This window comes from Thalassophryne amazonica, chromosome 10, assembly GCF_902500255.1.
Source record: "Thalassophryne amazonica chromosome 10, fThaAma1.1, whole genome shotgun sequence".
Classification (NCBI taxonomy): domain Eukaryota; kingdom Metazoa; phylum Chordata; class Actinopteri; order Batrachoidiformes; family Batrachoididae; genus Thalassophryne; species Thalassophryne amazonica.
Genome location: NC_047112.1, coordinates 84,249,595 through 84,393,773, shown reverse-complemented (window position 1 = coordinate 84,393,773; position 144,179 = coordinate 84,249,595). Strand labels below are relative to the sequence as shown.

Sequence of the window (144,179 nt, the reverse complement as noted above, 5' to 3'; positions counted from 1 at the left end):
GCTGCTGGGAAAAAGTGTCACAGAACAGACTCAAGAACATGGGGCAGAGCAATATGTGAGGCTGGTTGCTACAAGTGCCACCCCAAGAGCAATGACCACAAGAGAAGTTGAGGAGGCGGCAGCAGCTGATGATGAACTGAGAGAGGTGAGAAATGCCATACAGAGCGGCTGCTTTGACAGGTGCCAAGCATATGCACCAATAGCATATGAGCTGTGTGTTATCAGACAGTTAGTGTTAGGAGGAACACGCATTGTTTAGCCACACACACTGAGAGCCACGGCCCTTGCTTTGGCCCATGAAGGACATTTGGGCATAGTGGGCACAAAACAACACCTCAGGAGTAAAGTATGGTGGCCAGGAATGGATCGGGCTGCAGAAAGACATGTGAAATCACGCCATGGATGTCCGATAGTCTCACAACCGGACGTGCCAGAGCCACTACGCCCAACAGTGTTGCCTGGGGTCATGGCAAGATGTGGCCACTGACTTACTGGGCCCCTTACCAACAGGACATTCCATGGTGACATTCCATTCCATGATGCTATGAATATGAGATCTTGCAATCAACAACTACTGACAAGGTGATACACTGTCTGGAGAACATTTTCAGTCGCAATGGTCTCCCAATCACTATCCGATCTGATTGCGGCCCTCAGTTCATATCATCACAGTTTCAGACATTCTGTGAGGATAATGGAATACAACGTGAAAACGACACCAAAATGGGCACAAGCCAATGGTGAAGTGGAGAGACAAAATGCTTCACTGATGAAAAGAATACGCATTGCACAATCTGAGGGACTGGACTGGAAAAGAAAACTTCGGAAGTACGTCACGATCTATCGATCTATTGACCATTCCACAACTGGGAAGAGTCCGGCAGAGCTGCTCTTCAAAAGGAAAATAAGAGGAAAGCTTCCTGACATAATGACACCACAAACAGATCTAGAGACGAGAGACACAGATGCTGAAAGGAAAGGAAACTCAAAGATATATACTGACAACAAAATCCGAGCAAAACACTCCGAGGTGACAGTCGGAGATCAGGTTCTACTGAAACAAGATAAGGTGGACAAATTCTCCACTACATTCAACAAGACACCGCATGAGGTCATCAGGAAGGGCAGTAACAGCATAGTTGTCAAATCACCAAGTGGGGCTACATACTCCAGAAACACCACATTTGTCAAAAAGTACAAAACTGCGGAGCTAGCTCCACAAGCAACTGACAAAACACAAATTACAGGGACAGAAGATGGGGGATGCAGAGACAAACAGGCTGCAGAACCCAGAGCAGAGACTCACTGTGAAGGGAGCAGGACTGAGCCTACCACACCCAGGCAGGAGAGACCTCACAGGCAGATTAAGCTGCCACAGAAATTAACTGACTTCATCCTTGAGTGAGCTAACAGGAAAGAAACAGGTTTCCAAGGATATGGGTGTGAAAATTGAAAATGTTTAGTTGTCTGTTCTAACGATTTGATGAAAAAAAAGAAGAAAAAGAATTGGGAAATTAAATTGTTCTGTGAGTAGAAAATTAGATGAAATAAGTGTATTGATTACTGTTTATGGGTAATGTTCAGATGGACAAATGCTTCCAGTTTGTTGATAAAGAGTTATGAGTTTATTTCCAAGTAAAAAGGGGATGTTATTGATATATGATATTGATGAGACTACAGTGGGAAAAATAAGTATTTGAACACCCTGCGGTTTTGCAAGTTGTCCCACTTAGAAATCATGGAGGGATCTGAAATTTTCATCTTAGGTGCATGTCCACTGTGAGAGACATAATCTAAAAAAAAAATCCGGAAATCACAATGTATGATTTTTAAATAATTTATTTGTATGTTACTGCTGCAAATAAGTATTTGAACACCTACCAACCAGCAAGAATTCTGGCTCTCACAGACCTGTTCTTCTTTAAGAAGCCCTCTTATTCTGCACTCTTTACCTGTATTAGTTGCACCTGTTTGAACTTGTTACCTGTATAAAAGACACCTGTTCACACACTCTATCAATCACACTCCAACCTTTCCACCATAGCCAAGACCAAAGAGCTGTCTAAGGACATCAGGAACAAAACTGTAGACCTGCATAAGGCTGGGATGGACTACAGGACAACAGGCAAGCAGCTTGGTAGAAGACAACAACTGTTATTATTATTTATTAAAAGTGGAAGAAACACAAGATGACTGTCAATCTCCCTCGGTCTGGGATTCCATGCAAGATCTCACTTTGTGGGGTAAGGATGATTCTGAAAAAGCTCAGAACTACACAGGAGGACCTGGTCAATGACCTGAAGAGAGCTGGGACCACAGTCACAAAGATTACATTAGTAACACATGATGCTGTCATGGTTTAAAATCCTGCAGGGCAGCAAGGTCATTAGGAGGGTGTTAACTAGAGCACAATAGGTGCTAATTAGAGCTATTGTTTAGTCACCAGCCTATAGCAGTCTGCCTCTCGGTAGGAGGGGTCTGGTTAGGTTTAAAACTCCAGCTTTTGTGACTTCTTGATTATTCTTCTCTACAAGAGTCAAGACAGAAGTCAGACCACCAGAGCAAGAATTTTAGCTGAGGAAGCTTCTGAGATTTGAAGCGAAACGTCCTCGCGTCAAGCAACCCAGTCCAGTCGAAGATTCAAGCTTCTCTACTATGTTGTTTTTGCACTACTATGTTTATCCTCTGTAAGGTTTTTGTGTAACTTTTTGTTTGTCTCAATTAAAAAAAAATGTTTTAAAAAGAGAGAAAGAGGAGATCTCACGTGAATAGAGGAGATCTCGCGGGAATTCAGTGCACAGTCGACACTGAAACAGGAAATGTAAATATTGAGTCGACATTGAATCCGGAAATGCTAAAGTGGGAGGCAGTGCACATCTTGACAGCACATGAATGTTTGTAACCATGGTAATGCTACCCAGAAGCATTTACTGAAAATAAAGTGTGAAGGACCTAAATGAGATGGTGAGGACTTTCCAGGCATGTGAGACATAAATAAAGAAAAATGCTTAAAAGGGTGGGGCATTAGGAGGGCCATAGTTGGGGGACCTGGGGGGCTACGCTCCCCAGAACCTGAAGGTTTGTAGCCATGCTAATGCTCCCCAGGAGCATTTACTGAAAAAGAAGTCTGAAGGACCTAAATGACATGGTAAGATGCTGAAGAGCTTCTCTCGATGTGCGCGACATATACATATTACGTGAAATCTCTTATAACAGCTTGAAAAGTATTAATACCTGCAGACTGGTTTGACAGACTGCAAAGCATTTAAGAAGAAGAATATTCTCAATGGCTTGACGCTGAATAAAATCTTATCAAAATATTAATGTGTATTAACTCGACTTCAAGTTATCACAGTTACGCACTTATAGCATTTTGTTATAAGTCTAACTTAATCTGCACTGTCTCAGTACAACCAGCTGTGAATGGGTATCATCCTTGGTTGGAGAAGTAACCTGGGTCAGACTGTCATCAAAACCAGAGGCAGTCGTAGACTCTCCTCTACATATCTTCATGCATTGTATCTGGGGACAAGCACTGACTTACTTCTTATGATTTTTTCAAGGAAGTGAACTATGCAGTTATGACTACTATTAAACAATAATATGAAGTCATTTATCACCTTTATATTGACCACATGACTTTTGACCTCTGGTAACCTTAAAAGATCAAACTATTTTAAAACTAGAAGCACTCAGAGAGTGCAAACCTCGGCCAAGGCCATGGGGACACTGACGCCATAACATCTACACGCCGTGGAATCATTGAACCTAAAAAAGTCTAACGATGTTTGCTCAGTAGTAAAAAAAGTTTCATCTGCTGTGACAGGATAGCATGTATCCTTAGCACTTGGCATCACAGTTTATTGCAACTTGCACCTTTCCCAGAAGCTACTGTCATCTGAGCACTGATATTGATATTGCATGTGCTTATAGACAAAAACAAACAAGAGACAAAATTCAATTTATTATTCAACTAAACTGCAAATATATGAATTTTTTTAACATTTATGAAACACTTCTCTAACAAGGCCATAGGGTCACTGACCCTAAAGAGATTCCCTCCTTGGCACAGTGATCTATTTCTTTTTGTCTCTTTCTCTAAAATTGTATATAATAATCATTAGATTATTAATATATAAACAAAAATAAATTTAAGAAATATTACAATTTGAAAACAAATGCACCTGAACGTGATGACAGCTGCAACTGCTTAATGCTAACTTTTAACATTGAAAATGCCATAGACATGCTAACGCGTTAGCATCGGGATCCGGATCGTGATCCGGATCACCACTAAAATTGAATCACTTGTTCCTCTTGTCATTTCCAACCACTCCACAAAATTTCATCAAAATCCATTCAAAACTTTTTGAGTTATCCTGCTGACAGACAGACAAACAAACGCGATCGAAAACATAACCGCCTTGGCGGAGGTAATAAAATAGTTATTCTCAGGATTTGGCTAATTTGCTGCTTTAACATTTCCCATAATCCCCCTGTGCTTCATAGAATGCACAGCGACGCCAGCAGAGTTCCGGTGTTTCAAAGCCATGTAAACAATGGCTAGCAAGGATGTGGATGGCGTTGATTCAGCGAGTTCACGAGCGATTAGGATGATGACATGTTCTCTCAAGCTGAGAAGGTTATCTAGAAGAGGTGTAGCACCTGTGATGAACTTCTGCTGTGCCCCGATGTCTTGTTGCCCATACTTCACAAGGTGTGTTTACACTGTGCCCTAAACCGGAACTCTGCTGAAACTGACCTCTCGCGTAAGTCACGGGCCGCGAGATGGCACAAGATTCACAACTGCGAAACAGTGAATGATACACCTAAGCAGCAAACCCCAGTGGTGTCAGATGAAGCCAATGAGGTGCAGTTCCTCGATTGGCAGCTTGAGACTGTCTCCAAAACAGAGCACTTTCCCATTGGACTCCCTGTTCAAATGTCCAACTTTAGAGCAGAAATAAACATGTTTACAGCCTGGTACAAGAAAAAAAAAACTGTTTTGGTCTTGATAGATTACAACTGCACGTGGAGGTGATTTATTTTTTCTAACTTCATATTTTAAGATGTTTTAAGCCATAAAGTTCTGTAAATTTGGGAGTGTGGTCGCTTGCTGTCCTCATAAGGAGTCTGGTGTTCAATATATCACTTGCTTATATCATCATCCCATGACCTTTGGCCGTGGGTCACCTTGATGATCATTTAGGATGGGTACTTCAAGGAAAATATTAAAGGTATACCTGTATTTTCCGTGAAACACGCTAATATGAAGTTTTAAATTACTTTTGTTTTGGTCACATACCACGGACCTTGGGTGATGTTGAAAGGTAAAACTCAAGGTTCATAACTGTATTACTGAAACTGTTTGGTGCAAAAATGATCAGATCCAGTTAAATGGAATGACTGGACACAAATGCAGGACTCGACAACAGAGCTCTGTATGTAAAAAGTTTACTGAAGTAGTAAACAGGGTGCGGTACACAAAAAGGCAGTCCAACAGGAGCAAAAGTAAATGGAACATCAGGCTTAGGCATGGTCAATAATACAGGCAGGTGGTCAAAACACATGAGAGGCGAGCAGGTCATAAATACACAAAAACAGCACTCGAGAGAAGGCACAGGGCGCATCAATTTGGTGAGGGAGCAGGGCAAAATGAGGAGCTTAAATACACCCAGGTTATGACATGCAGATTAGGAGCAGGTGTGCATGGCACCAGAATGAGGGTGTGGCCAGAGAGAGGGAAACGCCCACCACCAAGAGCAGGAGAGACAGACAAGAGAGAGAGGGACAGATAAACCTAAGCAGGAAAAAAAAAAAAACCCCAGTAAGAAAGTAAGCCCATAGAGAAACAACAGAAATTTGGCAAAAGCATGAAAACAAATCCAGGTAAAAACTCACATCCTGACAAGAATGAATTAATCACAGTGGGAGGGTTGTGTGTTTGACAAGCATAAAGAGATTCCATCTTGGATACAAGGAATCAAATGTTCAGGATACAGAATCATATTTTAAGATATAACTGAATCACAATGAATTAATTTACATGAATCTAACAGATTTCAAATTCTCCCTTTTGCTGGTAACTTTGTACGTCCGTAGGGCCTGGACAAGAAAAATGTAGATGAGTGAGTGCACTGTAAAAAATGAGCCACTGTTTGAATGAGAAAAAGTGATGTAACAACTTGTATAGATTTTTTAACGTTATTTCAACTTAGCGAGAGACGTCTTGTGGCATTAACTCAGTTGATAGTTTAAATAACTAAGTTTCTGTGAAACCGAGTGCACAAACCACTTGGCCTCCACCCCTATAATCACCAAATAGAGTGCATTAATAACTGCACTGTGCAGTTTTAAGGTTTGGAAAAACAAACGTGCACTGAGTTTAGAGATCAGCTATAGGCACGCTTATAAGAAACGTGACAAAGACGCAGTGGAGTGAAACGTTAGCTGGTGGATTTCTGTCACTCTGGTGCTTTGGTTTGGACATTTATCTCTTCACCTGTTCTTTGAGATGGAAATCTGATGACGGATGACGCTTGCTGTTCATTAATGCTAGAACTTGAGCTCAACAGACTGTGGACATCCTAAAGACGCACAGTTTGACATCCATATGCATCCAACGCAAAGAATCTGAGCCTGGTTGTGACCTGAGATCGTGTCCACCACACAGTTGGCAGGAATACCATTAAATATCAACTTTTGACCCTCAGCGCAAAGGTTGTTTTGTCCACTGGGTTTAGTACGTTAAATGCACACGTCCTTCCTCCCTAGACCTTGTAGCCACAGTTTGGACCTGATCTTGATGTCACAGGACAGAACTGTCTCACGAGAGCCTGTCTCACATTTGTTCTTTAGTCACTTCTTATTCCTGTTTTCTTTCCTGCATGGCCTCCCTGTGTATCCTCTTTCTGTCTCTCCCTCCCTCCTCCGACATGAGTGGAGAAACCAAGGGTGTGCACGTGGAGACAGTGTGCAGACGCCTGTAGAGGGCGGTGCACCCTCAGCGGCTGACTCTGCTGAGCAGACATGAGGCTGGCGTCCTGTTACTGGAGCTGTCTGCAGTGCACCAGACAACAGAGTGATCGTGTGCAGTGCGTTTGACCTTTGTGTCTCATATTTTATTGCCCAGATGCAGTGGAAGGAAGCAGCAAATCCCTTTTTTTTTTAAGCGAGAAAGTGAGTTTACTGTCTGTGTCACATATCAGTTGCACATCTCTCAGACAAAACTTTATTTTACCTCACTGGAGAGGTTAACTGTGTGTGTTTGATGATGAGGGGGGAGTGGAACTACACATTATGTGACAAATCAGAACCACAAATGAAAATATTGACTGTGAAGCGATCATTATTGTGCGATTGGTGCCTGATTGTGTAGGAATCCTTCCATTTATTTTCTTCCTCTTATCCTGTTAATGGTCACCCAGGAGGCTGCAGCCAATCTGTGCAGCTCATCACTGGACAAGAAACAGAGGACACCTCGAACACACAATCAACCACTCACTATGACACTCACACCAACAGCCCATTTGGGGTCAATACTTGGCCTAATCTGTGCGATTTTTTTACTGTGATTACAAACAAGCATGGGTGGAGGAACAATAGCAAGTGTTGTGGGGTGTCAACTTATGCCTGTTCCATCAAAAAAGAAGTACTGCAAAATCATTACGGCGGTCAAGGACGTAATAAAATCATCTCTGTTAATTTATTACCTCTGCCAAGGTGGTTTTGTTTTCACCAGCGTTTGTCTGTTAGGACCCGGTCCCACTGGGGAGAGGATTAATTGCGCATGAATTGAGTACACAAATTGCGGGCATTCATTGTCATCCACGACAAAAATGGCCAAAAAACACAAATGTCCCAGTATGAATTATGGATATATTAATAATGTATAACGAATATATGATGAACAATCACGGTTATATAATGCATGTAGTGAGGAAACGGGTCCAACACATTGCGATTATCACGGAAGTATTACGGGTGTATTATGAATGCATTGCGCATGTGTTGCGCATGCATTCAGGCGTGCAAGCGCGCCCAAATGGCTCCAGCTGCAGCTTCCTGTGTGATTCAGGAGGTAATTAGAGCTGTTTTCAACAGCCAATTTGCAGAATAAAATGATTAATCTGCCACAAAATAATTATTTTATATACGCAGCATGGCAGTGTGTCGTGCCGAATTCAACACACCTGCCGTGAAAAGCACCCCCTTCGCGGGAACGCGCATTTGAACCTTGTCGCCTTAAACTCACACTTAACAGCACAGTTTGCGCCAAAAAAATGTTCACAAATCAGTATGATTCTTATTCTATGTCACGTTGTCTCCAGATATGTGGGAGTGAAGAGAATATGTTCATATTTACGAGCATGAATTGGCTGCTTTTGTTTAGTCAGAACGAAGCGTCTGCTATTATATTGATTCTATGATGTTTCATGACGTGATGGTGTTTGTTTTAGTGTTTATTTGTTAAAATGATTTTAATTTTATTCACTGACGTTATGAATGAATATGCAGCTTGAATCACTGTGGAACGTTTGAGGACCGTGTTGAAATTAACGTCCATTCCCAGTTGTCTGTATATAATATATTCATTTATTCAGTGTCCTAATGATCAGCAGAATTATTATTATTATTATTATTATTATTATTATTATTATTGTTATTATTATTATTATCATAAAAATGTACACAAAACAGTGGTTGTCATTCTGTGTTAATTTCCAAATACAACATATAAGTGAAAAAAACGTGTATTTTTAGAAGTGTGTGAATATATTTTCTATCTAATTAGTTACATGGAAACAGATTTATTGGCGGGGAAGGGGGAGAGCAGTGGCAGTTCTACAATGAATTACTCCCCGGGCGAGACCCCCTTCAAGCCCACCTCACCCAAAAAAAAAAACCCACAAAATTTTGCACAAATAGCCTTTTTTTTTAATTCGTTTATTTATTTATTTTTATATTTTAGAAGTGCCCATGAAATTGCAATTGAAATTGACATCAAAAGACAGCAGGCTACAATGTAACTCTTATCCATGGATTGCAAGTTTGAATAAATTATCGTGTCCCACAGCAGCCTGTACTCAAAGTTCTTGAAATGGACCAATTGTTGTGTGGGCCGCTGAAGAGGAGGTACTGCTGGCCCACCACCACAAGAGGGCGCCCTGCCTGGAGTGCGGGCTCCAGGCACCAGAGGGCGCTGCCACCTTACGGGAGCAGCCAGGGTGACAGCTGCCTCCCATCACTGGACACAGCTGTTCCACTCAACACAGAGGTATATCAGCAGAACGGCGTCTCCACCTCAGTGCCGAGATATCGCCTTGAGATTAAGGTAACCTTCTCTGCAAGCATATATTGAAGACTCTGATAAACCTTGTTAAACCTTTTCAGGACAGCTGACTACAGAAAGCTACTTGCTTGGATAAGTACTCACCTTCCTGCGTCATTGTGACAAGAGGTGGAGGCGGCTTCTCCCCTCTCCGTCTACTGGGTGCTGTCGCATCCATACCTGTGTGTTTGTGCTCTTTCCCGCCAGCAGTACCGGATCCGACGAGCGGAGGCAGTGGCCACCTGGGAATTCGGGACTTGGCGGTTCCAGTACTTCTGGGGTTCGGTGGCAGAGGAGATCTGGGTGGTTCCGGTTCGACTAGGACGGACGTCTCCTACCTTCGAGCCTGCCCACACGACACCAGCAGATTTCGGCTTAAGACTCCAAATTATTAATTGTTGTATTGGTTGTGCTCTTTTCACAACAGTAAAACTTGTTATTCACCTTTCTCCATTGTCCGTTCATTGCGCCCCCTGTTGTGGGTCCGTGTACCGACACTTTCACAACAGGATATCTCGGCCAGCGTCATGGATCCCGAGGGGCGTCAACCGGCTGTTGAACGGCCAATGGAAGAACAGGGCGCGTCGGCGGCTTCGGGAGGGGTAATCGGTGAGTTGCAGCGGATCCTCACCGCTTTCACCACTCGGATCGATTTAATGACCGAGCAGCACGTTCTCCTAAACCCTCCGGGCGCCGCTGCGGCTCTCCCTCCCGAGGACCCTGCGCGTGAGAGTGACGTTCCACTGGTCGTTCAACGGTCCCTTCCTCCGTCCCCAGAAGCTTACATAAGCCCTCCAGAACCGTACGGAGGCTGTGTGGAGACGTGCGCGGATTTTTTGATGCAATGTTCGCTCGTCTTCGCACAGCGTCCCGTGATGTACGCGACTGACGCTAGCAAAGTAGCTTATGTAATAAACCTGCTTCGCGGGGAGGCACGCGCTTGGGCTACAGCGCTCTGGGAGCAGAACTCACGGCTCCTTCATACATACGATGGGTTTGTGCGGGAGCTCAGAACGGTGTTCGATCATCCCAATAGAGGAGAGACCGTTTCAACCGCGCTACTGTCAATGAGACAGGGGCGTCGGAGCGCAGCTGCCTATGCAGTCGCCTTCCGCATCGCGGCGGCGAGATCCGGCTGGAATAGCACTGCCCTCCGCGCCGCCTTTGTAAACGGACTGTCACTGGTCCTAAAAGAGCACCTGGTGGCGAAGGATGAACCGCGGGACTTAGATGGGCTCATCGATCTAGTCATACGACTCGACAACCGGCTAGAAGAACGCCGTCGGGAACGAGGCGAAGGGCGCGGCCAGGCACGCGTCGTCCCTCTCCCTTCCGGTTCCGACCGAGCTCCGCCCTCCCCACGCTCCTCTGTTCCTGCGCTCCGTGCGCCTACGGCTCCCCCTGCTGACGAAGCTATGGACACGAGCAGGGCAACATTTAGGGCACCTGGAGCACAAAGGAGGCGGGCCTACGGAGCTTGTTTTGTTTGTGGCTCGAGTGAGCATCTTGCAAACGACTGCCCCGAGCGGTTAAACTCCAACGCCCGCCCCTAGAGACTGGGCCAGGGGTGGGCCGAAACATTCACGTGGGACACACCCACATTGCCACACGACTCCCAGTCACGATCCTGTATGAGGATTCAACCCTGAAGGCCCCAGCACTGGTGGACAGGGGCTCTGAGGGGAATCTGTTAGATAGCAGATGGGCCAGGGAGATAGGGCTCCCTCTGGTGGCTCTTACCTCGCCTGTACAGGTTCGGGCACTAGATGGCTCCCTACTCCCACCAATCACGCATAAGACACCTCCAGTAACTCTGGTGGTGTCAGGTAACCACCGGGAGGTGATCGAGTTCTTTGTGACTCAGGCCACCTCCCGTGTGGTTCTGGGTTTTCCCTGGATGCTAAAGCACAATCCCCGGATCGATTGGCCGTCCGGGGTAGTGGTTCAGTGGAGCGAAACCTGCCATCGGGAGTGTCTAGGTTCCTCGGTTCCTCCCGGCTCCCACGCTAAGGAGGAGGTCCGAGTCCCGCCCAATCTGAAGGCGGTGCCGGCGGAGTACCATGACCTCGCGGACGTGTTCAGCAAGGATCTGGCTCTCACGCTTCCTCCCCACCGCCCGTATGATTGTGCCATTGATTTGGTTCCAGGCAGTGAGTTCCCGTCCAGTAGGCTGTACAACCTCTCACGGCCGGAACGCGAATCAATGGAGACCTACATCTGGGACTCATTAGCTGCCGGGTTGATCCGGAATTCCACCTCTCCGATGGGTGCTGGTTTCTTTTTTGTGGGTAAAAAGGATGGCGGGCTTCGTCCATGCATTGATTATAGGGGGTTGAACGAAATCACGGTTCGCAACCGATACCCGTTGCCCTTGTTGGATTCAGTGTTCACCCCCTTGCATGGAGCCAGAATCTTCACCAAGCTTGATCTTAGGAATGCGTATCATTTGGTTCGGATCCGGAAGGGAGACGAATGGAAGACGGCATTTAACACCCCGTTAGGTCATTTTGAGTACCTGGTCATGCCGTTCGGTCTCACTAATGCTCCCGCGACTTTCCAAGCGTTGGTAAACGATGTCTTGCGGGACTTCCTGCACCGGTTCGTCTTCGTGTATCTGGACGATATACTCATCTTTTCCCCAGATCCTGAGACTCATGTCCGGCATGTCCGTCAGGTCCTACAGCGGTTGTTGGAGAACCGCCTGTTTGTGAAGGGCGAGAAGTGTGAGTTCCACCGCACTTCTTTGTCCTTCTTGAGGTTCATCATCTCCTCTAACTCCGTCGCCCCTGATCCGGCCAAGGTTGCGGCGGTGAGAGACTGGCCCCAACCCACAAGCCGTAGGAAGCTGCAACAGTTCCTCGGCTTTGCTAATTTCTACAGGAGGTTCATTAAGGGCTACAGTCAGGTAGTTAGCCCCCTGACAGCTCTGACCTCACCAAAAGTCCCCTTCACCTGGTCGGATCGGTGCGAAGCCGCGTTCAAGGAGTTGAAACGGCGCTTCTCGTCTGCACCAGTTCTGGTGCAGCCCGATCCTAGCCGCCAGTTAGTGGTTGAAGTGGACGCCTCGGACTCAGGGATAGGAGCGGTGCTCTCCCAGAGCGGGAAGACCGATAAGGTCCTTCACCCGTGTGCCTATTTTTCCCGCAGGTTGACCCCCGCCGAACGGAACTATGACGTCGGCAATCGAGAACTCCTTGCGGTGAAAGAGGCCCTCGAAGAGTGGAGACATCTGTTGGAGGGAACAGCCGTGCCATTCATGGTTTTCACTGACCATCGGAACCTGGAGTACATCAGGACCGCCAAGCGGCTGAACCCCAGGCAAGCCCGCTGGTCACTGTTCTTTGGCCGTTTTGACTTCCGGATCACCTACCGTCCCGGGACCAAGAATCAAAGATCGGATGCATTGTCCCGGGTACACGAAGACGAAGTCAAAATGGAACCGTCGGATCCCCCGGATCCCATCATCCCCGAGTCCGCTATCGTGGCCGCCCTCACCTGGGACGTGGAGAAGACCGTCCGGGAGGCCCTGACCCGTGACCCGGACCCCGGAAACGGACCAAAGAACAGACTCTACGTCCCACCGGAAGCCAGAGCTGCAGTACTGGACTTCTGTCATGGTTCTAAGCTCTCCTGTCACCCTGGGGTGCAAAGGACCGTGGCAGTCGTCTGACAGCGCTTCTGGTGGGCGTCCCTGGAGGCCGACGTCCGGGACTACGTCCAAGCCTGCACCACCTGCGCCAGGGGCAAGGCCGACCACCGAAGGACCTCAGGGTTGCTACAGCCGCTGCCCGTCCCACATCGCCCCTGGTCCCACATCGGCCTGGACTTTGTCACGGGTCTCCCGCCGTCCCAGGGAAACACCGTCGTCTTCACGATAGTGGACCGTTTCTCCAAGGCGGCCCACTTCGTGGCCCTCCCGAAGCTACCAACGGCCCAGGAGACCGCGGACCTCTTGGTCCACCACGTCGTCCGTCTGCATGGGATACCATCAGACATTGTCTCTGATCGCGGTCCCCAGTTTACCTCGCACGTTTGGAGGAGCTTCTGCCGGGAACTGGGGGCCACGGTCAGCCTCTCGTCCGGGTATCACCCCCAGACCAACGGGCAGGCAGAGCGGGCCAATCAGGAACTGGAGCAGACACTACGCTGTGTGACAGCCGCGCACCCGACGGCCTGGAGTACCCACCTGGCCTGGATCGAGTACGCCCACAACAGTCAAGTGTCATCAGCCACCGGCCTCTCCCCTTTTGAGGTGTGCTTGGGGTATCAGCCCCCCCTGTTTCCGGTGGTTGAGGGAGAGGTCGGTGTGCCCTCGGTCCAGGCCCACCTACGGAAGTGCCGTCGGGTGTGGCGTGCTGCCCGCTCTGCTTTATTGAAGGCCCGGACGAGGGCGAAGAAACATGCAGACCGGCGGCGGGCCCCGGCCCCCAAGTATTGTCCTGGGCAGGAGGTATGGTTGTCCACCAAAGACATTCCTCTGCAAGTGGACTCCCCAAAACTCCAGGAAAGATACATCGGACCCTTCAGAATCCTCAAAGTCATCAACCCCGCCGCAGTGAGGCTCCAGCTCCCGGCCTCGCTGCGGATCCATCCAGTTTTTCACGTGTCACGGATCAAACCCCATCACACCTCACCCCTCTGCACCCCGGGTCCGGCACCACCTCCTGCCCGGATCATCGACGGGGAACCGGCTTGGACTGTGCGCCGGCTCCTCGACGTCCGTCGAATGGGCCAGGGTTTTCAGTATCTGGTGGACTGGGAGGGGTACGGTCCCGAGGAACGCTCCTGGGTGAAGAAGGGCTTCATCCTGGACCCGGCCCTCCTGGCCGACTTCTACCGTCGCCATCCGGACAAGCCCGGTCGTGCGCCAGGAGGCGCCCGTTGAGGGGGGGGTCCTGTTGTGTGGGCCGCTGAAGAGGAGGTACTGCTGGCCCACCACCACAAGAGGGCGCCCTGCCTGGAGTGCGGGCTCCAGGCACCAGGGGGCGCTGCCGCCTTACGGGAGCAGCCAGGGTGACAGCTGCCTCCCATCACTGGACACAGCTGTTCCACTCAACACAGAGGTATATCAGCAGAACGGCGTCTCCACCTCAGTGCCGAGATATCGCCTTGAGATTAAGGTAACCTTCTCTGCAAGCATATATTGAAGACTCTGATAAACCTTGTTAAACCTTTTCAGGACAGCTGACTACAGAAAGCTACTTGCTTGGATAAGTACTCACCTTCCTGCGTCATTGTGACAAGAGGTGGAGGCGGCTTCTCCCCTCTCTGTCTACTGGGTGCTGTCGCATCCATACCTGTGTGTTTGTGCTCTTTCCCGCCAGCAGTACCGGATCCGACGAGCGGAGGCAGTGGCCACCTGGGAATTCGGGACTTGGCGGTTCCAGTACTTCTGGGGTTCGGTGGCAGAGGAGATCTGGGTGGTTCCGGTTCGACTAGGACGGACGTCTCCTACCTTCGAGCCTGCCCACACGACACCAGCAGATTTCGGCTTAAGACTCCAAATTATTAATTGTTGTATTGGTTGTGCTCTTTTCACAACAGTAAAACTTGTTATTCACCTTTCTCCATTGTCCGTTCATTGCGCCCCCTGTTGTGGGTCCGTGTACCGACACTTTCACAACACCAATATCTGCACCTGGTGGAGATTTAGCATTAATGCAGGTACAATACAGTTTCACCAAGAGCTCTAGTTTAGTAAAAGACAGATCATTTTGAAGATATTCTGGACCTATATGGCGGCTGTCTCAGATTTTGCTATTTGCTGAAGATGAAAACTGAATTTGAAATGATCTTCTTCTACTTAAATATCAAGCATTGTGTATGCAAAATTTGGTCCTGTTTCCATAAAATGCACAAATCTTAGTAATTCATTTGTTGTGTGGGTTAGGAACGTAGGGATGGAACTAAGTGTAATTTTAAACTTTGTGTGTGTGTGTGCACATTTCCTCATTTATTGTCTGTTGTATATTTTTCAGGAGCAACTTGAGGCTGATCAGCGGCGCTGTGAACGACCGATGGCAGACAGAATGGCTGACTTTGCTCTGGAGTCTCTAGGTTGGATTAACCCCCCCAAATATCTGAGTCATGCGACTTCATTCTTCAGTATTTCAAAATATCTGTTTTCATGCCACATTGAAATATTAAAATAAGAATAGAAACATATCAATATTCCAAAGTCATAGTTGATGAAAATACATCAAAATATGCCTAAACACTCGGTTACTACCTAGCGCGCTAGTTGCCCTGTTAGCATCCGTATTGTTCCTACATTACAGAGCTGGATTGAGCCTAAATGTACATTTTGGGGGTTTATTCCAGTGATACTTTCCAGCTGCTGACATGCTCCATATGTGACCATTTCCCAGACGTACTGGAATAATTACAGGTGTTTTTACGAGGTATCTTATAAAATTAACCGGCAGTTTTATAAAAAAAAATATATATATATATATGGATTTGAATGACATGCGATTACACCAATCATGCTTGAACCCTCGTGCGCATGCGTGAGTTTTTTCACGCGTGTCGGTGACGTCATTTCCCTGTGGGCAGGCCTTGAGTGAGATGTGGTCCCGCCCTCTCGGCTGAATTCCTTTGTTTCACACGCTGCTCGAGACGGCGCGCGTTGCTTTATCAAACTTTTTTCTGGACCTGTGAGGAATATCCGAGTGGACACTATTCGAGAAATTCATGCTGGTTTTCGGTGAAAAGTTTAACGGCTGATGAGAGATTATGGGGTGTTTCTGTCGCTGTAAGGACTTCCCACGGAGCGGGACGTCATGCAGCGCTTCCAGGCGCCGTCGTCGGCCTGTTTCGACCTAAAAACATCCTAATTTAAGGCTCTGTTGACCCAGGATGTCGTGAGAGAACAGAGAAGATTCAGAAGAGGCCGGCATGAGGACTTTATGCGGACATTCCACTGTTTAAGGACATTTTTTAATGAAAGACGTGCGCGCAAATTCGCCGAGTCGTTTCCGTGATGACTCGGTGAATCTGTGTGCGCCGCGACAGGAAAAACACCTCCGTGTTAAAAACCATTTGTAAAATTCAGGCGGCTTTTGATGGCTTTCAACAAGTGAGTAACTGAGAAATTGTTTAACAGCTTGGGCATGTTCCAACTTGCCCGTTAAGGTTTTCAATGGAGGTGTTTTTCCTGTCGCGACCCCCCGCGGTCGGGTCCGGCCCGATATGCGACTCTGCCCGCACGTTCTTTCATTACAAAATGTCCGTTAACAATGGAATGTCCGAATAAACTCCTCATGCCGACTTCTTCTGAAAGTTCTCTGTTCTCTGACGACTTACTGGGTCAACAGAGCTTGAAATGTGGAAGTTTTCAACTTGAAATGGCGAGACGCTGCCGCCTCGAAGCGCAGATCGCCGTCAGGCGCCGTGGGCCATCCTTACGGCGACACTACCAGACCAAAATCTCTCATCAGCCGTTAAAATTTTTACCGAAAACCAGCTGAATTTATCGAATGGTGTCCACTCAGTTGTGCCTTACACTTTTGAAAAAATTTTGATCAAACAAAGCAGCAGTCTCTGAGCCATTCCTAAACAATGAAAAAAATCAACGAGAGGGTGGGCCACTCCTCACTCAAAGACTGCCCACAGGCGAATGACGTAACCGACAGGCGTGAAAAAACTCTCGCATGCCCACGAGGGTTCTAGCATGTCTGATGTAATCACACGTGATTCAAATCCATATGGTTTTTGAAAAAAAATAATAAGGTCGGATACTTTTCTAATAGACCTCGTATATCAAATCAGGACAAACAAAAAAGCGACATTAATATCTCTCACTTTCCTACTGAGTTACACCTGCAATAACGTATCGATGTGTTTTCATGAGCTTTAACTGAGCTCTTACCTTCATGTGAGCGGGCCTCCTCATGGAGGCCACCATGTTGGTACAGTAGCCCAGAAAGGACATACTTACCCAGTCTAGTGAATTTCTCAGCACACCTGGAACATTGAATGGTTGCTAACATGAAGGCTAACGCATTTACATTAAATCAATGTCGTCATTGTTTTTTTAATCCTCTGTAGGTGCCACTGTGGTCCGGTCCAGATCTTCTGAGACCCACCACTCTCAGTACACATGCAAGACCCTGTTTGGATTTTCTCTGTGGTGTTGGTCTCAGAGTCCACGAGTTGCCATTCAGGTATGTTTATTTATTTATTTGAAAGTTTTGCTTCGTGTTTCACTCTGTCTTTGTCTCTGAAGATCTTCTTGGTCACGATTATCGATCGCTTGCTGCTGGGTCTAAATGGTACTTTGTCTTCTTTCAGGGCTTCCCGGAGCTGCTCCCGGGGAGGTGCTGGCCATTTCAGGGTCATCAGGGGACTCTGGTCGTCTCTCTGTTGCACCCTGTCAGAATGAGTCACGTGACTCTGGACCACCTGCCGCGCTACAGCTCCCCCAGTGGGCGTATTGACTCGGCGCCCAAAGATTTTGAGATCTATGTGAGTGATCACGATCTAGAAAAGAAGCGTGGAACTCCACGACTGATTTATTTACCAATGGAAATGTTAATTTTTTTCCGTCTCTAGGATATCCTGTTAATGCATCACTGAGTAACTCGATATCTAACCGATCTGTTGGAACCCTGTTTAATTCACAGACATACTAAAGCGGCGCCATCAGATGGCAAAAAGTTTGACACTTTTGGCTGTGAAATTTGCAAACAACAATTAGCACACAACCTGCTGCTATGCTATGCTAACGCTTAATCCAACCCTGACTGTCGACAGCATTATTGTGATTTTCTTTTCAGGAAAAGGAAAAACAAATTTCTTTTAAACTGTGAGTGACCTCAGAACACAGTGAGGTGCTTTCTTTAGATAGTTTAATGCTAATGCTCAAGCTAACAGGGGCCTAGTTTGGGGTTTAGCTAACATTCAGAACCGGGGTTTTTTTTGATAAATGTGCAAAAGGAGAAGAAATGATAAAGTGATTCATTATAAACTTGCAGATAATCATTAGAATAAAATCACATGGACTTCTGCTTTTTTGAGCTCTTGTTCTGCTAGTTAGCATGAGGGTTAGCTGCAGAGGTCTTTGTCCCACACGTTGTTTCCGTGTTTCTGGTCGGCCCACAAGGTTTATTTCTAACATGTTCTCGCTCCGTCTTTCTCAGGGGATGGAGGACGAGGATGACGACGGGACTCTGCTGGGCAAGTTCATGTATGACCAGGACGGAGACCCGACACAGACGTTTGAGCTGCCTGTAAGTTTGAAGAAACATCTAAAGATCTGTTTTCACTTTGTTGTCTAGATATTTGAACTGCACACATCCTAACAGCGCTTTTCTCTGCTCCTCTGTTCTTCTCTCCACCTGCAGAAACCCAGCGAGGGCCATCGCTACGTGGCCTTATGTGTGCTCACCAACTGGGGTCACGCAGAGTACACATGCGTGTACAGATTCCGTGTGCACGGAACGTTTGATGTCACATGACGTTTGAAGCACGTCTGTTTAAATTCTGTAAATAATAAATTGATTTAAATGAAGAAAAACTTGTTCTTTATTTCAGCCACTTTAAACAGAAGTTTAACTCATTCTTGGCAAAACTGGAGCCTTTCTGACAAACTCCTCTGAGCTCATATGAAGAAATAAAAACAGGTTCCAGTAATTGAAATAATTTGAGGCGGTTTACGAATAAGTAACATTTATTAACAAATTTACAATCCTTCTCTGCTCCACTGTGTAAAGCTGGACAAGTGACACAACACACAAAAGTTGCACAATATAGTTTCTCAAACAGCCACAAAAGCCTGTAACTCTTTCGTAGTCATCATAGGTTCTTGATGGCTTCCCTCACTGGTCTCTGTTTGATGGTTATCAGACATAATTACTGACTTAGAAATATCCATGTGTCCATCCCCTGACTTTAAAAGAAAACTGCAGTAATGTAAAAATAAAAAAAATTAATGTCAAAATACTTATGAGTTTTGAAAATGAAAGCTGTGTAAAAATGGTTGTACAGTAGTGTTCAGAATAATAGTAGTGCTATGTGACTAAAAAGATTAATCCAGGTTTTGAGTATATTTCTTATTGTTACATGGGAAACAAGGTACCAGTAGATTCAGTAGACTCTCACAAATCCAACAAGACCAAGCATTCATGATATGCACACTCTTAAGGCTATGGAATTGGGCTATTAGTAAAAAAAAAAAGTAGAAAAGGGGGTGTTCACAATAATAGTAGCATCTGCTGTTGAAGCTACAAACTCAAAACTATTATGTTCAAACTGCTTTTTTTTAAGCAATCCCGTGAATCACTAAACTAGTATTTAGTTGTATAACCACAGTTTTTCATGATTTCTTCACATCTGCGAGGCATTAATATTGTTGGCTTGGAACCAAGATTTTGCTCATTTACCAGTGTGGTTGGAGTCATTGTCTTGTTGAAACACCCATTTCAAGGGCATGTCCTCTTCAGCAATCTGAAATTCTACACTACAAGCATGCATTTAAACTCCATTCTGGTCATGCACAAACTCTTCTTCAAATAAGGTGATTATTAAAGGGGTCCTTGTTGTACTGAAGTCAGGTTTAACTATGTTTTATGTTTTCACATGTTTAAGGTTTAGGGTTAAATATCTCAAAAGTCCCACAATTCTGTGTGTGTTTTCAGACATTCTCCCACTGTAATCGTCACTGAGGACGGACAGGGCTTGTTTTAGACCTCTGTGACATATGTAACAGAAATACTCCTCAAAGTGCATTGTTTACAGAGGCAACATTACAAAAATCTGAACACGGTCTAAATACTTCTGGAACTGACTTGAATTACAAACAACATACATTTAGATGTAAAAGCAATTTGCAATATTTTCCATAATAATCACAATGTAGCTTTTTCTTCAAATTGCACAGCCCTGCATGGGGCTGAATGTTAAAGTCACACCTGGCAACAGACAAAAATAATTTTAAACAAGAACAGCTGGAAATTTGGAAGGGGGGGGGGGGTGAACTGCTGAACTTAATATGACTGAAAATCAGGTGGAGTTAAGAAATTATTATAATGGAAAATAATAAAATTGTTTATTTTCAGGAATTTGTTCTCAAAATACTGGACAGTTTGAGCTCTTCTAACTCAAACAAAATTATTCAGTTGGAAAATGAGAAATGAACAAAGTTAGTCTTTGAGACTGTGACAAAATGTGTCTTTAGGGTAACAGAGGTTAGAGGTTAGAATCTGACCCCATGTGGGTGCTGAGACGTAGACGGGCGTGGCCGTGTTGGTGACACTGTTGTACCACTTCCGCAGGTACTCTGCACCAATTTTCAGAGCACCTGTCCTGCCCAGAGACTGGACTCCTCCCACCTGGGGGGAAAAAGAACCAGCAGGAAATTTCAAGGGAAGAAGGACCAGATTAAAGGAAAAGTAAAACAACTAATAACAGCACATTTATTGATTTGATTAATTGCATAAACAGATCATTCTTGAAATGAAACCCAACAGATTAATGCTGTAGCTCCGCCTCTTTAATCATTTCCAGGTGGTGAAGAATTGTCATTTTCGAAAATTGTTCAGTTTTTGATGAGTGACACAAAGTAATGAAACACATTTTATAGCCAATAAGACTATTTTCGAATTTGTAGTTTTTTGACAAAGGAACCTTTTTTTGTACTGTTTAAACATAAAACTCTGTACCTGACGGAGATCTTCAAAACACACACTGTCCCACTGCCATACCTAAAGGTAATGTACGCAACGTGCACGTCTGCCTCACCCTGTTCTCCTTAATGGCAGCGCTGTCGTCTCCCAGGGCGACTTTGGAGGCAGCGAAGTGAAACTCGGGCAGGCCCAGGATGGGCAGGTACTCATGGTTCAGACTGTCGTCCTCCACAATCAGCTGCTCCACCTTCTTCACCACAGGCAGCACCCAGGGCTGCCTCTCATTAGTACGGTACACAAAGCAACACAACACCTTATTTATGCACCACACGTCCTCTTTCAAATATAAACACGTTCACTATCTAGATCAGCACAGAGCCACGAGGGAATTTGGCAGAGGTTTTACACTGATGTCCTTCCTGACACGACTCCAGTTTCACTGGGTAAAACACAAAAAGCCCCTGGTCTTCTTAAGAGGACCCACATACAACTACCAACCAGGACATGCTCTGTTTACCTTCTGACATCTGACAGCATCAGACACACACAGAGCAGACTGTCTACACAACCCACATTTTATAAAATTAGGGTTTTTTATTAGGGTTTTTAATGTCTGAACAATTTGGAGCTTTGCTGCATCAAATTTTTCCAGAAACTGTGAGAGACCTCCAGGTGGACACCATTCGGAAAATTTAGATGGCTTTCAGCGATGATTTTATGGGGATTACACAGATTAAGGAGTCCTCCAGCCGGTTTAAAGACCGCCCACAGCGTCTGAGAGCGTGGCGCGCTCCGAGCGCCAATTGACAGGCTCAAACCCCGCTCAAACAACCACATCATTTCCAACGTGAAGGCTTTGTTGATCCGGGACGTCATCTAACTTTCACAAAAAAGGCAGAAGGCGTGGATATCAGCACTTTTTCGGCACATTCTACTGTTACAGGAGTTTTTTCATGGAAAGAGAAGCGGAGGGATGCGCCACCGTGCTGCTCATGGCGCGACACAAAACCACCTCCATGTTGGTCTCACAGGACGGCTTTCAGATGGCTTCCGGTTGCTTTTCAGTCGTGTGAGTATCCGAGAAATTGTGCATGAGCTGGACATGCCCCAACATGTCCTGTGAGGATTCATCACGGCGGTGCTTTGCGCCATGCGGCTCCGCCACGACGCGCGGAGTTCCTCCGCTCCTCTTTCCATGACAAAAACTCCTGTAACAGTGGAATGTGCCGTTCATTTCTAAACTGGACGCTGTCTTGATCCGGTATGTCGTCTGACTAGCACAGAAATTGCGGAAGACGTGGACATCAGCACTTTTTTGGCACATTGAGACAGACGTGCGGAGGCTCTCAGATGCTGTGGGCGGTCGTTAAACCGGCTGGAGGACTCCTTAATCTGTGTAATCCCCATAAAATCGTCGCTGAAAGCCATCTAAATTTTCCGAATGGTGTCCTGGAGGTCTCTCACAGTTTCTGAAAAAATTTGATGCAGCAAAGCTCCAAATCATTCAGACATTTATTCGCAATAAAAATCCGACGGGAGGGGTGGCCCACTGCTCACACAAAGCCTGCTCACAGGCGAATGATGCAACCGACAGGCGTGAAAAAACTCACGTATGCGCACGAAGGTTCAAGCTTGGCTGATGCAATCACACGTGATTCAAATCCATATGGTTTTTGCAAAAAATAAAAAGGTCCGATACTTTTTGGACAGACCTCGTGTGAAGAAATAAAAACAGGTTCCAGTAATTGAAATGCTGCTGATACAAATCCCATCTGTGTCTTCATCAGTTAAAAATAAAATGTAGAAAAAAGTGACTCTGGTGTCAGATGAAAAGCCACCATGTAAAAGTTTTCCTTGACTGGATTTGGAACAGTTTTGAGGTGGTTTACGAATAAGTAACATTTATTAACAAAAATACTCTGTAATATTTACAGTCCTTCTCTGCTCCACTCTGTAAAGCTGGACAAGTGATGCAACACACAAAAGTTGCACAATATAATTTCTCAACCAGCTACAAAATCCTGTAACTCTTTCAGAGTCATCATGGGTTCTTGATGGCTTCCCTCACTGGTCTCTATTCAACAGATTTACCAGTTTGATGGGTATCAGACATAATTAGTGACTTAGAAATGTCCATGTGTCCATCCCCTGACTTTAAAAGAAAACTGGCAGTTGTTGTTGTCCATTCGGCTGCTCCCATATTGTTCGGCGTTGCCACAGCGGATACAGTCAATTCCGCATCGGTATTTGGCACAGGTTTTACGCCGGATGCCCTTCCTGACGCAACTCCAGTTTTATGTGGAGAAACACACACACAGCTGCTGGTGTTCCAAAGAGGTCTCCCATCCAAGTACTAACCAGATGCTGCACTGCTTCGCTTCTGAGATCTGACGGGATCAGACTGACACAGAGCAGACAGGCTGCTTAAAAGAAAACTGGCAGTAATGTAAAAATAAATAAATAAATAAATAAAATGTCAAAATACTTAGCTCTGAAAATGAAAGCTGTGTAAAAAAAGGTTGTAATTAATCAAACGCTAATACATTTTTAAATTGTTGTAATTAACCCCTTGAATTAAATCTGAAATTCTACACTACAAGCATGTTAGCTTCATTTTCATTTAAACTCCATTCTGGTCATGCACAAACTCTTGTTCAAATAAGGTGATTATTAAAGGGGTCCTTGTTGTACTGAAGTCAGATTTAACTACGTTTTATGTTTTCACGTGTTTAAGGTTTAGCATTAAATATCTCAAAAGTCCCACAATTCTGTGTGTGTTTTCAGACATTCTCCCGCTGTAATCGTCACTGAGGACGGACAGGGCTCGTTTTAGACCTCTGTGACATATGTAACAGAAATACTCCTCAAAGTGCATTGTGGTAGTTTACAGAGGCAACATTACAAAAATCTGAACACGGTAGAGAAGCTTGAATCTTCGACTGGACTGGGTTGCTTGATGCGAGGACGTTTCACTTCAAATCGCAGAAGCTTCCTCAGCTAAAATTCTTGCTCTGGTAGTTTGACTTCTGTCTGACCCTTGTTTAAACCTAACCAGACCCCTCCTACTGAGAGGCAGACTGCTATTGGCTAGTGACTAAACAATTGCTTTAGTTAGCACCTATTTTGCTCTAGTTAGCACCCTCCTAATGACAGGGTAGCTGTCCATCCTAACGATGGGACTGACGCCTCTCCTGATGGTGTGAATGACTCATTACCATGAACAAAAGACTGAAACTGCTTTGACCTGAGTACCCCATTGTAAACAGGGGACAAAGCGTGTCTCAGACCCTCTCCCTGATTAAGGCTGGGTTTCAACTGTTTCACATACAATGCCTCTTTCACCCCTCTCTCAAACCATTTCTTCTCTCTGGCTAAGATTTTAACTTCCTTGTCCTCAAACGTGTGGTTAGTGTCTTTAAGGTGGAGATGAACTGCAGACTGAGGTCCACTGGTGCCCTCTCTGTGTTGCTGGTATAGCCTTTTGTGTAAAGGTTGCTTAGTCTCACCTATGTAGTGTTCGTTACAGTTTTCCTGACATCTGATAGAATACACTACATTGCTCTGTTTGTAACTAGGGATCCTGTCCTTAGGGTGAACTAATTTCTGTCTCAAGGTGTTAACAGGTTTAAAGTACACTGGGATTTTGTGCTGTCTCAAGATCCTCTGTAGTTTTTCCCCTACTCCTGCTAAATAAGGGAGAGACACTCCTCTTCTTCTTGTCTATCTGGTCTCTTTGTTCTCTGGGACTTCTGCACTTTGTCCAGGGACCATCATGGGTACCCACATACCGTGAGGGCTTTTCGGACATGTTGTTCTTTAGCCCTTCCCTCTGCAGTTGTGGGCACCTGTAGGGCTCTGTGTTGAAGAGTCCTGATCACCCCGAGCTTGTGTTCAAGGGGATGGTTTGAGCCAAAGACCAGATATTGGTCAGTGTGAGTGGGTTTTCTGTAAACCCCTGTCTGGAGCTGCCTGTTCTCTCCATTCGTAACATCACAATCCAAGAAGGCTAAATGGTTGTTTCTGGCATCCTCACGTGTGAATTTGATATTGGAGTCCACCGAGTTGATGTGTTCTGTAAAGTCCTCGACCTCCTGTTGCTTGATTTTAACCCATGTGTCATCGACATATCTGAACCAGTGACTGGGAGAGATTCCCGTGAAAGACATCAAGGCTGTCTTCTCCACTCGCTCCATGTACAGGCTGGCCACAATGGGGGATAGCGGAGACCCCATCACACAACCATGAATCTGCCTGTAGTAATTCCCCCTAAACAGGAAATACGTGGTGTTAAGACAGATCTCCAAGAGTTGGCAGATGTGGTCTGGTGTGAGTTTGGTCCTTTCAAGTAGAGACACATCCTCCAGCAGTCTCTGCCTCACAGCTGAGATGTCCTCAGCAGTGGGGATGCACGTGAACAACGATGTCAGATCAAATTACACCATAGTTTCATCTGCGTCCAGCTGCAGGGCCTTGATCTTGTTCACAAAATCTTGTGTGTTCGCCACATGGTGGTCTGGAGCAGCCAAAATCCACTTGAGGTGCTTGGCCAAATTGTACGTGATGGAATCTGTGCTACATACAATAGGCCTGAGTGGCACGTCCTGTTTGTGGATTTTGGGCAGTCCATAGATGCATGGAGTGGCGTCCCCAGGGTACAGTCTGTAGTATGTCTGCCTGTCGATGAGTCCCTCTTTCTCCAGGTTTTGGAGGTAGCTAATAATTTTCTTCTTATAGCCGCTCGTGGGGTCTCTCTTCAGACGTTCGTATGTATTGGAGTCACTGAGCAAGTTGTTGTTCTTGGCCTCGTAGTCCGATGTGTTCAGGACCACCGTGCATCTGCCTTTATCCGCTGGCAGGATAAGGATGCTTTGGTGCTTTTGCAGTGCTGACAAAGCTTTCCGTTCTTCTCCTGTGATGTTGGACGGAGGAGGCTTAGCACTGTTAAGCACTGCTGTGACTCTTAGTCGAAGGTCCCCAGCTTCTGACTCTGACAAACTGTTATGTTTAAAGGCTGACTCTACTGCAGTGATGTAATCTACTGTCGGTATATGTTTAGGGGTCACTGAGAAATTTAGTCCTTTAGTGAGCACATCCTTTTCTGTCTGTGTAAGAACCCTGTCAGAGAGATTCTTTACCCAATTTTCCCTGTTGTCACTAATTTGTCTGGGTGTATCTTTAGAACTACTCCCACAGAAAGTACGCCTTTTCTGCACTAAAAGGTTGTGAAACTTCCTGATTTGCCGCTCCTTACTTTTTAAATGCTCAGACATTTGAATTTTAACTATGAACTTTGTGATCATATTATGGGCCTGTTCCCCCACTAAAGTTTCTAACCTTTTGTGAAGACTATCAAGATCATTTTGAAGGTCTAATATTTTAAAATGAAGCCTTCTAATTCTAAGACCCCAAATCCTCCTAAGATAACTGTGCTGGATCTTTTCTGCTGTGTGACCTGCTTCTAGTGCCTTTTGCTTCATGCATTTGGGAATAACGTTTTGTTTGCATCTCAGGTTAAATCTTAAGTGGTTTATAAAGTTAGCTATCTTTTTAGCAGTCTTTTCCAGCTTATGTACCAGTGCCAGGGCCTCATGCCCACAGTTGGTTGCAATGTTTCTGTGTAGGCTCTAAATACTTCTGGAACTGACTTGAATTACAAACAACATACATTTAGATGTAAAAGCAATTTGCAATATTTTCCATAATAATCACAATGTAGCTTTTTCTTCAAATTGCAATGTTAAAGTCACACCTGGCAACAGACAAAAATAATTTTAAACAAGAACAGCTGGAAATTTGGGGGGGTAAAAACTGCTGAACTTAATATGAGTGAAAATCAGGTGGAGTTAAGAAATTATTATAATGGAAAATAATAAAACTGTTTATTTTCAGGAATTTGTTCTCAAAATACTGGACAGTTTGAGCTCTTCTGACTCAAAATTATTCAGTTGGAAAGTGAAAAATGAACAAAGTTAGTCTTTGAGACTGTGACAAAATGTGTCTTTAGGGTAACAGAGGTTAGAGGTTATAATCTGACCCCATGTGGGTGCTGAGACGTAGACGGGCGTGGCCGTGTTGGTGACACTGTTGTACCACTTCCGCAGGTACTCTGCACCAATTTTCAGAGCACCTGTCCCGCCCAGAGACTGGACTCCTCCCACCTGGGGGGAAAAAAGAACCAGCAGGAAATTTCAAGGGAAGAAGGACCAGATTAAAGGAAAAGTAAAACGACTAATAACAGAACATTTATTGATTTGATTAATTGCATAAACAGATCATTCTTGAAATGTAACCTAACAGATTAATGCTGTAGCTCCGCCTCTTCAATCATTTCCAGGTTGTGAAGAATTGTCATTTTCGAAAATTTTTCAGTTTTTGATGAGTGACACAAAGTAATGAAACACAGTTTATAGCCAATAACACTATTTTTGAATTTGTAGTTTTTTGACAAAGGAACTTTTTTGTACTGTTTATACATAAAACTCATCAGACACACACAGAGCAGACTGCCTACACAACCTGCCTTCCACTTATAACAACCAATATTTTATAAAATTAGAGGTTTTTTTATTCATTTATTTTTTTGGAGAAACTTAATCATTTTCATATTCATGGCTTCTCTAACCCTAACTGACTTAAAGCAAGAGACCCAGACAGACATACTGATAAAAAAAGAAAAAAAAAGCTTGACATCCCACTTTAGCTATGCAGAAACAGAAAATCAAGCATATTTGTACACAGCTCATCAATTCCACTTTGAGCAGAATTATAGTGAAACTAAGGCACAGAGTTGTCGTGGTTCTTAAGGCTGCTCCGGTTCGATTCTGGTCGCCACAGTGGGTGCAGCACAGATCTACATGCCCTTACCAATGTAAAACTAAGGCATAGAGCAATACTGATTAAACATTTTAATAGTTAAAAATAGATTCATTATTATTATTATTAGTGCGAGTGTGAGGAGTGTTTGTTTGTCTATACGTGGCCCTGCAACAGACTGGCGTCTGTCCAGGGTGCACTCATGTCCTACGACTGCCGGGATAGGCTCCAGACCCCCATGACCCTTAATTGGAGTAAGCAGTTATAGAAAATGGATAGATTAGTAGTAGCAGTATGTGCAAAAATGAAACAGCAACTTAAAGTACTCGGACCTGCCATATAAAAAAGCAGACTAACTGCTCACCACACCCAAAGCAGATATGCTGAAAACATGTGGATGAATGGGAATACCGGTAAACATACTGGATGCCTTATACCGTTGTTTTGACCATACCACAAACTGGTATATACCGCCAACTCTCAGAAATGCAGTCCCACGCAGTCTGGGAACCATCTAATTCATAACTTCAGTGAAAGTAACAGGACAAAACTCCACAAGGAAACTTTGGAACTTTAATGTTCTGTTTTTATTTATTCTCTGTATAACCAATTAGTGATGAAGATGCATATTTAAAAAGTTCTACCTACGTACATAAATTAAAAAGCCTTCAGGTCGAAAAGATTAAAAGCATTTATCAGTGTGGAATCTATTTTCCATTTCAGGTCCCGTCACACGCTCCCTGAAGGTCATCCTGAACATCACAACCAAAGCAGGAGTGTGGGTTCACACGATTTACTCCTCAAGATCTTTCATAGTGTATGAGAGGGAGTCCAGACGTGGATCAGATATCACTGACGCTGAACACAGTGCCCCGGGCCAAAGAGCGGACAAATGGGAAGTGCACACAGTCTGAAATAAGAGGCTGCACCTACAGGACAACAGTTATGATGCTAAACTAAAGCATCTATTTTAGCTTCATAGATGAACACCTGTGAAAATCAATGTTAATATTTGGTACAGTAGCCTTTGTTTGCAATTACAGAGGTCAAACATTTCCTGTAGTTGTTCACCAGGTTTGCACACACTGCAGCAGGGATTTTGGTCCACTCCTCCATACAGATCTTCTCTAGATCTTTCAGGTTTGGAGTTTCAGCTCCCTCCAAAGATTTTCTATTGAGTTCAGGTCTGGAGACTGGCCAGGCCACTCCAGGACCTTGAAATGCTTCTTACGGAGCCCCTCCTTAGTTACCCTGGCTGTGTGTTTTGGGTCATTGTCATGCTGGAAGACCCAGCCATGACCCATCTTCAATGCTCTTACTGAGGGAAGGAGGTTCTTTGCCAAAATCTCACAATACATGACCTCATCCATCCTCCCTTCAATATGGTGCAGTCATCCTGTCCCCTTTGCAGAAGAGCACCCCCAGAGTATGATGTTTCCACCCATATGCTTCAGGGTTGGGATGGTTTTCTTGGGGTTGTTCTCATCCTCTAAACATGGTAAGTGGAGTTGATTCCAAAAAGCTCTATTCTGGTCTCATCTGACCACATGACCTTCTCCCATGCCTCCTCTGGATGATCCAGATGGTCACTGGTGAACTTCAAACGGGCCTGGACATGTGCTGGCTTGAGCAGGGGGACCTAGCTGTCCTGCAGGATTTTAAACCATGACAGCATCATGTGTTACTAATGTAATCTTTGTGACTGTTGTCCCAGCTCTCTTCAGGTCATTGACCAAGTCCTCCTGTGTAGTTCTCAGAATCATCTTTACCCCACAAAGTGAGATCTTGCATGGAATCCCAGACCAAGGGAGATTGACAGTCATCTTGTGTTTCTTCCACTTTCTAATAAATAATCATAACAGTTGTTGTCTTCTACCAAGCTGCTTGCCTGTTGTCCTGTAGTCCATCCCAGCCTTGTGCAGGTCTACAGTTTTGTCCCTAGTGTCCTTAAACAGCTCTTTGGTCTTGGCTATGGTGGACAGGTTGGAGTGTGATTGATTGAGTGTGTGAACAGCTGTCTTTTATACAGGTAACAAGTTCAAACAGGTGCAATTAATACAGGTAAAGAGTGCAGAATAAGAGGGCTTCTTAAAGAAAAATTAACAGGTCTGTGAGAGCCAGAATTCTTGCTGGTTGGTAGGTGTTCAAATACTTATTTGCAGCAGTAACATACAAATAAATTATTAAAAAAATACACATACATTGTGATTTCTGTCTCTCACAGTGGACATGCACCTAAGATGAAAATTTCAGAACTTTTCAGACACCTCCATGATTTGTAAATGGGAGTACTTGCAAAATTGCAGGGTGTTCAAATACTTATTTTCCTCACTGTATATATATATATATATATATATATATATATATATATATATATATATATATATATATATATATATATATATATATATATATATATATATATATATATATACACACACACACACACACATATATGGGATTCCCCCGTCAGTCCAGTATCCTGCAATCCACAGATGCCACTCTTGCGTATTTCCCGCTGCACCTTGGACAGAGAGAAAAAGAGCAGAATCAGAAAAACCACACCTAAGGTGTAATTCATCAACATTAAATCAACAGGAAAGCAGAGAAAATACTAAGGTGATCGTTGACCTCTTACCCTAAGCTTCACTAACAGACCCCAAATTTAGATAAACGTGATGCAGAGACCTGTTCCATTACTAATAAACTGAATTTAAAAGGACAGGAAGCATAGTTCCATGCTATGCCAGTATGATAGCCATACAAAAGGGAGAATAGATGCGTCTTAAGTCTTAGACTTGAATGTCTCTACAGAATCTGTCTGACTGTTTTATCACCATAGGAAGATCATTCCACACACACACACACATCTGTCAAATAAACCTTAAAAACAAATAAAACATTAAATCAAGTAATTAAAAAAATGGCAAAGGCTGTACGCCCAACCGTTGGGCAGATAAATATTATGTCTTACCTTATTCGCCCAGCCGTTGGGCAGATAAGTCATACATTGAACATTACATGCACAGCTGTTGGGCAGATAAATATAATGTCTTACCTTGTTCGCCCAACCGTTGGGCGTATAAGACATACATTGAACATTACATGCACAACCATTGGGCAGATAAATATAATGTCTTATCTTATTCGCCCAACAGTGATCGTGTATTTGACACGTTTTGTGCATCTAAACTACGTTTTTTACACCACTTTTTAAGGCTCTATTGTGGCGTATGTTTGACATATTTATTTAACAGCGCCGCCTTTAATTACTGCGAAAACACTGCAATGGATCAAAACAGACAAACTTCATAAGCATTTTGAACGGGGAAGCCTGTTAATGATGACAAAACAGTTGTTGGCTGTAAGATGGTGTTAGTTTGATACAGGTCCCTGGGTGTGATGAGCCTATTAGAACCGCTTTAGATCACAGCCCCTCTGCGGGTGCGAACCCTCCCGCAGCCAGCGAAAAACTATCTGCCTTTTTTCGCTACCACGTTGAAACTGGAAGTGATCCTACAAGCGCGCTCATTGGTCAGTTGTGGTTGGGCGTATATGCTCACGTATTTACTTTATTGAACCAACGGTTGGGCGTATAGCCACTCCGTAAAAAAATATATAAAATTTAAAAGCACCTCATAATTAATCTTATTTAAAAGGTCCATTACAGCTTCCACTGTTTGAGGAAGACCAGCGACACAATGTATCCTGATATTACAAAAATGTTCACTTTAGGAGCCCAGCAGCATTGTCATATAGACAAAAATGTTAAGAGGTGTGAACTAGAGGTGGAGTGATACACTAACTCTACGATAAGATACACTGCGATTTGATACATATCATGAAACATAATTAAATTGCTGTTCACATAAATTATGTAGAAAGCAATCTGTGGTGAATATTTAACAAATATTAAACAAATTATTCTGAAGTATAAATCATAATCTTTGATGTTGTTTGTTTGCAGTGTTGCCACAGTTACAACTCCAATTCCAATGAAGTTGGGACGTTGTGTAAAATTTAAATAAAAACAGAATACAATGATTTGCAAATCCTCTTCAACCTATATTCAATTGAATACACCACAAAGACAAGATATTTAATGTTCAAACTGATAAACTTTGTTGTTTTGTGCAAATATTTGCTCATTTTGAAATGGATGCCTGCAACACGTTTCAAAAAGTTGGGATGGGGCAACGACAGACTGGGAAAGTTGATGAATGCTCAAAGAACACCTAATTGGAAACAGGTGAGTGTCATGATTGGGTATAAAAGGAATGTCCCCAAAAGGCTAAGCCATTCATAAGCAAAAACAGGGTGAGGATCACCACTTTGTGAACAACTGCATGAAAAAATAGTGCAACAATTTAAGAACAATATTTCTGAACGTTCAATTGCAAGGAATTTAGGGATTCCATCATCTACAGTCCATAATATAATCAGAAGATTCAGAGAATCTGGAGAACTTTCTACACGTAAGCGACAAGGCCGAAAACCAACATTGAATGCCCGTAACCTTCGATCCTTCAGGTGGCACTGCATTAAAAACATCATTGTGTAAAGGATCTTACCGCGTGGGCTCAGGAACACTTCAGAAAACCATTGTCATCAATCATTGTACATCTACAAGTGCAAGTTAAAACTCTACCATGCAAAGCGAAAGCCATAAATCAACAGCATCCAGAAACGCCGCCGCCTTCTTTGGGCCTGAGCTCATTTGAAATGGACAGGTGCAAAGTGGAAAAGTGTGCTGTGGTCTGATGAGTCCACACATCAAACTGTTTTTGGAAATCATGGACATTGAGTCCTCTGGACAAAAGAGGAAAAACACCATCCAGATTGTTATCAGTGCAAAGTTCAAAAGCCAGCATCTGTGATGGTATGGCGGTGTGTTAGTGCCCATGGCATGGGCAACTTACATATCTGTGATGGGACCATCAATGCTAAAAGGTATATCCAGGTTTTCAGACTCAGACTCACTTTTATTGTCACCCGACCCTTACAGGCAGAACAAAATGCAGTTTCTCCAGGTCTTGGTGTAGTTAACTGGGACAAATTTTTTTTTTTTTTTTGGAGCAACACATGCTGCCATCCAAGCCACGTCTTTTTCAGGGACGTCCGTGCTTATTTCAGCAAGACAATGTCAAGCCACATTCTGCACGTGTTACAACAACGTGGCTTCGTAGTAAAAGAGTGCAGGTACTAGACTGACCTGCCTGCAGTCCAGACCTGTCACCCATTGAAAATGTGTGGTGCATTATGAAGCACAAAATACAACAACGGAGACTGTTGAACAACTGAAGTCATACATCAAGCAAAAATGGGAAAGAATTCCACCTACAAAACTTCAACAATTAGTGTCCTCAGTTCCCAAACGCTTATTGAGTGTTGTTAGAAGGAAAGGTGATGTAACACATTGGTAAACATACCACTGTCCCAGCTTTTTTGAAACGTGTTGCAGGCATCCATTTCAAAATGAGCAAATATTTGCACAAAAACAATAAAGTCTATCAGTTTGAACATTAAATATCTTGTCTTTGTGGTGTATTCAGTTGAATATAGGTTGAAGAGGATTTGCAAATCATTGTATTCTGTTTTTATTTACATTTTACACAACGTCCCAACTTCATTGGAATTGGGGTTGTACTTTGAAAAGTTACTTTATTAGTTACTTTATACAGTTAGTTTATTAGCAGCTGCCAACAACTTGTAACGAATAAGTAATGTAACTACTAGGGTAACTAGTAATTTAACTTGGTTACCCTTAAGATTGAGTAATCAGCAAAGTAACTATTAGTTAGTATAAACTAACTTTATAGTTACTTTGAAAAGTTACTTTATTAGTTACTTTATACACTTACTTTATACAGTTACTTTGAAACGTTTATTAGTTATTTCATACAGTTACTTTGAAAAGTTACTTTATTAGTTACTTTTTTAGTTACTTTATACAATTACTTTAAACAGTTGCTTCATTAGCAGCTGCCAACAACTTATTTACTAAGTGATGTAACCAATAGGGTAACTAGTAATTTAACTTGGTTACCCTTAAGATTGAGTACTCAGCATACAGTTACTACATTGGCAGCTTCCGACAAGTTGACTGCAACTGCTAATGAAGAAACTGTATATAGTAACTTTAAAATGTACAGTAACTGTAAAAAATAACTAATAAAGTAACTTTTCAAAGTAACTGTGACAACACTGTTTATTTGCTATTTGTATATTTTATAAATCATTCATGATTCTTCTGTAAGAGACGTTATTTCTTCCATGCAGTTGTTGATTTTTCATTGTATCACTCAAATAAAGATATGATTCCATACAGGACTCAAAATATGATGATCACAATTTATGATCCATCATTCCGACCTACAGTGAGTGTGTAGAGCACAAAGAGGAAGCACAGAGTGGCACTGCTGATCACACTGCCTGTCTGGCTGCTGATAGCCGACACTGCTCACCTCCTTATTAAAAAATAAAGATGTGACGAGGCTGAGCTCGGGCAGCACACACACAGAACATCCCTGCCGAACTGCACGCCATGTGCTGCACATAGACCCAACACAAGAGCCACAAATATCACATATCAGTGACACAGCAATGTAGTCACATATACACAGACACACAAACGCCTGTGCAAGCTGACACCGTGTAGGGAGGAAAGTTGCATTAATGATTCTTCCAGGCTTTACTGAGGCAGTTATCTGTGAATATGATCCAGCGGGGACACTAAGACCGAGGCAAAGCGAACCAGAGCCTAAATATGCTGCTTTGACCCCAGACTGCTCAGTCACACTATCCTGCAGTCGTGACACACCAGAGTGCTGGAGTCATCATCATGCTGCTGTCCGCCCTCTGTTAGCATCAAACTGACTACCTGATTATTATTTTAATGTGGGCTCATCCTTCATATTAAGAGCAACATTTTCTTTAAAGCCAAAGACGGGCAACATCAGTGCAAACAAGGTAGGTATTGTGCTGTTGCAACCCAAATGACCTCTGTGTGACCTTTATGGAAAAAACAAAACTACAAATTAATCTACAGTAAAAAGCTGGCAGTGGGTTGAAAATAACTATAAAACACAACCAGCTTTAGGTGTTATGCTCAACTACTGTTTGGAAAATTAAAGATCCTTTCTGCTCAAATATGTGTTTTTGCAATAGTTAGATTACCAGTCAAAACTTTGGATGCTAACAGGGAGAATGACCACAAAACATGGCAAAATTGAGAATGGTATGGACTGTGATGATGAAGCTAATGCTAATTTGTCTAGCTCTGACACAGCCGATCCCAGCTAGCTTGCTAACCAGCATTCATACAGAGATTAAGGCCATTCGCTCTAATGTGAAAACAGAACTGACTTTGTTGTGCTCAACATGTGACAAAGGAACTGATGAGTTGTTAGTACCCTTGGTTTCAGTGTAGAAGCTTACTGGTTCAAACCCCATCCCACTGCCACATTTCTCCATGTAATGTGGAATTGCATCAGGGAGGGCATCCGGCGTAAAACCTCTGTCAATTCAGCATGCAGGTTCATCTTGGATCTGCCGAGTGAAAGACAAAACAATGGAGAAGCCAAGGGACTTACTTAAAAAATTGGGGTTCATGGACACCTTTTATTCTCCACATAATCAGGGAAGAAGAGGGGAGTGGCCATACTAATATCTACAGCCCTCGCCTGACAACCAGTGTTCTGTTGAGATGTGTGGGTTTGTCGATTTATGCGTCCCCACCACTGATCTCTATATAATACTGGGTTCAGAGAACTGCGCATGCGCACATGCGGGGGGCTGGCTTCTCGATAGGGATGACATCTCGTCGGGACACCTGTTCTAAATTGGGCCAGATACTGGCCTCCATTTTTGAGTAAGAATTCCCACTACTAAACGACCAATATGAGAGCAGCACTGAAATTCCCACTATTAAATGACCAATAGGAGAGCAGCGCTCATGCCACATCAAAGTGGGGCTGACGTCAGCTTCTCGGCCACCAACCACCAATCACAGGCTAGGAGAGAGAGGCCGATATCTGGCCCAATGGGTTGCCACGGAGGCATGTCACTTCTGACGAAGTGGGCAATCTGAAGGTGAGAATTCATACTTCTGCAACTACCCGCCCGATGAAAACAAGCTCAGGCTGCACTGATTGTCTGTTGAAATCAGCTGGTTTTGTTTTGTCTCTAACTTGCTTCTAACAGCCAGCTGATAGCTCTCACTGCCTGAAACGATGAGATTTATACACCAAGCTGAGCTAAGTTGACTTTATTGACGAGTCTGACCCCTTTGAAAAGTGACCAAATTACATGTATTTGTAGTGAGGTTGGCAATGTTTTCATCGGGCAGAAATGGCCACCAGAGGGCGCTCAGTGTCAAGTCCGTGGCAACCCATTCAGGGCTGGTTATCGGGCTACTACAGCCCAGTCTCATGTTTTTTTTTTTCCCTGGGTTGAATATCTAATATGAGTGAAGCGTCGCGCAGCGACGTGAAGCTCACTCATGATACAGGGCGTCCTAAACAGGAAGTGCCAATTTTCAAATCCATAGTAAAACAGGAAATGTTCAAATGTCAAACACTTCCTGGATCGACACTTCCTGGATTGACAGACGAGATCCCATGGAATCTCGCGGGAACTCAGTGGCAAACTCACACTCAAACAGGAAGTGCCAATTTATCAGTCACAGTGAAACAAGAAATGTTCAAATGTCAAAAACTTGCTGAGATGGGTGGAGCTAGAGCGGAGGCCGGGGTTTCACTGGCCTCTCCTGAAATCTGATTGGACACAGATGATTGACATGTCACAGCACCACACATCTGGTTGAAAGAGCTGCATTTTGAAATCAGTGAGTCACATTGACTGCTAGGTTCCTCCTGTCCAGTAGTTTGTGCTGTGTACCACAAAAAGTTCTAATCCACCTTAGTAGAAGAAGAAAAAGGTTTGCTCCAGATTTGAACTGAACACGTCGTTTGAACTATGGACTTCTAATGACACCAAACTTATATTGGTGAGTAAACAACTGTATTTTATGCCAGCAATGAGGTCCGGGTTGTTAAAAGCAGCATTTCTGTTATGTGTCGACGCAGGTTGAGGAGCGGACCTGCGTCTGACGGAACCCAGCGCTAAAATAACCAGAAAGCGGTTCCAATAACAAAAACAATTTATTTTTTCACCCTCTGGTGCATAATAAAGTGTAGAAACTAAAACAGCGTCATTCTGGTGGAGTGAAGGCTGGCACGCTCTCCAGCGCCCAAAAGGATCGAAGCCCGGCGCTTCTGGACTCACTGTTACCGCCAAACACCCCCCCAGGTGGACACGACAAACCGACTCTCTGCGAAGGATAGAAGAGGTGAGGTAAGTCAGCAGTTACAACTAATATCCTTCAAAAGACACACACTATCAGCAACACATTCAGGTCTGTATTTTAAGCTTTATGCAAATGAGCAGCTTCTCACAACAGATGGAGGATCACTTGTCCGCACGCCACAGCAGTGAGAAGCAAGCTGCACTATTCTCATCACAATTCAAATATACTGCGTAACAAAATACCAAGTTACTATCAACAAGTAGTCAAACAATTAATCACCTCTGATGTGTGCTGACAGCATGTGTCCCTCACCCTTCCTGCTTCACAGGCTCGATGTGTCAAACCCAGGCGCGGTCCTCAGCGTCTCACAAACGAACGTCACAAGGTCGAGTTCCCGGCAATTCTGCTTGAACCATACATGGCTTAAATGCAGAACGCCATCTAATTATCTGCTTCAGCTGAAAGTCTTTAAGGTTGCATGTGAGCACCATCCACAGGTGCTGCACATGATGTTGATGAGGGTGAAGGACTCTTCAGCCAGCACCTTCTCCACAGACAAATCAGTTTTCATGCCACCTGGAGAGCAAAGAAAAGAAAAGAACACCAAAATGTCCAGCCACACCCCCCAACACACAACAATTTCTGCTTTAATTCGGGTGGTTTATGTACACATCTTTAACTGATTCGTTCTGCTCAAAGTGATATTAATCAGTGTAATCACCTGGTGGAGTCAGTGGCTGCAAAGACAACCTGCACCCTCTTGGCCCTTTCTGGAACAAGTTGCCCACCCCTGTTTTAGACCCCTGTGTAATTATTCAATTGAGCCCTATCTGGCTGCCTCTTGAAAATTCAAATGGGCAATCAGTTTTTTTTTTTTAAGCGTTAATGTCTGTGGATTATTTGTGCCAAATATGATGTTTGTATCACCATTTGCAGGATTCCACTCTAAATATTCTCTTATCTTCTGCACTATATATGAGCATATGTAAGATGCTGCTTCTCAGTGTTTCTCAAGTGCCCTGAAAGTATTGGAACACTTGGTATTTCACACATTTTAATTTCTTTATTCCATTTCAAATACATTTTTTTCTCAAATTATCTTCCTTAACTCGAACTGAAAGCAAATCTCTACAACTTGATATAAATTAATTAAAAATCTAAAATCCAGCTTCCTGATGAAGTGGTGTAGAGGAGGATTTTCTTAAAAAGAAGACCTGAAAGTTCAGCTACAATTTGACAGAAAGTACATTTGAGATGAAAGCCTAGATTTGATGTTTTGGTTAAAGAAACGTTTCTATTTCTTCATAATTGATGTAAATAAAGTCCAAGACATATTCAGTGACTTGGAAATGTTCATGTTTCTATCCCCTGACTTGTCTGAAGAAAACTGGCAATAAAACTGATTATCATTTACAGGTTTTATCAAGTTTGAGTTTGAGGAAGATAATTTTAGAAATTTTAATTCTTTTTTTTTTTTTTTTTGTATTTCTAGTATTTAAAATGGCATAAACAAATTAAAATGTGTGAAATTCCAAGTGTTCCAATCATTTTGGAGGGCACAGTATCCTGACCTTATGATTAGTGCAAAATGAGTGTGGTATTATTACTGTTTTGTTTAAGAATGTTTAATTTTCACTGTTGCTGCACTTTGTGTCAAATCATAGTCATATCGTTTATCATATTAATATGAATATTCAGTAAGGTATATCTTCTATTATACATTCCAAATCTAAAGTGGAACTCTACTAGTGTTTACTAAGGTACACCTAAATATCTAATATAGATATTTAGATATAAATACCTAAATATAGAGAGTAGAGCCACTTAGGTGCCTGGTCTTGAGAACCAGGGATGGTAGGTTGAAAAGCTTTTTTTTATCCCATGGGAACTCTCCCTACCCACCTCAGTGGCTCAAAAATATGGACAGCATGTATATAAGTGACATTTACATGACAATTTATATGATAATATTGAGATACGAAAATTTGCCCATATTGTACAGCGCTACTGTCAACTAGCTGAAAACTTTGAGTATTAATTTACATCTACATAAAAAAAATGGTTAAAGTGGCAGGAGGTTAAGAGGGATGTAATGGGAGGTGGGTGGGTGGGTGGGGGGGTCAGCTGAAAAGCAAAAAAGAAAAAATGCTTAAAAATGTGGGGAGTATTGGGGGGGGGGCTCCCCCAGAAGCTGAAAGGTTTTAGTTATGTTCATGTTCCCAAGAACAATTTTACAGAAAAAAGTCTGAAGGACCTAAAGGACATGGTTAGATGGTGAGGAGCTTTTACAGGCATGTGAGCGGCAAATAAAGAAAAATGCTTAAAACGGTGGGGGTCTGGAGGGGGCGCAGCCCCCTCAGAAGCTGAAAGGTTTTTGCCATGCTAATGCTCCCCTGAAGCATTTACTCAAAATAAAGTCTGAAGGACCTAAATAACATGTTGAGATGCTGATGAGCTTTGCTCATTCATGTCCGCGACATATGCATATTAAAGTACAGTTAACCTCCCAATTTAGGGATAAGGATGGAAAGAATATTCCAGATCGGATTCTTTTTTATCCCCTTAGCAGAAAGGCACAGGATAAGATACATTATGGAGACTGAACATGAGTTATTAAATGATAAACAATGTAAATAGTTTATAAGGAAAGAATTGAAGGAATATTTACGAATTAATGATAATGGAGTAGTATCATGTTTTATGGTATATGTGAAGTGGCTGCAGGTCAACTGACCATCAAATGAAGACCGGACTGCAATTGTGGACGAAATATAATGTATGGAAAAATTAACTTGATAAAAAATGGAATTCATATCTTGCCAGATGTAACTTTTTTGTGTAGATACTTCTATTTTTGCACTGATGTACAGCCCTGGGCAACTGTCTTCACTTCTTTTCTTTTTTTTCAGTATAAACTCTTTTTTCTCTCCTCGCTTCCCTTTTCGTCCTGAAAATGCAATAACAATAAAGTAAAACAATAAATGCATACAGGCACTTGCATGTTCTGACTGATCAAACCATAACTTATTTCTTAAATATGTTGTAGTATATTTTCTTTTCTCAATATTTGGCGGGGGTGGCGCTCTCGTGCCCTCTAGTGACCAGCCGCCAGGGTACCGTTCCTAGGAAATTCGGATCGACCATCAGGATTATGACGTACTGCTTCTTGTCTTCTTGTCTTCTACAGTATAAACTCGTATGAGAATTCGTATTAATGAAAAAGCTGCTTCAAATGAGTCATTTGCTACATGAAAGGTTTCACTCTAAACTGAGAGGAACCTGTGGAGCGCGTGAGGCTCCTCGCTGCAGGTCACGTGGTCAGAGGACACCATGTGGTGACGTCACTGGTCGTATAATTTCCACCCATTCTTGGCGAAGCACACGCGCGGACACTACTTTTGTGTCCATGCAGACCTGCAGTGTAAAGAGACAGAGGGAAGGAAGAGGGAAGAGGGGAGAGAGAGAGAAACAGAGCGAGAGAGTACGACGCGCGCTCAGACGCACGAGCTTACGACCGGAGAAGAAGACGCACTTTTTTTCCCAGTCCGGGACCAGCGGACCGGAGTCCTGCTGTAAAACCCCCCGGTGAGTCCCGACACGTTTGTTTTCAACTCACATGTCGGCGGTAACTGCGTGCCGGAGATGCGCCGCCGGAGCAGCAGTGGTTCTCTGCGGGGTTGGCAGCCGGGACAAAGTCCGCTGAGGAGCCGCTCCTCGGTCACCTTCTTGAATGCTGTGCGTGCGTGTGAGTGAGTGAGCGTGTTTGTGAGAGTCACGGAGAGGCTGGAGGAACACGTCCCCCGTCTCACGGACCCTCACGCACATGCAGGATGTCCGCGGAGCGCCGGGGAGTCCCGCTCCAGCTCAGCACGACTTCATGACGCTCTGGGCCGCCTCGTCATGCGTCTCCTGCCCGAGCCCAGCGCTCAGTCCCTCCGGATCTTGTTCCTCTTTATCTTCGTGATGGGGGTGGCCCCTTCCCCGGCTCTGACAGCCGGCTGCCCCGACAGATGCGTGTGCGACGATCAGCTGGTGGTCCAGTGCGCCGGCCAGGATCTCACTGTGTTCCCCAACGACCTGCCCCTCGCCACCCGCCAGCTCATCATCTCCAACAACCGCATCGGAGACCTTCCGGCGCTGCAACTCAACTACATGTCCGATCTGGTGTATCTGGACTGCAGCAACAACTCTTTGACTGAGATCTCAGAGTCTACCTTTGGGAACCTGCGGAAACTCGCCTATCTGGACTTGTCCTTCAACACCCTGGTCCAGATTGAGGACCGGACTTTCGGGCCTCTGGCGTCTTTGGTGATGCTCCGGTTGACGGATAACCAAGGTCTCAGTGAGATCCACCCAGATGCCTTCTCAGAGAACGTAGCTCTGCAGGTGCTGGATGTGAGCCGGAACAACCTGACGGTCTTGAACATTAGCGCCCTGATCGCCCTGCCGGCTCTGAGGTCTCTGGGGCTCAGCGGGAACCCCTGGCGGTGCGACTGTGACACGGAGGACCTCTGCCTCTGGGTGCAGATAGAGAGCTTCAAGTTTCAAGGTGAGGATGGACACAGACCACCATGGACCATAGGGGCCAGGTAATAAAGGGATGGCTTCAGTTCCAGCAGCAGCCTCTTATTGCAGGTGTGGTCCTGGTAGAGAAGTTAATGGGATGGCTTGGTCAGTGTAGACATTTGTCTCCACAAAATATGGTGGAAATCAGACATAATGACACAAAGAACACTTATTAATAGTAACTAATAACACCAGTGATCCCTAACAGAGCTCTGACCCATTGCATGATGGGAGTGAGACACCTCAGGATACTAAATTCAGGATAATTGAGTTTTAAGTGAGAACAGAGAAGTGTAGCCCAGGGGGCTCCTGCCCACTTTAATCCATCCTTGAGAGCATATTGAATATCATTTGTGGTCCCACTGACCACTAGATGTCACTATTGTAGTGTTTGGACCAGCAGCCAGTAGATGAAGTAGTCGTTTTGTATTGTTTTTCAATCATTGTGAAATTAGTGTTTTTATATTCATGGTCAGCAGTTGATGGAAAAGCAGAAACTCTGTTTACTTCAGTAGCTAGCTCTGTTGATGGCAACAGGTCAACTGAACTTTTACTGTTGACAGCAGTGGAGGCAATCTTCTTCTTTTTGATAGATAGAAATACAACCCCTGGCAAAAATTATGGAATCACCGGCCTCGGAGGATGTTCATTCTGTTGTTTAATTTTGTAGAAAAAAAGCAGATCACAGACATGACACAAAACTAAAGTCATTTCAAATGGCAACTTTCTGACTTTAAGAAACACTATAAGAAATCAAGAAAAAAAGATTGTGGCAGTCAGTAACGGTTACTTTTTTAGACCAAGCAGAGGAAAAAAATATGGACTCACTCAATTCTGAGGAATAAATTATGGAATCACCCTGTAAATTTCCATCCCCAAAACTAACACCTGCATCAAATCAGATCTGCTCATTGACATTGACCCTATGTCATGAAATTGACCCTATGTGTCTTTTTGCAAGGAATGTTTTCACAGTTTTTGCTCTATGGCAAGATGCATTATCTTCTTGAAAAATTATTTCATCATCCTTAAACATCAGAAAAGTGTCCAAAATATCAACGTAAACTTGTGCATTTATTGATGATGTAATGACAGCCATCTCCCCAGTGCCTTTACATGACATGCAGCCCCATATCATCAATGACTGTGGAAATTTACATGTTGTCTTCAGAATTGAGTGAGTCCATATTTTTTTCCTCTGATTGGTCTAAAAAAGTAACCGTTACTGACTGCCACAATCTTTTTTTCTTGATTTCTTAATTTCTTGATTTAATAATTTTTCAAGAAGATAATGCATCTTGCCATAGAGCAAAAACTGTGAAAACATTCCTTGCAAAAAGACACATAGGGTCAATTTCATGACATAGGGTCAATGTCAATGAGCAGATCTGATTTGATGCAGGTGTTAGTTTTGGGGATGGAAATTTACAGGGTGATTCCATAATTTATTCCTCAGAATTGAGTGAGTCCATATTTTTTTCCTCTGCTTGGTCTAAAAAAGTAACCGTTACTGACTGCCACAATCTTTTTTTCTTGATTTCTTATAGTGTTTCTTAAAGCCAGAAAGTTGCCATTTGAAATGACTTTAGTTTTGTGTCATGTCTGTGATCTGCTTTTTTTCTACAAAATTAAACAACTGAATGAACATCCTCCGAGGCCGGTGATTCCATAATTTTTGCCAGGGGTTGTAGATGCTCAGTTCCTTGTAGCTACTTGGTGTGTAGTTTGTGCTGGCGAGGGACAGGTGTTCTGCAACGCACTGATGTTTGAATCCTCTCTGATTTGGCCCAAAAAAGTTGGTCAACATCTGTGCTCTGTGAACTCACCAGAGGTTAGTGCGGTGAATTTATATCCGCCATTTTTGGTCTGCGACAGCCTGGTGTCAAGTGATCACACAGCAAACACCATCATGGACTGATGAAGCAGATTTCTATCTCCCACATTGTGGTGAGGGAAGCTCGTAAAGCCTCAAGTTTAACTGCCCAAAGATAGGTGCACCAAGCTTGTGGCATCATATTCAAGAAGACTTTAGACTTTGTAATTGCTGCCTAAAGTGCATCAACAAAGTATTGAGCAAAGTGTGTGAATACTTATGTACATGTGATTTCTTAGTTCTTTGTCATTATGGGGTGTTGTGAGTAGAATTTTGAAGAAAAAATGAATTCACTCTGTCCAGATGGTTAATGATGTTGTTGAAAAAAGCTGGAGTCTTGTGGTCCCATTAAGGACAGGATAATGAGTGTGTGTATGATCTCGCAGGCCGGGTCCTGTGCTCAGGAAAAGGTGACGAGATTAGCAAATAAGTTCAGGGAGCTGAGAGGAAGACGACGTTCAGACAGCCGGCCCCTGTCTGTTCTTATCCACAGTCATTTTTACATCACACACTGTGGTGTCCTCTCCACGGCCACACACACATTTATGTTACACAGTCATAAGAAATATGGTGTTGTAGCTTTTATTTGGTCACATAAAACAAGCTACACTCTGGTTATTTAAATACAGTAAGTTTAAAATTCTTATTTCCTCATTGCACTGCACTTTCAAGATCTGCAAATAAAATCATTTATGTTGTTGATTAGTCTACATATTTTATCACTATCTGGTTAGTATTCAATATTTTACTAAATGTAGGAAATGCCTTTGTCTTCAAATAACTTCAAAGATTGTTTTTGGTAACCACTCAAAAAACACTTTATTTCATTTTTTTTCTACTTTGATTTGAGTTTACACCAGTTTTCCACTGATTTATAGCTGTTGGAAACCAGTTCAAAACAGTTTAAAATGACCAACAATGTGTTTGACTCCAGCTGATACATGTTGAAGTGCAGTAACTGGCATCACAGAACATTTAACTTTATCTTAAAAGAGTTTGAAAACTGTCAGATGATCTCTGATTAAAGAATATTAAATCCAGTTTAAAAAAGTGATTACACCATTTTACTATTGTGTAGTGTAATTTCAAACCTTTATCTAGTTTAAAGTACTGCAAAAGTTGTTTGTAGAGTTTAAAAATAGTGGTTTTTTTTTGTTTTGTTTTAAGTAAAATGAAAAAGGAGTAACTCATCAAATCTGGGAAACTGGATTAAGTCAGTTATTCAATTCAGTTATTGATTAACAAAATAGCTCATGATATTTTATTCAACACCTAAATGACTAATTAACTAATGGTTCAAGCATTACTTTAACAAGTGTGTGTCGGCTGACTGTTTGTGATATTTCTGTAGAACATAGAATGCTAAAACAATGACACTTTAAAATCTTAAGCGTTAAAGTCCTCTGTGCAGCACGGTGGTTAGAACTGTTGCCTCACAGTTCGTAGGGCCCAGGTTCATTTCCGTCATAGGCTCGAGCCCTCCCCACCCCCGAGACCCTTAATTTGAATACGTGGGTATAAAAATTGAATGAATGTTGGTCGGCACAAACAGTGATTTAGGTTGTATTGTCACTTAAAAAGCAGCTACAATAACCAGTTTAACATAGATTATGGGGTTGAGTCAGTGTGTCAGTATACACCCCCCCCGCGACTTGTGGACAATGGCAGTGCATGAAGGGGTTCTGTTCTATGTGTCTGTTCCTCCCTCTCTGGGTGCACAAAATAAAATAGATTGGATTTGGACCTTACTTGGTGGAACGGTTTGAGGGGTCACCAAAGGACAACGTTCTGTGATTTTGACGAAAAATTGTCTTAAACTTTAAGGTCACAGGTCAAGGTGAAATTTTGGCCCAATGCTTGTATGTATACAGGATCCATGGAATGGCTATTTTGAGGAATGGGGATTTATCGTCTCTCTTGGTCACATGATCTTTGAGTAATTGTAGGAAGTCAGACGAATTTAAAATGTCTATTTTGAGGAACTGGTTAAGCACACAACTGGTTATTATGAAACACTAACATGAAGTCATACCTTCCTCTTGGTGATGCCTGTTCACCTTGAGTAACCTTGAAAGGTCAGGCTCTTTAAAAATGGCTATTTCTAGTATACTGCCTTAAAATATACACATATGGTTGCTACGAAACTCTGATGTGAAGTTAGACATCACCTTTCTATTGGCCACATGACCCTTAACATGAGTGACCATGAAAGGTCAGTCTCAAGGTCATAACTGTGTAGTGAGACCATTGATTTAAACACAGTGGAAGGGATGTAGGATAAAATGTTTAATTTTGCATCGAATTGATTGAATGTTAGTGTTACACACACGTTTATGTAATAATATCACTGAATCACAAAAAATAATTTGCATAAATCTGTTGCCCTGTCTTGAGTGTCCCTTCTACTTTGTTTTGTCACATGTGGCCTCTGGTCGGGCTGCAGGCGCTATTAGTCTGTCGAAAGATTCCAGCTGTCGCTACCTTTCAGTAACAACGTGAATCAGGTGCATGTAAGCTCATGTGACTCATGTTAAATCTACACCATGAAAAGAGACTCACTCATAAAGCAGTAATTATTTAGTAGCTTCAGCAGCTGGAGGCATGGACACTGGAGCCAATGCACAAGGCCAATATAAGATGTTAGTTTAGAATTATTTAGTCTTTTATGTCTTTCCAATCTTTGGTGTTTCAGTTGAAGAAAAACAGTGAAATGTCATTTTATTAGGAGTTGGTGTTAGTGCAAATATTTTGAAATACCACACAAAGCACTTCACAGGTTAAAATGCAATAATAAAAACATAGATAAAACAAAGGACAAGGTTAACAATTGGTCAGTTCTGAAAAGCCTTATCTTGACACATAAATGTTGGCTTTACACTGTGTGTGTTTTGGCCATTTTTCAGATGATTTTTCATTTGTGCGAGAATTTTTTTGGACTGAGTTTCAGGTTAATCGCGCGTCCTGCATCGTGTAGTGGAGTAACAAGCTTTAACATCTCACGACCACCTCTTGCTGCTGAAGAGCTACAAAGCATCCAACCGCAGAGCTGTCTTGTAATGTTCTTTTGTTGTTGTTGTTTTGTTTTTAAACTTAATTTGTAAAAAAAAAAAAAAGCCATTTGCAAAGCCAAAAAGTTGATTTGACCACCATCTGATATAACGGGTCAAAATAAATAGAACACTGCCATCTACTGGTGCCCAGACGCTTAGTACTTGGGGTGAATACTGCCATGAACACTACTGGCCAGTAGATGGCAGTAGCGGCCTTGAAAACTTGCCAAACAAAATTCCAGATCATCCGTCTGCTACATTTAAGATGCGTGGAATTTAAACGCAAATACAATAACGTCTATAAACCCAGAGAATATATTCATGAGAGTTTTAGGCACTAGAGTTTAATGCTGCTGGAGCCTGAACAGAGTGTCTGAAATGCATTTGTCCTGTTGTGAATGTCTGAGATTACCCTATGCTACCCATAATGCATTGCTGCCGGGCACAGCATGTGCTCACAAAACCTTAAAAATTAGCACATTACTTTAAAACGAAAACATATATCTGATATTTTCACTTTATAAAACTTCAGACATGACTATTTTAAATAACTTGTCCAAAATAATGTAGGTTAAAATTTGAACCATAAGTTAAAAATGTATGCCTCTGGATGACTTGGGTGATATTGGGCTTATATCAGTATGGCGTTAAAGGAAGTGATTTTTTTTGGGTCACCAGTTCTCCTTTGCCTATAGAGGGTAGAGTAGTTTTTTCTGAAAACAGTTCTTTTCTGTTTGCAGAGGGTAGAACAATATACTTATTAGGAAACTTTTAACAGGTAGGTCTCAACTGCTTTTAAGTTTTAAAAATGTCTTTCACTGTTCCGCTTGGTTTACTACGTTATCGGTCTAAAACTTATCGGTCGCCAATTCATCGGAAGATAATTAGTCTGATGATGGTTTTTAAAGTTATCTAAAAAGATAATCCGATAATGAAAACATTATCTTCGATAATTACTGTTATCGGATTATCGGAAGTGTGCCCACCACTGTTTAGAACTAGAAATTGGGGGGGGGGGGGGAACAAAGTGCGAGGCCCGCAGGGCCGACGCTCATAGGCCAGGGGTCTGGGAGCGGCTTTAGGCCCCCAGAAGCCAATGGTTTCTAGATAAGCTCAGATGCATTCTGAGCATCCAGAGCAGTAATTTTAATGTTTTGAGAAGACCATAAAGTGGACACCATTTCACTTATGCAATTTGAAACTGTGGATATAAGTACTTTATTCTGAGAATAGCCAGCATTGATTTTATTAACATCCTGGTGTAAATAAGGTATCACCACATGTGTAGAACTCAAAAAGAATGATAGGTTGAGTTTTCATTAAAAAACAACTGCAATGTGGTAAAATGTATTCATAAATATGAAAGAACAGGCTCTTAATAATTATTAACTATTGCATACTGTATTTTTTTTCTCAAGATTTGTTTTTGCATAAGTTTGAAAAAACAACAGATCATAAGTTTAGGATAAATTACTTATGAATTTAATTTTCGAAGTGGCACCAATGACAACACTCATACTGAACATAATTTCGCTTGCATAGACTGATTTTGGAGATCAAGCAATAATTGCAGATGGGCTTTCTGAGGTCCCAGATAGCTTTTCTGATTTCCTTTTCTAACTTTCAGAATTTCGTAAATTAGCATATGGTCCATTGATACTTATGTGTAGACACTAGTCCCTAGAAGCAACTATTTTTGGTTTCAAATCTGGGCAAATGCAGTCCCAGAAAATTCTGAATGTGACAAACAAGAAACAGGTGTTGTAAACAAGTCAGTGCTGCTAAAAATACAAACTTGCAGAAACAAAGATACTATTCTGACATGGTTTTGCACATAAGACTGACATGGTTTGCACATAAGACTGGCATAGCATGTTTCAAGTACACACATATATGTCAGAAGGTGGGGGGGACATACCATATTCTGTCCCCCCTGGTTGAAAAGGTGGGCAGGGGGGGAATGTCCCCCTATCCCCCACCAAATTGCGCCCATGTTATTATGAACAAGAAAATACAAAATATTAACCAAATGGTCTCATGATCTCATCTAACCCCCCTGTACATACCCCGTGAAGTCGAAACCCCCCAAATCATGCATTTTTCATTCCAAAATGCTGCCTGGCAATGACAAAGAGCCTATAAACCAATAAAGAAAGCTATTTTAGTCACATTTTCTTTTATAACACACAAAAATAATATTACAGCAACATTGATATATAAAATATATTTATCAGGATGGGGGTTTCTCTCTCAAAGCAGGTGAAATCTTGCATGGTGCAGTGAAGTGTGTACTTAGTCTAGTATTATATTAATAGTGCTTAGTTCAGTAGCTAAAACAACTAAGACAATGTGTATTTTTCTTAATCTGTTCATTTCATCAGAGGCATTAATAGAGCAAGGGAATTGTTGTTATAACAATTTTAGACAAGCTGATCATGAGTCACTGCAGTTTAAAAATAGATCTGATAATAAAAGTAACTGCTCATTGTTTTAAATGTGTCTGGTGATTTAATCAGCTGCTGCACATAAAGAAATTGGAGTCACCTGTTCACTTGCCAGTGTATATATTGTATCAGTGAGGAGTGCATGTATTGCTTTGTTTGGAGTAATTCATTACAGCTTATGCAGTTCTTATGCATAAATATATTTTACTTAGAGAAAGTAAATTCTGAAATATCAAAATTGTCTCTCAGTTTACTCTCAGAGTACAGCTCTTCAAAACTTTGTAACAATATTGCGTTGATGACTGAATTGCTAATTTTATGATACCATGAAATAAAAAATAAGATCAGTAATCTGTCTTTTAAAGTTGATCCATTATTGTGGGGTGTCAAATATTGTAAATACCAAATTTGAGCTTTATGCTTCCATTCAGAGCTGATACATTGCTTTCTGAATATGCAAATACAGGTTCAAAATTGGTTTGTGCCATGTTACGGTACCCTACTTTGCAATTTTTTTTTTAATTATGAAGGCATTTGAGCTAGATAAAAAAAAAATTGACATAAAGTTGGTATATCAGTATGCTCTCCACAAAAAATTGTAAGTGTCTGAGCACTTGTCCACATGGTCAAATCATAAAGAGCCTGGAGGCCTATTTTTGACATTCTACGATCATGTTTGATTTTCAAGAGTCAATAATTCAAAAATCCTTTAAGTTATGACCACAATGTTTTACACACATATAACTAGTACCCCAGATATATGTATTGTACAATATGAAGATTATCCACTGAATCCCTTCTTTAGTACAGCTCTTTGAAATTTTGTAATTTTTTGCAAGAATTGCCAAACTGCCATTTTTGTGATGCTACAGAATGAAAAATTAGCTCTGTATCCCATTTTTGAAATTTACTACTGTATGTGGGGTGCCCAAATAGGGTGTATTCCAAATTTGAGCTTTATATTGGCATTTTTAGCTGAGACAATGCCTTTTAAAAATGAAAAAAGCTCAAAATGCATTCGCGAGTGAAAAATAGGATTGTGGGTACCCTTATTTAAAAATTTTTATCTAAAAAACACTTGAAATTAAGGAGACATATTTTGCATGTGTTCATCAGACATATGTAGGTACTTGCAAAAAAAAATAAAAAAAATAAAATAAAATAAAAATAAAAAATCATGAGCTACAAGTCGGTGACCTGGGAGGCCCCTGATGATTTCACAAGGAATGACCCTTGAGCAAGACAGTGAATCCCAAATTGGTCCCAGACCTCACCTGATAGAAATGGTTAATACGAGGAGAAACACACACACACAAATACACATTTAAGAAACATAAGTCCATTTGAATTGAGATTGTGAGTTTAACTTAATAGCATTATAAAACATTTGAAATTAGTCAAACCTAACTTTTGTAGTTATCTTTTTAACCAGGTAGTAAGCAAAACTAACCTAAAAGTTAGCTTTGATAACCACTAATCTGTTAAAGTAGACCTTCATTGAAATAAATGTAGTCAGATCTTTGGACCAAAAAATAACTTACATTTACACATAAGATCCTTCTGAATGTAGTAAAGTAAATCTGGAAGCCCAGATCTGTCATTCAACGGAGAAATCTTCATTTAAAAATGACAAATTTACAGCTAACATTTAGCCCTCCGCAAAACTGTCCCTCTCATCATGGACGCTGCCGAGACGTCACGGAGAAGACCCTCTCTCCCAGCATGCATTGCGCGCCAACTGTAATTTGTGGATTTACGTCAGTTTGCATCTGCACCTTTTTCTTGTCTTATACGGAAGGATCTACTTTTTTTAAAACTTCATATTGTCTTGCGGCACGTTTGGTGAGTAAGCATTTCTTTTATTTGTGCTTGAAAATTATTTTGGGGGACTTTTTCATACGCCCGTTTGATTGAGTGGTGTCGCAAAGAAAATCTACTGTCTTTCGCCTCCGGTACCATCGCGGGATATGGAGGCGAGACCCGCAAAGAATCCCATTCATTAAAAATATTTAAACCTCTCTCAGCATCCATGGAGCTTTGGGCTCCGATTGCCGAGACGTGTGGTGCTGTGGATTTTGCCGCAAGAAGTCTGTCCTTGCAGCAACAGGTGTACCGGCCGCTTCGCATTAAAACAGCGAGCGTAATCTCAGGACTTGTGCCAAGTGTGCTGCAGCTCCATTCAGTAGACAGAGAGGTGATGCCGGTGTTGTGCGCTGAATCTGGCACAACACCGGCTGCAAAGCAGACACGGGCGGTGTGAGTGGCCCGCGTCGGTGGTTAATGAGCTCGTTAACGAGCCCGCAGACTTAATAAGCGCAGCGGAGGCAGAGAGCGGGAGAGGAAGAACGGCGCCCACTGTCGATGTCGTTACTGATCTGAGCACACAGATCTGTATCTCACATTCATTGCAGCATACTTTTGGATGTTGAAACAAGGACGTGTATAAGTAACATTATTAACAGATAAAATCAATTTCAATGCGGGATCGGACTGACGGCGGGAGCGCGTCGTCTTGTCCCTGACGTCATGGAAATGATACGGCTGTACAAACTGTTTACACAGAGGGCTAAATTTTAGGTGCAAATTTGTCATTTTTAAACGAAGATTTCTCCGCTGAATTACAAATTTGGGCTTCCAGATTTACTTTACTGCATTCACAAGGGTCTTATAAATACATATTAGCTATTTCTTTCTGAAATCTGACCACATTTATTTCAATGCAGGTCTACTTTAAGTGAAACGTCAACTGTGATAACACTATACCGCTAAAACATTTAGCTGAAGGTACGATAACAGGTAACTGCAAACTTTTATTATTTAGTTTTGACTTGGGTTTTGGCTCTGAAATGCCAATAAACAAACTTAAATAGTTTAAATTTAAATGTATTGAAGCATGAGCGTAGAGGCTCCCGAACAGGTTTCAATAAAATGATAATCAAGATGTAAATAAATAATTAAATCATTAAATTAAATTAAAGAGTAGTTTGCATTCAATATTCAGTTTATTCACAGTATGGAAACTATCGAAAGAATAAGAAACATCAAGAAATAAAAATTGACATAATACAAACACACGGCAAATATTCCTTCATTTAACCTCATTACATTATCTTATTACTTTATCATTATCTTATTACAGATAATATTAGATGATATGGAAAATATTAATAATGTTAATTAAAGCATTTACTCTGGCTTGACTTTTGGCTTCTCAGTCGCCTTGAGGTGAAGCTTGTTGCCTCTGTATTATGTGTGAATTTTGTTTTTTTTTTTTCTATTTTTTTGTTTTTAGTGTACAAGCTGCAACAGGAACAACACTCATAGTTTTAGGGTTTAAAAACATTTCTGACCATTATTTAAAATAATGTTAGCAGAATTACATTTAGTGGAAGCTAACTGGTCCGGTCATGGTTTTCTGAGTCAGCTGAAAATATATAATCCACCATTGAAAAAGCTAGCTTTGCTAATTAGCTGTAAGCTGTTTACCGATAGTTGAACTGTGCCCATTCTGAGCCAATTCAAAACATCTGTGAGGCTGCTTTCTTTAGAGTTTTATGTTTTCTCAAGTTTTTCTTGTTTACCGTGCAGTAATGCTTTCATACGAGGCTGATGTGACCTAGCTTTAGTGCTGTCAGTCACTAAATAGAGGTGGGCGGATCGATCCTAATATCAATACCAGCGCCGGTATTGATATTGAATGATCCTTGTTTAAAAAAATCGATACTCAAGCTTTTTTCTATCCCGCACGCACTGACTGCTGCGCACGCAGATTCATCATCTACTCTCTGTCTGTAAGAGCAGCACTGCGCTGTGTCACACAACACAGAGCAGCACACCCTTGTATTGTGGTTTGTCAGCCCTCTACCTCAGGAGATTTTGTTTCAAGTTGTGTTGAGTGATATTTTTTAAACAAAAATGTTGATTGTGATAAAGTATTTTGTTGTCACGTACAATGTTTGGTGAAATTCTGTCCTAGGTCTTTTGGATCCTTTGAATCTATGAAGTTTAAATATGAAAAAGTATCGGTATCGATATCGGCGATACTGGGCCCATATTTACTTGGTATTGGATCAATACCAAATTTCCCGGTATCACCCACCTCTATCACTAAACTCAAAGTGTCGAATGAGATAAGTGATGGGATTAAATGAAGGAATATTTGCTGTGTCTTTGTCCAGAACAGAAAAGAGTGAGAGCTGAGTGAAAAATAAAGTTTCTTTAGCAACGGCAAAGAGAGGAACAAGTCAAACTCGCAAAACTTGAAGATTAGTAGTAAATGTTGCATTGCAACAAGTGATTCGGCTGCCTTTGGGAATTCTAAGTAATCTCTTGCTTTGAAGACTGCTGTTCGGAGAAGCTCTTATATAGAAGATGTGAAGCTGAAAGTTATGAGCGCAGTTTTAGGTTTGCATTGGTGACGAGCACACTTCGTGTTTGAAGTGTTTTTTTGCTTGTTTAAAGCACTTCAAATCTTGGGTACCCCTAGAAATCATGATCCTCAGAGAAAATTCTGTTTGTTTATTCTCTTGCCTTGCATCACTGGTCATGGTGGGATTGTAGTATAGGTCATCTCTGACAAATCATTTAACAAATTGCATAGACTATAAGATTGGCCTGGGCTGCCAGTGTTGGTGTTGGGATCCTGGTGTTGCGCGAAGTCATTCCTGGCTGACTGTCTGGATAGATGACAGCATCGAGGCAAACACCCAAGGCATAGGGGCATGTAAGGACAGGGATTAAATATTCATTAGAAGAGAAACAGAAGTTGATGAGTTTTATGAGAGCGAGAACAAAGAAGTCTCCATCTCGCCAGTTGATTTGTCTTTTAAGAGGTTATACTGTAAACACTGGATTTTATATACACGCAATATATGCTCAAAGTCCCTCACTTCTGTTTGTACATGTAGAACCTATTTGATAAAGAAAAGTTATGTATGAAATGGCTCGTTTTACACCTTGTCTCTAGCTGAGGTCCTTGTTAATAATAATAATAATAATAATAATTTATTAATTTATATAGAGCCAAATCACGAGTAATCGCCTCAAGGCGCTTCACAAACATTTAAAAGCAGAATAAAATGAAATAAGATTAAAACACAATAAAAAAAAATTTAACCATAAAAAGGTAAAAGAAATAAAATAAATAAAACGAATAAAAAAAGACACACAATCATATAAAATACTAATGATAAAACAGGGAGAACAAATGTGTCTTCAGCCTAGCTTTAAAAGTCTCCACAGAGTCCGAGTTGTTCTGGGAGACACACCTGCTGAGCTACTCTGCCCTGTCACAGCATTTTGTCATTACTTTGACCTTGCCACTACTCCTTTTCATTTAAAGCGACAAAACAAAAAGAGTGTTTTCAGATTTAGAAGCATTTATTTCTCGGTAGCTTTTACATAGTACTGTATATGAGAAACATGCTAGATTTACACAGAAACGAAGCGGTTTCTGAGCGGATTCCGCCATGTTGGATTAGCAACCAGAGAGAAACTAGCCAGTGACGTCATGGTGCCTCACCACTCTGATTGGCTGTCACTGTGGCCTTCCTAGAATCCCCTCCCCCAGTATAGTAGATTTCATGCTGTTAGCTGTATGAAATAAAAATAAGAAACAGAATGTGACCTTTTGACCTCTTAAAATACATCAATGTTAGGCATCTTTGAACTTGTCCAAGGTTTGTGTCCCAAGAATGTTTCCTGTAAATTTGAAGACCCTTGCAGTAACAGGACTGGACGTATGCTGAACACAGACAGACGGAGTAGTACCTGATGGCCATATTTTGGCCTTGGGTAAAAATCGAAAGGCCATAAACTTTAAAACACTTCCACTTGGCAGATCTAATGTGATTGTGGCGTCTCTAGTCCATTTTATATAATGACCATGTCATTCTGAAATTACATATTTCATCTTCCATTTTTCCCCTGTGTCTTAAAGTAACAAAATCACCTGTACTTGAGATTCCCTTTAATGAAACATGTATTTTAAGAAACGCAATGCCACTTTTGTTTAACTCTGTTTTTATCATGCAAAATGAATGCCAACATTAAACATACAATTGCATCGCATCAAATCATACAAAATTAAATTGTACTATTGGTTGTATAAAATACACAGCCTCTGAATTGTATCATGTCCCATCTGGATACAGACTGGATCATCTTATAAGGGAGAGATGTGCACTTCTAATTTGCACATTTCAACAAATCAATGAACAACAAAGCAAATAAATAGGCTTAAAACTTTCAGCAAACAAAGATTTTCAATTCATTTATGCAGTGACAAATCATAACATACAGTAGGTTATATCAAAGTGTGATAGACAAGTAAAGCCCCACCCTCATTTTCACTCCTCTACAAGGTTGTACTGTATAACCTTGACAAATGTTTGATGATGTAATGTACCAGGCTTGTAGCATGTGACAATTCAATACAATTCAATTTATTTCATTTATATAGCACCAAATCACAACAAAGCTGCCTCAAGGCGCTTCACACAAGTAAGGTCTAACCTGACCATCCCCAAGATCAAGCACACAGGCGACAGTGGTAAGGAAAAACTCCCTCTGATGATTTGAGGAAGAAACCTCAAGCAGACCAGACTCAAAGGGGTGACCCTCTACTTAGGCCATGCTACCAACACAATTGACATTACAAATATACAGGAAATTTTGGGAGTCCATGCTGGTGTGCAGGTGATGTCACACCTGTAGTATAACTATATCACCACCTTGACCCTGGTGGAAAACCTGTTGATGGTGTCACGGTATGCAAACAGTGTTATGGGCTTCACAGAAATGCAAGTGATCACCAAAGAGTGGCAAGGGTCGAAATCTCTCCTGGGGTGCATATCTGTGAAAGTGAGAAGTTAGAGGTCTTTAGGTTCAAGACCTTTAACCCGCCCAACCAGCAGGCATAATGGCGACAGTGGTAAGGAAAAACTCCCCAAGCATTGCAAAAAGTGTATTAACTAGAGAGCAAAAGGAAAAACTGACAGATTATGGAGCACTTAACAATCATCTTTGTCCTAGATCTGCTACTGAAATTCATTAATACATTCATTATGACAAGGAGGCACCCATTCAGTTTCATACAGGTAGAAGAATACATTATTTATGAGCTGGACTCTTTCATCTGGTGCAGAGTTACTTATCAAATGCAGCCGGCCCACTTGTGCAGCGTAGCCCGTGTGTGTTTTTATGTCTGTGCATATTTTTCAGCATTTGAAACAAAGACTGAAGTGTTTGTTTTCAATATGACCACCTGAGGCACAGCAGAAAGGCAGCTCAGGTGTCGGAGTGTGTGTGTGTGTGTGTGTGCATGCTTTCACATGGCTCTACTGCTATACAAGCCAAGAGATCTGCATGGGGGCTGGTGTGTGTGTGTGTGTGTGTGGGGGGGGGGGGGGGGGGGGGGGGGGGGGGTGCTGGATGAAGATGACAGAGCAAAATTCAGATAAATGAAACCACCAGAGGACACAAAATGGTGAGGCCAGAGAAGAAGAACACACAAAGGGAGGCTAAATGTTAAGGTGCCAGAATGGGAATGCAAAGTGGGAGGCAATAAGGGGAGTGAAACTGATAAGATGACGTGATAGCGCCGAGAGGAGCACGAGCTGTTGCTTTCTGACCTTCACTCTCTCTCTCTCTCTCTCTCTCTCGCTGCTCATCCCTTGCCGGAGGAAAAAGGGATTATATGAAAAAGTGATGGAAAGGATGATGTGGGAAACTGACTAATGCGAGAGAGGAGTGTGAAGGCGTGTGTTATTCAGTCCTACTGGATGTCATTGAGAAAAGGTCAATTATTCTTAGTCCTGGCAAACCCCAGTATGGTGTGTTTAGCCTGCTAAACGGCGAGCTAAAGAGCCAGTTTACCTGACAGTCAATTTAGCTACGCTGTAAAAAGGTCCGACAGTCTCACACTGCATTTTGTTTATTTACAGACCACATAGATTAAAATGGTTCATTTGCAAACAGTCTGAGTCTCCCAAAGTAATCACTCATTTGACATAAAGTTATTTCAGCAGCAAGCAAGGGTGCAGCAAACAGATCTAATGCCAACAACATCAAGCTGTCACCTTAGGACACTGGTTAGTGTTACAACCATACAGCAAGCACCAGGACCATAAAGATTTGGAAGTTTGTTCTCCTGCAAAGGTATCGGCATTGCATCACACCTCTGTCCACTGACACAAGCTGTTCCCAGGCATTTCCTGATCTCACAGGTTGAGGACTGACAAACAAGTGAAACTGTGGAAGCAAGGGAATGTCTACAATGCCAGCAGTTTGGCCACATTTGTAACAGCGGAGTTCAGGAAGTCATTGAAAGACTGGACATTAGTCTTGATTCAGCACCATCACAAACCATCAAGCACTCTGTTTCCTATAACCCTACCCAACACCAAGTGGGAGCCTTTAACATGCATACACACACACACACACACACACACACACACACACACACACACACACACACACACACACACACACACACACACACACACACACACACACACACACACACACACACACACACACATCTACAACCCCTGGCAAGTTGTTTAATTTTGTAGAAAAAAAAAGCAGATCACAGACATGACACAAAACTAAAGTCATTTCAAATGACAACTTTCTGGCTTTAAGAAACACTATAAGAAATCAGGAAAAAAAATTGTGGCAGTCAGTAACGGTTACTTTTTTAGACCAAGCAGAGGGAAAAAATATGGACTCACTCAATTCTGAGGAATAAATTATGGAATCACCCTGTAAATTTTCATCCCCAAAACTAACACCTGCATCAAATCAGATCTGCTCGTTAGTCTGCATCTAAAAAGGAGTGATCACACCTTGGAGAGCTGTTGCACCAAGTGGACTGACATGAATCATGGCTCCAACACGAGAGATGTCAATTGAAACAAAGGAGAGGATTATCAAACTCTTAAAAGAGGGTAAATCATCACGCAGTGTTGCAAAAGATGTTGGTTGTTCACAGTCAGCGTGTCTAAACTCTGGACCAAATACAAGCAACATGGGAAGTTTGTTAAAGGCAAACATACTGGTAGACCAAGGAAGACATCAAAGCGTCAAGACAGAAAACTTAAAGCAATATGTATCAAAAATCGAAAATGCGCAACAAAACAAATGAACGAATGGGAGGAAACTGGAGTCAACGTCTGTGACAGAACTGTAAGAAACTGCCTAAAGGAAATGGGATTTACATACAGAAAAGCTAAACGAAAGCCATCATTAACACCTAAACAGAAAAAAACAAGGTTACAATGGGCTCAGGAAAAGCAATCGTGGACTGTGGATGACTGGGTGAAAGTCATATTCAGTGATGAATCTCGAATCTGCATTGGGCAAGGTGATGATGCTGGAACTTTTGTTTGGTGCCGTTCCAATGAGATTTATAAAGATGACTGCCTGAAGAGAACATGTAAATTTCCACAGTCATTGATGATATTGGGCTGCATGTCAGGTAAAGGCACTGGGGAGATGGCTGTCATTACATCATCAATAAATACACAAGTTTACGTTGATATTTTGGACACTTTTCTTATCCCATCAATTGAAAGGAAGTTTGAAGATGATGAAATCATTTTTCAAGATGATAATGCATCTTGCCATAGAGCAAAAACTGTGAAAACATTCCTTGCAAAAAGACACATAGGGTCAATGTCATGGCCTGCAAATAGTCCGGATCTTAATCCAGTTGAAAATCTTTGGTGGAAGTTGAAGAAAATGGTCCATGACAAGGCTCCAACCTGCAAAGCTGATCTGGCAACAGCAATCAGAGAAAGTTGGAGCCAGATTGATGAAGAGTACTGTTTGTCACTCATTAAGTCCATGCCTCAGAGACTGCAAGCTGTTATAAAAGCCAGAGGTGGAGCAACAAAATACTAGCGATGTGTTGGAGCATTCTTTTGTTTTTCATGATTCCATAATTTTTTTCCTCAGAATTGGGTGATTCCATATTTTTTCCCTCTGCTTGGTCTAAAAAAGTAACCGTTACTGACTGCCACAATTTTTTTTTCCTGATTTCTTATAGCGTTTCTTAAAGACAGAAAGTTGCCATTTGAAATGACTTTAGTTTTGTGTCATGTCTGTGATCTGCTTTTTTTCTACAAAATTAAACAACTGAATGAACATCCTCCGAGGCCGGTGATTCCATAATTATTGCCAGGGGTTGTATATATACTTGTGTATACAGTGAGGAAAATAAGTATTTGAACACCCTGCGGTTTTGCAAGTTCTCCAACTTAGAAATCATGGAGGGGTCTAAAATCTTCATCTTAGGTGCATGTCCACTGTGAAAGACATAATCTAAAACAAAAATCCGGAAATCACAATGTATGATTTTTTTAAAATAATTTATTTGTATGTTACTGCTGCAAATAAGTATTTGATCACCTACCAACCAGCAAGAATTCTGGCTCACACAGACCTGTTCATTTTTCTTTAAGAAGCCTGTTGTGTGGGCCGCTGAAGAGGAGGTACTGCTGGCCCACCACCACCAGAGGGCGCCCTGCCTGAAGTGCGGGCTTCAGGCACGAGAGGGCGCTGCCGCCTCACAGGAACAGCCGGGGTGACAGCTGTCACTCATCAACCTATGACAGCTGTCACCAATCACCTGGTCATCACCCACACACACAAAAGCCGGACGACATCTCCACCTCGTTAGCCGAGATATCATCTACCTTCACGGTAAACCTCTCAGCCGTTTTTTTTTCTGTGCCGAACGCACGTGTCTGTTTCTGAGTTTTTTTTGCAGGAGTTCCTGTTAACTACTGTCAGCTGGGAGCTGGGTTTGTGGTTAGTGGAGGAGTGACGTCTTCACCCCTCACTCCCAAACCGATAAGTAGTACTTTCAGACTCTGCATAAACTGTGTACTTGAGGTGGAGGTGTCTTTCCCACCTGACTAATACAAAAGAACTTGCTGACTGTTTACTGGGTGTGTTTTCCACACACTCATTACTTCTGTCTTCTGCTTCCTGCCAGCAGTACCAGATCCGACAGTCGGAGACGGTGACCACCTGGGGACTCAGGACATGGCGGCTCCAGTATCCTTCGGGTTCGGTGGCAGTGGAAATCGTGTGGGATCCGGTTCTACTCGGGACGAACGTCTCCTATCCTCGAGCCTACCCACACGTCACTTTGTATATTTGATTGTGAACCAAAGTCTGCATTTGTCTGTATTTCGTTGTGCACATTTCCAACAGTAAAGTGTTGTATTTTTGACTCATCTATTGTCCGTTCATTTACGCCTTCTGTTGTGGGTCCGTGTCATTACACTTTCCCAACAGGATATCTCAGCCAACGTCATGGATCCCGAGGGGCGTCAACCATCTGTTGAACAGCCAATGGAAGAGCAGGGTGCACAGGCACCAGCAGGAGGCGTGTTAGGTGAGTGCAGCGCATCTTAACCGCCTTCACTGCTCGGATGGACGTAGTGACCGAGCAGAGAAATATACTCAATCACAGGATGGAGGCTCTCACCGCGGAGGTGGAAGCGCGCGCACAGGGGCGCGGCTGCAGCTTCTCCTCCTGCTGTCCTGGTGCCGAATATAGACATTCCACTGGTCGTTCAACGAACCCCCCACCGTCCCCTGAAGCATACATAAGTCCCCCGGAAACCGTACGGAGGTTGTGTAGAGACGTGCGCAGGACTTCTAATGCAGTGTTCGCTCGTCTTTGCACAGCGTCCCGTGATGTACGCATCAGACCTCCAGTCGGGTGGCTTATGTAATAATTTGCTTCGAGGTGAGGCATGCGCCTGGGCTACGGCGCTTTGGGAGCAGAATGCACGGCTCCTAACAGGTGTATACTGAGTTTTGTGAGGGAGTTTCAGACTGGTGTTCGATCACCCACATAGAGGCGAGACCGCTCCAACGGTGCTGCTCGTCTCTGAGACAGGGCGTCGGAGGTGCAGCCGAGTATGCAGTCGACTTCCGCATCGCGGCTGCGAGGTCCGGCTGGAATAACGTTGCACTCTGCGCCGCCTTTGTAAACGGACTGTCTCTGGTCCTAAAGGAGCATCTGGTGGCTAAGGACGAGCCGCGGGATTTGGACGGGCTTATTGATCTAGTCATACGATTAGACAATCGGTTAGAACAATGCCGTCGGGAGCGAGACGAAGGACGTGGCCGGGCACGCGCTGTCCCTCTCCCTTCCGGGTCCGAAAAGGTTCCGCCCTCCCACGCTCCACAAGCCTCAGCACTCCGTGTGGCAACAGCTCCCCCTGCTGACGTTGTTAGGGAGACTAGCAGGGCCAAAAGGAGATCAGATGACAGAATGAGGAGGCTGGCCACGGGGAGTGTTTTCTCTGCAACTCAAAGAGCATATACAGAAAAATTGCCCCAAACGGCCCAAAACGACATCACTCGCCTTTAGAGACTGGGCTAAGGGTGGGTCCATAACATTCACGTGGAACATACGCATATCTGCACGTCTCCCAGTTATGATCTAACCCTCAGGCCCCAGCACTGGTGGACACGGAGTCAGAAGGGAATCTGCTGGACAAGCAGATGGGCAAGGGAAGTAGGGCTCCCTCTAGTGGCGCTCCCTTCACCATTGAAGGTGCGGGCCCTAGATGGCACCCTCCTTCCTTTTATCACACACAAGACACTGCCAGTAACTTTGGTAGTGTCTGGGAATCACCGGGAGGAGATTGAGTTTTTATGTTCTACCTCCCGCGTGATTTTGGGCTTCCCATGGATGATTAAACACAATCCCCGGATTGATTGGCCGTCGGGGGTTGTGATTCAGTGGAGCGAAACCTGCCACCGGGAGTGTTTAGGATCCTCAGTTCCCCCTGGTTTGAATGCTAACGAGGAGGTAAATTCCCCCCCAATCTGACGGCGGTGCCGATCGAGTACCACGATCTTGCTGACGTTTTCAGCAAAGATCTGGCGCTCACCCTTCCCCCGCACCGTCTGTACGATTGTGCCATTGATTTGAATCCCGGGCGTTGAGTACCCGTCCAGCAGGCTGTACAACCTCTCACATCCTGAGCGCGAATCAATGGAGACCTATATCCGGAACTCATTAGCTGCCGGGCTGATCCGGAACTCCACCTCCCCGATGGGTGCTGGTTTCTTTTTTGTGGGCAAGAAAGACTGCGGACTTCGTCCATGCATTGATTACAGGGGGCTGAACGAGATTACGGTTCGCAATCGATACCCGTTGCCCCTGTTAGATTCAGTGTTCACGCCCCTGCATGGAGCCCAAATTTTCACCAAATTAGATCTTAGGAATGCGTATCACCTGGTTCGGATCCGGAAAGGAGACGAGTGGAAGACGGCATTTAACACCCCGTTAGGTCACTTTGAGTACCTGGTCATGCCGTTTGGCCTCACTAACGCCCCTGCGGACGTTCCAGGCTTTGGTAAACGATGTCTTGCGGGACTTCCTGCACCGATTTGTCTTCGTATATCTGGATGATATACTCATCTTTCCCCGGATCCTGAGACCCATGTCCAGCATGTACGTCAGGTCCTGCAGCGGTGTTGGAGACCGGCTGTTTGTGAAGGGCGAAAAGTGTGAGTTCCACCGCACTTCTTTGTCCTTCCTGGGGTTCATCATCTCCCCCAACTCCGTCGCCCCTGATCCGGCCAGGGTTGCGGCGGTGAGAGATTGGCCCCAACCCACAAGCCGTAGGAAGCTGCAACAGTTCCTCGGCTTTGCAAATTTCTACAGGAGGTTCATTAAGGGCTACAGTCAGGTAGTTAGCCTCCTGACAGCTCTGACCTCCCAAAAAGTCCCCTTCACCTGGTCGGATCGGTGCGAAGCCGCGTTTAGGGAGTTGAAACGCCGGTTTTCGACTGCACCAGTTCTGGTGCAGCCCGATCCTAGCCGCCAGTTTGTGGTAGAAGTGGACGCCTCGGACTCAGGGATAGGAGCCGTGCTGTCCCAGAGCGGGGAGTCCGATCAGATTCTCCATCCTTGTGCCTATTTCTCACGCAGGTTGACCCCAGCTGAGCGGAACTATGACGTGGGCAATCGGGAACTCCTCGCGTGTGAAGGAGGCTCTTAAGGAGTGGAGACATCTGTTAGAGGGAAGCCACGGTACCATTTACGGTTTTCACGGACCACCGGAACCTGGAGTATATCAGGACCGCCAAGCGGCTTGAACCCCAGGCAAGCCCGCTGGTCATTGTTCTTCGGGCGTTTTGACTTCGGATCACCTACCGCCCCGGGACCATGAACCAAAGATCGGATGCTCTGTCCCGGGTTCACGAAGTCGAAGTCAAAACCGAGCTGTCGGATCCGCCGGAATCCATACTACCTGAGTCCACTATCGTGGCCACCCTCACCTGGGACGTGGAGAAGACCGTCCGGGAGGCCCCTGGCACGGAACCCGGACCCGGGTGAAGGACCCGAAGAACCGCTTCTACGTCCCACCAGAAGCCAGAGCTGCCGTCCTGGACTTCTGTCACGGTTCCAAACGCTCCTGCCATCCGGGGGTGCGAGGACCATGGCAGTGGTCCGGCAGCGCTTCTGGTGGGGTCCATGGAAGCCGACGTCTGGACTATGTCCAGGCCTGCACCACCTGCGCAGGGGAAAAGCTGATCACCAACGGGGCACAGGGACTCCTCCAACTGTTACCTGTGCCCCATCGCCCCTGGTCCACATCGGCTCTGGACGTCATCACGGGCCTCCCGCCGTCCCGGGACATGACTAGCATCCTCACGATAGTGGACCGATTCTCCAAGGCAGCCCACTTCGTGGCCCTCCCGAAGCTCCCTACGGCCCAGGATGACAGCAGACCTCCTGGTCCACCACGTCGTGCGTCTGCATGGGATACCCGTGGACATCGTCTCGGATCGAGGTCCCCAGTTCTCCTCTCAAGTCTGGAGGAGTTTCTGCCGAGAACTGGGGGGCCACCGTGAGCCTCTCATCCGGGTATCACCCGCAGACCAACGGACAGGCAGAACGGGCCAACTAGGAATTGGAGCAGGCCCTGCGCTGTGTGACGTCCGCGCACCCGACGGCCTGGTGTGAACATCTGGAATTTGGTGAGAATCTGTGAAGGAATTTTGATGTAATCCTTCAAAGCCTATAAAAAGTGAAATCTTGATCCAGAATCTGGATCTGGATCACCTCCAAAATTTAATGCCCTAATATCTATCGGTGGAAAATTTCATCAAAATCTGTGCAGTAGTTTGACGTAATCCTGCTATAGACAGACAAATAAATAAACTCTGGTGATTTTATTACATCCTTTGTGGACATAAACATTGTCCAAAAAAAGTGCAGAGATGCTACAGTGCCAAAGAGGGAGACCCTGCACATTCAGTGAGAACCTTTTGGCAGCATCCTTAATCCTCATGTTGCTCCCTGTGTTCAGTTGTGTGTGAATAAGTGAATGTGGTGCATCATTATAAAGCAAGTTGAACTTCTGATTCAGATGGAAAACACAATACAAATGTGTCCATTTCAATGCAAGCTATTTTGTAAGGGTTTGGAAAAGTGTAGTGATGTAGTCTATAAAATGCTGTGAGTGAAAGAACAGACAGATGAGTAATCCAGTTTAAGGCGATAACTCAAAAATAATAAATGCTACAATCTCCAAATTAAAAGGGCATACCATGATAACTTTAACTTTAATGTCACTGATTATCCACAAAGTAAACTTTTGCTTATGTACTATCCCATATACCCGTCTGCCACCTGCTGGACATGTCTGGGTTTTTCATGCCACTTTCACGTATACCATGTCACACGCTTTTATCTGTATACCTTGACATCGAGTTCTACACTTGATCAGTTAAAACTGATCGGGTTTATTGAGGGCAGAAAGAATGGTAACATCGCTGTGCCATTTGTGAGGTTATCTTGCTTGTCCATGGAGGTCAGAGGTCAGGTGCAGCTGCTGACTGGAGCTGGTTGGGTGTGAGATATTTGTGTGTGTATGTATATATATATATACACACAACCACAAACATACATGTGCAGTAGCACAATTAATTTGCTTATAAATAGCTCAGTAGGCAGGACGGGTCTGCTGGCCTGCAGGTAATACCTGTCATGTCGGATAAACACATTTGTGTGTGTGCGTGTGTGTGTGTGTGTGTGTGCGTTCACTGCATATCTACATGTGTGCACGACGTGTTGCGAAATGCATAAAATTGAATCAAATCTGCTTTTCTGTGCACAGCAAACGTAGGAGTGTGTTTGCACTCAACGTGTAGTCCAAAAAGATGATTGTTATTCCATTGCTCACCGCTCTGTTATAACTGTGAGCAGCAGAGAGGAGCAGAAGAGTAGAGGGAAAATAAGGGGAAGGTCATGAAGGAGTCAGAAAGCTTTTTCAGTAATACGTCACCTGTTAACGACTGCACAGGGCAAGCAGGGTGGAAGTGCACATGGAAGGTTATTAAAACATAGTTAGTAAAACTAAATAAAGCTACTGCTCAGACGGAGAAATGCAGGATGCAGACATGCAGGAACACCAGACGAGGACTGACTGAAGAGCTTCTTCTGAAGGAGCTGGCTGAGGACGTGATCAATATCTTCATGACGTGCAAGTGTGCGAGTGCATAAACATCAGGTAAGGCCAAAACATCAGGCCAAATGTCAAACATCTGGTGCTTAAGGGCTGTGTGTGCAGACAGCTTGCTGGAAGGAGGCTGCGGATGGAAAAATGATCATTTCAGTGGGAACTAGTGCCCTGATTAAAAATTGTTGGATCATATTAGAAGACACTTTTTGTTTGTGGATTTTAAATGCACTTGTGTTTTTTTTTATTTATTGTCCACTCACCACGATTATAATAGATTAAAACTAGAGCACCATGCTCATAGAGCGCAAACCTCCGTCGGCACTAGTTTCCAATTCCACAAAATTTTACATTGGGAAAAATTTTCAAGGTCAAAGTCCTGTTTGAAGTGTCTTTTTCATTAGGGATAATCAGGGACGATATTCTGCATGGATCGATAATCCATCTGGGGTGCTCTGTAGGGATAGACCGATAATTAGCCTGGGCGATAATCAGCCAATTATGGGTCTATCCCTACTTTCATAAGCTGAATTAGGTGTGATCAAATGTCAGGAGTATGTGTTCAGTTCATGCACTTGAATAGAAGGGGTTTTTTTTTTGTGGTGTCAGGGGTTTTGTTTTTCAACTTTTTGGGTTTCTGAATTTCAGATTATTTTCACAGATCATTGGTTATCTCTGCTATGCACAAATTGGCATTGCTGTTTGGCACTGGTTTCCATCTGATAACTGGAAGACAACAGGCATAAAATTGGAACCTCCATCCAATTTTGGTGGTGTAGGTAAATCCGTAACAGAAAAATGAGAGTGATTGAGGCACTTTTGATTGAGACCATAATGCAAAATGTACATCAAATGGGCTTTCCAATATTTTATTCAAATATCCGCAAAAAAAAAAATCAAAAATCCACAAACTGTCAGGTGATAGTGAGTGCCAGTGTGCCCCCACTTTCAAATATGAGTGATTGGGGCATGTTTGAATAAGATATAATTAGGGAATAAGGCGTCGCCGTAAAACTCAATTTGAGACTGTATAACAGCATGAACTTGCGCAAATCATCAGACACAAGGGGGTTATTCCTATTCTAATTCAATTCCATCGTTTGCATAGTTTATTTTTCTGCAGGTAATTTGGTCGGCGAGGCTTACCGTGAGGCATCATCGCTCTAACAGCGGTCAGGGCGCAGAGTAATCCATCAAACAGGAAAATCCATCAAACATGAAATGGTAATTCTGTATCAGAATCCACATCAATACTTTCATATGGTATCTTAAATTATTTCACGGTACGCGACTCTCTTTCACTCTCAGCTAACAGCGCTAACAGCTAGCAGCACGCACAGCCAGTGTTCTGTCAAATTGTGCGTCTCGTCGCATAAATTGACAGTTACGTGTCCCGACAATATTGCGCATGCGTGCATTTGCATTTGCGCGGAGGATAGGAATGACATTCGACAGGAATAACATCTCGTAAGAACACCAGTCAGGGCGCAGAATAATACATCCAAATGTGAAATGGTTGAATATTTTGCCACCGTTACATCGATATTATACGGTCTGAAATCTCATACAATTAACCAATCAAATTTGCGGAAAAAAATTTAAGTGTATTAGAATGTAAAATGTTGTGTGGGCTGCCCGAAGAGGAGGTACTGCTGGCTCACCACCAGAGGGCGCCCTGCCTGTTGTCGGGTTTCAGGCACCAGAGGGCGCAGTTGCCGCAGGAGTCCACCAGGAGCCCGGAGCTGACAGCTGTCACTCATCATATCATCACCACCCCCCATAAAAGCCTGGGAGAGACATCAGAACTCTGCCGAGTTATCAGCTTACCCTGAAGGTAAACTTACTCAGCCGTTCTGTGCCGTATGCACACGTTTTTTGTATCTGATCTTTTTGCAGTCGTTGACATACGACCTTGTTGTACACTTGCAGCTTGTAGCTGAGTTTGTGGAAGTTGGAGGAGTTGGCGTCTCCACTCCTCACTTCAGACTTGATTAAGTGATACATAAGGCACTGCATGTACTCTGTGTTCCTGTGTTTGGAGGTGGAGGTTTTCCCCCAGAAAGGAACTATATTTTCAGCTGACTTGTTTGCTGGGTGTTCACACACCCACCCCGTAACCTGTCTCTTTTCCTGCCAGCAGTACCGGATTTGACAGCTGGAAGCGGTGGCCACCTGGGGACTCAGGACTTGGCGGCTCCGGTGTGTTGCAGGTCTCCGTTGGTGGTGGAACATCGTGGGTCCCGGCTCTTCTCTGGTTAGGCGTCTCCTACCCTCGGGCCTGCCCACGTGTCATCTTTGGTTCTATGATATTGACAGACTAAAAGTATTATTTGACCTGTTGTGCACATTTGCAGCAATAAATTGTATTTATTGGATTCTCTATTGGCCGTTCATTTACGCACCCTGGTGTGGGTCCATGCATTTCACTTTCCCCAACAGTAAAATATACATTAAATTTTTCAATGTTAAATTTAAATGGCCACAAAATCTGTAATCTGGATCAGATCCGGATCAACTTTGTCAGCTGATAAAGGATACCATCCTACACAATGCTCTCAAATATGAAAGATTTGATATTTTTTGACAGTTATGAATTTTTGAAAATTTGTTTAATGTTAAAGATTGGGATTTTTCCGGACTTTGACCTGTGACCTTGAAAATTGAATCAGTTCTTGCCTAACAGGATATGAATCTTAAGTAAAAATTTCATAATGATATATGAAAAATTAGCTCCAGGCTGTTCACAGACAAACAAACAGGGGTGCAAACATAACCTCCTCCCACTTCGTTGTCAAAGGTAATTTGTCCATGTTTGGTGTGGGAGGAGCCTGAACATGCTGGATCCTACCCAGAGAAACACGTTGCATGGCTGAAATGTCATAGCTGGTGTTCCCTCTTAATGCAAGTGATACTCCTCACCTGAGCTCTCCTTCTGAACTCTTCTCGATTTTGAAATACAACTGTTAAAACTCCAGACAAACCCACTTGTCCTTTGTGCGCTCATTTATCGCCCCCCTAAGTTCAACAAGCACTTTATACAAGAGTTTTCAGATTTCCTGGCAGGAATTGTAATCACCACTGACTGTTTGTTGATTGTGGGTGATTTTAATATTCATATTTGTTGTGACAATAAGCCTCTGGTCAAGGACTTTTTTAATGTGATTGATCTTTTAATCTCACGCAGTGGGTTAGTGGTCCCACGCATGAAAAGGGGCATACATTAGATCTTATTCTTTCTTTTGGCCTCAATGTTCAAGTCGAGGAGATATGTGACTGTCAGATCTCGGATCATCTGCCGATTTTATTCAACTTAGCTCTTCCAGGCTCAGTGGAAAAAGGGACCTCTGTGCGCACAAAGCGGCGTTAAACTCACAGTCTGTGGAGCAATTTACGAGTGCGTTTTGGCCACTGTGCCCTCCTCACTTCGTGACCCGAGTGCTTTGAACTGTGAGGAGCTTCTTATTTTTTTAATTCTGTCTGCACAGAAGCGCTAGACTCTGTTGCGCCACTTGTGACCAAGCGCTCCAGGTCTGCGTCGGAGCCGTGGCACAATGAGACTACTCGTGCGCACAGACGCGAATGCAGGCGCCGGAGCGTAAATGGAAGAAGGACCATTTGCATGTTTCCCTGGGAATATTTCGAGACTGTCTTGTGGATTACCAAGAAGCTGTTAAGTCAGCAAAAGCCCAGTTTTGTGTCAAATTTTATTGCAAATAACACTCACAGGCCTCAGGTCCTTTTTAATGTACTGAATCGTCTGATTAACCCAGAATCTAAATCTGGTCTTGTGCTGTCTGACTCACTGTGTGACAGCTTTTTGTCATTCTTTGTTGAAAAAGTGTCACAAATCAGGGCTTCGATCTCAGTGTCTCTCTAATGATTTTAATTTAAACACTGAGTGCACTTCGGCCTTTGCTGAGTTTCAGCCTCTAACTTTAACTGAATTGCTCAAAGTGGTTCAGCAATTAAGACCTTCCAATTGTCTTTTTGATTCTGTTCCCGCACGATTTTTAAAAAGTGTTATTTCTGTCCTTGGGCCATACATTTTAAATGTTATGAATGTTTCTCTTTTATCTGGTTGTGTTCCAGGAGTTTTAAAATATGCTGTAGTTCAGCCTCTCCTCAAAAAGCCCACCTTGGATCCTAATATTCTTGCCAATTATAGGCCCGTTTCAAAGTTGCCATTTTTAGCTAAAATCCTTGAGAAAATTGTCTATGATCAGTTTCAGTCTCATTTGGATTCTAATGGCATTTTTGAAAAATTCCAGTCTGGCTTCAAATCACTTCGTAGTACTGAAACAGCACTGTTGAAGGTTTTTAATGATCTCCTTTTAATTGTTGACTCTGGTTGCTCTGGGATTTTAGTTTTGCTGGATTTGACTGCAGCCTTTGACAGGTTGATCACTGTATTTTACTGTCCCGTCTGGAGTATTATGCAGGTTTTCACAGCACTGGAGTGGTTTAGATCTTATCTTAGAGACCGTAGTTTCTCTGTGCACCTTGGGCCACACCAGTCCAGCTCAGCACCCTTAAATTATGGTGTTCCACAAGGCTCTGTTTTGGGTCCTGCTCTTTTTTCACTGTATATGCTGCCACTTGGCACCATATTCAGAAAATACAACTTGGCCTTTCATTTTTATGCTGATGACCTGCAAATCTGTCTGCCACTTAAGCTCCCATCAAATTCTCTGACTATTTTGGTAATTGTCTGCAGGAAGTGAAAACTTGGTTGGCTCAAAACTTTCTAATTCTCAATGAGAATAAAACTGAAATAGTTAGTTTTGGCCCTGCATGGTCATCTGGTCATATGTGCTTGGTCCTTTGTCTTCCGTGTGCATGATTCTGTCAGAAATTTGGGGGTTATTTTTGACAGCTCCTTCAAAATGGACAAGCAAATTAATTCTGTGGTAAAGGCCAGTTTCTACCAACTTAGAATTTTGAGAAAAGTGAAGGCTTACCTCCCAGCGTGTGATTTTGAGCGAGTTATTCATTTGCTTATAACATCTCTTTAGATTATTGTAACTCACTCTACTGTGGACTGGACCAGTTCTCTAAAGCGTCTGCAGCAGGTTCAGAACGCTGCTGCACGACTGCTCACGGGGATGAGGAAACGAGAGCACATCACCCCTGTGTTGCCTCGCTCCATTGGCTCCCAGTCACATTTAGGATTGATTTTAAGATCCTGCTGCTTGTGTTCAAGTGTTTAAATGGTTTGGCTCCCGAATACCTCTCTGAGCTTTTGACTCCTTATGTTCCGGTCAGATCAGTGAGGTCAGAAAGTCCAGTTTTATTAATGCCCAGATCTCGATTAAAACTAGAGGTGATCGGGCTTTTTCGGTGGCTGCGCCTAAACTCTGGAACAGTTTGTCCTATGCACATCAGAGCTGCTCCATCTCTAGAGTCTTTTAATCTGTTCTTAAGACTCATTTTATGCTTTGGCTTTTAATACAATTTAAGCTGTGTGTGTCTGGTTTTATGTGTTTTTGTACATTTTGGAATTTTAATGCTCTGTTTTGGTGGTATGGTTTTTGATATTGTTTTTACTGTGAAGCACTTTGGGCAGCGGCTGTTGTAAGTGCTATATAATAAATTGACATTGACATTGAGTCTATCTAAGCAACTGAGACAAAGCATGAAGTGTCTTGTCAGAGGACACAGACAGGTAGCATGATGATGCTGATTTGTAACAGCTGTGCAGTATCTTCACACATTTCAGGGCTGGTTATGAACTGTATAGTTTCGGATCTGAAGGTCCAAAGACTCTGCAGACGGGAACCAGCACGTCAGTCTTCATGGTCCTGTGGTTTTCTTCTGCTCTTAATTGTTTGTGTTGAGGTGCTGACTGGCTGAGTGGAAGCACCTGGGCCTGTCACTTCTGCTTCAGTATGAAGGATCAGCTGTGCTTGAGTCCAGCTGGGACTTTCCACTGCTCGCTATTTATTTAGTTTGTGTTACAGTTATTAATAAGTGGCAAGAAATGCTCCATCTTGCCTTGATTTGTTTTATGTTCTTTATCTTTTAACCGGATTAACAAGTCCCACGTAAATTTTCAAAGCTGATTCCCAGGACCGCAACTCCGTAAATACAGATCGCACGCGTGTGTTTTCCGTGCTGTTTTACAGTGCGCACATTTATTCTGAATGTTTTATCATAGAAATTTCTAAAATTATTTTATAATCATATCTTATGCACAGTAGCTGTCATATGATGAACTCTTGATGACTTTTTGCAGACGTGTGTATCTGTAAAAGCATGAATGTCCTGTCGATCAGCAGCTGGAGGCATGGACACTGGAGCCAATGCACAAGGCCAATATAAGATGTTAGTTTAGAATTATTTAGTCTTTTATGTCTTTCCAATCTTTGGTGTTTCAGTTGAAGAAAAACAGTGAAATGTCATTTTATTAGGAGTTGGTGTTAGTGCAAATATTTTGAAATACCACACAAAGCACTTCACAGGTTAAAATGCAATAATAAAACATAGATAAAACAAAGGACAAGGTTAACAATTGGTCAGTTTGAAAAGCCTTATCTTGACACATAAATGTTGGCTTTACACTGTGTGTTTTTGGCCATTTTTCAGATGATTTTTCATTTGTGCGAGAATTTTTTTGGACTGAGTTTCAGGTTAATCGCGCGTCCTGCATCGTGTAGTGGAGTAACAAGCTTTAACATCTCACGACCACCTCTTGCTGCTGAAGAGCTACAAAGCATCCAACCGCAGAGCTGTCTTGTAATGTTCTTTTGTTGTTGTTGTTTTGTTTTTAAACTTAATTTGTAAAAAAAAAAAAAAGCCATTTGCAAAGCCAAAAAGTTGATTTGACCACCATCTGATATAACGGGTCAAAATAATAGAACACTGCCATCTACTGGTGCCCAGACGCTTAGTACTTGGGGGAATACTGCCATGAACACTACTGGCCAGTAGATGGCAGTAGCGGCCTTGAAACTTGCCAAACAAAATTCCAGATCATCCGTCTGCTACATTTAAGATGCGTGGAATTTAAACGCAAATACAATAACGTCTATAAACCCAGAGAATATATTCATGAGAGTTTTAGGCACTAGAGTTTAATGCTGCTGGAGCCTGAACAGAGTGTCTGAAATGCATTTGTCCTGTTGTGAATGTCTGAGATTACCCTATGCTACCCATAATGCATTGCTGCCGGGCACAGCATGTGCTCACAAAACCTTAAAAATTAGCACATTACTTTAAAACGAAAACATATATCTGATATTTTCACTTTATAAAACTTCAGACATGACTATTTTAAATAACTTGTCCAAAATAATGTAGGTTAAAATTTGAACCATAAGTTAAAAATGTATGCCTCTGGATGACTTGGGTGATATGGGCTTATATCAGTATGGCGTTAAAGGAAGTGATTTTTTTTGGGTCACCAGTTCTCCTTTGCCTATAGAGGGTAGAGTAGTTTTTTCTGAAAACAGTTCTTTTCTGTTTGCAGAGGGTAGAACAATATACTTATTAGGAAACTTTAACAGGTAGGTCTCAACTGCTTTTAAGTTTTAAAAATGTCTTTCACTGTTCCGCTTGGTTTACTACGTTATCGGTCTAAAACTTATCGGTCGCCAATTCATCGGAAGATAATTAGTCTGATGATGGTTTTTAAAGTTATCTAAAAGATAATCCGATAATGAAAACATTATCTTCGATAATTACTGTTATCGGATTATCGGAAGTGTGCCCACCACTGTTTAGAACTAGAAATTGGGGGGGGGGGGGGAACAAAGTGCGAGGCCCGCAGGGCCGACGCTCATAGGCCAGGGGTCTGGGAGCGCTTTAGGCCCCCAGAAGCAATGGTTTCTAGATAAGCTCAGATGCATTCTGAGCATCCAGAGCAGTAATTTTAATGTTTTGAGAAGACCATAAAGTGGACACCATTTCACTTATGCAATTTGAAACTGTGGATATAAGTACTTTATTCTGAGAATAGCCAGCATTGATTTTATTAACATCCTGGTGTAAATAAGGTATCACCACATGTGTAGAACTCAAAAAGAATGATAGGTTGAGTTTTCATTAAAAAAAAACAACTGCACTGTGGTAAAATGTATTCATAAATATGAAAGAACAGGCTCTTAATAATTATTAACTATTGCATACTGTATTTTTTTTCTCAAGATTGTTTTTGCATAAGTTTGAAAAACAACAGATCATAAGTTTAGGATAAATTACTTATGAATTTAATTTTCGAAGTGGCACCAATGACAACACTCATACTGAACATAATTTCGCTTGCATAGACTGATTTTGGAGATCAAGCAATAATTGCAGATGGGCTTTCTGAGGTCCCAGATAGCTTTTCTGATTTCCTTTTCTAACTTTCAGAATTTCGTAAATTAGCATATGGTCCATTGATACTTATGTGTAGACACTAGTCCCTAGAAGCAACTATTTTTGGTTTCAAATCGGGCAAATGCAGTCCCAGAAAATTCTGAATGTGACAAACAAGAAACAGGTGTTGTAAACAAGTCAGTGCTGCTAAAAATACAAACTTGCAGAAACAAAGAATACTATCTGACATGGTTTTGCACATAAGACTGACATGGTTTGCACATAAGACTGGCATAGCATGTTTCAAGTACACACATATATGTCAGAAGGTGGGGGGGACCATACCATATTCTGTCCCCCCTGGTTGAAAAGGTGGGCAGGGGGGGAATGTCCCCCTATCCCCCACCAAATTGCGCCCATGTTATTATGAACAAGAAAATACAAAATATTAACCAAATGGTCTCATGATCTCATCTAACCCCCCTGTACATACCCCGTGAAGTCGAAACCCCCCCAAATCATGCATTTTTCATTCCAAAATGCTGCCTGGCAATGACAAAGAGCCTATAAACCAATAAAGACAAGCTATTTTAGTCACATTTTCTTTTATAACACACAAAAATAATATTACAGCAACATTGATATATAAAATATATTTATCAGGATGGGGGTTTCTCTCTCAAAGCAGGTGAAATCTTGCATGGTGCAGTGAAGTGTGTACTTAGTCTAGTATTATATTAATAGTGCTTAGTTCAGTAGCTAAAACAACTAAGACAATGTGTATTTTTCTTAATCTGTTCATTTCATCAGAGGCATTAATAGAGCAAGGGAATTGTTGTTATAACAATTTAGACAAGCTGATCATGAGTCACTGCAGTTTAAAAATAGATCTGATAATAAAAGTAACTGCTCATTGTTTTAAATGTGTCTGGTGATTTAATCAGCTGCTGCACATAAAGAAATTGGAGTCACCTGTTCACTTGCCAGTGTATATATTGTATCAGTGAGGAGTGCATGTATGCTTTGTTTGGAGTAATTCATTACAGCTTATGCAGTTCTTATGCATCAATATATTTTACTTAGAGAAAGTAAATTCTGAAATATCAAAATTGTCTCTCAGTTTACTCTCAGAGTACAGCTCTTCAAAACTTTGTAACAATATTGCGTTGATGACTGAATTGCTAATTTTATGATACCATGAAATAAAAAATAAGATCAGTAATCGGTCTTTTAAAGTTGATCCATTATTGTGGGGTGTCAAATATTGTAAATACCAAATTTGAGCTTTATGCTTCCATTCAGAGCTGATACATTGCTTTCTGAATATGCAAATACAGGTCAAAATTGGTTTGTGCCATGTTTACGGTACCCTACTTTGCAATTTTTTTTTAATTATGAAGGCATTTGAGATAGATAAAAAAAAAATTGACATAAAGTTGGTATATCAGTATGCTCTCCACAAAAAATTGTAAGTGTCTGAGCACTTGTCCACATGGTCAAATCATAAAGAGCCTGGAGGCCTATTTTTGACATTCTACGATCAATGTTTGATTTCAAGAGGTCAATAATTCAAAAATCCTTTAAGTTATGACCACAATGTTTTACACACATATAACTAGTACCCCAGATATAGGTATTGTACAATATGAAGATTATCCACTGAATCCCTTCTTTAGTACAGCTCTTTGAAATTTGTAATTTTTTGCAAGAATTGCCAAACTGCCATTTTTGTGATGCTACAGAATGAAAAATTAGCTCTGTATCCCATTTTTGAAATTTACTATGTAATGTGGGGTGCCCAAATAGGGTGTATTCCAAATTTGAGCTTTATATTGGCATTTTTAGCTGAGACAATGCCTTTTAAAAATGAAAAAAGCTCAAAATGCATTCGCGAGTGAAAAGTAGGATTGTGGGTACCCTTATTTAAAAATTTTTATCTAAAAAACACTTGAAATTAAGGAGACATATTTTGCATGTGTTCTCAGACATATGTAGGTACTTGCAAAAAAAAATAAAAAAAATAAAATAAAATAAAAATAAACATCATGAGCTACAAGTCGGTGACCTGGAGGCCCTGATGATTTCACAAGGAATGACCCTTGAGCAAGACAGTGAATCCCAAATTGGTCCCAGACCTCACCTGATAGAAATGGTTAATACGAGGAGAAACACACACACACAAATACACATTTAAGAAACATAAGTCCATTTGAATTGAGATTGTGAGTTTAACTTAATAGCATTATAAACATTTGAAATTAGTCAAACCTAACTTTTGTAGTTATCTTTTTAACCAGGTAGTAAGCAAACTAACCTAAAAGTTAGCTTTGATAACCACTAATCTGTTAAAGTAGACCTTCATGAAATAAATGTAGTCAGATCTTTGGACCAAAAACTAACTTACATTTACACATAAGATCCTTCTGAATGTAGTAAAGTAAATCTGGAAGCCCAGATCTGTCATTCAACGGAGAAATCTTCATTTAAAAATGACAAATTTACAGCTAACATTTAGCCCTCCGCAAAACTGTCCCTCTCATCATGGACGCTGCCGAGACGTCACGGAGAAGACCCTCTCTCCCAGCATGCATTGCGCGCCAACTGTAATTTGTGGATTTACGTCAGTTTGCATCTGCACCTTTTTCTTGTCTTATACGGAAGGATCTACTTTTTTTAAAACTTCATATTGTCTTGCGGCACGTTTGGTGAGTAAGCATTTCTTTTATTTGTGCTTGAAAATTATTTTTGGGGGACTTTTTTCATACGCCCGTTTGATTGAGTGGTGTCGCAAAGAAAATCTACTGTCTTTCGCCTCCGTTACCATCGCGGGATATGGAGGCGAGACCCGCAAAGAATCCCATTCATTAAAAATATTTAAACCTCTCTCAGCATCCATGGAGCTTTGGGCTCCGATTGCCGAGACGTGTGGTGCTGTGGATTTTGCCGCAAGAAGTCTGTCCTTGCAGCAACAGGTGTACCGGCCGCTTCGCATTAAAACAGCGAGCGTAATCTCAGGACTTGTGCCAAGTGTGCTGCAGCTCCATTCAGTAGACAGAGAGGTGATGCCGGTGTTGTGCGCTGAATCTGGCACAACACCGGCTGCAAAGCAGACACGGGCGGTGTGAGTGGCCCGCGTCGGTGGTTAATGAGCTCGTTAACGAGCCCGCAGACTTAATAAGCGCAGCGGAGGCAGAGAGCGGGAGAGGAAGAACGGCGCCCACTGTCGATGTCGTTACTGATCTGAGCACACAGATCTGTATCTCACATTCATTGCAGCATACTTTTGGATGTTGAAACAAGGACGTGTATAAGTAACATTATTAACAGATAAAATCAATTTCAATGCGGGATCGGACTGACGGCGGGAGCGCGTCGTCTTGTCCCTGACGTCATGGAAATGATACGGCTGTACAAACTGTTTACACAGAGGGCTAAATTTTAGGTGCAAATTTGTCATTTTTAAACGAAGATTTCTCCGCTGAATTACAAATTTGGGCTTCCAGATTTACTTTACTGCATTCACAAGGGTCTTATAAATACATATTAGCTATTTCTTTCTGAAATCTGACCACATTTATTTCAATGCAGGTCTACTTTAAGTGAAACGTCAACTGTGATAACACTATACCGCTAAAACATTTAGCTGAAGGTACGATAACAGGTAACTGCAAACTTTTATTATTTAGTTTTGACTTGGGTTTTGGCTCTGAAATGCCAATAAACAAACTTAAATAGTTTAAATTTAAATGTATTGAAGCATGAGCGTAGAGGCTCCCGAACAGGTTTCAATAAAATGATAATCAAGATGTAAATAAATAATTAAATCATTAAATTAAATTAAGAGTAGTTTGCATTCAATATTCAGTTTATTCACAGTATGGAAACTATCGAAAGAATAAGAAACATCAAGAAATAAAAATTGACATAATACAAACACACGGCAAATATTCCTTCATTTAACCTCATTACATTATCTTATTACTTTATCATTATCTTATTACAGATAATATTAGATGATATGGAAAATATTAATAATGTTAATTAAAGCATTTACTCTGGCTTGACTTTTGGCTTCTCAGTCGCCTTGAGGTGAAGCTTGTTGCCTCTGTATTATGTGTGAATTTTGTTTTGTTTTTTTCTATTTTTTTGTTTTTAGTGTACAAGCTGCAACAGGAACAACACTCATAGTTTAGGGTTAAAAACATTTCTGACCATTATTTAAAATAATGTTAGCAGAATTACATTTAGTGGAAGCTAACTGGTCCGGTCATGGTTTTCTGAGTCAGCTGAAAATATATAATCCACCATTGAAAAGCTAGCTTTGCTAATTAGCTGTAAGCTGTTTTACCGATAGTTGAACTGTGCCCATTCTGAGCCAATTCAAAACATCTGTGAGGCTGCTTTCTTTAGAGTTTTATGTTTTCTCAAGTTTTTCTTGTTTACCGTGCAGTAATGCTTTCATACGAGGCTGATGTGACCTAGCTTTAGTGCTGTCAGTCACTAAATAGAGGTGGGCGGATCGATCCTAATATCAATACCAGCGCCGTATTGATATTGAATGATCCTTGTTTAAAAAAATCGATACTCAAGCTTTTTTCTATCCCGCACGCACTGACTGCTGCGCACGCAGATTCATCATCTACTCTCTGTCTGTAAGAGCAGCACTGCGCTGTGTCACACAACACAGAGCAGCACACCCTTGTATTGTGGTTTGTCAGCCCTCTACCTCAGGAGATTTTGTTTCAAGTTGTGTTGAGTGATATTTTTTAAACAAAAATGTTGATTGTGATAAAGTATTTTGTTGTCACGTACAATGTTTGGTGAAATTCTGTCCTAGGTCTTTTGGATCCTTTGAATCTATGAAGTTTAAATATGAAAAAGTATCGGTATCGATATCGGCGATACTGGGCCCATATTTACTTGGTATTGGATCAATACCAAATTTCCCGGTATCACCCACCTCTATCACTAAACTCAAAGTGTCGAATGAGATAAGTGATGGGATTAAATGAAGGAATATTTGCTGTGTCTTTGTCCAGAACAGAAAAGAGTGAGAGCTGAGTGAAAAATAAAGTTTCTTTAGCAACGGCAAAGAGAGGAACAAGTCAAACTCGCAAAACTTGAAGATTAGTAGTAAATGTTGCATTGCAACAAGTGATTCGGCTGCCTTTGGGAATTCTAAGTAATCTCTTGCTTTGAAGACTGCTGTTCGGAGAAGCTCTTATATAGAAGATGTGAAGCTGAAAGTTATGAGCGCAGTTTTAGGTTTGCATTGGTGACGAGCACACTTCGTGTTTGAAGTGTTTTTTTGCTTGTTTAAAGCACTTCAAATCTTGGGTACCCCTAGAAATCATGATCCTCAGAGAAAATTCTGTTGTTTATTCTCTTGCCTTGCATCACTGGTCATGGTGGGATTGTAGTATAGGTCATCTCTGACAAATCATTTAACAAATTGCATAGACTATAAGATTGGCCTGGGCTGCCAGTGTTGGTGTTGGGATCCTGGTGTTGCGCGAAGTCATTCCTGGCTGACTGTCTGGATAGATGACAGCATCGAGGCAAACACCCAAGGCATAGGGGCATGTAAGGACAGGGATTAAATATTCATTAGAAGAGAAACAGAAGTTGATGAGTTTTATGAGAGCGAGAACAAAGAAGTCTCCATCTCGCCAGTTGATTTGTCTTTTAAGAGGTTATACTGTAAACACTGGATTTTATATACACGCAATATATGCTCAAAGTCCCTCACTTCTGTTTGTACATGTAGAACCTATTTGATAAAGAAAAGTTATGTATGAAATGGCTCGTTTTACACCTTGTCTCTAGCTGAGGTCCTTGTTAATAATAATATAATAATAATAATTTATTAATTTATATAGAGCCAAATCACGAGTAATCGCCTCAAGGCGCTTCACAAACATTTAAAAGCAGAATAAAATGAAATAAGATTAAACACAATAAAAAAAAATTTAACCATAAAAAGGTAAAAGAAATAAAATAAATAAACGAATAAAAAAGACACACAATCATATAAAATACTAATGATAAAACAGGGGAGAACAAATGTGTCTTCAGCCTAGCTTTAAAAGTCTCCACAGAGTCCGAGTTGTTCTGGGAGACACACCTGCTGAGCTACTCTGCCCTGTCACAGCATTTTGTCATTACTTTGACCTTGCCACTACTCCTTTTCATTTAAAGCGACAAAACAAAAAGAGTGTTTTCAGATTTAGAAGCATTTATTTCTCGGTAGCTTTTACATAGTACTGTATATGAGAAACATGCTAGATTTACACAGAAACGAAGCGGTTTCTGAGCGGATTCCGCCATGTTGGATTAGCAACCAGAGAGAAACTAGCCAGTGACGTCATGGTGCCTCACCACTCTGATTGGCTGTCACTGTGGCCTTCCTAGAATCCCCTCCCCCAGTATAGTAGATTTCATGCTGTTAGCTGTATGAAATAAAAATAAGAAACAGAATGTGACCTTTTGACCTCTTAAAATACATCAATGTTAGGCATCTTTGAACTTGTCCAAGGTTTGTGTCCCAAGAATGTTTCCTGTAAATTTGAAGACCCTTGCAGTAACAGGACTGGACGTATGCTGAACACAGACAGACGGAGTAGTACCTGATGGCCATATTTTGGCCTTGGGTAAAAATCGAAAGGCCATAAACTTTAAAACACTTCCACTTGGCAGATCTAATGTGATTGTGGCGTCTCTAGTCCATTTTATATAATGACCATGTCATTCTGAAATTACATATTTCATCTTCCATTTTTCCCCTGTGTCTTAAAGTAACAAAATCACCTGTACTTGAGATTCCCTTTAATGAAACATGTATTTTAAGAAACGCAATGCCACTTTTGTTTAACTCTGTTTTTATCATGCAAAATGAATGCCAACATTAAACATACAATTGCATCGCATCAAATCATACAAATTAAATTGTACTATTGGTTGTATAAATACACAGCCTCTGAATTGTATCATGTCCCATCTGGATACAGACTGGATCATCTTATAAGGGAGAGATGTGCACTTCTAATTTGCACATTTCAACAAATCAATGAACAACAAAGCAAATAAATAGGCTTAAAACTTTCAGCAAACAAAGATTTTCAATTCATTTATGCAGTGACAAATCATAACATACAGTAGGTTATATCAAAGTGTGATAGACAAGTAAAGCCCCACCCTCATTTTCACTCCTCTACAAGGTTGTACTGTATAACCTTGACAAATGTTTGATGATGTAATGTACCAGGCTTGTAGCATGTGACAATTCAATACAATTCAATTTATTTCATTTATATAGCACCAAATCACAACAAAGCTGCCTCAAGGCGCTTCACACAAGTAAGGTCTAACCTGACCATCCCCAAGATCAAGCACACAGGCGACAGTGGTAAGGAAAAACTCCCTCTGATGATTTGAGGAAGAAACCTCAAGCAGACCAGACTCAAAGGGGTGACCCTCTACTTAGGCCATGCTACCAACACAATTGACATTACAAATATACAGGAAATTTTGGGAGTCCATGCTGGTGTGCAGGTGATGTCACACCTGTAGTATAACTATATCACCACCTTGACCCTGGTGGAAAACCTGTTGATGGTGTCACGGTATGCAAACAGTGTTATGGGCTTCACAGAAATGCAAGTGATCACCAAAGAGTGGCAAGGGTCGAAATCTCTCCTGGGGTGCATATCTGTGAAAGTGAGAAGTTAGAGGTCTTTAGGTTCAAGACCTTTAACCCGCCCAACCAGCAGGCATAATGGCGACAGTGGTAAGGAAAAACTCCCCAAGCATTGCAAAAAGTGTATTAACTAGAGAGCAAAGGAAAAACTGACAGATTATGGAGCACTTAACAATCATCTTTGTCCTAGATCTGCTACTGAAATTCATTAATACATTCATTATGACAAGGAGGCACCCATTCAGTTTCATACAGGTAGAAGAATACATTATTTATGAGCTGGACTCTTTCATCTGGTGCAGAGTTACTTATCAATGCAGCCGGCCCACTTGTGCAGCGTAGCCCGTGTGTGTTTTTATGTCTGTGCATATTTTTCAGCATTTGAAACAAAGACTGAAGTGTTTGTTTTCAATATGACCACCTGAGGCACAGCAGAAAGGCAGCTCAGGTGTCGGAGTGTGTGTGTGTGTGTGTGTGCATGCTTTCACATGGCTCTACTGCTATACAAGCCAAGAGATCTGCATGGGGGCTGGTGTGTGTGTGTGTGTGTGTGGGGGGGGGGGGGGGGGGGGGGGGGGTGCTGGATGAAGATGACAGAGCAAAATTCAGATAAATGAAACCACCAGAGGACACAAAATGGTGAGGCCAGAGAAGAAGAACACACAAGGGAGGCTAAATGTTAAGGTGCCAGAATGGGAATGCAAAGTGGGAGGCAATAAGGGGAGTGAAACTGATAAGATGACGTGATAGCGCCGAGAGGAGCACGAGCTGTTGCTTTATGACCTTCACTCTCTCTCTCTCTCTCTCTCTCTCGCTGCTCATCCCTTGCCGGAGGAAAAAGGGATTATATGAAAAAGTGATGGAAGGATGATGTGGGAAACTGACTAATGCGAGAGAGGAGTGTGAAGGCGTGTGTTATTCAGTCCTACTGGATGTCATTGAGAAAAGGTCAATTATTCTTAGTCCTGGCAAACCCCAGTATGGTGTGTTTAGCCTGCTAAACGGCGAGCTAAAGAGCAGTTTACCTGACAGTCAATTAGCTACGCTGTAAAAAGGTCCGACAGTCTCACACTGCATTTTGTTTATTTACAGACCACATAGATTAAAATGGTTCATTTGCAAACAGTCTGAGTCTCCCAAAGTAATCACTCATTTGACATAAAGTTATTTCAGCAGCAAGCAAGGGTGCAGCAAACAGATCTAATGCCAAACAACATCAAGCTGTCCACTTAGGACACTGGTTAGTGTTACAACCATACAGCAAGCACCAGGACCATAAAGATTGGAAGTTTGTTCTCCTGCAAAGGTATCGGCATTGCATCACACCTCTGTCCACTGACACAAGCTGTTCCCAGGCATTTCCTGATCTCACAGGTTGAGGACTGACAAACAAGTGAAACTGTGGAAGCAAGGGAATGTCTACAATGCCAGCAGTTTGGCCACATTTGTAACAGCGGAGTTTCAGGAAGTCATTGAAAGACTGGACATTAGTCTTGATTCAGCACCATCACAAACCATCAAGCACTCTGTTTCCTATAACCCTACCCAACACCAAGTGGGAGCCTTAACATGCATACACACCCACACACACACACACACACACACACACACCCACACACACCACACACACACACACACACACACCACACACACACACACACACACACACACACACACACACACACATCTACAACCCCTGGCAAGTTGTTTAATTTGTAGAAAAAAAAAGCAGATCACAGACATGACACAAAACTAAAGTCATTTCAAATGACAACTTTCTGGCTTTAAGAAACACTATAAGAAATCAGGAAAAAAAATTTGTGGCAGTCAGTAACGGTTACTTTTTAGACCAAGCAGAGGGAAAAAATATGGACTCACTCAATTCTGAGGAATAAATTATGGAATCACCCTGTAAATTTTCATCCCCAAAACTAACACCTGCATCAAATCAGATCTGCTCGTTAGTCTGCATCTAAAAAGGAGTGATCACACCTTGGAGAGCTGTTGCACCAAGTGGACTGACATGAATCATGGCTCCAACACGAGAGATGTCAATTGAAACAAAGGAGAGGATATCAAACTCTTAAAAGAGGGTAAATCATCACGCAGTGTTGCAAAAGATGTTGGTTGTTCACAGTCAGCGTGTCTAAAACTCTGGACCAAATACAAGCAACATGGGAAGTTTGTTAAAGGCAAACATACTGGTAGACCAAGAAGACATCAAAAGCGTCAAGACAGAAAACTTAAAGCAATATGTATCAAAAATCGAACATGCGCAACAAAACAAATGAACGAATGGGAGGAAACTGGAGTCAACGTCTGTGACAGAACTGTAAGAAACTGCCTAAAGGAAATGGGATTTACATACAGAAAAGCTAAACGAAAGCCATCATTAACACCTAAACAGAAAAAACAAGGTTACAATGGGCTCAGGAAAAGCAATCGTGGACTGTGGATGACTGGGTGAAAGTCATATTCAGTGATGATCTCGAATCTGCATTGGGCAAGGTGGATGATGCGGGAACTTTTGTTTGGTGCCGTTCCAATGAGATTTATAAAGATGACTGCCTGAAGAGAACATGTAAATTTCCACAGTCATTGATGATATTGGGCTGCATGTCAGGTAAAGGCACTGGGGAGATGGCTGTCATTACATCATCAATAAATACACAAGTTTACGTTGATATTTTGGACACTTTTCTTATCCCATCAATGAAAGAAGTTTGAAGATGATGAAATCATTTTTCAAGATGATAATGCATCTTGCCATAGAGCAAAACTGTGAAAACATTCCTTGCAAAAAGACACATAGGGTCAATGTCATGGCCTGCAAATAGTCCGGATCTTAATCCAGTTGAAAATCTTTGGTGGAAGTTTGAAGAAAATGGTCCATGACAAGGCTCCAACCTGCAAAGCTGATCTGGCAACAGCAATCAGAGAAAGTTGGAGCCAGATTGATGAAGAGTACTGTTTGTCACTCATTAAGTCCATGCCTCAGAGACTGCAAGCTGTTATAAAAGCCAGAGGTGGAGCAACAAAATACTAGCGATGTGTTGGAGCATTCTTTTGTTTTTCATGATTCCATAATTTTTTTCCTCAGAATTGGGTGATTCCATATTTTTTCCCTCTGCTTGGTCTAAAAAAGTAACCGTTACTGACTGCCACAATTTTTTTTCCTGATTTCTTATAGCGTTTCTTAAAGACAGAAAGTTGCCATTTGAAATGACTTTAGTTTTGTGTCATGTCTGTGATCTGCTTTTTTTCTACAAAATTAAACAACTGAATGAACATCCTCCGAGGCCGGTGATTCCATAATTATTGCCAGGGGTTGTATATATACTTGTGTATACAGTGAGGAAAATAAGTATTTGAACACCCTGCGGTTTTGCAAGTTCTCCAACTTAGAAATCATGGAGGGGTCTAAAATCTTCATCTTAGGTGCATGTCCACTGTGAAAGACATAATCTAAAACAAAAATCCGGAAATCACAATGTATGATTTTTTTAAAATAATTTATTTGTATGTTACTGCTGCAAATAAGTATTTGATCACCTACCAACCAGCAAGAATTCTGGCTCACACAGACCTGTTCATTTTTCTTTAAGAAGCCTGTTGTGTGGGCCGCTGAAGAGGAGGTACTGCTGGCCCACCACCACCAGAGGGCGCCCTGCCTGAAGTGCGGGCTTCAGGCACGAGAGGGCGCTGCCGCCTCACAGGAACAGCCGGGGTGACAGCTGTCACTCATCAACTATGACAGCTGTCACCAATCACCTGGTCATCACCCACACACACAAAAGCCGGACGACATCTCCACCTCGTAGCCGAGATATCATCTACCTTCACGGTAAACCTCTCAGCCGTTTTTTTTCTGTGCCGAACGCACGTGTCTGTTTCTGAGTTTTTTTGCAGGAGTTCCTGTTAACTACTGTCAGCTGGGAGCTGGGTTTGTGGTTAGTGGAGGAGTGACGTCTTCACCCCTCACTCCAAACCGATAAGTAGTACTTTCAGACTCTGCATAAACTGTGTACTTGAGGTGGAGGTGTCTTTCCCACCTGACTAATACAAAAGAACTTGCTGACTGTTTACTGGGTGTGTTTTCCACACACTCATTACTTCTGTCTTCTGCTTCCTGCCAGCAGTACCAGATCCGACAGTCGGAGACGGTGACCACCTGGGGACTCAGGACATGGCGGCTCCAGTATCCTTCGGGTTCGGTGGCAGTGGAAATCGTGTGGGATCCGGTTCTACTCGGGACGAACGTCTCCTATCCTCGAGCCTACCCACACGTCACTTTGTATATTTTGATTGTGAACCAAAGTCTGCATTTGTCTGTATTTCGTTGTGCACATTTCACAACAGTAAAGTGTTGTATTTTTGACTCATCTATTGTCCGTTCATTTACGCCTTCTGTTGTGGGTCCGTGTCATTACACTTTCCCAACAGGATATCTCAGCCAACGTCATGGATTCCGAGGGGCGTCAACCATCTGTTGAACAGCCAATGGAAGAGCAGGGTGCACAGGCACCAGCAGGAGGCGTGTTAGGTGAGTTGCAGCGCATCTTAACCGCCTTCACTGCTCGGATGGACGTAGTGACCGAGCAGAGAAATATACTCAATCACAGGATGGAGGCTCTCACCGCGGAGGTGGAAGCGCGCGCACAGGGCGCGGCTGCAGCTTCTCCTCCTGCTGTCCTGGTGCCGAATATAGACATTCCACTGGTCGTTCAACGAACCCCCCCACCGTCCCCTGAAGCATACATAAGTCCCCCGGAACCGTACGGAGGTTGTGTAGAGACGTGCGCAGACTTCTTAATGCAGTGTTCGCTCGTCTTTGCACAGCGTCCCGTGATGTACGCATCAGACTCCAGTCGGGTGGCTTATGTAATTAATTTGCTTCGAGGTGAGGCATGCGCCTGGGCTACGGCGCTTTGGGAGCAGAATGCACGGCTCCTAACAGTGTATACTGAGTTTGTGAGGGAGTTCAGACTGGTGTTCGATCACCCACATAGAGGCGAGACCGCTCCAACGGTGCTGCTGTCTCTGAGACAGGGGCGTCGGAGTGCAGCCGAGTATGCAGTCGACTTCCGCATCGCGGCTGCGAGGTCCGGCTGGAATAACGTTGCACTCTGCGCCGCCTTTGTAAACGGACTGTCTCTGGTCCTAAAGGAGCATCTGGTGGCTAAGGACGAGCCGCGGGATTTGGACGGGCTTATTGATCTAGTCATACGATTAGACAATCGGTTAGAACAATGCCGTCGGGAGCGAGACGAAGGACGTGGCCGGGCACGCGCTGTCCCTCTCCCTTCCGGGTCCGAAAAGGTTCCGCCCTCCCCACGCTCCACAGCCTCAGCACTCCGTGTGGCAACAGCTCCCCCTGCTGACGTTGTTAGGGAGACTAGCAGGGCCAAAAGGAGATCAGATGACAGAATGAGGAGGCTGGCCCACGGGGAGTGTTTTCTCTGCAACTCAAAAGAGCATATACAGAAAAATTGCCCCAAACGGCCAAAACGACATCACTCGCCTTTAGAGACTGGGCTAAGGGTGGGTCATAACATTCACGTGGAACATACGCATATCTGCACGTCTCCCAGTTATGATCTAACCCTTCAGGCCCCAGCACTGGTGGACACGGAGTCAGAAGGGAATCTGCTGGACAGCAGATGGGCAAGGGAAGTAGGGCTCCCTCTAGTGGCGCTCCCTTCACCATTGAAGGTGCGGGCCCTAGATGGCACCCTCCTTCCTTTTATCACACACAAGACACTGCCAGTAACTTTGGTAGTGTCTGGGAATCACCGGGAGGAGATTGAGTTTTATGTTCTACCTCCCGCGTGATTTTGGGCTTCCCATGGATGATTAAACACAATCCCCGGATTGATTGGCCGTCGGGGGTTGTGATTCAGTGGAGCGAAACCTGCCACCGGGAGTGTTTAGGATCCTCAGTTCCCCCTGGTTTGAATGCTAACGAGGAGGTAAAATTCCCCCCCAATCTGACGGCGGTGCCGATCGAGTACCACGATCTTGCTGACGTTTTCAGCAAAGATCTGGCGCTCACCCTTCCCCCGCACCGTCTGTACGATTGTGCCATTGATTTGATCCCGGGCGTTGAGTACCCGTCCAGCAGGCTGTACAACCTCTCACATCCTGAGCGCGAATCAATGGAGACCTATATCCGGAACTCATTAGCTGCCGGGCTGATCCGGAACTCCACCTCCCCGATGGGTGCTGGTTTCTTTTTTGTGGGCAAGAAAGACTGCGGACTTCGTCCATGCATTGATTACAGGGGGCTGAACGAGATTACGGTTCGCAATCGATACCCGTTGCCCCTGTTAGATTCAGTGTTCACGCCCCTGCATGGAGCCCAAATTTTCACCAAATTAGATCTTAGGAATGCGTATCACCTGGTTCGGATCCGGAAAGGAGACGAGTGGAAGACGGCATTTAACACCCCGTTAGGTCACTTTGAGTACCTGGTCATGCCGTTTGGCCTCACTAACGCCCCTGCGACGTTCCAGGCTTTGGTAAACGATGTCTTGCGGGACTTCCTGCACCGATTTGTCTTCGTATATCTGGATGATATACTCATCTTTTCCCCGGATCCTGAGACCCATGTCCAGCATGTACGTCAGGTCCTGCAGCGGTTGTTGGAGAACCGGCTGTTTGTGAAGGGCGAAAAGTGTGAGTTCCACCGCACTTCTTTGTCCTTCCTGGGGTTCATCATCTCCCCCAACTCCGTCGCCCCTGATCCGGCCAGGGTTGCGGCGGTGAGAGATTGGCCCCAACCCACAAGCCGTAGGAAGCTGCAACAGTTCCTCGGCTTTGCAAATTTCTACAGGAGGTTCATTAAGGGCTACAGTCAGGTAGTTAGCCTCCTGACAGCTCTGACCTCCCCAAAAGTCCCCTTCACCTGGTCGGATCGGTGCGAAGCCGCGTTTAGGGAGTTGAAACGCCGGTTTTCGACTGCACCAGTTCTGGTGCAGCCCGATCCTAGCCGCCAGTTTGTGGTAGAAGTGGACGCCTCGGACTCAGGGATAGGAGCCGTGCTGTCCCAGAGCGGGGAGTCCGATCAGATTCTCCATCCTTGTGCCTATTTCTCACGCAGGTTGACCCCAGCTGAGCGGAACTATGACGTGGGCAATCGGGAACTCCTCGCGGTGAAGGAGGCTCTTAAGGAGTGGAGACATCTGTTAGAGGGAGCCACGGTACCATTTACGGTTTTCACGGACCACCGGAACCTGGAGTATATCAGGACCGCCAAGCGGCTGAACCCCAGGCAAGCCCGCTGGTCATTGTTCTTCGGGCGTTTTGACTTCCGGATCACCTACCGCCCCGGGACCATGAACCAAAGATCGGATGCTCTGTCCCGGGTTCACGAAGTCGAAGTCAAAACCGAGCTGTCGGATCCGCCGGAATCCATACTACCTGAGTCCACTATCGTGGCCACCCTCACCTGGGACGTGGAGAAGACCGTCCGGGAGGCCCTGGCACGGAACCCGGACCCGGGTGAAGGACCGAAGAACCGCTTCTACGTCCCACCAGAAGCCAGAGCTGCCGTCCTGGACTTCTGTCACGGTTCCAAACGCTCCTGCCATCCGGGGGTGCGAAGGACCATGGCAGTGGTCCGGCAGCGCTTCTGGTGGGCGTCCATGGAAGCCGACGTCTGGGACTATGTCCAGGCCTGCACCACCTGCGCCAGGGGAAAAGCTGATCACCAACGGGCACAGGGACTCCTCCAACTGTTACCTGTGCCCCATCGCCCCTGGTCCCACATCGGCCTGGACGTCATCACGGGCCTCCCGCCGTCCCGGGACATGACTAGCATCCTCACGATAGTGGACCGATTCTCCAAGGCAGCCCACTTCGTGGCCCTCCCGAAGCTCCCTACGGCCCAGGAGACAGCAGACCTCCTGGTCCACCACGTCGTGCGTCTGCATGGGATACCCGTGGACATCGTCTCGGATCGAGGTCCCCAGTTCTCCTCTCAAGTCTGGAGGAGTTTCTGCCGAGAACTGGGGGCCACCGTGAGCCTCTCATCCGGGTATCACCCGCAGACCAACGGACAGGCAGAACGGGCCAACTAGGAATTGGAGCAGGCCCTGCGCTGTGTGACGTCCGCGCACCCGACGGCCTGGTGTGAACATCTGGAAATTTGGTGAGAATCTGTGAAGGAATTTTGATGTAATCCTTCAAAGCCTATAAAAAGTGAAATCTTGATCCAGAATCTGGATCTGGATCACCTCCAAAATTTAATGCCCTAATATCTATCGGTGGAAAATTTCATCAAAATCTGTGCAGTAGTTTTGACGTAATCCTGCTAATAGACAGACAAATAAATAAACTCTGGTGATTTTATTACATCCTTTGTGGACATAAACATTGTCCAAAAAAAGTGCAGAGATGCTACAGTGCCAAAGAGGGAGACCCTGCAAATTCAGTGAGAACCTTTGGGCAGCATCCTTAATCCTCATGTTGCTCCCTGTGTTCAGTTGTGTGTGAATAAGTGAATGTGGTGCATCATTATAAAGCAAGTTGAACTTCTGATTCAGATGGAAAACACAATACAAATGTGTCCATTTCAATGCAAGCTATTTTGTAAGGGTTTGGAAAAGTGTAGTGATGTAGTCTATAAAATGCTGTGAGTGAAAGAACAGACAGATGAGTAATCCAGTTTAAGGCGATAACTCAAAAATAATAAATGCTACAATCTCCAAATTAAAAGGGCATACCATGATAACTTTAACTTTAATGTCACTGATTATCCACAAAGTAACTTTTGCTTATGTACTATCCCATATACCCGTCTGCCACCTGCTGGACATGTCTGGGTTTTTCATGCCACTTTCACGTATACCATGTCACACGCTTTTATCTGTATACCTTGACATCGAGTTCTACACTTGATCAGTTAAAACTGATCGGGTTTATTGAGGGCAGAAAGAATGGTAACATCGCTGTGCCATTTGTGAGGTTATCTTGCTTGTCCATGGAGGTCAGAGGTCAGGTGCAGCTGCTGACTGGAGCTGGTTGGGTGTGAGATATTTGTGTGTGTGTATGTATATATATATATACACACAACCACAAACATACATGTGCAGTAGCACAATTAATTTGCTTATAAATAGCTCAGTAGGCAGGACGGGTCTGCTGGCCTGCAGGTAATACCTGTCAGGTCGGATAACACATTTGTGTGTGTGCGTGTGTGTGTGTGTGTGTGTGCGTTCACTGCATATCTACATGTGTGCACGACGTGTTGCGAAATGCATAAAATTGAATCAAATCTGCTTTTCTGTGCACAGCAAACTGTAGGAGTGTGTTTGCACTCAACGTGTAGTCCAAAAAGATGATTGTTATTCCATTGCTCACCGCTCTGTTATAACTGTGAGCAGCAGAGAGGAGCAGAAGAGTAGAGGGAAAATAAGGGGAAGGTCATGAAGGAGTCAGAAAGCTTTTTCAGTAATACGTCACCTGTTAACGACTGCACAGGGCAAGCAGGGTGGAAGTGCACATGGAAGGTTATTAAAACATAGTTAGTAAAACTAAATAAAGCTACTGCTCAGACGGAGAAATGCAGGATGCAGACATGCAGGAACACCAGACGAGGACTGACTGAAGAGCTTCTTCTGAAGGAGCTGGCTGAGGACGTGATCAATATCTTCATGACGTGCAAGTGTGCGAGTGCATAAACATCAGGTAAGGCCAAAACATCAGGCCAAATGTCAAACATCTGGTGCTTAAGGGCTGTGTGTGCAGACAGCTTGCTGGAAGGAGGCTGCGGATGGAAAAATGATCATTTCAGTGGGAACTAGTGCCCTGATTAAAAATTGTTGGATCATATTTAGAAGACACTTTTTGTTTGTGGATTTTAAATGCACTTGTGTTTTTTTTATTTATTTGTCCACTCACCACGATTATAATAGATTAAAACTAGAGCACCATGCTCATAGAGCGCAAACCTCCGTCGGCACTAGTTTCCAATTCCACAAAATTTTTACATTGGGAAAAATTTTCAAGGTCAAAGTCCTGTTTGAAGTGTCTTTTCATTAGGGATAATCAGGGACGATATTCTGCATGGATCGATAATCCATCTGGGGTGCTCTGTAGGGATAGACCGATAATTAGCCTGGGCGATAATCAGCCAATTATGGGTCTATCCCTACTTTTCATAAGCTGAATTAGGTGTGATCAAATGTCAGGAGTATGTGTTCAGTTCATGCACTTGAATAGAAGGGGTTTTTTTTTGTGGTGTCAGGGGTTTTGTTTTTCAACTTTTTGGGTTTCTGAATTTCAGATTATTTTCACAGATCATTGGTTATCTCTGCTATGCACAAATTGGCATTGCTGTTTGGCACTTGGTTTCCATCTGATAACTGGAAGACAAACAGGCATAAAATTGGAACCTCCATCCAATTTTGGTGGTGTAGGTAAATCCGTAACAGAAAAATGAGAGTGATTGAGGCACTTTTGATTGAGACATAATGCAAAATGTACATCAAATGGGCTTTCCAATATTTTATTCAAATATCCGCAAAAAAAAAATCAAAAATCCACAAACTGTCAGGTGATAGTGAGTGCCAGTGTGCCCCCCACTTTCAAATATGAGTGATTGGGGCATGTTTGAATAAGATATAATTAGGGAATAAGGCGTCGCCGTAAAACTCAATTTGAGACTGTATAACAGCATGAACTTGCGCAAATCATCAGACACAAGGGGGTTATTCCTATTCTAATTCAATTCCATCGTTTGCATAGTTTATTTTTCTGCAGGTAATTTGGTCGGCGAGGCTTACCGTGAGGCATCATCGCTCTAACAGCGGTCAGGGCGCAGAGTAATCCATCAAACAGGAAAATCCATCAAACATGAAATGGTAATTCTGTATCAGAATCCACATCAATACTTTCATATGGTATCTTAAATTATTTCACGGTACGCGACTCTCTTTCACTCTCAGCTAACAGCGCTAACAGCTAGCAGCACGCACAGCCAGTGTTCTGTCAAATTGTGCGTCTCGTCGCATAAATTGACAGTTACGTGTCCCGACAATATTGCGCATGCGTGCATTTGCATTTGCGCGGAGGATAGGAATGACATTCGACAGGAATAACATCTCGTAAGAACACCAGTCAGGGCGCAGAATAATACATCCAAATGTGAAATGGTTGAATATTTTGCCACCGTTACATCGATATTATACGGTCTGAAATCTCATACAATTAACCAATCAAATTTGCGGAAAAAAATTTAAGTGTATTAGAATGTAAAATGTTGTGTGGGCTGCCCGAAGAGGAGGTACTGCTGGCTCACCACCAGAGGGCGCCCTGCCTGTTGTCGGGTTTCAGGCACCAGAGGGCGCAGTTGCCGCAGGAGTCCACCAGGAGCCCGGAGCTGACAGCTGTCACTCATCATATCATCACCACCACCCATAAAAGCCTGGGAGAGACATCAGAACTCTGCCGAGTTATCAGCTTACCCTGAAGGTAAACTTACTCAGCCGTTCTGTGCCGTATGCACACGTTTTTTGTATCTGATCTTTTTGCAGTCGTTGACATACGACCTTGTTGTACACTTGCAGCTTGTAGCTGAGTTTGTGGAAGTTGGAGGAGTTGGCGTCTCCACTCCTCACTTCAGACTTGATTAAGTGATACATAAGGCACTGCATGTACTCTGTGTTCCTGTGTTTGGAGGTGGAGGTTTTCCCCCAGAAAGGAACTATATTTTCAGCTGACTTGTTTGCTGGGTGTTCACACACCCACCCCGTAACCTGTCTCTTTTCCTGCCAGCAGTACCGGATTTGACAGCTGGAAGCGGTGGCCACCTGGGGACTCAGGACTTGGCGGCTCCGGTGTGTTGCAGGTCTCCGTTGGTGGTGGAACATCGTGGGTCCCGGCTCTTCTCTGGTTAGGCGTCTCCTACCCTCGGGCCTGCCCACGTGTCATCTTTGGTTCTATGATATTGACAGACTAAAAGTATTATTTGACCTGTTGTGCACATTTGCAGCAATAAATTGTATTTATTGGATTCTCTATTGGCCGTTCATTTACGCACCCTGGTGTGGGTCCATGCATTTCACTTTCCCCAACAGTAAAATATACATTAAATTTTTCAATGTTAAATTTAAATGGCCACAAAATCTGTAATCTGGATCAGATCCGGATCAACTTTGTCAGCTGATAAAGGATACCATCCTACACAATGCTCTCAAATATGAAAGATTTGATATTTTTTGACAGTTATGAATTTTTGAAAATTTGTTTAATGTTAAAGATTGGGATTTTTCCGGACTTTGACCTGTGACCTTGAAAATTGAATCAGTTCTTGCCTAACAGGATATGAATCTTAAGTAAAAATTTCATAATGATATATGAAAAATTATGAGCTCCAGGCTGTTCACAGACAAACAAACAGGGGTGCAAACATAACCTCCTCCCACTTCGTTGTCAAAGGTAATTTGTCCATGTTTGGTGTGGGAGGAGCCTGAACATGCTGGATCCTACCCAGAGAAACACGTTGCATGGCTGAAATGTCATAGCTGGTGTTCCCTCTTAATGCAAGTGATACTCCTCACCTGAGCTCTCCTTCTGAACTCTTCTCGAATTTTGAAATACAACTGTTAAAACTCCAGACAAACCCACTTGTCCTTTGTGCGCTCATTTATCGCCCCCCTAAGTTCAACAAGCACTTTATACAAGAGTTTTCAGATTTCCTGGCAGGAATTGTAATCACCACTGACTGTTTGTTGATTGTGGGTGATTTTAATATTCATATTTGTTGTGACAATAAGCCTCTGGTCAAGGACTTTTTTAATGTGATTGATTCTTTTAATCTCACGCAGTGGGTTAGTGGTCCCACGCATGAAAAGGGGCATACATTAGATCTTATTCTTTCTTTTGGCCTCAATGTTCAAGTCGAGGAGATATGTGACTGTCAGATCTCGGATCATCTGCCGATTTTATTCAACTTAGCTCTTCCAGGCTCAGTGGAAAAATGGGACCTCTCTGTGCGCACAAAGCGTGCGTTAAACTCACAGTCTGTGGAGCAATTTACGAGTGCGTTTATGGCCACTGTGCCCTCCTCACTTCGTGACCCGAGTGCTTTGAACTGTGAGGAGCTTCTTATTTTATTTAATTCTGTCTGCACAGAAGCGCTAGACTCTGTTGCGCCACTTGCGACCAAGCGCTCCAGGTCTGCGTCGGAGCCGTGGCACAATGAGACTACTCGTGCGCACAGACGCGAATGCAGGCGCGCGGAGCGTAAATGGAAGAAGGACCATTTGCATGTTTCCCTGGGAATATTTCGAGACTGTCTTGTGGATTACCAAGAAGCTGTTAAGTCAGCAAAAGCCCAGTTTGTGTCAAATTTTATTGCAAATAACACTCACAGGCCTTAGGTCCTTTTTAATGTACTGAATCGTCTGATTAACCCAGAATCTAAATCTGGTCTTGTGCTGTCTGACTCACTGTGTGACAGCTTTTTGTCATTCTTTGTTGAAAAAGTGTCACAAATCAGGGCTTCGAACTCTGTGTCTCACTCTAATGATTTTAATTTAAACACTGAGTGCACTTCAGCCTTTGCTGAGTTTCAGCCTCTAATTTTAACTGAATTGCTCAAAGTGGTTCAGCGATAAGACCTTCCAGTTGTCTTTTTGATTCTGTTCCCGCACGATTTTTAAAAAGTGTTATTTCTGTCCTTGGGCCATACATTTTAAATGTTATGAATGTTTCTCTTTTATCTGGTTGTGTTCCAGGAGTTTTAAAACATGCTGTAGTTCAGCCTCTCCTCAACAAGCCCACCTTGGATCCTAATATTCTTGCCAATTATAGGCCTGTTTCAAAGTTGCCATTCTTAGCTAAAATCCTTGGGAAAATTGTCTATGATCAATTTCAGTCTCATTTGGATTCTAATGGCATTTTTGAAAAATTCCAGTCTGGCTTCAAATCACTTCGCAGTACTGAAACAGCACTGTTGAAAGTTTTTAATGATCTCCTTTTAATTATTGACTCTGGTTGCTCTGGGATTTTAGTTTTGCTGGATTTGACTGCAGCCTTTGACAGGGTTGATCACTGTATTTTACTGTCCCGTCTGGAGTATTATGCAGGTTTTCAAGGCACAGCACTGGAGTGGTTTAGATCTTATCTTAGAGACCGTAGTTTCTCTGTGCAGCACCTTGGGCCACACCAGTCCAGCTCAGCACCCTTAAATTATGGTGTTCCACAAGGCTCTGTTTTGGGTCCTGCTCTTTTTTCACTGTATATGCTGCCACTTGGCACCATATTCAGAAAATACAACTTGGCCTTTCATTTTTATGCTGATGACCTGCAAATCTATCTGCCACTTAAGCTCCCATCAAATTCTCTGACTATTTTGGTAAATTATCTGCAGGAAGTGAAAACTTGGTTGGCTCAAAACTTTCTAATTCTCAATGAGAATAAAACTGAAATAGTTAGTTTTGGCCCTGCATGGTCATCTGGCTCATATGATGTGCTTGGTCCTTTGTCTTCCTGTGTGCATGATTCTGTTAGAAATTTGGGGGTCATTTTTGACAGCTCCTTCAAAATGGACAAGCAAATTAATTCTGTGGTAAAGGCCAGTTTCTACCAACTTAGAATTTTGAGAAAAGTGAAGGCTTACCTCCCAGCGTGTAATTTTGAGCGAGTTATTCATTTGCTTATAACATCTCTAGATTATTGTAACTCACTCTACTGTGGACTGGACCAGTCGTCTCTAAAGCGTCTGCAGCAGGTTCAGAACGCTGCTGCACGACTGCTCACGGGGATGAGGAAACGAGAGCACATCACCCCTGTGTTGGTCTCGCTCCATTGGCTCCCAGTCACATTCAGGATTGATTTTAAGATCCTGCTGCTTGTGTTCAAGTGTTTAAATGGTTTGGCTCCCGAATACCTCTCTGAGCTTTTGACTCCTTATGTTCCGGTCAGATCAGTGAGGTCAGAAAGTCAGTTTTTATTAAATATGCCCAGATCTCGATTAAAAACTAGAGGTGATCGGGCTTTTTCGGTGGCTGCGCCTAAACTCTGGAACAGTTTGTCTATGCACATCAGAGCCGCTCCATCTCTAGAGTCTTTTAAATCTGTTCTTAAGACTCATTTTTATGCTTTGGCTTTTAATACAATTTAAGCTGTGTGTGTCTGGTTTTATGTGTTTTTGTACATTTTGGAATTTTAATGCTCTGTTTTGGTGGTATGGTTTTTGATATTGTTTTTACTGTGAAGCACTTTGGGCAGCGGCTGTTGTAAATGTGCTATATAAATAAAATTGACATTGACATTGAGTCTATCTAAGCAACTGAGACAAAGCAGATGAAGTGTCTTGTCAGAGGACACAGACAGGTAGCATGATGATGCTGATTTGTAACAGCTGTGCAGTATCTTCACCATTTCAGGGCTGGTTATGAACTGTATAGTTGTCGGATCTGAAGGTCCAAAGACTCTGCAGACGGGAACCAGCACGTCAGTCTTCATGGTCCTGTGGTTTTCTTCTGCTCTTAATTGTTTGTGTTGAGGTGCTGACTGGCTGAGTGGAAGCACCTGGGCCTGTCACTTCTGCTTCAGTATGAAAGGATCAGCTGTGCTTGAGTCCAGCTGGGACTTTCCACTGCTCGCTATTTATTTTAGTTTGTGTTACAGTTATTAATAAGTGGCAAGAAATGCTCCATCTTGCCTTGATTTGTTTATGTTCTTTATCTTTTAACCGGATGTAACAAAGTACCACACGTAAATTTTTCAAAGAGCTGATTCCCAGGACCGCAACTCCGTAAATACAGATCGCACGCGTGTGTTTTCCGTGCTGTTTTACAGTGCGCACATTTATTCTGAATGTTTTATCATAGATAAATTTCTAAAATTATTTTTATAATCACTATCTTATGCACAGTAGCTGTCATATGATGAACTCATTGATGACTTTTTGCAGACGTGTGTATCTGTAAAAGGCAGTGAATGTCCTGTACTGACTATTTTTGAAAGACACAAAGGTCAAGCTGGCGCTCACTCACTCATCTTCAACCGCTTACTTAAATTAAAGATCACCGGGGAGGCGCTGGAGCCTATCCCAGCAGTTATAGGGCATGAGACAGGGTACACCCTAGACTAGACGCCAGTCTGTCGCAGGGCCACATATAGACAAACAAACACATGCACACCCGCACGCACATCTACAGACAATATTCAAGTTTCCAATCCACCTAACCTGCATGTCTTTCAGTCCATGGGCCAAGCAGGTTTTCAGTACCACTTAAGGGGAAAAAAAAGACACTTAGAATCCAGCCTCAGTGTATCATGGCCTACACAAGAATGTATGATAACCATCCCAGGGTGGTAGCTGTAGCCAGGTCGGGGTCAATGAAGAATTACACAGAGGTCAAACTTTAAAAATGCTCCAATCATGTTGAAAACTATATCACATTACTTGTCTGATCATAACGATTCAAAAAGGTATAGTTTGGACTATCTATGATGGAATCTTCTGGAGTTATGGGGTCAAAACAGCAAAAATGGTGACAAAGGTCAATTTCAGTTTATACAGGGGTCAAATATTAAAGTTGCTCCAATTTCAGTAGAAAAATATGCAAATTATTGTTTGGGTTAATAGGGTTCTAAAAAGGAATAGTTTGCACCATCTGTCATGCTTAGTTTTCATGTTACAGGGTAACATATGTCACATGTCATATAATTTGTTATGTGCAGACGCGGGTTGAGGAGCGGACCAACGTCTGACCGAACCCAGCGCTAAATAACCAGAAAGCGGTTCGAAAAACAAAACAATTTTATTTCCCCTTCTGTGCAATACTTGGTGTACAACATAAATATTTGATTTGTCTGGCGGAATGAAGGACGGCGCGCACTCCAGCGCCCAAAGGGATCGAAGCCCGGCGCTTCTGGACTCAGATTCACTGCCAAACACCCCCCAGGTGGACACGACAAACTGACTCTGTGAAGTGTGCTGACAGCATGTGTCCCTCACCCGTCCTCCTTCACAGGCACGATGTGTCAAACCCTGGCGCGGTCCTCAGCGTCTCACAAACGAACGTCACAAGGTCGAGTTCCCGGCAATTCTGCTTGAATCACTCATGGCTTAAATGCAGAACGCCATCTCATTATCCGCTTCAGCTGAAAGTCTTTAAGTTTGCACGTGAGCATCATCCACAGGTGCTGCGAGTCAGTAGGCCTGCACGTGAACCTCCTCCACAGGTGCAGCTAATAATGCAGATGAGGGTGAAGGACTCTTCTGCCAGCACCTTCTCCACAGACAAAAACCAGTTTGTATACCACCTGGAGAGCAAAGAAAAGAAAACAACACAAAAACATCCAGCCAAACCCCCCAACACACAACATAATTTAATGGATGTTGACCTTGTTTGACCTTTACTTTGGAGACAGATCATTCAACACAGTCAAAACTATTCCATTTATTGATCCTTTTATTTCAACCAATAATTTGCATCATTTTTTGCTGAAATTGGAGCAACTTTAACTTTTGACCCCTGTACAAACTGAAATTGACCTTTGTCACCATTTTTGCTGTTTTTACCCCATAACTCCAGAACATTCCATCATAGATAGTCCAAACTATACCTTTTTAGAATCGTTACACTGAGGCTGGATTCTAAGTGTTGTTTTTTTCCCCTTAAGTGGTACCGATTAGGTCAAAATTCATGACTGGCTCATGGACTGTTTGGATATTGGAGGAAGTCGGAGCCGGAGAGAACCCACACAAACACGGGAGAACACGCAAACTCCACACAGAAAGGCCACAGATGGGACTCGAGCCCATGACTTCCTTGCTGGGAGGCAACAGTGCTAACCACTAAAACACCTTGCTGTATCACTGTATCACTATATGTGACACATATTTCATTATTTTAGATTTGTTTTATTCATTGGTGGTTGAGGTTACCTTTCCCTTACCAAAAAATAGTACTGATAAGTATATAAAAAGTAAACTCGAAGTATACTTCAAACATACTTGCATATACTACTTTTTGGTAAGGGTTTGTTTAAATCACACACACACACACACACACACACACACACACACACACACACACACACACACACACACACACACACACACACACACACACACACACACACAAAAATCAAATAAAAAAAATGTGGTTTTATTGAGGGTTTTGCTGAAACCTATGCAGTGGTGGTGGCCAAGTATTTTCGTGAGCTTGTTTCCAGTGCACAAGATTCCTGGTTCAAAGCCACCTCCTGCTCATTCTCCATGTAACGTTGAGTCGTGCCAAATCAACAAGCAAAACCACCTTGGATCTGCTGTGGCAACCCTGATTGAACCAATGGAGAAGCCGAAGGGACTTAGTTTATGTCCTGTTTGTTAATTGGCAATCTGTTTTGTAACTGATGTATTTATTTTAGTTGTTTGTTGTCTTTTTATTTAACTAAATTGTTTTACATGTTGTTTGGTCTATTAATAATCATGAAATTATTGTGTGAATTCAATTTGATTCAGTTTGATTCAGTTGATCAGACTGCTATCTGGGATGCTCTGAGAGTTTGTGGGATCCCCATGAAGTTCCTGGACATCACAATGAGCCTATACACAGACACTGTAAGCGCTGTGCAGAGTGGAGGCAGAGACTCTGAGTTGTCCCACAGTGAAAACTGGCATTCCTCAGGGGTGTGTTCTTGCTCCTACACTGTTCAGTATTTTGGGTAGTGTTGTGAAAACCAGTGATGTAGGTGCTTTTGATGGTGAGGAAAGGTTTACTGACCTTGAATTCACAGATGATGCTGTGATCTTTGCAGAATCAATGGAGACTCTGCAGCACTCGAGATGCTGAGTGAGGAATCAGACTGTCTGGGTTTGTGATTGTCCTGGAACAAGGCTAACACCCCTATTCTACAGAACACTGTGCAAAAATGGGATGAAATGGCTTACTCCAGCATGCCTTCTATCAAACTGGTTTATAAGGTGCAGACCTGGCGACTTGCTAACTTATAAAGCGTATACCTGGCAACCTGCTCAAAACCTACCGTAAAGCTGCGCCCTACTGTGTTCTCAGCTAGAACAAAGGCTGCTTTGGCTTCAAATTTTTGCCCCGATGGAGCACAGTCAAGTTTCATGCTGTACTCACTGGGACTACCCTGTTTAAAGATGTTTGAACATGATTGAAGCTGTTAAGACTACGGACACCCGGAACTGGCCACGCGTAATGATGCCAATTTAGCGAACCAAGATGAAATTCCCCAATTTCAAAACTGGTGCCAATGATGGCCGTAACTACTGTGTATGCCAAGTTTGTTCAAGATTGACAAAAGATGGATCAAGAAGTTACTGTGACACTTTCAAACACGCTTCTCAGGATGAAATGGGAAGGAACAGCGTTCTGTGAATTAGGGGTATAAGATTCAGGCATTTAATAACTTTCTCAGACATCAGAAGTGTGTCTGTATGTTGTGAAAGTGTTGAACTCATAAGGACATTCACTTGCTTTAGCAGTGATGTACACATCTCTGGGTTCTCTACCTTTGAGACCGAGATGCACCTGGGAAGAGCCTACGGACTCATGAGGTGTTTGGCGATGTTGATATCTTCACAGGCAAATGAAGGTGCAAGGCTTTAGGGTCTTGGTGCTGTCTGTCTTGTTGTATGGTTACAAGACTTGGGCACCAACGATTGACCAAAGTCAACAACTGGATGTCAATGATACTAGGTTTCTTCAGAGGATCCTTGGATCTGGCTGGGATGACTTTGTGTCAAATGAGTAGTTACTGAGGGAGACTAAGATAAGGAGTATCATTCACATTGTGAGGGAGCATCTGCTTTGACATTTTGGCCATGTGGCATGTTTCTCTGTGCACAATCCAGTATGCAGGTGACTGAGTATTGAGGACTTCAGTGGCTGCAGAAGGCCAAGTGGAAGCCTCAGCACGTGCAGTGTATCCTGAAAGTACTCACAGGGCTTCACTTTTTCCACATTTTGTTATGTTACAGTCTAATTCCAAAATGGAGTGAATTCATTCTTTATCATCTCAAAATTTTACTCACAACACCCCATAATGACGACATGAAAAAGCTTTTTTGAAATTTTCACAAATTTATTAAAAATTTAAAAAACTAAGAAATCACATGTACATAACTATTCACACCCTTTGCTCAATACTTTGTTGGTGAACCTTTGGCAGCAATTACAGCCTCAAGTCTTATTGAATATGATGCCACAAGCTTGGTGCACCTACTGTTTTCTGCAGTTTTGTCCATTCCTCTTTCCATCAGGTTGGATGGGGAGCATCGGTGCACAGCCACTTTCAGATCCCTCCGAAGATGTTCATTCAGATTCAGGTCTGGTCTCTGGCTAGGCCACTCAAGGACATTCACAGAGTTGTCCTGAAGCCACTCCTTTGATATCTTGGCTGTGTGCTTAGGGTCATTGTCCTGCTGAAAGATGAACCATTGCCCAAGTCTGAGGTCAAGAGCGCTGTGGAGCAGGTTTTCATCCAGGATGACTCTGTAAATTGCTGCATACATCTTTCCCTCAATCCTGACTAGTCTCCCAGTTCCTGCCAGTGAACAACATCCCCACACCATGCCACCACCATGCTTCACTGTAGGGATGGTGCTTGGTTTCCTCCAAGCATGATGCATGGCATTCACGCCAAAGAGTTCAATCTTTGTCTCATCAGTCCAGAGAATTTTGTTTCTCATGGTCTGAGAGTCCTTCAGGTGCTTTTTTGGCAAACTCCAGGTGGGCTGCCACATGCCTTTTACTAAGGAGTGGCTTCCGTCTGGTCACTCTACCATACAGGCCTGATTGGTGGATTGCTGCAGAGATGGTTGTCCTGCTGGAAGGTTCTCCTTCTCTTCACAGAGGAATGCTAGAGCTCTGACAGAGTGACCATCAGGTACTTGGTCACCTCCCTGACCTCCCCCGATCGCTCAGTTTAGACAGGTGGCCAGCTCTAGGAAGAGTCCTGGTGGAGCCGAACTTCTTCCATTTACAGATGATGGGGCCACTGTGCTCTTTGGACCTTTAAAGCAGCAGAAATTTTGAAGTCATGTCCAATCAACTGTACTTATCCCAGGTGGTCTCCAATTAAGCTGTAGAAACATCTCAAGGAGTTCAGTAGAAACAGGATGCACCTGAGTTCAATTTTGAGCTTGATGGCAAAGTGTGTAAATACTTATGTACTACTTGGTTGTTGTTTTTTAAAAATAACTTTGCAAAAATCTCAGCACTTTTTCACATTGTTATTATGAGGTACTGTGTGTAGAATTCTGAGGAAAAAACCCTGAATTTCATCCATTTTGGAATGTGGTTGTAACATAACAAAATGTGGAAAAAGTGAAGCGCTGTGAATACTCGGATGTGGGAATGGACTGGTTGTCTGCCTCGGTGGTTCTCATTCAGATCCAAAGGCAGTTCCATAGTGTCTTTGGATTCAACCTTGTCATACATTGAGGTTTTTGAAGTGTGTTGTCGGTGTGTATACGAGGTCTGTTAGAAAAGTAACGGACCTTTTTATTTTTTGCAAAAACTATATGGATTTGAATCATATGTGATTGCATCAGCCAAGCTTGAACCTTCGTGCACATGCGTGAGTTTTTTCACACCTGTCGGTTGCGTCATTCGCCTGTGAACAGGCCTTGTGGGAGGAGTGGTCCAGCCCCCTCGTCGGATTTTCATTGTCAGGAAATTGGCTGATCGACTGCCGCTTTGCTTCATCAAAATTTTTTCAGAAAGTGTGAGAGACAGCCAGGTGGAAACCACTTGGAAAATTCAGATGGCTTTCGGTGAAGATCTTATGGGGATCACACAGATTAAGGACAATTACAACTGGATTAAAGACGGCCCACAGCAGCGGATGGTGCGCCGCACACCGAGCGGCGATCGACAGGCTCAAACGACCAGATCATTTCCAAAGTGAACGCTTTGTTGATCCGGGACGTCATCTGACTACCAGAGAAATGGCAAGACAGCTGGACATAGCACTTTCTCAGCACATTCCACTGTTACAGGAGTTTTTGTAATGGAAAGAGGAGCGGAGAAATTCACCACGGAGCCGCTCATGGTGCGGGACAAAAGCACCTCCATGTTTGTCTCACAGGACATGTTATAACATGCCCAGCTCTTGCACCATTCGGAAGATTCAGACGGCTTTCGGTGGCTTTTCAGTCGTGTGACTATCCGAGAAATTGTGGACGAGCTGGACATGCAACAACATGTCCTGTGAGGCTTCATCACGGCGTTGCTTTTTGTACTGTGCCCTGCGCCTCTGTCCCGATGCGTGAATTTCTCCGTTCCTCTTTCCATTACAAAAACTCCTGTAACAGTGGAATGTGCCGAAAAAGTGCTATGTTCAGCTGTCTTGCCATTTCTCTGGTAGTTAGACAATGTCCCGGATCAACAAAGCGTTTCCACTTGGCTGTCTCTCACACTTTCTGAAAAAATTTTGATGAAGCAAAGCGGCAGTCGATCAGCCAATTTCCTGAAAATAAAAATCCGATGAGGGGGCTGGACCACTCCTCCCACAAGGCGTGTTCACAGGCGAATGACGCAACCGGCAGGCGTGAAAAAACTCACGCATGCACACGAAGGTTCAAGCTTGGCTGATGCAATCACACATGATTCAAATCCATATAGTTTTTGCAAAAAATAAAAAGGTCTGTTACTTTTCTAACAGACCTCGTATAACGGGGGGCACATACAGTGGGGCAAAAAAGTATTTAGTCAGTCCCTGATTGTGCAAGTTCTTCTACTTAGAAAGATGAGAGAGGTTTGTAATTTTCATCATAGGTACACTTCAATTGTGAGAGACAAAATGAGAAAAAACAATTCCAGGAAATAACATTTTAGGATTTTTAAAGAATTTATTTGTAAATTATGGTGGAAAATAAGTATTTGGTCACCCACAAATAAGCAAGATTTCTGGCTCTCACAGACCTGTAACTTCTTCTAAGCTCTTCTGTCCTCCACCTGTTAACCTGTATTAATGGCACCTGTTGGAACTCGTCTGTATAAAAGACACCTATCCACAGCCTCAAACAGTCAGAGTCCAAACTCGACCATGGCTAAGACCAAAGAGCTGTCGAAGGACACCAGGAAGAAAATTGTAGATGTGCACCAGGCTGGGAAGAGTGAATCTACAATAGTCAAGCAGGTTGGTGTGAATAAATCAACTGTGGGAGCAACTGTAAGAAAATTGAAGAAATACAAGACCATTGATAATCTCCCTCGATCTGGGGCTCCACGCAAGATCTCATCCCATGGGGTCAAAATGATTATGAGAATGGTGAACAAAAATCCCATAACTACACAGAGGGACCTGATGAATGACCTGCAGAGAGCTGGGACCAAAGTAACAAAGGCTACGCACTACGCAGAGAGGGACTCAAATCCTGCAGTGCCATGCGTGTCCCCCTGCTTAAGCCACTACATGTCCAGGCCCGTCTGAAGTTTGCCAGAGAGCATATGGATGATCCAGAAGAGGATTGGGAGAATATCATGTGGTCAGATGAAACCAAAATAGAACATTTTGGTAAAAACTCGTGTTTGGAGGAAGAAGAATGCTGAGTTGCATCTCAAGAACACCATACCGAATATGAAGCATGGGGGGTGGAAACATCATGCTTTGGGGCTGTTTTTCTGCAAAGGGGACAGGACGACAGATCCATGTTAAGGAAAGAATGAACATGGCCATGTATTGTGAGATTTTAAGCCAAAACCTCCTTCCTTCAGTGAGAGCATTGAAGATGCAACGTGGCTGGGTCTTCCAGCATGACAATAATCCCAAACACATCGCTCGGCAATGAAGGAGTGGCTCCATAAAAAGCATTTCAAGGTCCTAGATTGGCCAAGCCAGTCTCCAGACCTCAACCCAATAGAAAATTGGTGGAGGGAGTTGAAAGTCCATGTTGCCCAGCGACAGCCCCAAAACATCACTGCTCTAGAGGAGATCTGCATGGAGGAATGGGCCAAAATACCAGCTACAGTGTGTGCAAACCTGGTGAAGACTTACAGGAAACGTTTGACTTCTGTCATTACCAACAAACATTATGTTACAAAGTGTTGAGCTAAACTTTTGTTATTGACCAAATACTTATTTTCCACCATAATTTACAAATAAATTCTTTAAAAATCATACAATGTGATTTCCTGGATTTTTTTTTATAATTTTATCTCTCATAGTTGAAGTGTACCTATGATGAAAATTACAGACCTCTCTCATCTTTGTAAGTAGGAGAACTTGCACAATCAGGGACTAACTAAATACTTTTTTGCCCCACTGTAACAAAATTTCACTTGGGGCCACAATTGGACCCGGGCAGTCCTGCCAATCCTTATAGATAGACGGCACACAAGGTAAAATGAATAAATGCTGGGAGAGCTGAGCCTATGACACCTCAGGTAACTGCTGGAGGTCAGAGATCAAGGTCAGGTGATGAAAACTTGTAACTTAAGAAGCGGTTTACTGCATATATGTCGCATGTGTGCTAAGTTTGAAAGCAGGACTTTAGGTGTGAGCCTGCAGCACGACTGAGCAGAGTTCTCATTCTGTAGTGACATATCATTTAAGTCACATGATTTACAATCCATCCTGCATTGTGTCATATTGATACTCAGACCACACACAAATATTATCCTAATGCTAATTCTGTACTGTATGCGAAATGTCATGCACTACCGAATGACATGCACAGCAAAAACAAAACCACTGAGGCAGAAGAACAGTGTGTGGCTCTGACTCCAATTTTAGCAGGAAGAAGACACAATTAGATGATTGTCACATCTTGTTCAAATGGGGTATTACAGATTTTACCTCAGGCATAAAAATGGAGACATTTGCTGCCAAAGATGAAGGTTGTCTGGTTTATATCAGACTTATGGTGAAGGCAGTTTTGGAAGATGTTCCAGTGCTTGTTTGATTTGGGGAAAATATATAGAAAGTGCAGCAAGCAATATTTCAAAAGCTATGAATTCTTTATCACAGCTGCAGTCAGCTCCTGGCTACACACACAAATACAAATGCAAACAGAAGTGGAACTCAGAGCATGTTTTTTTTTTGGATCATATTGTGTCGAGTGGGGGGAGGTTGTGGCTCAGGATTTGCAGCTGTCTGAAGAAAATATGCCTATTTATGTTGTTAGAAAAAGGACGTTTCTGTGAAAGAAATATCATCCATAAATGAATTTTTCACTGGTTTTTCTGTGAATAATAGGTTGGTATTTGATTAGTCTGAGTGTGCACATATTTTCTTTTTTTAATTAAAGGATATCTTTACTTGTTCCAACCTCATGGTGCTTACACGCTGACTGTAAGTGGCAGACGGTAAACCAGATATTCTATTGATTTCAACAAGAGGAAGACAGAAAATTCTGCACCTGCTTGCTATGAACGCAGTGCACGTGTGCTGCACTTGCACTTTTGGCAATTTCTTTTTTAAACTGTTTCTGCCTGCCACAGGGAAAATGACAAATCAGATATTCTATCATTAATGATGTGGAAAGATATGCAGGGAGCGATGACTATTGAAGTGCAGAGACACCTGGTTTTATATCACGTAAATGTAAGTAATTTGTATATTTGACAGAGAAGAATTAAGCTGAAGTATCACTAAAACCTTGCTCATTTGCAATCCAAAGCTTTGTGTTTTAATATAAAGTTGTGCAGCTTGTCTAATAAGCGGTGCAATTAAAGGGAAGTTGTTCCAGTGACACTTTTTACTTAAAACCATTTTATTTATCTCTATATCTGTCTGTATCTGAATTTTTTGTAATCCCCAATATTGGTTTTGCCGCCCCCCCGGGAAAAAAAAATTATATCAGTTGGCCTCTTGACTCCACAGAAAGAAGAAACATTTGTTGCCATGTGTCTGTGTTTATTTGTGTGTTTACAGCTTAACCTTTGTGAAACCATCACAAAATAATGTTTTGTTTACCTGATTAACAGTTTTTGAGGTGAAGTTGGTCACATTCTCTGACCGCTGTGCTGTCTGTCTTGTCACATTTTCATTCGTTCTGACTGAAATGTTCTCCCTGCAGACAAGGGAAAAATGTCAAACCTCCGTGATGAAGGAGTGATCTTGTAGTAATCACTGCCACAGACTTACATACTATTCATTCCCTGTGCCCATCCTGAGAAACAAACAATTCTCAACATTGCAGCCAATGACCAAAATTTCACTAATACTGTAGAAATGTTGGCTCTATCTATCTGTCTATCAACATTTTAGAGGGTGCATGCCTCAGCTTTTCTAAAGCCTTGGAATTACTCATTTAATAGGTGAAAACAAAGTAGAGCTATTAGTCCATGAGCCAGTTGTCAATTTTGAAATAATCAGTACCACTTAAGGGGACTAAACGAAACTTGGAACTCAGCCTCAGTGCACCAGGATCTACACCTTAAGCTATGGTGACCATCCCAGGGTGTGGTAGATGTAGTCACCATACATTAATGTGTAGTTCCTGGTACACTGAGGCTGGATTCTAAGTCTAATTTAGTCCCCTTAAGTGGGACTGGAAGCCTGCTTGGCCCATGGACTATATATCAGGGAGTGGCACAAACCAGGTGGACACAAATGCAAAGTCTTCCAGCTGGTGCAGTTAGAATAAGGTTTAATCGTAGCAACAGGCAGGGATTCGGTACACAGGTGATCCAGCAGTGAATCAAAGGTACAGACAGGCATAAGGCTGAGGCTTGGTTGAACAAACAGGCTGAGGCCAAAATATACGGCATGATGACAAGTAGGCAGAAACAAAAACGTGGTCGAGGACAAAACAAGGTCAAATACCGGCAGGCTGATTAGAAGTCAAAACATGACAGGACGTGAGGGATGGAAAGTGAAATACATTTAACAATCTGGCAGGTGGCTGTGAGACTGTGGGGGTTTAAATAGTGGCTGACTAATCAGGGCGTGGAATGAGGAACATGTGTGCAGAATGCTCTGGAAGGGGGTGTGGCTGGGGAAGACAAGAGAGTGCAGTGAGAAGAAAAGCAAAACAGACTGGAGCAAGATAAGGATTGATCGAAAAAACCAATGGTGAAAAAAGTAATGTGTACAACAAACAATAATGTGAACAAAACAAAAGGGCAAAACTAAGAACTAAGGTGGCGAGTCAAAAAGTGGAAAATCAGAAACCTAATGATTATAATTAAAACTAGAGTGGACCTGATACAGAAAAGTGAATACAATGAAAGTGGCAAAACAAACTATTGGTTAACAGGGAATAAATGCTGAGTAGAAAACAAAACCAGTGACTACATATTAAAGAAAAAAATAACTGACAGACAGTAAACGATAACAGAAAATAAAACCCAAGAATAACAGAACACAAGCTGACAATAAGACACTGAAGATAAAAAAGCAAAACCAGAGACTACACAATAATGCAATACATAAAATGAACTAACTGATAAACAGTGAATGCTTGCAAACAACTGGTGGTCATTATGACTTGAGCCTTGACTTGGGACTTGACTTGAGACTTGTGACTTGCCGATTGATGACTTGAGAGTGACTTGCTGGTGACTTTGTCCCACCTCTGACCAATGATAACATGACAGACATGAGTAAAACCACTGAAGGCTCAGAGTATGGGACAAAAAAAGGTCCAGAACTATATCAACTGGCCCCAAAGGGCTGGATCATGACACTATATATTTTTATGATGAGTTGGGGTCGACATGGTTTAAGTAGTATCTGATTAAAGGCTCTCATGTTGACAAGAGGCACAAGCTTTGTTGTTGTTGCCTTGTTGGTTCAAACACACACAGTCATAAAACCTGACACTTATGGGTCAATACCATCAGCTCCTCTAATTCATCAAATCTTCTGAAGGGAGGTTATTAAGTGCTGGGAAGTTGAAATAGCAATTTTATCCTTTAAAATGCTAAGAAGCATCAATCAGTGAAGAAAATAGGGCTGGTGAGAAAACACAGACACTGAAATCTCAAGGGCATTGTGCCAGAATAATGTCTGAGTGGTTTCTAGCTTGTGTGATGGTGAGAGTGAGAAAACACAGAGTGACAAAGAAACAGATGGTGAACGTAGACGATCGAGGAAATGAATCATCCTGGCTGACACCTTTTCTTCTCCTCTCCAGGAATACTTACATTTTTGTCTCTTATCTTTGATTACAGAAATCTGATTTGAATTTGCTTTAAAAGCAGTCTTGCAAATTCTGCTTTGGAAAAATAGATTCTCAGTTTAAAGTTCTGTGTCTTCGTAGTTTGACAGATTTGCTTATAGATGACATAGTCAAGTTTTTTCTTTTACCTCAGTTCTGTCTTACAATGGCTTATTTCTGCATAGAGTAACTGGTGGAGGAGGTGGTGTTTCCTTACCACTGCCGTCTGACATTTTTGAGGAAGAACCCTCCATCAGACCAGACTCAGAGGAGTGACCCACTGCTTAGGCCATTCTAACAATTACAGAGACAACAAAAACATCTAATTCAATTTATTTTATTTATATATCGCCAAATCACAACAAAACTGCCTCTAGGTGCTTCACACGTGTAGGTCTAACCTTACCAACCTCCCAAGCAAGCACACGGGCTGCAGTGGCAAGGAAAAATGCCCTCTGATGATACTGAGGAAGAAACCTCAAGCAGACCAGATTCAGAGGGGTGGTCCACTGCTTAGGTCATTCTAACAGTTATAAGGTTACTTTCCACTAAACCCAGTAAAATGAATAGGGTCCAGAAAGGCGCCACCTAGTCAGTGAGAGATCTTTCGGATGCTTCCTAGTGGAACTGCTTGTTGTGTGAAAGTCAGTAATTATATTGTTCCAACAAAGTCCAAGTCCTCAAAACATGTCCAGTGATAATTGTCAGTATTGCTGCAATTTGTGACGTCATCCATGTGGTGCATGTAGCACCTCGTCCAATCGTTCGGCACGCATAGTAAGCAAGCATAGTAATGACTGCCTGGTGGATAAGGAATTGCTCAGGGTTTTTGTGTTTTTGGCATAACTTGGTTAGTTTAAGAGGGGGGTTATGCGTTGTGTGATTGCCCAAGGGGAGGAAGTTGAGATTGGTTGTGTATTTGTGGTGGAGGAGCTTACAGGCTTTGATGATATCGCCTTTTTTGCCTTTACACCATACAGGGAATGTCTAATTCTATGAGACTGGAACTGAAGTCAAGGTTTTTTAATTCTGGGACAAGTTTGGGACATCAGTGAAATATGTGTTCTGTGAAGGTTTGGTCTTGTAATATATCTGGGGGCAGTTGTTATACAGCAGGGGTGCTCAAGTTCGGTCCTCGAGAGCTACCTTCCTGAAACTCTTAGTTGTCTCCCTGCTCCAACACACCTGAATCCAATGAAAGACTCATTAAAAGCCTGCTAACGAGTCTTTCATTGGATTCAGGTGTGTTGGAGCAGGGAGACAACTAAGAGTATCAGGAAGGTAGCTCTCGAGGACCGAACTTGAGCACCCCTGTTATACAGTATTATAGGTGAGGGTGCAGATTTAGGGTCTGCTTCTTTCTCTGCTCCTGACCAAGGCAGAGTCTCTACATCTGGAGTTGGTCCCCAGGCATTTATATGTTATGTGGGCCGCTGAAGAGGAGGTACTGCTGGCCCACCACCACCAGAGGGCGCCCTGCTTGGAGTGCGGGCTCCAAGCACGAGAGGGCGCCGGACCCTGAAGAAGTGACAGCTGTCATTCTTCCCCTGCACCAGCTGTCACTCGTTCATCATCATCATCACCAACTTAAAAGCCGGATCGTGACTCCACCTCCTCGCCGAGAAATCGACTACCGTAAGGTAATTTCTCTGCTGTCTCATACGTTGAGTAATAACCTGAACTTTTGTTGCAGCCGGTATCCTGTGGTGTTCGCCCTTATCTGGGAAGTGGCGTGGAGCGTGACGACGACAACCGCGCTACAGATAAGTGGTCACACCAGGAGCTGCACGAGTGTGTGATTCGGAGGTGGAGGTTCTCCTCCTAACTGTGTACAGACTATAGACCACTGAGTGTAAGGAGTTACACTCATTCATCTTTTCTCTGCTTTCTGCCAGCAGTACCAGGGTCGACAGCCGAAGACAGAGGTCACCTGGGGATTCGGGACTTGGTGGCTCCGGTGTTCTTCAGACCGTTGGTGGTGGAGGCCGTGTGGAGCGCGGTCTCTCTCTCGTCGGGGTCTTCTATCTTCGAGCCTGCCCACACGTCACCTGGTGTTAATTGACTTTGCAATTTCTGTACATTTAGTTGTGTATTGTCACAACAGTAAATTGTTGCCTTTTGGTTTACTCATTGTCCGTTCATTTGCGCCCCCTGTTGTGGGTCCGTGCTACGACACATTCCCAACAGGATTTCTCGGCCAATCGTCATGGATTCCGAGGGGCGTCAGCTCGAGCGTGAACGGCCAATGGCAGAGCCAGGAGCGCAGGCGTCAGCAGGAGGCGTGTTGGGTGAGCTGCAGCAGATCTTAACCGCCTTCACGGCTCGGTTGGATTTAGTGACCGAGCAGAATGTCCTCCTTAATCGGAGAGTGGAGGCTCTCGCCGCCAGGGTGGAAGCGCACGATCAGGGCGCTGCTGCAGCTCCTCCTCTGGCTGGTCCTGGGCCTGAATCAAACGTACCACTGGTCGTTCAACAAACCCCCCCACCATCCCCTGAAGCTTACATAAGCCCTCCGGAGCCGTACGGGGGCTGTGTCGAGACGTGCGCGGACTTCCTCATGCAGTGTTCGCTCGTCTTTTCACAGCGCCCTGTCATGTACGCCTCAGATGCTAGCCGGGTAGCTTATGTTATCAATCTGCTTCGAGGAGAGGCACGCGCATGGGCTACGGCGCTTTGGGAGCAGAACTCACGGCTCCTAACGTCTTATGCTGGGTTTGTACGGGAGTTCAAACAAGTGTTTGATCATCCTAACAGAGGCGAGACTGCTTCAAACGTGCTGCTGTCGATAAGACAGGGGCGCCGTAGCGCAGCCGAGTATGCAGTCGACTTCCGCATCGCGGCAGCGAGGTCCGGCTGGAATAACGTTGCGCTCCGCGCCGCCTTCGTAAATGGACTGTCACCGGTCCTCAAGGAGCACCTACTGGCGAAGGAGGAACCGCGGGATTTTGACGGGCTTGTCGATTTGGTTATACGCTTAGACAACCGTTTGACTGAGCATCGTCGGGAGCAGGCCGGGGGGCGTGACCGGGCACGAGCCGTCCCTCCCCCTTCCGGTTCCGATAAGACGTTGTCCCCACGCTTCACTGCCAGAGGGCCCCGTGGGGCTACAGCTCCCCCTGCTGAGGAGGCTATGGACACGAGCAGGGCCAAAGTAAAATTAAGTGACAGACAAAGGAGACTGGCCCGCGGGGAGTGTTTTGTCTGCGGCTCTTGTGAGCACATGCAGAGGGACTGCCCTGAACGGTCAAACTACAACGCCCGTCCTTAGAATCTGGGCTAAGGGTGGGCCATAACACACACGCGGAAAGACCCCGCAGATCGGCACGAATCCCAGTAACAATCCTTTGTGAGGAGTTAACCCTTCACGCCCCAGCACTGATAGACACGGGGTCAGAGGGGAATCTGCTGGACAGCAGATGGGCAAGGGAAGTAGGGCTCCCTCTGGTGGCTCTGCCGGCACCATTGCAGGTGCGAGCACTAGATGGCACCCTGCTTCCATTGATCACACATCAGACACAACCAGTGACATTGGTTGTATCTGGGAATCACAGGGAGGAGATAGTGTTCCATGTAACACCATCTACCTCCTGAGTGATTTTGGGCTTTCCATGGATGGTGAAGCACAATCCCCGGGTTGATTGGCCGTCCGGGGTTGTGACGCAGTGGAGCGAAGCCTGCCACCGGGAGTGTTTAGGATCCTCGGTTCCCCCCGGCACTACAGCTAATGAGGAGGTCAAAGTCCCCCCCAATCTATCGGCGGTGCCAGAGGAGTACCACGATCTTGCTGACGTTTTCAGCAAAGATCTGGCGCTCACTCTTCCTCCGCACCGGCCGTACGATTGTGCCATCGATTTAGTCCCGGGCGTTGAGTACCCGTCCAGTAGGTTGTACAACCTCTCACGTCCGGAACGCGAATCAATGGAGACCTACATCCGGGACTCCTTAGCTGCCGGGCTGATTCGGAACTCCACCTCCCCGATGGGTGCTGGTTTCTTTTTTGTGGGCAAGAAAGACGGCGGACTCCGTCCATGCATTGATTACAGAGGGCTGAACGAGATCACGGTTCGCAACCGATACCCGTTACCTCTGTTGGATTCAGTGTTCACGCCCCTGCATGGAGCCCAAATCTTTACGAAATTGGATCTTAGAAATGGGTACCACCTGGTTCGGATCCGGAAGGGAGACGAATGGAAGACGGCATTCAACACCCCGTTAGGTCACTTCGAGTACCTGGTCATGCCGTTCGGCCTCACTAACGCCCCCGCGACGTTCCAAGCTTTGGTAAACGACGTCTTGCGGGACTTCCTGCATCGGTTCGTCTTCGTATATCTGGACGATATACTCATCTTTTCTCCGGACCCTGAGACCCATGTCCAGCATGTACGTCAGGTCCTACAGCGGTTGTTGGAGAACCGGCTGTTTGTGAAGGGCGAGAAGTGTGAGTTCCACCGCACTTCTTTGTCCTTCCTGGGGTTCATCATCTCCTTCAACTCCGTCGCCCCTGATCCGGCTAAGGTTGCGGCGGTGAGAGATTGGCCCCAACCAACAAGCCGCAGGAAACTACAGCAGTTCCTCGGTTTTGCAAATTTTTATAGGAGGTTCATCAAAGGTTACAGTCAGGTAGTTAGCCCCCTGACTGCCCTGACCTCCACCAAGGTCCCCTTTGCCTGGTCGGATCGGTGCGAAGCCGCGTTCCAGGAGTTGAAACGCCGGTTCTCGACTGCGCCAGTTCTGGTGCAGCCTGATCCTGATCGCCAGTACGTAGTAGAAGTGGACGCCTCTGACTCAGGGATAGGAGCCGTGCTGTCCCAGAGCGTGGAGGCTGATAAGGTTCTCCATCCTTGTGCCTTTTATTCCCGCAGGTTGACCCCAGCTGAACGGAACTATGACGTTGGCAATCGGGAACTTCTTGCGGTGAAGGAGGCTCTTGAAGAGTGGAGACACCTGCTGGAGGGGGCTTCGTTGCCCTTCACGGTTTTCACTGACCATCGGAACCTGGAGTACATCCGGACCGCCAAGCGGCTGAACCCCAGGCAAGCCCGCTGGTCTCTGTTCTTCGGGCGCTTTGACTTCCGGATTACATACCGCCCCGGGACCAAGAACCAAAAATCTGACGCCTTGTCCCGGGTGCACGAAGAAGAAGCCAAAGCGGGGCTGTCGAACCCCACCGAGACCATCATCCCCGAGTCCACTGTCGTGGCCGCCCTTACCTGGGACGTGGAGAAGACCGTCCGGGAGGCCCTGACCAGGAGCCCGGACCCGGGGACTGGCCCCAAGGACAGACTGTACGTCCCACCAGAGGCAAGAGCTGCCGTATTGGACTTCTGTCACGGGTCCAAGCTCTCCTGTCATCCCGGGGTGCGTAGGACCGTGGCAGTAGTCCAGCAGCGCTTCTGGTGGACGTCCCTGGAAACCGACGTCCGGGACTACATCCAGGCCTGTACCATCTGCGCCAGGGGCAAGGCAGACCATCGGAGGACGACGGGCCTCCTCCAACCCCTGCCGGTGCCTCATCGCCCCTGGTCTCACATCGGCCTGGATTTCATCACGGGCCTCCCGCCGTCCCAGGGCAACAACGTAATCCTCACGATAGTGGACCGGTTCTCCAAGGCGGCCCACTTCGTGGCCCTCCCGAAGCTCCCGACGGCCCAGGAGACGGCAGACCTCCTGGTCCACCACGTCATGCGGCTGCATGGGATACCATCGGACATCGTCTCGGATCGTGGTCCCCAGTTCTCGTCACAGGTGTGGAGGAGTTTCTGCAAGGAGCTGGGGGCCACCGTGAGTCTCTCGTCCGGGTACCACCCCCAGACCAACGGCCAGGCAGAGCGGGCCAACCAGGAGTTGGAGCAGGCCCTTCGGTGTGTCACCTCCGCACATCCGGCGGCCTGGAGTCACCATCTGGCCTGGATCGAGTATGCCCACAACAGCCAAGTTTCGTCTGCTACCGGCCTCTCCCCTTTTGAGGTGTGTTTGGGGTACCAGCCCCCATTATTCCCGCTGGTGGAGGGAGAGGTCGGTGTGCCCTCGGTCCAGGCCCACCTTCGGAGATGTCGCCGGGTGTGGCGGACCGCCCGCTCTGCCCTGTTAAAGGCCCGGACGAGGGCCAAGTCCCATGCAGACCGCCGACGGTCCCCGGCCCCCACGTTCCAGCCCGGGCAGGAGGTGTGGCTCTCGACCAAGGACATTCCCCTCTGTGTGGACTCCCCCAAACTGAAAGACAGATACATCGGTCCCTTCCCAATCCTCAAGGTCATCAACCCGGCCGCAGTGAAGCTCCGACTCCCAGCTTCACTGCGGATCCACCCGGTCTTCCACGTGTCCCGTATAAAGCCTCACCACACCTCGCCCCTCTGTGCACCTGGACCTACGCCGCCTCCTGCCCGACTCATCGACGGGGAGCCTGCTTGGACGGTCCGCAGGCTCCTGGACGTCCGTCGTAAGGGCCGGGGGTTCCAATATCTGGTGGACTGGGAGGGGTATGGACCTGAGGAACGCTCCTGGGTGAAGAGGAGCTTCATCCTGGACCCGGCCCTCCTGGCCGAGTTCTACAGCCGACACCCGGACAAGCCCGGTCGGGCGCCAGGAGGCGCCCGTTGAGGGGGGGGTCCTGTTATGTGGGCCGCTGAAGAGGAGGTACTGCTGGCCCACCACCACCAGAGGGCGCCCTGCTTGGAGTGCGGGCTCCAAGCACGAGAGGGCGCCGGACCCTGAAGAAGTGACAGCTGTCATTCTTCCCCTGCACCAGCTGTCACTCGTTCATCATCATCATCACCAACTTAAAAGCCGGATCGTGACTCCACCTCCTCGCCGAGAAATCGACTACCGTAAGGTAATTTCTCTGCTGTCTCATACGTTGAGTAATAACCTGAACTTTTGTTGCAGCCGGTATCCTGTGGTGTTCGCCCTTATCTGGGAAGTGGCGTGGAGCGTGACGACGACAACCGCGCTACAGATAAGTGGTCACACCAGGAGCTGCACGAGTGTGTGATTCGGAGGTGGAGGTTCTCCTCCTAACTGTGTACAGACTATAGACCACTGAGTGTAAGGAGTTACACTCATTCATCTTTTCTCTGCTTTCTGCCAGCAGTACCAGGGTCGATAGCCGAAGACAGAGGTCACCTGGGGATTCGGGACTTGGTGGCTCCGGTGTTCTTCAGACCGTTGGTGGTGGAGGCCGTGTGGAGCGCGGTCTCTCTCTCGTCGGAGTCTTCTATCTTCGAGCCTGCCCACACGTCACCTGGTGTTAATTGACTTTGCAATTTCTGTACATTTAGTTGTGTATTGTCACAACAGTAAATTGTTGCCTTTTGGTTTACTCATTGTCCGTTCATTTGCGCCCCCTGTTGTGGGTCCGTGCTACGACACATTCCCAACATTATAATTACTATGAAATGTTGAATAAACATTCATATGTAGTTAAGGTAAGATATGCACTTCAATGAAAAAAGAACCCATCTTTAATTGTCAGAGTGCAATAAATAAATAAATAAGGCTAATAAAAAAAATCATTCATTAAAGTAGACCTGCATTGAAATAAATGCAGTCAGATCTTTGCACCAAAAAATGACTTATATTTACACAATAAGATCCTTCTGAATGTAGTAAAGTAAATCTGCAAGCCCAGATCTGTCATTCAACAGAGAAATCTTTGTTTAAAAATGACAAATTTACAGCTAAAATTTGGCCCTCCGCAAAACTGTCATCACATCCGTGACGCTGCCAAGACGCAAGAGAGAAGACCCTATCCCAGCATGCATTGCATGCGCCAACTGTAATTTGTGGATTTACATCAGTTTGTATCTCTTACAAAAGCACCTTTTTATTGTCTTATACGGAAGGATCAACTTTTTTTAAAGCTTCATATTGTCTTGTGGTACGTTTGGTGAGTACACATTTATTTTTGCTTGAAAATTATTTTTGGGGACTTTTTCATACGCCCATTTGATTGAGTGGTGTCGCATTGAAAATCTACTGTCTTTAGCCTGTTTAGCCTGTTACTGTTGCGGGGTACGGATGTGGGACCCGCAAAGAATCCAAGTCATTAAAAAGATACAAACCTCTGTCAGTGGCCACGGAGCTCTGTTGCTGCGATTACCGAGACCATGCGGCGCTGCGGATTTTTCCGCAAAAAGTCTGTCCTTGCGGGCGGCCGGAGCGCTCCGCATCAAAACAGCGAGCGTAGTCTCTGGACTTGTTGCCAAGCTTTCCGCACCTCCATTCAGTAGACAGGGAGGTGGTGCCGGTGTTGGCCGCAGCTCTGCACAGCAGACATGGGGGTGGTGTGAGTGGCCCGCAGCGGCATTTACCGAGCCTGCAGACTCGGTAAGCACATTGGAGGCAGTGAGAGCAAGGTGTCGTGGAAGAACGTCACCCACTGTCGATGTCGCCGCTGATCTGAGCATGCAGAGCTGTATCTCACATTCATAGCAGCTTACTTTTGGATGTTGAAACCAGGACGTGTATAACAGTAACATTACTAACAGATAAAATCAATTTCAATGCGGGATCGGACTGAAGGCGCTAGCACTCCGTCTTCTCCCTCACGTCCCGGATGTACAAACAGTTTTTGCGGAGGGCCAAATTTTAGCTGCAAATTTGTCATTTTTAAATGAAGATTTCTCTGCTGAATTACAAATTTGGGCTTGCAGATTTACATTACTGCATTCATAAGGGTCTTATAAATACATATCAGCTATTTCTTTCTGAGATCTGACCACATTTATTTCAATGCAGGTCTACTTTAATCATGTTCAAACTGAAACTCTGAAATAATTGTGATGTTTATTTTGTTGTGGTGTGCTCTCTGTTTATGTTTGTGTCTGGATGTAAGTATTCTCAGTGTCCTGTCCCCTGTCTGTATCTCTGGTTAGCCCTTTGTCTTTGTTCATGTGTTTATTGTCATTGTTTTCTGTCTGTGTCCTTTTGTTAGTATTTGTTGTGTGCTTTTTGTGTTTAGTTTCTGTGTCCTTTTGTTTGTATTCATTGTGTTTTTGCCCCCTGTCTGTCAGTCATCCGTGTTTGTCATCCTTGTGGTCTGTCCCCTGTCCATGTCGGTGATCTGTCCTCTGTCCATTTTGTGTTTTGTGTCATTACATCTCCATTATGTGTGCTTCTGTTTATCATGTTTTGTTTCCCTGTTTGCACTTTTGAGTTCCAGGTTTGTTTTTGCCTTTGTGTACTTGGCTTTGTGTTTTGGTTTTGTGATTTGCTTCTTAGGTTGTGTTTTGTTATCTTTATGTTTTGGTTCTACTCACCTGGTGTCGCAGACCAAACGGTCCACCCCTAAAAATCGGTCCACCTTTTGCATTTGTGCACGCGTTAGTTCGGACCAGAGCAGCACATCTGAAATGGAGTCTCTTCACCCAAAGCAATCAAATGGATTAATGGGATTATTAACCATCAGGTGATAAAGGTAAAACCTCTTAAATCATTGTAAAGTCAGGTTTAAGCAGGAACAAGGCCATTTTAAGCAGAAACGAGGCGAAATTCCGTGACACTTTAAAATGTCCGACACGCAGTGAACGCATCAGCTGGCAGCTCATTTAGCTGCTGCGCTGTGATCACTTCTGCCGCCTTTTAAGATGAAATAATGCTGAATTTATGTGGAATTGATTGTTGTACAAAAGCTTCAGATATCTGTTGCTGAGATAGATGATGACTGGAGTATGGTTTGAAGCAGAAATGAGGTGTTAATCCGTGAACTGCGTCATCGGGGGGGGACCAATTTTTAGGGGGACCGTTTGGTCGGTGACACCGGGTTTCTGTTTAGTTTTTCGCAGACTTGTATAACAAGAAGAAGAGGTTCTCATTTTAACGTGGGTAACCAACGAAGGCCCTAAGGGTAATTCCCAGAAGGGCCATGGCTCGTGTCTCTCACTCCTTCCCAGCACTGTTGTTAAGAGTGCCAGTTTGGAGCGTGGCTGCAATCGGGACGCGAACCCAGATCGCTGGCGTTGCAGTCCAATGTGTAAACCATAACGCCATCACCTCCCTAAAGCTGCCTTTACACATAACGAAGGCAAGTCACGAATGCCACAAAGTATACATTCTTGGCCGCTGGTCACGAATGTGATGATTTGAGGCAGAGGCGTAAGGTGTCCTCAGGAACTGCTGCAACCTGTTACCACGTGTTACGATTAATGGCACATGTTGTGGAGAATTATCAGGAACCATTACGCACGGTCAAGAATAATGTTCCGCGCTGTTGCGTGCTATCGCGCGTAACAGTCCATTAAGTTCTGTCACGTTGTGAATGAGGCGAATTGTCTCCACACACACACAGCATATTCATCCAACCGTCAGTTACTGAACAGTTGAGATCGCTCCAGTTTGCTCCTCAAAATCCACACCAGAAGAACTTTGTGATTGCATGTTTAGTTGGGCTTTTTGCTGTGGAGTGGCGCAGAGAGAAGGAGGAGATGGACAGAGCCAGATGTGTGGCTCCATGCAGCTCTCGTCTCACTCGTTTTCCCAAACATCAGGCACATGCAGCAGGTGGAACACCTGCAGGAGCATGCTGAGGAGCATTCGGACGAAGCTTTTAGCTGACTTGGCATCACTGTCCTTCTTCAGCATACTGCAGCAATGAAACTGAATGCCGTGCAGCAGGGTTTAATTGTGCACACGTCAGAGAAGAACGCTGTCATGCTCTTTTAAGAATCACCACTAATCAAGACGGATCAACACGCTCAGTTGCGACCTCCATGACATGAGGCGAAATGAGGGTGATGCATGACATTCGTGGAAGATTTTTTTGACAGCCAAAAATATGCTCCACAAAAATCACGAATATCACGCACCAACACTATTAAAAAACCTATTCAGATGCGTTAACTCACGTTAAAAATTTCAGTAATGTGCCAAGAACGACGCAAATATGACATTCGTAACGCGCCCTGCCTATGTGTAAATGCAGCATTAAGTACCTGAAAGTGATGCTTGTGTGAAAGTACAAGTATCTTACCATAAAATGACTTTGGTAAAAGTTAAAGTCTCCTTTAAAAATATTACTTGAGTAAAAGTCTTAAAGTATCTGACATTTACTGTACTCACTCATTCACTCATCTTCAACCATTTATCTGGGATTGGGTTGTGGGGGCAACAGCTCCAGCAGGGGACCGCAAACTTCCCTTTCCCAGGCCACATTGACTACCTCTGATTGGGGGATCCCGAGGCGTTCCCAGGCCAGTGTGGAGATATAGTCTCTCCATCTAGTCCTGGGTCTTCCCCGGGGTCTCCTCCCAGATGGACGTACCTGGAACACCTCCCAAGGGAGGTGCCCATGGGACATCTTTACCAGATGCCCGAACCACCTCAGCTGGCTCCTTTCAACGCGAAGGAGCAGTGGCTCTACTCCGAGCTCCCCACAGATGACTGAGCTTCTCACTTTATCTCTAAGGAAGACATCAGCCACCCTCCTAAGGAAGTCCATTTCGTCCGCTTGTGATCTATTTCTTTTGGTCATGACCCCCTCATGACCATAGGTGAGAGTAGGAACGAAGATTGAACAATAGATTGAGAGCTTCTCCTTTTGGCTCAGCTCCCTTTTCGTCACAACCGTACGGTAGATCGAATGCAACACCACCCCTGTTGCCCCAATGCTCCAGCCAGTCTCATGCTCCATTGTCCCTCACTCTTGAACAAGACCCCCGAGGTACTTGAACTCCCTCACTTGGGCAAGACCACATTCCCTACCTGGAGTAGGCAATCCATCAGCTTCCTGCTGAGACCCATGGCCTCAGATTTAGAGGTGCTGGTCATCATCCCAACCGCTTCAGCTGCGAACTGATCCAGTGAGTGTTGAAGGTCACAGGCTGATGAAGCCAGCAAGACCACATCATCTGCAAAAAGCAGTGATGAGACTCTGAGACCGCCAAACTGGAAACCCTCCTCCACATGAATATTACAAACAGGATTGGTGACACCCAGACCCAGCACCCTTTGTGCTCTCGAATCCAAAATGCGGCACTGCTTTTACGTAGAGCTTCTCCGCGAAATATTTCAAATAAAATAAATAAAACAAAACAGCCATGCTGGCCAGTTTTGTTGGTACTGAAGTTTTCCCCTCAAGTGTGTGTTAATTCCGATCATGCGCTAGACTCCAGCGGGAGCCGATCCGTGCTTATGTGTGGGTGCATCAACATGTGCAGGTTTGGAGTCCAGAGTGCAGATGGCCCCCTCCCACCCTCCACAGTCTTCTTGTTACTCAGCGGGGGCGCAGATTCAATCTGTCATCTTTTATTTTTTTGTCTTTTAAACTTGTTTTATGTCAGACATGGCACTTGATGTTGCAGGGGTGAAAGTTGCTATCCCGAGGCGTACCCCTGCGCACCGGCTGTAGAGGACTGTATCTCTTCCCAGTACGGTGTACCACTGTGTTCCGGCTTACTTTCACCTCTGCAAACAGGTATTGTAAGTAAGTAAGTCCCTTCGGCTGCTCCCTTGTTTGCACTCGGGGTTGCCGCAGCAAATCCAAGGTGGATCTGTATGTTGAATTGGCACAGGTTTTACGCCAGATGCCCTTCCTGATGCAACTCCTCATTACATGGAGAAATGTGGCAAGGACCTTCTGCACTGAAACCAAGCGCATTAACCACTTGGCCACCACCCCTACACTCTCTGCAAACAGGTATTGCCCAATCAAATTTCTTCTACTTTTACATTATAGTAATGAGTAACGAAGATGGTTAAGGGAAATGTTTCGGATTAAAAGTATACATTTTATTGAGGAAATGTAGTAGAGTAAAAGTGAAAGTCGCTAGAATTTCCACTTAAGTACAGTAACAAAATATTTCTACTTTGTTCCATTACAACACTGATCCCATCCATGCTCCCTTCAGTACGGTGCAGTCGTCCTGTCCCCTTTGCAGAAAAGCACCCCCTAAAATGATGTTTCCACCCCCATGCTTCACGGTTGGGACGGTGTTCTTGGAGTTGTTCTCATCCTCCAAACATGGCAAGGGGAGTTTTGTCCCTGGTGTCCTTAGACAGCTGTTAACCCTCAAAAAGTGAATCAGCTGCAAATCATGAATTATCTGCAAACTGTTAATTGCAAAAGGTGAATACTGAAAAAATATCTCCCATAACGTGAACGCGGGTCTCACAAAACATGAATATCACTCATGATACACACACACATATATATATATATATATATAAACAAGCAACACTAGTTTCTAACTTCAGGATGGTAGACAATGAGCTACAACCTTATTTTTATCCATATGAGACGTCCTATGAGCTCAAAAAATAACAATGACCTGAACAAGCAGATTGCGGAGAAATGGAAGCGTAGGGACCGTTTACAAAGTGCAAAAACAAGACACCAGAAAAATATTCAATAAATTTAGGTGTGGTGTCATGAAATCCACTGCACACATCAGTGGTCTCCTGTGAATTTTATTGCTCATTTTATGACTTATTTTAATGCTAAACAAATTACTAAAATTAAAATTTTGCACATATTTCCCAAACTGAGTGCTGTAGTATAACCAGCAGGACCCCACTGATGTGTGCAGAAAAGTTTGTGTCACTACACCTTATAACATTGACGCTATTGAAAATTTAAACAGTAAAAAATTCTCCAAAGTTTTTCACAATGTTGAGGTCTAAGGTTGTAAAAACATTCTGGACTCACGCCATTCAAACTCATAGAAACTTTACATAATGTATTACCACCCTCGAAAATGTCAGCTACCTATTGTAGAAAGGCTGGATGAAAACACATCAGTGACAGTCTACAGACCCTGACCCATACTGACCAATTTTCTGTTTCTTCTTTTCTTTTCTTTCCTTTTCTTTAATTTTCTTTTCTTTTCTTTTTTTCCCACAATTTATAATTACACAAAATGAAAATAGGCTTTTTTGAAGCCTCCACCTATATAACACAATTTCCCACTATCATAGAAAACTTTGAATTGGCATGTACAGAAAATAATGACAAAAGTACATTTAAATGTAAATGAGTCCAAGAAAAAAAATATGACAACACATAAACAAATTATTTAAAAATGAAGAAAATTAAACATTAAAAATATAATTTGAATTAAATTCAATTACCAATAAAATAAATAAATTATTCAGATGGATGCTTCAAAATAATAACAAATTCACACTATTATAGAAAATTTATAGGCATACAAAAATAATACAGCTAAACTATATATAATTGCAAAAATGAAAAGAAAAATATAATAACAATAATATCAAGGTATACATGTAAAGAGTGTGTTGTCTATGTGTGTGCGAATGCACGCACACACATAGACAACACACGGAGAAAGTCATTAAAAGGGTCCAGTGATCTTTTGTTGTGTTTTGTTTTTTACAGAGGAACAGTGTTTTGCCAGGTGGAAAAAGCTATTCCTGAAGATAGCACCCCTTACTCTTATTGAGAATCAATTATCTATATCATTTCTTGCCAACCGAGACATTAGCAAGGGTGATGTCCTCATTTTAATGTCAGTGTCAGACTTATGAGTGGTGACAGTGGGCACCGTGTCCATAATGGCAACATCTCTCTTTGTTAAGAATCCCCACATGACCTCTAGAAAACAAATCCACTGTGACTTGAAGGGAGACACTGTACTCTCTGCAAAATTTATAAGGTAACCTGAACAATAGTTGTTGTAGTCATGCACGTGTGATCATAGTGCCAGCCATTAGAGGGTAAACATTTTTAAGGCAGAGAGAAAAGGAGCAGTGGAATAAGAAGTGCTAGAGATGAAGTCCACCAGGCTGTTAGACAGAAGCCCGTGTTTGACCTTTGATTATGAATACACCCTTATCAACCATCCCATCCTTCACAGAATGTCATTTAACTCCCTGCACGCAAGGATTTAAATGTGTTGGGGAATACTGTATACCAGAGGTGGTATCCTGTGGGGTAGATGTAGTCTATGAACTGCCATATTCGTCTGTCCGTTTGTCATGTTCCACGTGAAATCTGCCTGAAAAGAGGGTGGGCGGATGCACGAGCACAAGACCAATATTACCTTCGTCAGAATGCTGAAATATCTGATTTGATATTTAATAACATACCCTCTTAGTGCCAGATTCGTTCTGCCTTGTGTGTATTTCTCATACTGCAAACTCTCAAATTGATCCATTGTCACACACCATTGATTCAAAAAAAAAAATTGTGTATGAATGAATTTTTAAGAAAAATAATTCCCCGGGCAGCATGGTGGCTTAATGGTTAGCACTGTTGCGTCACAGCAAGAAGGTCGTGGGTTCAATTCCCGTGGCCTTTCTGTGTGGAGTTTGCATGTTCTCCCCGTGCTTGCGTGGGTTTCCTCCAGGTGCTCTGGTTTCCTCACACATCCAAAGACATGCGGGTTAGGTGGATTGGACTCTTTAAAATTGTCCATAGGTGTGTGTGTGTCTGTGTTTGTTTGTCTATTTGTGGCCCTGCGACAGACTGGCGTCCTGTCCTGGGTGTACTCCGCCTCGCGCTCTATGACTGCTGGGATAGGCTCCAGCCCCCCGCGACTCTTAATTGGACTAAGCGGTAGAAGATGAATGAATGAATGAATGAATAATTGTCAGGCTGTGCAGGTGGCAGGCACCTGAATTGTTAGGACCCAAAATGCAAACTCTCAGACTAGGCTTGGATGTAGAAGAGATCATTGTCTTTAATTCAGGCTCTGGTTCGGTACACAGGTGATCAGTCAGCGGGGCAGAAGCACAAACAGGGTCAGGCAAAAACGCAGTCATGGTTTAGCAGGGTTCAGAGGCACGAGCAGACACCAAGGGCGAGGCAAAAGGCAAAGTCAAAAATACAAAGCAGGATCAGAATACACGGCAAAGCAAAAACTGGACTGGAAACAGAGCTGGCAAGTGTACAAGGACAACAAACGAGCAAGGGAGTGGTGGTTGGGTGGAGATTAAATAAGACAGGTGTAACAAGGTGCACGTGAGGAACAATCAAGAAGGGGGCGTGGCTAGCGGACGAAGATACTACATTGTGCAAGACAGTGAGGGAGGACAACACAAGGTGGAGTGAAGAAAAGACAAAGATTTGTGAACAGGTGTCAAGAGTGTGACTAAATGAAAACACAAAGCAGACAGAGTTAAAGTGAGACAGGGACACATGGCAGGTGCAGAAAAAACTTAATCAACTGGCTGTGAGAGATGAAGACAGGAATGCAGGTGCAGGATGTGGAGTGAAACAGAAATAAGTACAAAGCTACAACTGAATCTTATATTACTGAACAGGAGTCAAACATGAACATGAGGACTAAACTAGACAAGAACTGGCAACACGGACTAGAATACGAGACATGGAGCTAAATACTAAAATGACATTAAACATAAACTGACTAAAGAAAACTAGGCAGTAAGACAAACCATAAGAAGAAGCATTGAACAAACAATAACCAAAACAAATCCTGACATAACAGTACAACAAATATTATAACCAAGAAGAACAAGAGATAACTAAACAATGACTGAAAACTAGAACAGAGTGAAAGGCCAAAGTAAAAAGTAACAAAGAAAACAAAGTGACAAAACAGAAAATAACCATATGATGAAAATGAAATACCTAGTGAATCATAAGAATAAAGTGGCAAGAAAAACATGACAGAAAATCACATGATGAAAATAATAACTAATAAATCAAAGCCACAGCAGACGGGAAACCACGAAAAGCGGAAAAATAAGGGTTCAACGCCCTGACCTGGCCCAATCCCTGACAATAATTCCCCAGGCAAAACAAAAGTTATTATATTATACAGACGTTATGATACTGTATCCGACACGTGGATGCAGTATAACACGAAACCATCAAAAGCTGGTACTTTGTCTTTTATTTCATTGCAGTATGACAGTATGAACCTAAGATAGTTCATGTTTTATGAGGTCAGCTTAATTTCATTTGTTAATATATATCCATTCCTGCATTTAAGGCCTGCAGCACATTCCAAAAATAGTTCGGATGCTAAATCATTGACCACTTTGTAATATTGCCGTTCCTTCTCACAGCAATTAAAAGACATTTTGGCATTGAGGACATCAAGCAATGAAACATTTTTCATTTCAAAATTCTCCACACATTTTCTGTTGGGGACAGATCAGGATGGCAGGCAGGCCCATCCAGTAACCATAACCTGTACTTCAGCAGCCACACCTTTTGTAATGTGTGCAGAATGTGGTTTTGCATTGTCTTCTTTAAAAATGCATGGCCATCCCTGAAAAAGATGTCATCTTGAAGGCAACACATGTGCCACTAAAATCTCAATGTACTTTTCTGAATTAATGCTGCCATCACAGAAATGTAAATTACCCTGGCACTGACAACCTTATTTGTAAATGTAACTCCGTGTGCTTAACAAAGGCTTCTCAAAGTAATCCTGTATCCATGTGGTTATATCAGCTATTGATGAACAAGGGTTCTTGATGCAGTGCCATCTGAGGGATCAGAGATCACGGCTGTTTAGCTTAGTCTTGTGTCATTGCCCTTGATGCACTGAAATTTCACCAGATGTCTTGAATCGTTTCATGATATTTTTTAAACATTTCAATAATTTTCTCACGTGTTTGTTGACAAACCCATATCCTCTGCACATCCATGATCCTCAAAGACTCAACCTTTTGTGGATACTGCTTTTGTAGGAAATCATAATTACAATCACCTGTTGTCATAATAGCATTTATTTATTACCTCCGCCAATGAAGTTGGGCAGAGGTTATGTTTTCACCACTTTTTGTATGTCTGTTTGTGAACAGCCTGTAACCCACAATTTTTCATATATCATTATGAAATTTTTACAGAGAATTCACATCCTGATGACCAAGAACTGATTCAGTTTTGGCCAAAGTGTTGGGAAAGTGTAGGTACACGGACCCACAACAGGGGGCGCAAATGAACGGACAATGGATGAGGTCAAATAACAACACTTTACTGTTGTGAATGGGCACAACAAATACAATCAGATTACAACAATAGACAAAAGCCAAATCACAAAAGGTGTCGTGTGGGCAGGCTCGAAGATAGGAGATGTCTGTCCAAAGCAGAACCGGAACCACACGATTTCCTCCGCCACCAGACCCCGGGAATACTGGAGCCGCCAAGTCCCGAACTCCCAGGTGGCCACTGCCTTCGCGTGTCGGACCTGGTACTGCTGGCGAGGAACAAAAGAACAATTAAATGTGGGTGCGTCTGCACCCAGGAATCCGCACGGCAGGAAAACTACCTCCACCACTCGTTGGAAAAGGAGTCAGCTAAACAACTCACAAAAGTCACAAAAGATCACTGTTAACCAGTCAGCTGAGCACGTTACCTTCCAGGTAGAACAATATCTCGGCAAAGAGGTGGAGGCGTCGTCCTGCTGATATTCCCCTGCTGATCAGATGATGGGTAACAGCTGTTGCAGGTGATGCGTGACAGCTGTCACCCTGGCTGCTCCTGTGAGGCGACTGCGCCCTCTCGTGCCTGAAGCTCGCACTTCAGGCAGGGCGCCCTCTGGTGGTGGGCCAGCAGTACCTCCTCTTCTGGCGGCCCACACAACAGGACCCCCCCCTCAACGGGCGCCTCCTGGCGCCCGACCAGGCTTGTCCGGGTGGCGGCGGTAGAAATCGGCCAGGAGGGCCGGGTCCAGGATGAAGCTCCTCTTCACCCAGGAGCGTTCTTCGGGGCCGTACCCCTCCCAGTCCACCAAATACTGGAAGCCCCGGCCCATCCTACGGACATCCAAAAGCCAGCGTACAGTCCAAGCCGGCTCGCCATCGATGATCCGGGCAGGAGGCGGTGCCAGACCCGGAGTACAGAGGGGTGAGGTGTGATGTGGTTTTATCCGGGACACGTGAAACACAGGATGGATCCGCAGTGAGGCCGGAAGCTGAAGCCTCACCGCAGCTGGACTGATGACCTTAAGGATCTTAAATGGGCCGATGTAACGGTCCTGTAGCTTGGGGGAGTCCACCTTGAGGGGAATGTCCTTTGTAGATAACCACACCTCCTGCCCTGGCCGATACGCAGGGGCCGGGGCCCGCCGACGGTCTGCATGGGCTTTTGCCCTCGTCCGGGCCTTTAGCAAAGCAGAACGGGCGGCACGCCACACCCGACGGCACTTCCGTAGGTGGGCCTGGACCGAGGGCACACCGACCTCTCCCTCAACCACCGGAAACAACAGGGGCTGATACCCCAGACATACCTCAAAAGGGGAGAGGCCGGTGGCTGAAGACACCTGGCTGTTATGAGCATACTCGATCCAGGCCAAATGGGTACTCCAGGCTGCCGGGTGCGCGGCAGTCACGCAGCGCAAAGCCTGTTCCACCTCCTGGTTTACCCGTTCTGCTTGCCCGTTGGTCTGAGGGTGGTACCCGGACGAGAGACTCACCGTGGCCCCCAATTCCCGGCAGAAGCTCCTCCAGACTTGCGAGGAGAACTGGGGACCGCGATCGGAGACGATGTCTGTTGGAATCCCATGCAGCCGGACGACGTGGTGGACCAGGAGGACCGCTGTCTCCTGGGCTGTTGGGAGCTTCGGGAGGGCCACGAAGTGAGCCGCCTTGGAGAACCGGTCCACTATCGTGAGGATGGTGGTGTTGCCCTGGGACGGCGGGAGGCCCGTGACAAAATCCAGGCCGATGTGGGACCAGGGGCGATGAGGCACAGGCAGCGGCTGGAGTAGGCCTGGTGCCCTGCGATGGTCAGCCTTGCCCCTGGCGCAGGTGGTGCAGGCCTGGATATAATCCCGGACGTCGGCCTCTAGGGACGCCCACCAGAAGCGCTGCCGGACAACTGCCACGGTTCTTCGCACCCCTGGATGACAGGAGAGCTTGGAGCCGTGACAGAAGTCCAGGACTGCAGCCCTAGCTTCTGGTGGGACGTATAGTTTGTTCTTCGGCCCAGTTCCGGGGTCCGGGCTTCGTGCCAGGGCCTCCCGGACAGTTCTCTCTACGTCCCAGGTGAGGGTGGCCACGATAGTGGACTCCGGGATGATGGGTTCCGGTGGATCCGACAACTCCGCTTTGACTTCATCTTCATGTACCCGGGACAAGGCATCCGATCTCTGGTTCTTGGTCCCGGGACGGTAGGTGATCCGGAAGTCAAAACGGCCGAAGAACAGTGACCAGCGGGCTTGCCTGGGGTTCAGCCGCTTGGCGGTCCTGATATACTCCAGGTTCCGGTGGTCAGTGAAAACCGTGAATGGCACGGACGTTCCCTCCAACAGACGTCTCCACTCTTCAAGAGCCTCTTTCACCGCAAGGAGTTCTCGATTGCCGACGTCATAGTTCCGTTCGGCCGGGGTCAACCTGCGGGAAAAATAGGCACACGGGTGAAGGACCTTATCGGTCTTCCCGCTCTGGGAAAGCACAGCTCCTATCCCTGAGTCCGAGGCGTCCACTTCAACCACTAACTGGCGACTAGGATCGGGCTGCACCAGAACGGGTGCAGACGAGAAGCGCCGTTTCAACTCCTTGAACGCGGAATCGCAACGATCCGACCAGGTGAAGGGGACTTTTGGTGAGGTCAGGGCTGTCAGGGGGCTAACTACCTGACTGTAGCCCTTAATGAACCTCCTGTAGAAATTTGCAAAGCCGAGGAACTGTTGCAGCTTCCTACGGCTAGTGGGTTGGGGCCAGTCTCTCACCGCCGCAACCTTGGCCGGATCAGGAGCGACGGAGTTGGGGGAGATGATAAACCCCAGGAAGGACAAAGATGTGCGGTGAAACTCACACTTCTCGCCCTTCACAAACAGCCGGTTCTCCAACAACCGCTGCAGGACCTGACGTACATGCCGGACATGAGTCTCAGGATCCGGAGAAAAGATGAGTATATCGTCTAATCCGGAGAAAAGATGAGTATATCGTCTAGATATACGAAGACGAATTGGTGCAGGAAATCCCGCAAGACATCATTAACTAATGCTTGGAACGTCGCGGGGGCGTTTGTGAGGCCGAACGGCATGACCAGGTACTCAAAGTGACCTAAGGGGGTGTTAAATGCCGTCTTCCACTCGTCTCCCTTCCGGATCCAAACCAGGTGATACGCATTTCTAAGATCTAGCTTAGTGAATATTTGGGCTCCATGCAGGGGCGTGAACACTGAATCCAACAGGGGCAACGGGTATCGATTACGAACCGTGATTTCGTTCAGTCCCCTATAATCAATGCATGGACGAAGTCCGCCGTCTTTTTTACCCACAAAAAAGAAACCTGCACCCATCGGGGAGGTGGAATTCCGGATCAACCCGGCGGCTAAAGAGTCCCGGATGTAGGTCTCCATTGATTCGCGCTCAGGTCGTGAGAGGTTGTACAGCCTGCTGGACGGGAACTCAACGCCTGGAACCAAATCGATGGCACAATCGTACGGACGGTGGGGGGGAAGGGTGAGCGCCAGATCCTTACTGAACACATCTACAAGGTCGTGGTACTCCACCGGCACCGTCCCTGACCTCCGCGGGACTCTGACCTCCTCCTTAGCCTGGGAACCGGGAGGAACCGAGGAACCTAAACATACCCGATGGCAGGTCTCGCTCCACTGAACCACTACCCCGGACGGCCAATCGATCCGGGGATTGTGTTTTAACATCCAGGGGAACCCTAGAATCACGCGGGAGGTAGCAGGAGCCACAAAAAACTTGATCTCCTCCCGGTGATTTCCTGACACCACCAGAGTTACTGGTGGTGTCTTATGTGTGATTAGAGGGAGTAGGGAGCCATCTAGTGCCCGCACCTGCACAGGCGAGGTAAGCGCCACTAGAGGGAGCCCTACCTCCCTGGCCCATCTGCTGTCTAACAGATTCCCTTCAGAGCCCATGTCCACCAGTGCTGGGGCCTTCAGGGTTAAATCCTCATAAAGGATTGTCACTGGGAGTCGTGTGGCAATATGGGTATGTCCCACGTGAATGTTTTGGCCCACCCCTAACCCAGTGTCTAGGGGCGGGCGTTGGTGTTTTAACCGCTCGGGGCAGTCCCTCACTTGATGCTCTATTGAGCCACAAACAAAGCACGCTCCGCGGACCAGCCTCCTCTGTCTATCTGGTGCCCTAAATGTGGCCCTGCTCGTGTCCATAGCTTCGTCAGCAGGGGGAGCTGTCACCACACGGAGCGTAGAGGCCGTGGAGCGTGGGGAGGGCGGAACTCGGTCGGAACCGGAAGGGAGAGGGACGGCGCGTGCCCGGCCACGCCCTTCGTCTCGTTCCCGACGGCGTTCTTCTAACCGATTGTCTAATCGTATAACGAGATCAATAAGCCCGTCTAAATCCCGCGGTTCGTCCTTGGCCACCAGGTGCTCCTTCAGAACTAACGACAGTCCGTTTACGAAGGCGGCGCGGAGGGCAGTGCTATTCCAGCCGGACCTCGCAGCCGCGATGCGGAAGTCGACTGCATAAGCATCTGCGCTCCGGCGCCCCTGTCTCATTGACAGCAGCACGGTTGAAGCGGTCTCTCCTCTATTTGGGTGATCGAACACAGTTCTGAACTCCCTCACAAACCCATCATATATCAGAAGGAGCCGCGAATTTTGCTCCCAGAGCGCTGTAGCCCAAGCGCGTGCCTTGCCGCGAAGCAGATTAATCACATAAGCTATCTTACTAGCGTCAGTTGCATACATAACGGGACGTTGTGCGAAGACGAGCGAACACTGCATAAGAAAGTCCGCGAATGTCTCCACACTACCCCCGTACGGCTCTGGAGGGCTTATGTATGCTTCAGGGGAAGGTGGGAGGGGTCGTTGAACGACCTGTGGAACGTCACTGTTGCGCACAGGATCGACAGGAGGGGGAGCCGCAGCAGCGCCCTGAGGACGCGCTTCCACCTGCGCGGCGAGAGCCTCCACCCTGCGGTTAAGGAGGACGTTCTGCTCGGTCATCAGATCCAGCCGAGCCGTAAAAACGGTGAGGATTCGCTGCAACTCACCGATCATTCCTCCTGCAGACGCCTGTGCGCCCTGCTCTTCCATTGGCCGTTCAACAGCCGGTTGACGCCCCTCGGGGTCCATGACGTTGGCCGAGATATCCTGTTGGGAAAGTGTAGGTACACGGACCCACAACAGGGGGCGCAAATGAACGGACAATGGATGAGGTCAAATAACAACACTTTACTGTTGTGAATGGGCACAACAAATACAATCAGATTACAACAATAGACAAAAGCCAAATCACAAAAGGTGTCGTGTGGGCAGGCTCGAAGATAGGAGACGTCTGTCCAAAGCAGAACCGGAACCACACGATTTCCTCCGCCACCAGACCCCGGGAATACTGGAGCCGCCAAGTCCCGAACTCCCAGGTGGCCACTGCCTTCGCGTGTCGGACCTGGTACTGCTGGCGAGGAACAAAAGAACAATTAAATGTGGGTGCGTCTGCACCCAGGAATCCGCACGGCAGGAAAACTACCTCCACCACTCGTTGGAAAAGGAGTCAGCTAAACAACTCACAAAAGTCACAAAAGATCACTGTTAACCAGTCAGCTGAGCACGTTACCTTCCAGGTAGAACGATATCTCGGCAAAGAGGTGGAGGCGTCGTCCTGCTGATATTCCCCTGCTGATCAGATGATGGGTAACAGCTGTTGCAGGTGATGCGTGACAGCTGTCACCCTGGCTGCTCCTGTGAGGCGACTGCGCCCTCTCGTGCCTGAAGCCCGCACTTCAGGCAGGGCGCCCTCTGGTGGTGGGCCAGCAGTACCTCCTCTTCTGGCGGCCCACACAACACAAAGTCAGCAAACATCTTGGAAAAAAATCCGTATCCTTTAACATTGCACAAATTCTCTGTCAAAAAAGATCAAATTTCTTTCATATTTGACAGCATTATGGACTGACAAAGATATGTAATCGGATCTGATCCAGATTACACATTTTGTGGCAAATCAGGAGCGCATAAAGGTACAAAACAAAATCGAAACTAACAAAAGAAAAATGAAGTGAACGCTCACGTTGATGCTTCAATCAAAATCAAAACAAAACATGCAAACGTGCACACAGCCACAAACGGCAGGAGTGGGCATGTGCGCACAGCCATTCCAGCCACAAACGGCTGGAACGTGTGTAAATAGTTAAAGTAGTTGATAAAACGTTCTTGCCGCTATTGTTTCTATATGACATCATTGCTTTTCGTCCCACACATGGATGAGTCACGTTCAGCTCGTCTGATCTTTAGTTATTGATCCATTCAGATATTGTCACCATTCTTGCAAGATGTCGGACTTGGGAGGTTGGACAAAGTTGGACGACAGTCAAACGGAATGCTAACAGTACGGGAACTATGCAAACAATGAGGAACCGTCACGATAGAAAGCAAAACGGAATACAGACGAATTGAGGTTATCGTCAGAATTTGTTCACGTTTCAACAGTTTGAAAATTCTGACAGAGTGCCAGCAACAGAAATGAAGCTGGACGACAGTTAAACGATGTCTCAGAAAGTCAATGTAAGTCCAGATTTCTTGTTTCATTTTGGCTTCGGTGTCCTTCAGTCGTGCCGTGTGACCAGGGCTTTAAATAATTCTAAAGTCAGTTTTTAGCAGAAACGAAGCGATAATTGACGAGTCCTTAAAATGATGTTGAAATGACGTAGGCACCGCAGCAGCTGCTGTGCACTCTGAGCGGTCCGCCGTCTTTTGTGATGACATAATGCTGAATTTCTGTGGAAATGATTGTTGTACAAAAGCTTCAGATATCTGTCACTGAGATAGATGATGACTGGAGTGCAGTTTGAAGCAGAAACAAGGTGATAATCGGTGAACCGCGTCCGATGCACAGAAATGACACTGCTGAGCTCCGAAATGGCACATGCGCAGTGAAGGCAGGGTGGACTGATTTTTAGGGGGGACCGTTCGGTCTGCGACACCGGATTATGGATTTTGTTGACATTTGAATTTAACATTGAAAAACCCATTTGCTGTACATTTTGCATTGTATTTTATCTATTTTCTCTTATGGATTTACTTACACCACCAAAATTGGAAGGATATTCCAGTTTTATGCCTGTTTTTATATCTTCCAGTTATCAGTCGGAAATCAAGTGCCAGAAAGTAATGACAGATTGTGCATAGCAGAGATAACTAATGATCTGTGAAAATTATATGAAAAAGAATTCAGAAACTGAAAAAGTTGAAAAAAAAAAAACCTGACAACTCCACAAAAACTTTGAATCAAGTGCAGGAACTAATTACAGTCTCCTGACATTTGATCACATCTAATTTAGCTTATGAAAAACCACTTCTAACAGGACTTTGACCTTGAAAATTTTTTCCAAGGTAAAAACTTGTGGAATTGGAAAGGAGTGTTGGTGGAGGATTTCAATCGTTGAACGTGGTATTTATTTATTGAATTTTTACTGAATTGCCCTGTTGGAATCTGTTGCAGGTCTGAAAATGGCTCTATATTAACAAATTAAATGAGGTTGACTAAATCAAACAAACCGGAAATATCTCAGCTTTATACTGTCTGCAATGAAACAGCATTCAAAGTAAACCTAAGAATCCTTTTTCTTTTTTTTTTTTTTTGTATTTTCCATATTGTTTCCCCTTTTTCTGATTTGGGGTTGTACGTTGTAGCTGATAACCCCAGCTGTATGATAGTGTCCTAAATCCCTGCAGTGGGATGAAAACAAACAAACACGATTGTTGTGTGGGCCGACAGAAGAGGAGGTACTGCTGGCCCACCACCAGAGGGCGCCCTGCCTGAAGTGCGGGCTTCAGGCACGAGAGGGCGCTGCCGCCCCACAAGAGCGGCCGAGGTGACAGCTGTTACTCATCGGCTATGACAGCTGTCACCAATCATCTACGCCTCACCCCTGATAAAAGCAGGACAACACCTCCACCACGTCACCGATATATCGTCCTATCAAGGAGGTAATTTGTTCTCAGCCATTGTTTTGTCTACCACAGACAGTATTTGCTTGTGTTATTCTTGCAGTAGGTTTTGTGAGTGCTTGTAGCTGGAGGCTGGGTTTGGACTGACGTCTTCACTCCAAACCTTTGATAAGTACACTTACTACTGCACGTGCCAGCTTTCTGGTGTTAAGGTGGAGGTGTTTTCCCACCTGACTTGCTGACTGTTTTTGCTCTTCGCCAGCAGTACCAGATCCGACACGCGGAGATGGTGGCCACCTGGGGGAACTCGGGACTTGGCGGCTCCAGTATTCTCTTGGTTCGGTGGCGGAGGAAATCGTGTGGTTCCGGTTCTTCTCCAGATGGACGTCTCCTATCGTGGAGCCTGCCCACACGACACCTTGATTGATTGACTTTGTATTCATTCTGAAATCTGCTGTGTTTAGTTGTGGCATTCACAACAGTAAAGTGTTCAGATTTGACTTCTTCTACTGTCCGTTCCTTTACGCCCCCTGTTGTGGGTCCGTGTCACTACACTTTCACAACAACGATGGTGAGAACATGTCTGCTGAAGGGTCCACGAGCATCACAGCAGCCTGTTTGTCACCGTGACTATCTGACCTTTGTGTGTAAGAGACTGATCTATCAATAAAATGCTAAAGAGGATGAATCCTGTGCTGACAGTCAGCCTGCTCCCTGATGATTGCCGTATTGTGAAGGGCAGGCATTTTATCTTTGTGCTGGTAGGCAGGGATTTGATGTGCATGATGGAGTAGGAGGTTTGCAGTTAAATCCAGACATCTTTCTGTCTCTATTTATCTGTGTGTGGAAAAATAATAATAAAGCAAGCCATGTCCTCAGACATCCAGGATCTGCGTTACCAGAGTTCAGCTGTTGTGGCTCACAAAGGTTATCACTACGTTATTAGCCACTCTTTGTGCACCTTTTACTCTAGTTAGTTATGTTCTCCGCTTTTCCCCTTTTTCAAAAACATAATCTGCTAATCTGTTTTCTTTACTCCCAACCCCTCCTCTCCACCTCTCTCCAGATGAGGGCCAGACTGTTTGCCAGAGCCCCGCGGAGCTGGCAGGCCAGCGACTGGCGGAGGTGGGCATGCAGCTGCGAGCAGACTGCCACCAAGGCCTGGGCTACTGGGACTACCTCTTCTTCATCGCCATCGGCTTTGTTATCTTCTCAGCTGGCACAGTGTCAGCATGGGTGATGGGGGTGCTCATGGTGCTGTATGATCGCTACACCAAAAGGAAAAGCGAGCAGCCGGACAGCGACGATGAGGACGACAGAGGAGGAGGAGGGATGGGAGGTGGGGGAGGAGGAGGAAACCAGGGGAACGGGGATGTGAGCAAGCCGAGCATGCAGGTGTGACGCACCAACGTGAAACCACCGGAGGAAGAGACACAAGCACATGAGACTGGATGGAGAGGAGGAAGCAGGAAGAGGACTTAGAGACCAAAGCCTCTGTGGTCAACCCGGATCAAACTGTCTTGGTGGTAGATTTAAATCAGGCACTCCTCAGTGGAGCATTTTGAAAGTGTGCATGTGAGTGAGCGTGAGAGTCAGCAATAAGGATGTCTGTGCCTGTACATTGTGAGTTCAAAATGACCTCTGAGAGTATTAAGAGCAATAACGCCCTCGCAACCACACGCACAGACGCTCAGCGGCTAACTCAGCGCATCACAGCCTGACAGCTTGTCCCGAGTGGGTGGACTGTGTGAAATGCTGAGAAACACAATGAGTACAATAAGATTGTGATACAAGGGGCACTTCCACCCAGAGCAATAAACAGGGGGTCACAGAGAAATTGAGGCCTTCACCATACTCTCACGAGCGCCACTAGCTTAGCTTATAGGCAAGCTAAAAGTGGACGCTCTATACAGTTTTTGTATATTCTGTGTTAGTACGCGCCCGCGGCCGACGTGTTTGATGAATTCCTGCACAAAATGTAGTTCCCAGATAATTGTGGTATATTCCTGTGAGATAATGAGTATATCTCATCTAAATCAATTTTAAAATTTACCAGTAATAAAATTATAAAGATAACTGAAGTTTTAAGAGTGGCAGTAATAAATTTTTATGAAACTTAAAGTTTTGGAGCAACTTCACCTGTTATTCTTCAAGCACAATGTAAACATTGACACAATGGAGTTTGATGCGGAAGAGTTCAGAAAGATACAATTGGAATGGTTTGATGACCATTTACAGTTGACGATGAAAGACTTGGGTGTTAACTTTGTGTTAAAATCAGAACAAGAAGCTGCACTCAAAGAGATCTATCCGGGAAGAGACACATTCTGTATGTTGTCACTCCAACGAGAGCGGCAGGCTGAGCAGGGTGACGAAAGTAGTCCGGCGAGGTCAATTTGTGGGCAAGCTATCCCACAATGCCAAGCAGGGTGTGCCTTCACTCTGCTACCACAAAACAAAATGACACCAAGAAAAGTTTTAGCATCGTAATACTGTATGAACTCTCTGTGCTGCTCATGTAGGCAAATTCTGTCCAGAAAGTCCAAATATATCGGCCTGTGAACATTTAGGAATTTTATTTGAATGTAAAATTGAAGGACGAACTGATTCTACAGTTTGGTGTATTTAACTTTATGTATTGAAAAACTTTTTTGATGATGCAATTAGCGTGCTAATTCTGACATTTAAACTCATTCTGCCATCACACCAGAAAAGCTGTGTTCACATTATCATGAGCTTGGGCGTTGGTCTGCCTCAGTGATGTTAGGGTACATTTTTTCCCGCTTTGCTTCTATTGGTAAACGTTCCTAACGTTAGCCATGGTATTAGCTTGACTATCCACCCATCCATGTCTGTGCTCAACAAAAGTCCAATCCTATTAATGCCAGGGTCTTCAGATTCACAGGGAACACTCTTGGGACACTTAAAATAGGTCAAGATTAGCCATCTTTGAACTTGTCCAAGGTCAGAGGTCAAAAGATCACATCCTGTTTACTATTTTTATTCTATGAATCATGCAAATATGCTTTTTTTGGGTTGGGGGCGGTCCATCCTTCGCTTCAGCTTGTCTGAGATTTTTCTTGGCCTGCCACTTCGGGCCTTAACTAGTACTGTGCCTGTGGTCTTCCATTTCCTCACTGTGTTCCTCACAGTGGAAACTGACAGCTGAAATCTCTGAGGTAGCTTTTTGTATCCTTCCCCTAAACCATGATGTTGAACAATCTTTGTTTTCAGGTCATTTGAGAGTTGTTTAGAGGCTCCCATGTTGCCACTCATTAAAAGAGATGCAAAGAGGGGAAACATTTGCAAATGGCCACCTTAAATACCCTTTCTCATGATTGGATTCACCTGTGTAAGGAGGTCAAGGGTCAATGAGCTTACCAAACCATATTTGTGTTCCAGTAATTAGTGCTAAATGTATTCAGATCAATAAAATGACAAGGGTGCCCAAATTTATGCACCTGCCCAATTTTGTTTAAATAATTATTTCACACTTTTCTGATCTAGACAACCAATGATTTGTAAAGTAAAATCATGATGCATACATGTTAATGTATGCATAATGTCTGAATAAACCATTCATTCATTCATTCATTCATGAAAATTATCAGGGGCGCCCAAACTTCTACATACAACTGTATCTTTGAACGATTACTGAGTTTAGCCCTATTAAAATAAGATTAGTTTATATAAGGAGGTGGAATATTAATAATACATGATATGTGTTATGACCAAATAGAATCAGATATGAACACTCGATATAAATGACATGAACATCCGGCCATCAATCCTCTAAATGAATAAATAAATAACCAGGCTTCTGTGCTTTTTCTTTGTTCTCAGCTCCTAAAGAATGGACTTGTCTCTACAGTCACTTTCATGAAGGTTCAAATTTTCTGTCAGATTTACTTTTCTTTTTTTAAAGAATCAGCTGTGTGCTCTGCATGTTTCTTGTGTGCATATCAAAGCTGGTGGTCTGAACAACTGTCATGGAAGCATCACACTTATTTGGACATTAGGCTGCAGGCTGTGACAGATCTGGGAGGGTTAATACAAAAGCTTGGGCAAACAAGATGCCACATATTTAGCTGGATGTAGTGCGCAATTCAACTTGGTAGTGCAACGCTGCCCAGCTGGACATAGCCCCGTGTGCTGCAGGCAGGCTTTTAGAAAGACAGAGTGAAAGGGAGCAAGAGCTCTTTTCTCGATGGAGAAAAGCGAAAATGTGTCAGTTTATTCACTTATTCACTTAGTTTCTCCAGTACCGAAAGCAGTACAGTTAACGTCGGAGGTTATCGATAGTTTGGACTTTAATCATTTAACCCCAGGGCGCCTTTAAATACTTGGTTTCAGTTCCCATCCCTACCCAAAGGGTATCAAATATCAGTCAGTTTAGTCAAAACCAGATTGTTCTTGTTCTTTTCCAGAGAGTCTCTGATCTGTTCAGGGATCCAAGCACATGCTTATCAGCTGTGATCATGCATTTTATTATTATTTTATTATTGGAGGGAGAAAGAGAGGTGTGGTTTAAGCCCACATGTCTTTTATTTAACAGAGGGACTTTGCGGGGGATTCTTGCAAATAAATTAGCTTCACACAGGCGTCTTTTAACTGTAACAGCACTTACAGCTAACTCCAGACTGTCTTTGATCATCGTGGAGCTGATCAATGGGTGAGCCTTTGCCATTCTGGTTATTCTTCTATCCATTTTTATGGTTGTTTTCCGTTTTCTTCCACGTGTCTCTGTTTTTTGTCAATTTCAAAGCATTGGAGATCATTATAGATGAACAGCCTATAATTTTTTACACCTGTGTATAAGTTTTCCCCTCTCCAATCAACTTGTTAATCAAACTACGCTGTTCTTCTGAACAATGTCTTGAACGTCCCATTTTCCTCAGGCTTTCAAAGACAAAAGCATGTTCAACAGGTGCTGGCTTCATCCTTACATAGGGGACACCTGATTCACACCTGTTTGTGCCACAAAATTGATGAACTCACTGACTGAATGCTACACTACTATTATTGTGAACACCCCCTTTTCTACTTTTTTTTTACTAACAGCCCAATTTCATAGCCTTGGATTAATCTTTTTAGTCACATAGCACTACTATTTTTCTGAACACTACTGTAATTCTTTGACCTCTTCAGGCAGGTCCATGAGCTCATCTGTGAAATCGCAAGTAGAAGAGATACATACATGGTTGGAGTTTTATTCACTCAAGCCGGGGTTTTCCACCTCTGAGTACGACGCCAATTACCAACAGTGTCACGCAACTTGCTCTCTCTCTCTTTCACCACCTCCCCAAAACATTGAATCCACTTTGTCAAATGTTGTATTGCAAAGCTGAGGCTAATTTGTCTAAAATTGTTGTGGCGAGATTCTGTTTTTTTCCTACTTCAACCCGTCCATACCCAGGTTGTGACATGTGAAAGTGCAGACAGTCTACCACTCATTCACAAGTGGCACATTACGCAGCACTCTGTGTGTGTGTGTGTGTGTGTGTGTGTGCGTGCGTGCGTGTGCATGTGTGTTTTCCATCATTGTGGTTGTGTTCTACTACATGCAATTTTAAATTAATGCTTTAATGCTTTTAGTTTTCAGACCATACTGTTGGGAAGGTGTCGTAACACGGACCCACAACAGGGGGCGCAAATGAACGGACAATGGATAAGACAAAGAGTAACAATTTAATGTTGTGAAACGCACAACTGGATACAGACAAAGATACAATGCCAATTAAACACAAGGTGACGTGCAGGCAGGCTCGAAGATAGGAGACCTCTGGCGATCGAAGAGCCGGGACCCACACAGCTTCCACCACCAACGACCTGAAGAACACCGGAGCCGCCAAGTCCTGAGTCCCCAGGTGGTCACCGTCTTCTGTTGCAGACCCTGGTACTGCTAGCAGAAGATGAAAAAACAGTTAATGGTGAGTGTGTATCCACACACCCAGTACTCCTTCACCTATAGATCTTCAAGGAGGGAAAACCTCCACCTCCAGATACAATTTCACCCGTGCAGCTCCTGTTAGTCTCTTCCCTGGATGGAGTAAGAGGCGAAGAACGTCGCACTCCCACTATCTGCCAATCCAGCTTCAGACTCAATCCACAGGAATACGGCTGCACACAGAACAAGGTTTAGTTATAATAATCACTGCAGAGAAGGTTACCTTAGACGGTAGCTGATTTCTCGGCGAGGAGGTGGAGTAATAATCCGGCTTTTGTAGGGACGGTGGTGATTGGTGACAGCTGGTGTAAATGAGTGACAGCTGTCACTCTCTGTTGTCTCGGCGCCCTCTCATGCTTGAAGCCCGCACTCCAAGCAGGGCGCCGACTGGTGGTGGTGGGCCAGCAGTACCTCCTCTTCAGCGGCCCACACAACACATACGATTATATTTGATATGAATTCCCATGTAAATAAATATTATATGAGCAATAAAATCAGCTGTCATGTTGCAATATACCTCAGAAATAAAGGGACTTAAAAGGGACTATAATAAATTGATTTCAACAAAAAGTAAATTGTCAATTTTGTGAAAAAAATCAACAGCGGCTACACCGTTGACTGAGGGAATTTACTTTTAGTCTTACATGTCAAAGAAACCATTCTGTTGCTGCAAGGGAGCTGGTGAGTGGGTTAGCCTGCTTCATTCTGATGTTTAAAATGATTGCACTGTAGTGGCACGGAGAAGATGTCTACTTATGGGCAATTCTACGGTAACAGAATTACAATCAGTTCAAGTTTTAAAATAAGGCCAGGTATTAGATTTATTAGAGGTACCTTGACCTCTAATTGATATTCTAGTATCATAGAATTCTCCTTTTGTTTTTGTCACCAAACGTTGACGGAGCTTTTTCATTCCAGCTTGCTTGGAACTGAAATGCAGCTTTGTGTGAAGCAGCATCACTGTGATTGAGTCATTTGAATACCAGACAAAGATACTACAGTATGTGACTGGGAGTTCTGCTTGGTTGGTCTTCATCTTCTGCACATACAGGCCACGCTGTCCGTGTGGAAGTGTTTCGTGTGCGTGTGTGTGTGCATGACTTGTGTGTTTAAGTGGGGCAGAGCAATCACAGAGACTCTCTCTGAGCAGTATGGACAAGTGATTCATGGTCGCAGCCTGATTCAAACCCATTCTCCTTCGTATCATTCTGCTTCTACCTTGTTCATCACAGCAAGGATGGGTGTTTTTTTTTTGTTCTGAAAATGCCCTGGATTAATAAGAATGCTCAAACAACAGCACTCGTCAGAGAGCTCAGCTGAGCCGGACAGTGTGTCAGTGTTCGTGTGTGTGTGTCAGTACGTCCTCTCATCCTCCCTCCATCCTCAACCAGACATGATCACGGCCTTAAACAGACCACCATCATTTTTTTTTTTTTTTAACAGAAAGGTTTTAAGTGGTCGTTGCTTAAAAAAGGTTTCCTTGCTCGTGTGGTTATATCGGCTGTTGATGAATGACAGTTCTTGATGCAGTGCTGTCTGAGCAACTGGACATCACGGGTGCTCATCTTAAGCTTGGGCTCTTGCCCTTTATGCAGTGAAATTAATCCAAATTCCTTGAACAGTTTTAAATAATATTATGCACTGAAGATGGAGAAATATGCAAATTCCTTCCAGTCTTTCTTTAAGCAAAATTTCAATACTTTTCTCATACATCAAACTGGAGATCCTCTGCCCATCAAAGACTCAGTCTTTTCTACCAAATCACAATAACAATCACCTTTTGACATCACCTGTTTGCAATAACATAATTATTTTTTAAACGTCATTATTAGCCCTAACTTGCCCTTATCTCAACTTTTTTTTGAAAAAGTAAATAATAATAAAAAATACAGTAAAAATGTTTTGCAGGCCTAAAATGCAGTAATTGTGTATATTAACAAATGCGATTCACCACAAAAAACATGAACTATCTTGGCTTCTTACTGACTGCAATGAAATAAAAGTCCAAGCAAATGCACAGATCACTGCAGTACATAAGTATTTTAATGGCGCAAAGCTACAAGATTTGTTTGAAATTCTCCCAAAAGAAATGTGTCTCGTTTTCACAGTAATGGTCACTGTATGTTTTGAATCGGCACTGTTCATAGTGGAGAAAATAAGCACTCTTTTAAACCCCAGTTATGCTCCAGCCCAGTTATGTCCAGCACCATAAATCCATTTGCTGTATATTGGACACGGTCTGTCTGTCATGTCTGACACTGTATTACAGACACACAAACATTGGATGCTGGAATGTCATCGGCTTAGAGCAGGAAGCAAACTAATTCCCAGATGAATGTTTTCTCTCACTTATTATTCTCGGCTTCTATCTGTTGTTTGACCCACCTTACTTAGCTCACATCACAAACCCACTCTCCCTTCCAACATTTTCCCAACACCCTTTTCTTCTTTCGCTTCAGTTTGCTGCAGAGAGCGCACTCTAATCTTTCACGCAGCCATCAAAACCCTTCAAACATTTCACGCTCTGGATGTTTTGAGCTTCAAAAGCCTCATCTGAGGCAGTCAGAAAAGGTCATGGACAGACAGAAGGGCAAACAGAGATGCGCTTTAAAAATTAGGAGGGTGATTCAACTTAAAAACTTCAATTGCTGCCTTAAAAACATAAGTACAGTAGTGTTCAGAACAATAGTAGTGCTATGTGACTAAAAAGATTAATCCAGGTTTTGAGTATATTTCTTATTGTTACATGGGAAACAAGGTACCAGTAGATTCAGTAGATTCTCACAAATCCAACAAGACCAAGCATTCATGATATGCACACTCTTAATGCTATGAAATTGGGCTATTAGTAAAAAAAAGTAGAAAAGGGGGTT

General features: G+C 44.0%; 1 protein-coding gene across 1 annotated transcript; it reads left to right on the top strand.

The window, feature by feature from the left end:
* The first annotated feature begins 40,764 nt into the window (after positions 1 to 40,764).
* On the top strand, positions 40,765 to 136,760 carry LOC117518149 (leucine-rich repeat-containing protein 52-like). The gene is made up of 2 exons (XM_034179209.1): positions 40,765 to 41,624; positions 136,426 to 136,760. The coding sequence occupies exons 1-2, from the start codon at positions 40,976 to 40,978 to the stop codon at positions 136,758 to 136,760; spliced, it is 984 nt and encodes a 327-aa protein (XP_034035100.1). The 5' UTR covers positions 40,765 to 40,975.
* Positions 136,761 to 144,179: the final 7,419 nt, after the last annotated feature.

What these genes read in the sequence shown, in the direction of transcription:
- LOC117518149 (XM_034179209.1), top strand. Translation starts at nt 40,976, where the DNA reads ATGCGTCTCCTGCCCGAGCCCAGCGCTCAGTCCCTCCGGATCTTGTTC. An exon ending in AGAGAGCTTCAAGTTTCAAG is followed by an intron (nt 41,625 to 136,425) that starts GTGAGGATGGAC and finishes ACCTCTCTCCAG; the next exon opens with ATGAGGGCCAGACTGTTTGC.